The sequence below is a fragment of the Coloeus monedula genome (genome assembly GCF_965178545.1).
Source record: "Coloeus monedula genome assembly, chromosome: Z".
In the NCBI taxonomy this organism is placed as follows: Eukaryota; Metazoa; Chordata; class Aves; order Passeriformes; family Corvidae; genus Coloeus; species Coloeus monedula.
Genome location: NC_138822.1, coordinates 10,330,454 through 10,474,632, shown reverse-complemented (window position 1 = coordinate 10,474,632; position 144,179 = coordinate 10,330,454). Strand labels below are relative to the sequence as shown.

Here is a 144,179-nt window from a genome sequence, read left to right as displayed (position 1 = left end):
AACCTATTTTCTATTAAGATCTCTCACATTGTTTTGTAGACTCATGAGATCTGAACATTTAATTGTTTTACCTGACTTTTGCATTTTCCCTTTCATAGATCCCTAAGATGCAGCTGCTTCTTTTAACTAGAAGATTCTACCAAAAGCAGGTAAGTGTGCCCTACTGGATAATTAGAAAAGTCAAAATGAATGCTACAATGCCAGTAAATGAAGAGATGTTAAAAAAAAAAAACAACAACCAAAAACAAAACAACAAAACAGCAGACAAGGAACAGAACAGCCAAAATAACAATAATAAAGATTTTCCAGCTTGGGACTTTTTTCAAACTAAAAGCACCTATGTACATTTTAAAGACCCCTCATCTGAAAAAGAAACCACGAATCAGTCAGATGTAATAGTCAGTGAGTGTCAAAAGGACAAATAGATTTGTTGGACTACACAGTGAAGCATTAGAAAGCTGAATGTAATGTTACAGGTTAAAAAATTCGTTCTTAAGAATAAGGAGTTTGAATTTGTGTGGGCTTAGTAATGGGCAATTCTTTCAAAGTTTAGTTATTGCATATTTACTTATTGCATATTTTCTGTTACTCTTTAGTATGCAAAGTATTTTGGAAGTTGTGGAATTACTTTTTTTCTCAGTCCTTTATCTACTTAAGAATATCAATTCATACTAATAACCATTAAATCTTGCTCTTTTCCCTCTGTTGCCTTCAGGAGCAGCTCAGCAGGAACATGCATTTTTATGAATGTTCTTCTGTCTTTCACTTCTAGAAAAGAAAAGGGGAAATAAAGAAACTGCAATTACTTTGTACCAACTGTAGCAATGCCAAAAATCTTTGTAATCTAAATTACTTTCTTCTGTGTGTGAAAACAGTTAATAGCGACTCCCTGTAGCTAACAGCAGTATAAGCGCTGGAGCAGAATATTAAACAGTCATATCTCTTTGTGGAATACAAAGAGTTTTTTAGTCCACAAAGCTAGCAGTACTGTACCTGTGACCCTGTGTCTCCCACGCACATGTCTGAAACTGTTGCCATATGCAGAGATGTCAAAATGGTGCCCTTTGGCTTTGCTTCATGCATGAGTCTGATTAATAAACTTACAAGTCTAACTAAAAAAGGCTTATTGCTTTGAGAGCTGAGCTATAGGGTATCAGAACATCACCTACTTTTATCAGAACAGAAGAATTTATTATTGATAGTTTCCTTACTGTGAACTCAGCAAGAAAATGAAGGTTAATATAAAAAACTACAGTGTATAATTTTCTGGTTAACAGAAACAAACATGCTGTATAACCTGGTAAAACAGAGGACAAAGTCAGTAAATAATTTCATGGTTGTTACTGCATTTAGAGGTGGAGTTAATTGCTTTGCTAACAAAGTAAACAGAATCATAACCAGCAATGTATTCATCTAATTGCATCTCATGTGTTACTCATGACATACTTGGAAGGAGATCCTGAACCTTAATGATGCAATTTTGTCTAAATAACTGACATGATAGATTTAACAAAACTTCTTATCCTGTAATATAGTATGAGCACCCAGAATCCTCTGCATTTTGTTACACTACAGAGTGTGACTTCATTAAGATGTTGAAAATTCTTGAACAATTTGGAATATCTTTATTTCTTTTCCCTTGGAGAATTTTTTAACCATTTTTTAAAATGTTATTTGGTTGCCCCCTTCCGCATTGCAGTAGAGATGAGTTTTTCCCAGACAAAGGAATCTGAATATTGGAAAGGCACTTAGGAAGTGAGAAAAATTTTTCTTTTACCTTTATAATAAATTATCATAGGTGAATAAGTGGTTTTGTCATTTGGAGTCTGAAGATTATCAGTAGGGACAAATAGGCTTCTAGGTTATCAGTAGGAACAGCTATGTCAACTGAAAAATATCAGAAGAGAATGCATAAACACCACTAATGAAGAAGTCCAAGCAATCTGTTGCAACAATGCTGCTGTCATTATCCACAAAATTTCATTGTTAATTGACCCCCTGGCTCTGTTTTGAACCACTAAAATGGCTTCCGTCACAGATAATCTCTTCCACGGGTGGCAAGCGCTAAAACAGCATCAACACTGGCTTTAGCACCACTTGACACTTGGCTTCAGCACCACTGAGCAGTGCTGGTCCCTCTTTCATCTAGTGTTGTAGACATAACAAGAGACTTAGAGCTGCCCAAAGGTAAGCAGCCAGTGTCTTGATTTTCACCTAACCTCGGTGTTGGCCTCAAGCTTGTCCGAGCTTGCTCCTGCATCTTGTTCACAACACTTCAAGATGTACAGGTGAGAAGTGCTGTTCGAGTGCTAAATGTTGACTAATTACTATTACTACAAACATTGCAAGGCTTGCTTGGTGGGGGTGTTCAGTGTAAGGGCCCTAATCACAGATGATGAGAGATGAGTGGGAAATGACATGGATTCCTGTGGAGTGGTGTATTGCAGTACAGAAAATGCTTTATTTTTTACCTCCTAAAAACCTAATTGGTCTGTGTTATCGTTTATCAACCTGTAATTGCAAGTATTTTCAAAGGAAAATAGTTGTTCTTTTTGGATTGGCGTGAAAGTGCGCGATTAGAAAGGACCGAATGTGAAATTGTGATAACAGAGGAAAGTAGAAGGAAACCTGTTGGGGTTCCTCCCCCCTGGCGTAGGGTCTGGGGGGAGGGGACCCTGGAGTAGAGGCACAGTCTGCAGGGTTTCCCTACTCCCTGGTCAATCCTGTTCCCCATTGGTTGTTTCGTGTTCCCCAGCCCAGGAAGGACCCTGGTGGTCCCGTGATTAAGGGTTCTTCGGCTGGACCCCAGCCATGTGGCTAGAGAACAGAGGTCTCTAAAACATCTACCAAGAATTGGTCCCTATTTCTCTTCTACAGGCCTTGCTGTCTATACATGTTGCAGAAATCCCCGCTGCAACAGAAACCCAAGAGTGACATACTCCCTTCTTAGAGAGCCTGAGCTTCCTATATGAAAATCAACATAACTAACCTTAACATGAGCTATACATACACTGTGCAGATGCTAGCATCCCAACTACAGAATGCTACTATGCAAACACAATTAATGACCATGCAATGTGCCTCCATATTGAATTGGGACTGAATTCCAGATGGAAAACAGAAAGAAAGTTTTAAATATGTCTTTGTATTTAACAAAGCTGCAGTTCTGGGATTGTCTGGAAAAAACAACAAAAAAGAGAGAGAGGCTTATAATGGAAGTACTTATATGTACATAGAAATAGTTTGCTCCAGAATCTAATGAAATGGAGAATTGTGCTAAATGTGTTTATGTTACTCTTCTCTCCACTTTCTCTCTGGTTGGTTTTGTATACATCAGTCTGTTGAGGAGCTGGTTTTCTTCACATAATGTCTTAACAGTGACTTAATGAGCAACAATGGAAGGTGAGACACTGCAGAATTTAGGATAATTAGTGCTGCTGCTCCATGTCAGCATATCCTAAAACATGATAATCTGTTTATGTGAAGGTCTTAGAACAAAATATTTTTTAAGAATATGAACACCTACAGAAGAAAAGTATATTATAAAAGGCCCATTTTGAGTTCAAAAAGGCTAAGTGAAGAAATAAAGATATGTAAGTTCTCAAAAGTACTACCAAGAAAAGTCAGAAGGCTGATTACATATGCCAAAAATACAACCAAATAAAATAGAAGAGCGCATGCTGATGTTAAGGAAATAAATGTTTCCTTAGGGCAATGTACGTAGAGATTCTTTAGTGCCAAATGGAAAAAAAAATCTCTACTTCTTTTGTTACTTTGTTCACTTCCCTGTAATTTTACATATTGAATTTAATGTTGTTAGACCTTGTGCTCTTGCCATAAGAGGTCTAATTGTGAATTAAAGGGCATGCCTGTAAGCATTTTGCAGAGGAGTATGCATTGAAATTCACAAACATGCATTCTCATTACTTTCAGTGTTGTACACTTATAGGAAACTGGGTCTTACACCCCCACCAAAACCAACCTGTATATTCTAATATTCTATTCCATATTCAATAGCGCTTAAGAGTGACACCAGAGAAGAACAAGTTCTCAAAAGCTGTAAAGGCAATATTTCTGTCTTTAGAAGCTGATGTTAGTAAAACTGGGAACTTTTGCATGTAGAGAAAGTCTGTAGAGCCAGAACAACAATTTTTCCTTCTGACAGCTGCTGTCAATTCATGAGATGCGCAGTGTGCCTACAGCAGTCATGGAAAGCAGTGATGTCAGCAGGACCAAGCCAGCTCCCTCCTGGCCTTGTCACACCGGCAGTCTATCACTTTCGGCAGTGGAGCAGAGAATCTGCTTGAAATTCCAAGCAGAAGGGAAATACCAGCCCAAAACATTCTCATTTTTGTAATATTTTTTTTCTTCCTTGAAAGACAATTTATGGATAGGAGATGAGCACAGGCTATACCACAGATAAAGCTTTTACCTCACTTTTCCCAGATATTAGTATTCCTGGTGTATCCTGAAAGGGAACTCAGAAGTTTTTGACTGTTTCATCTGAGGCACCTCATAAACAAATTTAACAGTCCTTGCTGTGTAAGTAGGCAAATTGAAATGCTTGTCAATGTTTTTTAATAGATTTGTTTCAGTAGAAGAAAATGAACCTGAAAATCATCCATCAGTCCTTTTGATTTTCAGTCCTTTTGATTTCAGTCCTTGAATTCACTATGAATGAAAAGTGACAGGAGCTGCCACTCTAGGGACGCATTCCAGATACTTCATTCTTAATTTTCCTCCCTTTACTGTGTTTTCTCTTGTTTAAAATTTGGTGGGAGGCTGAAGAGAGAAGAGGGGTGATTGGCTAAGGCAACAAGGATAAACCACATCTTAGGTCAGTACAAATCTTTACTAAAGGAAATTGTAACATAGTTGCTCTAAGTGGGGATGTCATTCCAGCCATATGGACTAACTTTCTGTGCTATTCCATCTGTTTCTGCCCTTCAAATTGTATTCTTTCTTCCAAGATTCATACACATCTTTACATTTCCATACTAGAATTAATATGTTTCATTTCAGCTCTTTTTTTTTCCCCTTAGAAATTTTTTTTTTCACAAATGTGATGTCCAGTTTTCATTTGAAATATGTTGCTCTTTCCCCTAGAATTTTTGGTTTTTTGGTCATCAAACAATTTTTACTGTATTGTGCTGCCACTTTCAGTCTTCCTTACATCACGGTTTATTCTTCTTAAACATGGTCCACAGAGTTGTGGCTGGGTTTTCTGGCTGGGTTTTTGTCATCAGTTTATCGTCACTACAGGCTGCTAAGAGCTTGTTCTTTGATTACAGAACTGCTTGCTCTTTGCCATGTGACTTCTCTAAGCATGGTTTCTTGACATAATTTTACTTCAGAAATACATATTCACTTGTTGTGCACCCCATTCTCCTATTAAAAGAAGACTTTTTGTACAACAGATGCTTTGCTAAGTTCTTCACTGTGCCTTTTCTCTTGCATTTTCATAGAATTTTCTGTTACAGATAATTGATGAGCTGAAACATACTTTATACTTTTATCTGAGGTGTCTAAGACTTGGCATGAGGAACAAAATGATTAATATTTATGGTACTAAAAAACCAATTCTAAGCAGTGCATTCAGAAATTTAGTTTGGCCCAGTACATTTACTAGGGAATGGTCTGGGTCTAAAGAATTATGATGTGAAAATTTAATTTTGAGACCTTGATAAGGGTATGTTTCATCTCTGTCTAACTGCAAAGTTTTCTCACATAAAAATTGTTTTGATTTTATTAGGCAGATTATGACAGCTGCTGAGGTCAGCAGTGGTAGCAACTGAGTGTCTACAGCCAGAGAGTGTGATTGAATTCCTTCCCCAAGGAGCAGTGGAAATACAGTCTGCGGCCAATCATCTTGATAGGTGCAGGCATTCTTCCAAGCACAAGAGAAATTTTGAAATACTAGGGGCTAGAGGCAAAGTAGGGAGATGATTAGAAGATAAATAGCGTTTAGATGAGATCAGGCAATTTTTTTTGGTATTGCTCTTGAAATCAACTGTTCCTCTGGACATATAAAATTAATTTCATCCTGAAATAGCACTGAACCCAGGTAAGTAGCTGAAATGTGTCATGCAAACGCTTGTACTTTGGTCCTATTCTCCCTCTTTTTAAAGATACTTTATCTACAGATGAAATAGCATAACATAGATTCAATAGGCTGTCTAAGTGTAGAGTCCTCTGCCTTATGTATAGGAGTGGCTTAAGGCAAAAAAATCTGGCCATGGCTCAAACCCACGCTAACTGCTTTTATTAGAAGGCAGGTTTACCAAAATTGTAGGGCTACTCAAAGCAAATCCCTACAGAGCTGTATGAGAGGTGCACAGAAGCACTTATCCTGGCAGTATCAGAGTTTATCAGAGCTGGCCCTGGAAGAAAGGCAGAAGAGCCACGCATGGGCATGTGTGCGAGAATATTTTAACTGCTGCCATTCCTGTGCCAGATGGGTGTGCCCAGCCCTCTCTGGAAACTGGGTAGCTCATCTGGCTTTCTGAGGGAGAGAGTGCTTGTCACGGTTACAGTGTTATCAGCATATATTCGGTCACTGGTGTAGCTACACAGCCTCTGCACAAGGGCTGGCTTCAACCTGAGTACAGGTGGAACAGAAGGTTCTCTTGACTACTGGGGGACCTATTCCTAAAACACCTACATATAACAAGTGGAAGAAAAAGAAGTCTGAAATGAGTGAAGTAATGGGAATAACAGTAAATATAAGTAGCTTGTAAAACAGGAGAAGTAACCATAGCTTTCCAGTTATTTCATTTCCATTTTCTTCTCCTAGACATAACTTTTAATGTTTTTCTAAAGCAATTTGCACACAAACTCTAAATAGATGGGCTGTTACTGTATGGTGGCTTCCATGAGACGAAAGGCTTGGTTCTTTTTGAAGATACCTGGTGAAAGAGCTTTTTCTTGGAAATTAATGATCACCTATCAGGACCCAGAAACAACTTTGAGAAGAGAAATTTTCTTGAGTTTTGGAGGTTTGTGTGGTCCCCAGACATGGTCTAGGCCACCACTCACAGTGCTACCAGACTCAGACTTGGTATTACTGGTAAAAAGAAGTTTTGTACAATAATATTTGTACTGTCACAACGTAGTTGAAAAGAAATCAGGCTTGATCACTGATAATTTTGTAAAAGCTGTGTATTCATTCACTTCTTTCCCACTTCCTCTCTGTAGCTAAATATTTTGACATAGAGATACCATATCTCTACCATTTTACTATGTCACTTTTTAGTCTTAGACTTGATTTCCATATGTCACAGAACAATCCAGCAATTACTCATTGTTATTTATATGTTAAGGTGTTGCATTACTCGCTACCACTCACATATTGGAAATAGAAACACCTCTGAGTACAGTTTAGTCTATGTTGTTAAGAGCAACCCACATTTTCATTTTGGACTTTAAGAATCTGGGGATTTCAGAAGTAATTTTCTTGATTGCCTGGGTTCTTTATAACAGTACTTTTCTCATACACAGATTTACACCTCTGTCATGATGGCTTTTTCTCTGAAGAAATTCAAAATTATACAGTTGTAGAGAGACCATTAAAGTAGACCTCCTCTTAAAGCTAAGTGGATATCTTTCTAAGTGGTTTGATTTTTCTACCATATACACCATGGTAGATATTTTACCAATGTGAGTTGACTTTATCAGCAGTAGCAGCTTGTAGTAGGTAGTACTCTCTGCTTCCAGTGGAATAGTGAGAGTACGAAAACTCAGAAAATCAGCAGATTCTTTCTCACTTTTTGCTCCTTTGGTGTCATCTGTTCCTTCTCTCTAGCTTTTAGCTAGCAGACAGGAAATCCTTGCATAGTGAGCGGAAGCACTTCCTGAATTTTTTTCCTCCTTCCTTTGTCCTCAGCTGAGAGGAAGTGCTGCTTTCAGATAGATTCTCTACTCACCAGCTACTCTGGAACGGGAAATAACCTTACAGACATTTGTTTGATAGGCACATGAAACAGCAGGGAAAATTTATGAAACAGTAGATTAGCATATGAGTACCAAGAAAGGATATTATTTTGTTTTGCAAGTAATGTTCTTCTTACTGCTTCTGCCTCATTTTCGTCTTGAGGTAGTTTATTTAAAAATCCAGGAAAAAAAGTGTTTCAGATTCTGAGGCTACACATAATAAAACTGTGACTTGATAGCCATCATTGCTATCAGTTACCTGCTGGCCATCACACAATGTTAAACATGTGACAGACCAATGGAATGCTGAATTCTTGCTGTACAGTGTATTGACATGGAAGACTGTGACTTTCTTAAGAAGACTTTTTTGCTGTGTTGAGATTGTTAGATTCAAAGTAATGCTGATTCAGAACAATTGTCTTAGCTTCCTGGGCTCATTAAATCTCTTTAGGGCTGGTATTGAAGAGAAGGCTGTTTTGACAGTGCTTTTTGACAAGTTGTCCCTCTTTATTTTGAGGCACATTCCTCAGTTTTAGACCTCTGCTTCCTATTTTACATTTTTAACTCGTTAAAAGGGTTGTGGCTGCCCAGGAAGTGGTATTTAAAAGACCTGTGCTTAGGGACATTGACACTGATCATGCTGTAATTATGCCTCTCTTGATGGGAGAGATCTTTTAAAGTCCTTGCCAGGAGTTCGAGAGACAAACGGGACTCTCAGCCTTCACTGCTTCTTGATAGTTGTTTATTAAGTGTTGTCAGAGTCACTAGCGTGATCCAGATATAGCACAAAGCAGAGAATACAGGAGAAAGCCAAATTATCAAGATTACATGGCCTTTTTAAAGGTAAATTAACCAATGGTTACTAAAAACGTACATTATTTTTACTTTTCTGCCAATTATTTAGTAACACCGCCAGGAACTGCGGAATTCTTTGCCCAGTCATCCCAAACTACTTTTACTGCAGAATATGGAGTAGTAGAAGAAGAAGGTTTGGAGAACAACAATAATCCTCCATTTTGATGTTTTTTGCTTTTGTCTATTTACTACATTAACAAACCCAAAACCTCTAAATTTTTCACCCTGTGACACCAGTGACCCTGAGTACCTCACACCTTACATAGTAGTCTGTCACCTAATTTACACTAATGTAGTTTCTAGTTCTTCTCTAAGAGTAGGCAGTTTTTTTCCAAGGACAGAGGTCAAAACCAGTGTTGTTCAAGAGGGTAAAATGCTTCAAAACAGGCAGAGAAATATTCTCTGCACTCTGGGTTCCCACAGGACATGATTTAGTGGTAGACTTGGCATTGTTAGGTGTATGGTTGCACTCAGTGATATTGTGTCCTTTCCAACATAAAGGATTCTGCAATTTTGTGATGCTAGGTTTTCATTTGTCTACCTCAATTTTCTTTGTAAATTGTTCAGGCTTCATAACTAAGGTTAATCTGAAAAACTGAATATGTATGTCTTCCTCTCCTTATAATCAATTACTAAGCTGAGTTTCCTGTCATCTGAATGAACAGTCAAGTGTTATACTGAGTTGCCTAGGCATTAATTGCAAGCACTAACAGTCCCATGGTATTCTGTTTTTTAACTATTAAGAAAAGCCATGTCACTGGCAACTGAAACTTCCATCGTTTTTGAATTCAACCATGCAATTCGGTTTTGTTGAATTTTCTTTTAAAACTGCTGGTCTGTGCAATCTACTAAAAAGCAATGAGGAAACTGCTTCAACATGGGACTTGAACGTCTGCCTGAGAGTAAGCATTCAGTAATTCCACTGATTACAATTAAAGGGTTCACATGTTTAAACACATTTTAAGTGCTCTTTTGAGGGGTACACATGTTTTAAACAGATATAACTCAACTACCAGGTATATAACAATAGGTCTAGAGATCCTTATAATTAGACTTATTAAAACAAATTAATTAAGTCTATTTTTGCCTAGGTGATGTAATTTCCCAGACTGTGTTTCTAGTCTTTTTCCCTTCAGTACAATAAAATCAGCATTGGATTTCCCCAGATTTCTCATGACAGCCTTATAGGGGTTTTGCTTTGTTAAATCCACTTTCTGACTTTACAGTGTTCAGGTGCTGCCTAGTTGCCTTTCTACAAAAAGCCACAAGGAATTTAATTAACTTATTTAAATGTGCTTGTTATCTAGACTCAGAAAGGCCTCCTACTTGTTGCCAAAACCAGGTAATCATTTAGGATTTACCCTCCAAGTTGTCATGCAGGGCAGCCTACAACTGCAGAAACAAGCAGGGATTTCACTTAGAATGATTCATGTATGCCATATGCTACCTTTACTTGGAACTGCAATTTTTGGCATGGGGTGCTCTGTTTTTGTTCTTTAATGTCAGCTTCCCCATCTGCACACACCCCAAAATCCCAGGACATCTGAAGGCATTCCTACCTGTGTGATATTTTAAGAGGAAAATATGGAAGAAATAGGACATACGTCCGATTCATGGAAAATTTTAAAAGTGTATATACTTATTCCATCTGTACTTCTTGAGCTGAATACAATTTTCAGCTGAATACAATTCTCAGTCTTTCATATTTTTAAATTTAGGATGCTACTCAAACTATAACAATCAATGTCTGCAGAAATGTTACTTATAAATGTCTATTATTTTTTAGTACCTAAACAATTTTCTAGTTTCAGACCATTGTTTATTACTATTTTAATTTGCATTCAGTGATCATAGAATAACCTCACAGAAGTCTATATCTAGTTAGAAAAATGTGCTACCCTTCTCAGCTACCTGCATAATTCATTTGCTGCCATTTGCTTCCTCTGGAGTGTGTTGGGCATGGCTGGAAACTGCAGAGATGGGCTCTAGAAACATCCGTTTATTTTCACTGTCTCCATTTACATAAAATGGGTTGATGTTTCCTCTCATAAAACCCTGCTTTCTGGAGGCCTCTGCAGTTGTGAAATGTGCTCAAGTGGAGAGGCCAGGCTGAGATTCCCCAGCCCATGAGAGTCACTTCAACAAATTGTCTCCTGGGTGTTGTCTTCTGCTTGGGAGGCTGCAAATGCTACAAACTTGATGGGTGGTCTGATGAAATTTGATGACTACTTCTCAGTAAATGAGATCAGGTATCGATCTTGATCATTGAATGTGATTATTGGTGTCAGGTTCATACAGTTTCAAAGTACCTTCACCATATAAACCTGAAATTTTGCTAAGTTTTTTATTAAACCTGCCTCACTGAAAACGGAATCAGAGGGTAAATCACCTAGAGAGGGAAAAAAAAATTGTTTTTTTCTTACTTCAAATAAAACAAAAAAGGTTACAATTACATGCAATTATGAAAATTAAGCTGTACATAGCATGTGTGAAAGTGATTAATTAAAGGTCTGTAAGTTGCTGTACCAAGAAAAGCCCACACAAATAATTAGATATCAAGCTGCCTTTCCACAAAGAATGCGTGATACACAATCTCCTATTTTCCTCTTTGCTTCCACATCACCTTGGCTTAAGGTGTATTTTTTGAGGAAAGCATGAACAGAGCGGACAATTTCGGTTTTCATTGAATGATGACTTTCAGGTAATTTGCACACTGTAGTTTTGATTAATATATTTAGCAAAAAACACCAACCAAAGAAGTTTACAATGAAACAGTGATAGAAACTGTTTGGAAATTGAGAAAGTGGCTCCATCAGGAAATTAGTCAGAGTCAGAGTCTGGAAGGAAAAAAATTAAACATCAAAAAGGTTTTAAAATTCAGGTGCTTTTGGTGTAACTTAAAACCCTCCTACAAACTCACAGCAAGGCAAGTATCATAATGCAAGTAATTCATTTGGTTGGAAATAAAGCTGCTATTGAATTATTTTAAATCACCTGAAAAAAATCAGTCTTGAAATAATCTGAAAGTCACTGGAAAACTCTTCTGGCCTCTCCAAACTCACCTGAGTCTGATATGTAGAAGATGCAAGTATTAAACTCTTCAGGCTTAGAAGAAAGGTTTCTTTACAGAGTGAACACAGCCAGTAATAATTTGTGCAGTTGGATTCAAATTACAGCAGTTTTCACAGTTCAGTTGATTCTATACAAAGCCAAGGAGCTTGATCAAAATGGAATTTATTTCCTGTCTTCACTAGGCAACGGCTTGACATTTGCTCCTTGCTTGCTTTTTTCTCACTGTTTTACACTGTCTTCTGCAGTTACATCTTTTGACTTCTTCTTGCTATGTTTGTCTTCCCTATGTTTGTCTTCTGAGTGCATTTCATTTCTGGGTTTCTCTTTAATTTTAAAATCCTTTTAATTTTTTTTTTTTTTTAAAGATGGGCTTCCTGGGGACATATATTCCCCTGGACTGCTTCAACTTTGAAGGACTTTCAGTTTCTTCATCAAAACTGCCCTTTTGAAATGCAGCATAACCTTCCATTCTTTTTTCTTTCTTAAATCTCATGCTCCTTTTTGTCATCAGATACTATATCTGGAGGCTCACACAAGCTGTCATGAGGTGGTGAAAGCTCAGTGGTGCTGTTCAATCCAGGGAATATTGTAGGACTGATTCCTTCGGAGCTGGGAGCACGAGCAATGCTCCCATTGTTCTGACAGCGTTCACTAGGGCTGCTAGTGAGAAGCAGGAAGCACTAGGCCATTCTGGTTCCCTGATATAAAAGTGAAATCTTCTGCCACCTGTAAGTGACACTGCTGGAGTCCTGCTCTCGGTGGCGCAGTATCTCCCCTTCGGCCTGACACGTGGGGCATTGCCTAACACCCCTTTCCACCTCCACTGCCTGGCTATGAGGATGGTGAAGGGCCTTGAGGGGAAGCCATGTGAGGAGTGGCTGAGGGCACCTGGTCTGTTCAGCCTGGAGGAGACTGAGGGGACACCTCACTCTTTGCGAGGGGAAGAGGTGGGGCAGGCACTGCTCTGTTCTCTGTGGTGAGCAGTGATAGGACCCGATGGAATGGCCGGAGGATGAATCAGGGGAGGTTTGGGTTGAATATCAGGAAAAAGTTCTTCACCCAGAGGGTGGTTGGGCACTGGAACAGACTCCCCAGGGAAGCGGTCACAACACCAAGCCTGACAGAGTTCAAGAGGCATTTGGACAATGCTGTTGGGCACATGGTATGACTCTTGGGGATGGTCCTGTGCAGGGCCAGCAGTGGGGCTTGATGATCCTTGTGGGTCTCTTCTAATGCAGCTTATTCTGAGTAATTCTGAGATAATTTCTGCCAATCTCACCTCTTTATTTTTTCCTTGCTTGCTAGACACCTATTCATACTGTGTGTAATAACCCCACTGAATGCGTGGATCATACTTTCTAAATGTTTTGTAATAGCTTGAAGCCACCATCAGCTGAAGGGCAATTTACAGTAATTAGGTGTAGCAGTAGGGAGGAAATCTTCTTTGTGTGCAATCCACAGAGACAGGTTCTCAACAGGTCTAACTTCTTTCATTTGAAGCAGAATACATCCTGCAGTGAAAATTCTGAACATGTTAATAATTTCTTCTGACAATTTTTTTTCACCTACATTAAACACTAGAAATTAGCATTTTCCCATCAGCCTTCTAAAGTCACTGTTTTTTTACAAGGAACAGATCATGGTTTTATAAAATCATCCATAAAACCAAAATTCTGTTTGCACAGATTTTTTGGTTGAGTTGGACACTCAGTACTCTGAATTCTCAAAAAAGATGCAGGTTCACTTCTCATACACAGCCCTCATTGCCCTCGCATTGAAATATGGGTAGGCTTCTGCACAAAATAATCACTGACTTTTTACATTCTGAAAACAGTTGTCTCCTCTTTTTTCCTCTTTTCCCCTAAACAGTTATTATTTTGCAGGGTTGGGTAATAAGCTAAACAATAGTTTTGAATCTTTGCATTAACCAGCTTTTAGGGGAATATAATCATGAATGAAAAGTACGCAAGACCTATTTTACTTTGAAAAAAACCCTATAAATGTTCATTTATATTTTAAACTTCAAAATAAAGGTAAATAAAGATTGATTTCTAGGGAAAAGAAATAGAAAAAAATTGTAGAAAGTGGCAAAAATTTTCTACGTACCTATAAGAATTTAAAACATAAGGTAGACTAAGATTTTATCTCACAATTTCTGTCTAAAACACAAAGAAAATTGTATTCTGAGACACTTCATATGCCTTTTGGAGAACAGAAGATACATGTGGTGAGGTGAAATCCTTTTCTCTTGAAAATTTCCTTGAAAAATTGTGTACTTCCCGTATTTCCTAACTCATTTTATATTGATCATGAACGTTCCTGCATACCTGGGAAATAAGACACACATTTTTCATTTTAATCTGTGAATGAATTCTATTCTATTTGAGGAAAGCCAGTAAAGGACAATTACCTCATTACCATTACAAAGAACACTCTCTTTATTCTTCAGCAGTCTGACTCTGAACCTAAATCTTCTCTATACAAAGGAGCTTTGAAGAAATAGGTGGACATTTGGTTTTAGTTATACAACTATTTCAATAGCAGTAGAAAATGACTGGAATTTACTGAGCCAAAGAGAAGATACGATTTCTGAGGTAGACTTTAAAAAAGACTCAACAGGAGTTATACCATAGTCACATATGTTAGTAGTAAATATTTAATTAAGGAAAAATATTCTGTTCTCTGCCTTGTATTAAATTACCTTGCTCTAACAAGCATACCAAACTGAGTCTGAATAAATACTCCTAGAGAAAACTTCTAAAGAATTAAGGAAATTATCCGTAGATTGATACAACTTTTTTCACTTATATAGTCCTGCCCTAACTTTGTAAAAGCAGCAGGCTAGATGGCCAGGCTGTGGTAATATGACTGTGCCCAGAGACTGAAATTTTTCTCCTGAAAACCTCAAAATGTTATGTAGGCCTGGGGCATCCCCAGAAAACACCCTCACTGATAAAAAACTCAGCTAGAAGTCAAATATTATATTATCTAGTATATCTACCTTTGATATTTTCTTGAGAATTCAATAAAACATGTAGAAATAATTTAAATCTATGGTTGTATTGGAGTGCTCCAGAAATATGAGATCTGGAACAAAAATTTCACTGGGGGCTATGGGCATAAGCTGCTACCAGGTTATTTCACCAGTTTGAAGCCTTAGGAGAACAGTTCCAAATTTTGTGGAGGCTGAAAAGTAACAACAAATATGTCACAACACAGACATGACCTTTCTAGTAGGACACGACCTCAATGACATTCACAAGAATAGTTCTAGACTGAACTACAGTTTAAACATTACTGTCCTTATTTCTCCCTGTTTTTCAGGTCATCTCCACAGTGTAAAACACGGTTAATTCTTTGAATCAAAAAATACAACAAAGTCTTGATAAAACAACCCCTTATAAAATAAGTGAAACCAAAGTCTGCCAATTAGACATTACTAATATTTAGGTTGTTTAATGCCAGATTTTTCATTTCAAGCTCATTTCTATTTTTAATGCAATCTAATGACTACATGCTCACTGTTGCTCCTGTCTTGTATAAGTATTACATCTGCTAATGCTAATAAATATTGCATTCACTTACAACAATAAATGTGTCTTAGTGGACTAATTTACTCTCTGTTGGGGTATTTCCAAATTGATGATTTTTGCTAACATTAATGAAATTGCTACATCCAGTGTTGGGGGAGGCCTTGACAAAATTGACAGCCTGAAGTAGTGTACCTTTTCATCATGTAAATTTAAAATGTAAATTTAAGAATACAGCTCAAAGAGCTAACTAAATTAACCTTGGCATCTGCAAAATTCAAAAGTTGTATGAACTTCTTGACTTCTCTGCTACAGTCACCACGTAAAACTCAGCCTTGCTGGTTTTCTTAGTTCCTCATGCTTTCGCATAACAAATTGTGCGAAATTAATCTACCTCTAGTTGCTAAAGACAAATTTTATCAATTCTGAAATGAACAGAATAGTCATCTGTACGGAAACAACATATAACAAGTATATATGTAGGCATTAAGGCATGAGGTTTCTCAGAGAATTACATTTAAGTTAGCAATAGCATATTTTGCTGTACCTCATTGAGTTTTTTTAGGTTGTTTGGTTTTTTTAAAGTTCGCAGCCTTCTGTCATCCAAATATGGTACATAAACTCCATAAATGTCACCAAAGAACCGCACTCAGGCAGGAACTGTGGTCCATGCAAGGTAGGTGTTCTGTGGGTCACTTCCTTTAATAATGCTTTGCTTCTTTATCTCCACCTGCAATTTACAGAAGTCCTAACTCTACACATACAAGTCTGGGAATAGCAGTCCCTTGCTGTTACTGAATTTCTGGGTGTCTTCAGTTGCTAAAAAAGACGGATTTATAAAGGTGTTTCTATCTATTGTATGAAATGCCGATGGAAATACCTTTAAGAGTCATGACAAAGACAATATATATAATACTAATGAGTTAATAGTCATATTGATTTTTTTTTCAAAAATAAACATGGACAGTCTTTAATTTCTAAATAACTTTCATAACTCAACAGAAAGGTTTTGACTGAGAATCCTTGTTCTCTTTATACTTCTGTGAAAAATATTATCTGACAGATTCAAGAAACAATAATGCCCTGACATTTGAATAGAGTCTCTGATCTTCAAGCTATACCTCTGAAATCCTTAGTTTTCTTTAACCAGTATATCATCTCTATGACTTATCACTATACACAATTTAGACCTGGTACATATATTTCTATATGTATATTATTGTACAATTGTAGAGTGTATAAGCATTTATGGTTTTCCTACAATATTGACATCTTTCTTTTGGAAAGAGATCATGGAAGTTTCACAATCTTTTTGTGTGTAAAAGTAGGGCTTTGAATTTACTGGCTCATGTGCACTGTCTATTTTTGCTGATGAATAGCAATGTATTACCATAAATAAAATTAGAAAAATCAAGACTCCAGAGATGAAAACTACCTACCAAATCAAAGAATACCTTTTTGCATCTGTACCTGGCTCTGCACAATTTGTTATCCAGTATTCTAGGATTTTTTTGATTTTGAAGGTCTACCATTTTTCTTGGGACCACCTTCCTCATGCCAGGTGATGAATTGTCAAGAGCTATCCCTTGTATGTCTCACACCCTTATACCCTTGTTATTTGAGCTAATATTTTGGAATTATATTTCTCTATACCATTCTAATTTCATGTCCATTTTTTCAAGCTGAAAAATTCTCAGATAAGCAGATAGAGGAAGAAGGGCAACTTTGCCCATGAGAATTGTGAAAAACCCCTTATCTTTAAAATTCCTTGGGGCACAGATTCTTTTTGAATCTATGGTTATCAGTGGTAAGGGTCGTGGGATCTAATCCACAACTGAGTTCCTATGTAATATTTCAGAACAAATTAAAAATTACCTAATAAAAGTAGCAGTGTGTAAGAACAACTTTCAAAGTGGAGAGGTGTGTTACATAAGGTAGGAATTTTCCACTAAAATGATTTTTACATTTCAGTTTGACATTAGTGAGCGGTGCTCAACCTACAGTATGCATAGCAGATCTATAGCAGAGGCTGTGTATATCTTGGTGTTATTATCCTGACTGTTCAGCTGCAGTGCACAGAAACCTACTCAGTGAGGTTTTACTGGTGAAGAAAAAGTGGGCATGGAGAATTATCAAAGTTCTAAATTCTAAATCACAAAACTGTAAGAATTTTATTTTAAAGCAAATCTTTTGCCCAGTTCCTTGGTAATGCCTATAATTTGCTACTAAATATAAATTCACTATTTTCATGTGTTGTCTTTTGTAAAACCTTGATAGCTATGATTCGTAAGTGGTTGTCCTATATATAACTTACTTGAATTCCTGTATTTTTAGAGTTAACAGTTATACTTTGACTCAGCAGTGATTCAGCTGAATGATTCCTTTGGAATAACAATGATCATATATATTAAGCATATTTAATGTGATATTTTTTATTATACACTTATATTAAAAAAACATGAACCATGACTATATGCTGGGGATAAATGTGTTGCACTTTAGAATTTCTGGATAAAATTAAATATTATTACTATTTGATCTCTGAGAAAAATTGTAGACAATTTTTCTTTTGTAATTCTTTTCACTAGTCACATCCAGAAAAGTATGTAATTATGTAGGGGCATCTAACTATTCATATTACAATGCCACATTTACTGCAGAATTTCTCCAGTAGTTACAGTGTAAACATGGATGTGATGGCTTTTCCTGGTCCTAAAATCATGAGCCAGACACAGTTAGGAAAGTTAGGTGATAAAATGTGGTTATCTTTATAAAGGATCCTTTATGGTGCACAACACACGGAAATACACGCCGAAAATGCGTCGAAGATGCACACTGTAACATAAAGCAGCCACAACTTTATATGTTCAGCAAATTAGCATAACTGACAAGAATCCCCAATTAGAGACACATTTGATGAAGTAATTCCCCTTTGGTTCGGCTCTCCTCTGAAACTGCCCCTTTAGATATTAACTGAACTTTGTTTATGAAAATGTTCCTTGAGAAGCTGTTTTAACCTTGGTTCCCAGAGGAAGCAAGATTAGTGTTGGAGCCTTTAGGAATGTGTTTTGCCTTTCTGTCTAACAGAGTAGGTGAAATGCTAGCTACAAATCCATTGTATTATACAATAATCAGCTACAGAGCTACAAATACATATAAAGAATATACAAAAGCAAAAAGGCAAAAATCAGTTTGACCAGTTGTACAGAATCAAATGGTGACTTATGAGATAAAACACATGGATAATCTGCTCCTCCACATATCCTCTTAGGAGGTTATAGAGTAAAAATTAAAATAATACCTGAGCTCTTACAAAAAACTATGAAACACAAATTGAAATGCACCAGAGGCATCCAGGAGCAGGAGGACACAGAGTGAGTTCAAGAATGATTTCCTAGTCATATAAAGAAGTTCCATTCCCTGTCAAATCTGTCCTTTCCATTTGTGTGCTTGAGACCAAAATGAATAAGGAACCAGATGTCCCTTCCAAAATACATGGCTAAGAAAAAGGCTAACTGGTGAAAGAATCAGATTCTAAGCTCCTGTTAGACCAAAAACATTGTTCTACTGTACACATGTCTAATGTTCACTTGTGCCATCTGACAACCCTGCCTATTATACATATTACTTGGTTTGCTGTGTTTTCAGCAGCTAAAGCGATCTCCTTTCTTTTAAGAGAAGTGAAGTAACATGTATCTTTGTCAAATTTGGCACTTTGTTTAGTGTGGTTTTGGCACCCTGCTCAACACAAAGCACAGATGTGACATCTCCTTTTCGGCTCAGGTCTGGCTTGCTGCAACTACTGCTGTTCTTCCCTGTCCTGGAAGCACAGCCTCCATCAGTAGGCTGGGAATCCCACTGATGCCAGCAGTGGGTTTTAGTATCCCCTACAAAGGAAGGCTTAGCTGAAGCACCTGAGGAGAGAAACATGGATTTGTTTTGTAACAGAAAGGATGTATTAGGGTCCCTCAGGTGAGAAAGAGAGAAAGAAATGGAATGTCTTATAGTTACTACAGGCAGAATAATTCACTGTCCTTGAGGTGAAAACTAGTGATGTGAGACTCAGAGTATCCAAAATCCAAGTGAAACATCAGTGAACAAGTGAAACCCTGTGAACCTTATCTCCCTCAAAGAAACTGTCCCCATATGAAAGCTCTGTCTTTTTAACTTCCTTCAACTGAATTTTTTATAGCAAAATAGCAGTGGTTCTATGAAGTACAGTAGGGTATGTCCCCATGACACAAGTATAACCTTTTGAGTAGGATTTATTCACATAATACCTTGAAGCCTTTCTCATTTGGGAACAATTAGAGGAAAATCAGTGCAAAATGTCCAGCAGGCAATGGCTGTCTAATAGAAACCATTCAGTAACACCACCAAGGATGGTGTAGCACAGACTGCAGGCTCTTTCTCACTTCTCATTCAGACAAGGAGCTACCTGCTCACGCTGCAGCATTTCACTGGCACGGCAGAGCGGAGCACCGTGCCTCTCTGCTACAAGCTATGACCTGATGGGATACAGACATACATTAAAGCACTTCCCCTCATCAAGTGCATAGCTAAGTTGAAATAGCAGTTTTTAATAGTATGAGAAAAATCTTTGAAAAGAAAGAGTTTGTCAATATCTGGCTCATCCTTTATTTCTTCTCCCCTCTAATGACAAATGAAGGACAGCAGGGCTTTTTCTGCACTAAATATATTTAATCTCCAGGTGATTTTTAAAGAAAGTTATATTACGAAGATAGCATTTTTAGGCAAAAATATTCTTTCTTTAAAAATGAATTTGTTATCGTCCACAATATTGCTTTTTAAATTTCCTGAGTGTACAGTAATAGTATTAATCTCAAGACCTCCTTTTTTATTACAGTAGTTAAAATGTTCTAAAAATTTGCTTAAAAATTAATTCTGACTACAAAATGTGAAATTTATTTCAGTTTCTGCTTATACAATACAGTCTTGGAATTCATTTGCAGTATCTGGCCACCGGTTGTTTTTCAGTTAATTCATATCCGTTCTCATCTGCTTCTACATGAACACTTATACACTTAAAATACCTATAATATCACCAGAAATGTATCATCTGCTGTACTCTACTCTGATAAATATGGTGCCAAGAAGTCATGCCAAGTTATCTTATTTTACCTTACCTTATCTGTTTATTTACCTATCCCTATACATATCTATGTATCTATCTCACTGCTGGCTTAATGGCAAGTATATTTCTCCGTAGAAGGGATGACAGTTAAGCACCTGTGTATTCAAGTAATTGCTTGCAACCAGAAGAGGCAGAAAGGGCCAGGATACAGCTGCTCATGAGTGAAAACAATGCTGAGTAAGCTCTAACTAATCACAGAGACTAGACTTCACTTTGTTCCTTATCCCACATCTATGAGGAAAAATCAGGGGCAAATGCCAGGATTCGTTTCTGACAGCAATTTTCGGTAATGCATGAATATCTGGAGTCCTATCAAAGTACAAAAACACTTCTGAGTGAATGGCTAAAAATTATAATTAATGTGCTTTATTTTACCACTGTAAGTATAAAGCATATTTTTACATCTAGAGATATAGAATTGTTCAGTACAGCTGTATCACACTAAAGTCTTCTTTATGATGAGGAAATGACTTCTTACACTTCTGTTATGTTATTTTTAGGTCTCTATTACGATACAGTGAAGAAAAAAAAAAAGACATATTTTTTCTTTCTTATGGAATGATGCAAATTTGAGAGACAGAAGTCTACCTGGCTTATGTCTATTTAAAATAATTCTTCTAGTAGTTGTGGTTAATGGATCTACTCAATTCTGGAAGCATGTGGTTAAATATGATTAACCTCCACAGCTCTCAGGTTTTCAGTGTCTGAGAGAGATAATTCTCAAACATTCAGGAAATTTTTGTTCCTTTTTCTCAGGTGGGTAAAAGAATTTTATTCTGAGTCTGCAATATCTTTATAAAACTGCTTTCTTGATATCTTGAATTATCGTTTGCATCCTAAGCAGCAAAATTCTGACAGATGGAGACTTAACTTATAGTCATAACTTCTGAAAACAAAGTAGTTAAGAAAAAGATGCCTCTTATTCCCCCATAATTTAAGATCTAAAATAACAAAAATACCTAATTTATTAATCTGCTGTCTGACTAGGATATTATGGTTTGCTTCATAAATGTACGAATGAAGATTTTTGAAAAATATATTCCTTTGACCTAGCAGAGAAAAAAACAAAGACTTTTTGCTCTTTCCTAGCTATTTACACTACAGGGGTAGATAGGATAATCAAAATATTATGTGCTGTAAGGATAGGAGAGGCTAGTGCACAAAAAATTCTTTAAAGAGGATGTTTGATAATTGAGGCTTTTCAAGACTCCTATGCTTGTCCTTGAACCTGCTATAAGAAGACAATTTTCCTATGTAATCTATATACTAGCTGGAGGTTTGCAGGTTTCTCATTTGACTGCTGACAACACTGGATCAGGAGTAACAGTCTCCATAGAAAGTCATCTGAATATCTTTAGGGATTGTGATTGCAGGCGTGGAGCCTGTGGTCCATGTGCCATGCATTGCTGTGTAGTGCCAGCCTGTGCCCCTCAGTCTGATGAGATAAACCTCTGTAGGAGACAGAGCTCAGCCGGCAGGCAGTGGAGCTCACACTTGCCTTCAAGTAACAAGTAGCTGTGGCTGTGTACTAGGAATTGTCCTTAAATGCAGTGAACACAAGATTTTGGGGTCTTTACAAAAATAGTTGTAGATGTGACACAGTCTTGAAGAGGAAATGAAGAAACTATGCTGTGGACTTCTCTTAAGTACAAAGCTAAGCTTTAATGGCAGATTGCTAAAACACTCCCATCACAGAGGTTTTCAGCATGAAAGTGGCATAGTTATTTTCCCAGTAGAAATGACCTCAGAAACAAAATGCTGAAAGATTCCTAATGGCAGTTAGTCTGCCGTGGAAAATGTATGTGGAATATATGTTTTACTGCCAGCCTTGCAAGACAAGTCTTGTTGGGTATCCAGGAGGGTCTTTCTGAGTCTGGTGCAAGCTCACACATTGACTCCTAGCATAACAATCTCTCTCTCAGTCTTTTCTTTAAAAATGTTGAGGGCATTACTCTCAGCTTTAACTAGGGCTTAATTGATCAAACATTATTCTCTTTCCAGCATACAAAGCTAAAGCTTCAAATTTACTTATTTCCTTCAGGATATTACATTAAAAATTTTTTTGTCATGTAACTTAGAAGCAAAATATAATGACTGTTGCCTTTTTCTCTGATGACTTCCTCCTGTACTGAGGATTTCTTTGAATTCCCTGGTGACATGAAACCAGCAACAGGACACTGGTTATGTAGCAATAGGCATCCTAAGCCTATTCCATTTTTTTCCAGTTTGTTGCATAGCCTGTTGAGCACACTAAGGACTAGGTCCTTGAAAAACAGATCAAAAGATAATAGCAACTTCAGGAGAAAGATTTTAGAAGTCATTTAGTTTATTACTCTGGTAGTACAAATTTTTTTCTCGAAGTTTTTTAGCAGTGCTGTGTGCAACCTAATTTTAAATCCTAACCACAGAATAACACATTCCTCTTTTATTGCTGTATGACTTGGGATATGGACACCATCAGTTGTCACTTCTATGGTCCAATGTTTCATTATATAAAGAAAAATAATAAATAAGGAAAACCCTCCTTATTTGAACGGAAACTTCTACATATCAATGATACACAGAAACATGTTTTTACGTGGATCCCCTTATGCTAGAAGTCAGCTATAGTCTTCTCAGTCTCTCAAAATTACTAATAGTAGTATGGTATGTCCTCAGGAAGAGGCACAATACTGAATGATGTGGACTGTGGTTTGGGCAATCCTTTCAGAGATGCTGGAGCCTTGGAGCAGGACAGGACCCTTCTCGATCCTGAATCTTGAAATCTCTGCAGCTGTCAGACCTTCCTTGAGTTTTCTGTATGTGCTTTTCCACATATTCCCTACTCCAAGCAGCTGGATGCTTTTCTTGTTCCTCACCCCAGACCTGAGCTCTGCCTGGCTGCGCCACTGGAGGGGCCCAGGTTGGTGGCTGTGCTCACATTGCCCACAACTGGCATGAAGGTACAGAGAGAAGCAAACTATTCTGTGGACAGCTTGAGCATTTCTAGAAAACAAGGGGGCAAAAGAAGGAGGTGTAAGGTGTTAGCCATGTATGAGTGTTTCATACACAGGACTGCCTGCAACATGAGAAGTAGGATGAAAACTGATATGCTGAAGAAGATGCTAACAGTAGCTAAATTTATGAGAAGAAGGAGTCTGCACGAATGAGAGAGAATATGGGGGAGGAGAGAGCAGCCAAATAGGTCACTCAGGCCTGAGCATGTGATGTAACCTGTGGGACAAGATAGCCAAGAATTGTGTGTTTGCTCCATCCTGCCTCCCTGTCTGAGCACCGAGTCCTGAGCTCTTTGCTGTAGCAGCTGCCAAGGAAATGACAATGCAGAACAGAAACCTGGGTGCTTCTCAGTTTTGTTACAATAGTACTCTTTAAAAAAGGGTGGAAGGAAAGTGGTAGAGAAATGTGCTTTTTTATAGCAGTGTGACTGATTCTGAAGCCTGCACCCTGTATCAATATCTGTATTATCAGACATAAATATTTCTGGATCCGCAGCTCTTTCTCATTTTGCTGTTATATCAACTTTGTCCAAATTTTTGTTAAAGCTGTGCTTTTATTTTTCTTTCTTATTTGCTCCAGATTGTCTCTATTTCCCTATAAGGCAATATCCATCAATGTATATTGCCCATAAAGCAATATCAAATAAATGCTCTATTTTGCATACATCCAAGGTAAATCTGCTTAGGCAGAATTTGTGATTTCTTTTTCCTCTGTATAGAAATGCAAACTGTGCTGCTCCTGTTGTAATAACCCATGGCTTTGCATGTGCATGCATTTGCAATTTACCATTGCTGACACAATAAATCTTTTAGTTGCTTAACTGCTCAGGTTCTTCTGACTTTTCAACATCTTTTTCCTGTACCTTATCAATAAAATTGTTTTTATTATGAGTAGCAAGGAAAACAATTTTTTGCTTGTTCACTTTATAATTTATAGAGTGTTTTCTTCTTCTTCCATTATTTCTTAGGCTTCAGCCTGTTAAGTCTTCCAGAACCATCCACAGATAGCATCACTATTTTATAATTCATATTTTCTGCCTTCCCAGTTTTTACAGATATGTGACTTGACTAAATACATTAAAAAATTGAGACAAACTTCTGAACATTTTCTTCATGGATGTGTCTCTAGATTTTACAGTAATCTTTATATGTGAATGAATGCCCTATTGTTTTTAAAAAGTAAATAAAATACCTTTATGTCCCATCCTCCTTTGTACTCCTTGTTTCTATGTGGTGAAGACTTCTTAACTCAGTAATTCTGTGCATTTCCCTTTTTTAGTTGTTCATATGCTCTCAGAGTTTAATCTTCTTTTTATGCGGCCAAAGGTAAGTATCCTGAAGATCTTCATGGATATCCATGAGCATTTCCTATTGCTTATGGATTTAAGTAAAGTCTTAAAGGAATCATATTCTACAGTAATTCAAACAGTTTGAATTTTTTTGTTACATCAGGAATCTGTTTCTCTACAGTGTTGTCCTGTTAAGCATCGCTTAAGACATTGAGTCTTTATGGATCCAGAATCCAGAGTTCCAGGAACAAAACAACACAAGGTTTTTATAGCAAAGCTATGAGATATGATTACAAATAAGACCAGTATATGAGCTGCTGTCTTAGTAGATAAGGTAAGTGTTACACTTTTATAATAGGACCTTGTGATGGTTTGTGGGCTGGTGTCATAAGCAAAGGACATATTGGGTCACTAGGTCATCAAGGTGATGCCTCTAAGCATCTCACCAAGAAAGGGTTTAAGTCTTTACATATGAGAAAAAAGGGGCTGTAAGGGCTGTGGAAAAATCCTTCTAGATTCTATGTAAGCACTATAAATAGCAGGACAACTCCTTTCTGAGATTTGTGAAATTCATGACACAAAGTGGTGGCATAGAAAGAATCATATATGAATAAAAGTATGGCCTTAAAGTAGTCACTTAAACCAGATGATCCAGCAGGGCATATAAAAACATTTTTCCTCACATTTAAAGTGAAGTAAAAATTTAAGTTAGCCTGTTACTCAGCTAGACAGTGTCAGGGATAGGATGTTGTTGATGCATGGGGCAGAAGAGAAGCTGAGCAAAGAGGAAAGTGACTTGGAATTAAGTAGCTTGATTGTAGCTTGAGGAACTGTCACCTCCAGCTGGCTGCAGCTAATGGCCAATACAAGTCCTCTCAGGCAAGTGTTCAATGCAAATGGATGGCCAAAGCCCTTCAGGAACACACAGGAAAAGTTTTCAAGACCTTAACTCATGGATGCAGAGCCAGCTTGCATAAGTGAAGATCTGAATGAGCTGAAGAGCCAGAAGGTCACAACCGTAGGTGTTGAGAAGGCCTCAGTATACCTTTTAAATAAGCAGCATGGTCTGTGGGACCATCTATCTCCTTCTGTACCTCCCTTGCATCTTGAAGATGTGAATGGAAAAAAGAATATCTTCTCATGTTGGGTGCTGGTGTATTTCTGACATGTTCATTTTATTGTCATGCACAAATGTCAAGAAGACATTTCTCAGATCTTCCTACAATCCCTGTATGACAGTTGAGCCGTGAGGATGAATCCTACAATTTCAGCTCTTAAGTGCTGGGTCCTAAATTTCAGTGCTGTTGTTTCCTAACCTGTACCTTATGGTGAGCTTTAAAGGAAATTCAACTCTTATGTGGATAAAAATAATACCGTGGTACAAGATAGAAGAAAAAGAAAAAGGAAGGATGTCTTTTGGTCTGGGGAGTTCTGAATCACCCACCTAGCCTCTTGCCTTCCTGAAGGGAGAGATAGGAAAGGTAATTCTCTTAATTTCATGTTCATTGAAGTATCAAAATGCAACTTTATCACAGCCATTTCTCCAAAATAATGCACAATTGTTTTAATAACTTACCGAATAAACAAAAATAAAAATTTGCTCACAGAACTATTGCATAATTGAGTTGTTTACTGTGATAAAAAACAGGATAGAAGTCATAGAGGTGTAATCAATTCTGTACTGAATGCTTTGGAAAAGCTGGTTAGTATCACTTTCTGCAGCCCCAGCTTGCTTTTCAAGCACTGACTAGTCTTGAGACTACTGGGTATTCTATGAGACAAGATCAGCGGTACTGGTGACTTGGTCACCACGGAAAGAAGAGTAGCCCCCCCAAGAGATAATAATGAAACATTGAAAAACAGCAAAAATTGTTTAAGCATTGTGAGAAAATTTCTAGAAGCACTAAATGAACACTTACAATTGAAGAGACTTACTTAAATATGAATTTGCTGTCGTATTTGAATGGTGCTCATTGTCAGGCTACGGCACTTGAAAAATCAGAGACATTCAAGATACCTGAATTAGTATTTGCCTTCGTGGTACCTGAATTTACAGTATGCTGAGTGTCATAACATCCAATAGCAAATTGTTGTCAGAGAGGTTGAAAACTGTCATCACCATTCAGTATGCTGTAGGAAAAATCCAGAGATTTGGTGCTAACTATGAAAAAAGTTAACTGGGAACCATGTAATTATTCTTGTCTCTAGGTGACTGTCAGTTTCCAATTAGAGAGCAAAAAGATTTCACATAAAAATATTTTGTTATCTCTCTAACTAGAAAAAATTAACTTTACATAGTCTACTACTACTGTTATAAGTAGTGTGAAATGCTAATTTACTGAGAATTTCTAATAAAAAGAGATAATCTCCCCTGAGACTCCTGGAACATAGATTAAAAAGGCACCCGAAGGACACAATCTAAAAGCTAAAAATAGATGAAATAAAACAAGAACCACTGCTTAACTCCGGGGTAGAAGAGGAGATTGAGAAGTCTAGGATATCATCAGGGAGCTAACACTCTTTTAAGAGCCAGGACCAAGAGCTGAGGATGTTGAGAATGTTGGCAGGACTATGCCTGCATTAGCCCTCGTACAGACTCAATACATCCCAATGAACAGAATGGCATAGGGCTGGGAAGAGGGATCAGCGGTGGCCAAGGAATATGTGGCCACAACAGCAGCACCACTGAGGAGGAAGGTCCAGGCACAGCCAGGAAGCCAAGTCAGCAGGTCAGAGATGGCCAGGGGCTGCCTGAGCTGTCATGCAGTTCCCAAGCCAGGGAGGGAGAGGTGGTCAGCAAGTCATTGCCCAGCTCACTCTTATTTCTTTCTGGGAAAACACAGTGTTTTCCCAGAAGCTCCATTCAAGATTGCACCACGGCAGAGATGACCTTGAACACAGGCACTTGAGAGATATTTAATGATGATGGTAGAGTTGTTTATGTCCCAATAACTTTGCATGTGCTGCACACGGAGCAGAATTTACTCAGAAGTGTAAGGCTGATGGTCTTATAAACTTCCCTTCCATTTTCGACTGCTGCTTCCACAATCATAAAACAGAAGGGACAGAGTACTAACTCAAGTCACTCATGGATGAAAATCTGAATTGTGCATGGCATAGGACCAGAATTCTGTAGAACTTGTCAAATGATGTGGTAAAGAAAATAGAACAGGCAAAATAATTTCATTTATTAGATAGGATAAAACTAGTCCAAAGCCTGTTTATGCAAAACTTTTTGTGAGAAAGTGATCTACCCAAAATGGTTTATACCGTGGCAGGCTGCGCACTTCATGGCTGCAACTTCTTCTGGTCCAGCACTGGGAGTTCAAGAGACAAAGGCACTGTGTTCCTAGCATTGTGGTGTAAAGGCCTTTGTTATCCATGGCTTCAATGCCACCAGAATCTCATCTAGATCATCTCTCTCAAACCTAACGTTTACACATGAATTTTATCCCACCTTGAAAGAGAAGATGTATTGTCTCTTGTGTGTGCAAATGGGAAGTGTATTTAGAAAAGAGGTGGAATTTTGGTTTCACGGAGTTATAAATTTAACTGTATCTTATTCACTAGTGTGAATTTGTTTTTAAAGAATGCATTTCTTTAATTCTTTAATTTTATTTTAAAATGTTCTCTGAATTGTATAAGATTGCAAAACTCTTTGAAACTCTTAATCTAAAAAAATGATGCAGGATGATTTCCTGATGTGATCCATGAACCTAATGTAACACGTTTGGTCTTTACAATGATGACTTAATCTCAGTGTGAAACATACCTTGTATTTGAGCTATTCTTACACATTTTATGTAGGCTGCAAGCAATGTAGCATGCAGTAATAAAGACACCTTTCAGAGTGGAGTTGAAAACTGTGCTCATAATCTAAGTAGCCTTCAAGCACAGCAGAAGCCCAGGCCCAGAAAAGACCTGTTGATTTTCATACTCCTGAAGGTAGTGAGCAGGAAATATCCTGCAGTGCTGGGTTCTTCTACGCTGGCATTTATACCTCTGTAGCGGTGCATTCCCCCTCCTCCCCGCCTCCCCTCTGCTTTCCAGGCTGCAGTGTGATCTGAGAAATGCTTGTTAGGCCTTGGCCTTGAAACAGCACCTGGGCTCGGCTCTTTCTGAGCTTATCAGAAACACTGTCTGTTTCCGGGAATTGCTGAGAAGCTTCTGTTTTCCTTATGACCAGCCTTGGAAAATATTACTCTGGCCTGAATGGCATAACGTTCTCACCCTTTCAAAGAAAGTGCCGACCCAAACTGTAGCCAGGATGAAATATTGTTGTGACTGAAGCCCACTCTCTTTCGGGCCTATAAACAGTGGTCCAAAATGGGGCACTTTGAGCTCTCCTGGACCACAGCAAGCCTGCAACCAGCATCTCCCTCTGAGTGGGACGCCTCTCAGAGCCAGCAGACCCTGAGGTTTGCTATACCTGGAGGATCGCTGAATCACGACGTGTCCTGGGGCGATACCTTCTCTCTTCGAGGCCTGATCCTTCACCCGTCGGGAGATACAAAAGCATCCAAAGTGAGTATTTTCACTGACCTCTGAGGGGAATTTTTCCCAGGCACCTTGCTTGCACAGCCTGTTTCTGTCTGTGCATTCTCCAGTGCGCATGCTATAGCAAATCTGAGAGAAATGATGCTTTCTTAGATGCTTAAGAACCTTGGGATATCAAAGTAAGTTCGGCCTGTAAGTAAGGTTAAGTTATAATCTTAAATGCTGCTAACCGTTCTTTTGCTAAATTGTTAAACATAAGTTATAAGCTAAACTAAGTGTTGCTGAGTGTTGTTAAGTGCCCTTATGTTAAGTTCGACATTGAAGTTATAACAGGTTAAATGATGTTAGCTGTTACTCCTCTGTTAGATTGTTAAGGTTAAGCTACAAATTAAGTTTAAGTTATATGGTAAGTTGGGTATAAGTTAAGTGGTTTTCCTACGTTAAATTGCTAGGCTCAGGGTGTAAGTTAAACTAAAGTACTGTTAAGTTTGAGTGTTGTTAAGCTTTTAGGCCGTGTTCCTTTTTATCCTTGCCTGCACTGTCTTTTGACACACACACCCCCACACACCCACACCCCCTCCCTCTCCCCAAACAAACATACGCTACCCCTAGATAGTTATCAGTTCATTCCTTTTTTGATTGCCTGGATATTGTTTAGTTTTGCTGTTGCTTGCTTTCCCTTGCTGTGTCTTAGCTGTCCTCTAAGTAGTAGAGTGAATCTTGCCAGCGAACTTGTCATGCTTTGTAACTTAATATTAAATCTGACTTTTGCTCATACTCTTGCCGATGATTTTTTAAGTGATCTCAAACACTATAATTTGTAACAATTTCTAAGCCTAACTCTGGATGTATTCAGTCTAGTATGGGAAAAGACAAATGTTTGAATATCAAGTCACATCAGTTTTAACATCTTAACATCTGGGAGGTCTATAAGCAATTCTGAACAATTTTTCAGCACAGACTAGAAACTGAACTGGGAAAAGATCTAATCTCTGGCAAGGGTGAATCTGTACCAGACTGTGAAGATGAGCAGCTGGAAGCTGTTTGTATACAGATATATGATAAGGACCCAGGACTCAGGCTTGTTTCCTGTTAAATTGTTGAAACTCGGCATGGGGATTGCTTTTACCTAGCATTAAGTACGAATAGCCTCCTTGGGGCATAAGCCTGAGCATCTCTGCAGAAAGTAGGAAACCGAAAGGAACTCCATGTGCATGCACAGACTTAGGTCTTTGTGTTCCTCCACTGCTTTCTACCACTGGTTTGCTATTGTTTAACATTCAGTGTCCATATGCTATTTCTACCCTTTACTGGTGTCAGGTGTTGAACTCCAGAGGCACATTTGCTGTTGCACAACCAGGTAATTGGAGGTAAATACAAATAGAAATTAGCCCATCCTTATGTGCTACTGAATAGGAACAAAATGAGAAGGCCCTTGTTATGAAAATTATGAAGGAAATTGCCTTGGCTAAAATATCTCTTAGGCAAAGTAAGTTCCTCAAACAATATCAGAATTTTGCATGCTTCCATGTACCTTCGCACTCAGCTGTATACCTTGCTTGTAACTTTGGTGGAGGACTGCAGACATATAAATAAAAATGTCAAGAGAAAATTATCAGCTAACCATTATTTTGCTTCCCTTTTTGACTAGTCGTTCCCAGTCCACCTTTTGGCAAGTGTCTCTTATCATTTACATAATGCTGGCAGGAGATGAAACACCCTAGTAGCATAACTAGATGAGAAAATTAATGTGGAATCATAATGATGCACCTCAGACTTTTGGCATCTTTATAAATTTCACCCAACAACTTTGATAATTAAATGGTCAGTTTTCCAAAATTAAATGCTAAGGACAGGAAAAAACTTATTTGGTAACTTTTTGAATTAGGTAAGTGGAGATAAATTGTGCCTAATTAACTTGCTGTTGCAGGTTTTTTCATCTGAAAAACAAAAGCAGCCTTCTGTTCTTAGTAGTAAAATTTACCACTATATCATATAATTACTCTTCCCATTTTCTCATTCCCTGTCTCCTAGAGAATTTTGTTTTTAAAAGGCAGTAGTAGCTTCTGAGAGAAATCACAATAGTGCATTATAATTACAAAGGAGAAGAGTAGTGGATATGCCAAAAAACAAGCAGTAACTACATATACAGGTGTGGAAAAAGTGTGTCTGAATTGTTTCTTCTTTTTCTTTTTTTTTTTTTCCTTTGGGTTTTTTTTTCTTGTTTGTTTCTGGGCTTTTTTTAAAAATTTTTTTCTGCTGGGGAAGAGGATTGATTGTGGCAGATTTCAAAGTTAAAGGGTATATCTTCAAGGAAAAATATATATGTCTGTCTTATTTGCATGTAGAAATCCTTTTCCTACAAGCTTACAAGTGCCTGAATCCTTTCAGCATATATTTCCACATGTATTCCATGTCTGACCAGAAAAGTAGACTCTCAGTCGTTCTGAGGCTCTGCATAATCCAGGAAATCTGTAGAAAGTTCTGGAAAAATGCCCCACTGTTGCCCCAGTAGTTTGCTCTCTGCAATCACACTCTACATGCAGCTCTTGAAGAAAAAACCAAAACTGAAATGAAAAAAAAATACACAAACAACAACAGCATCAAAACAACAATATAAAAATCCCTGCCTCTTATTTGTCTCCTTTGTTTTTTAACGCATAGGTTGAGGGAGGGAAGAGAAAAATCTTTCTTAAATGCTTGTTTCCTTCAGACTTTTTCATGCTATATTCAAATTTGCTTTATTTGCATGTTGAATAAACTTTATCAGTAGTTTTAATTCTAGATGTTATTTATCTTGCCTTACTATGAAAGTTTTGGGCTAATTAAAGTGAGGAAAGGCAATGCTTTAAAGTAATAGAGGGATAATATTTGATTTAGTTCACCAGCCATTCAACTAACCTTAGATTGCAACAAAAATTTTCAGAATGAGTTTGAGAAGAATATGTAACAAATATGCTCATCAATATTAAAAACATGAGAATTTTCTGGTTGCTGTCTTGGCCTTTTGGGGGATTTATTTAACGGATCTGATCTCATGTTTCTGAGTTTCTATGAGGCTGAAATATGCAGCCTTGCAAAATCCTCATGACAACTTGGAAACACATCCAAGAAGATAATTTTTTAGCTACAAAGGTTTGGACCAGGAGCAATGCCAAAGTTGCTTGCTCTGTAATCACTGTGATGATTTAAAAACATCTGCAGAGTAACTCTTGCTTATCAAAGAAAAATTAATAACTAGTAGCCAGTCATGTTCAATACAGCATGTGGAAGAGTTTATTCCAGTGGCAGTGGTGAGGAAAGGCAGTTTTGGTTAATTTTTGCAGAAGTGTAGTGGGTGTTTTCTAGAGCAATTTGTTGAGAATGCAGGTCAGTTGGGGCAGAGTATGGTATGAGAGTAGATGAGATGGCTTTGTTAAAGGAAAATGGATATGACAGTGTGGGAAAGAACACAGAAACTGTCAAACTAAGGACTGTCTTTAGTAACACTGAGTGACTTCTGGATAAGGTACAGTAGTGCCAGGCCTGAGGCTCTAGTGCTGCTGCCAGCTGGATTCCTGTCTATATACATCAGATTTTGAAAACAGAATCTTGCCCAAAGCATGTGAAAAATTTGATATATATGACAGAACAGGACTGTAACATGTGTACTATTAAACTAGTATAACTCTACCAACTGTTTTCTCCTGGAATGCAAGTGGGAGTGGTGTGCGGACAACTCACTGTTTATACACAAAGGGCTGCATTGCTTGAAAGTTTAGTGTTGCATGGCAAAAGATTATATTCCAGAAGGAAATTAGAGTAAAATAGAAGGTTTAATTTGAAAGATGAGATAGGTCAGAGTAGCTGCATTTATATGCCAGCAACTTGCAGAAATTTGTGTATTATAAAATACAGTGCCACATTTTTCATAAGAAAAAACTAAATGCTTGCTATGGAAAGCTTTTTGTTCCATAGTTCACATGTTAAAATGACACATGGCAACTTGCTGAAGAAAATCTCACCAACTGGAGATGTGATATTATATATTTGTAAAGATTTTGTGGAGATTTTTTAAAGAAGTAATTCCCAGTATCTAAATACAGCTGTTGGATGAAAGAAGAGGAATGAGGGTTTTCTATTCCTCCTATTCAGCAAAAAATTATTTCTTCGTATCACAACAAAAGGGCAAAGAACCTGTGTCCCAAGTAGCATTTGACTTTTCTCTTGTGCTTTATGAAAGTGAACAGCGAAGCAGCAAGTGCCTGATCCAAATCAACAGCACTTGGAAAGTGCTCCAGATTAGCCTAATCCTCCTGACCAGACAAACCTCAGAAAGAGGTTTGAAGAAATGAAAGTCTCCAAATGGGCACTTAATTCACTGGAATAATTGTAAGCTTTTCTCAGTGAGTGTGTTCAGAGAGCTCTGACAAGTTCTGAAACCAGAACTGAAATTACAATAATTTGATGCCTAGGGGCTGCAGTGCAGCAGAGCTGAATAAATATGTGAGAAGGAGTACCCCTTCCCTGGAGCAGATATAATTTGTGAATTATACATCCTCCAATATGTCCCAGTTTCTGATTTTGAGTACCCCTGAGATCCCATGCACAGGATGATTGGCATGCAGTTTTACAGGGTGAGTGAGAAATATATGCTCTTCATGGATTTCTCCACCTGCCACCCCCACTTAAACATGAACGAATTCTGAAGGAATCCACCACACTTTCTTGCTTCCTGCCCCTGGCACACTGGCTTAGTCTTGTGAAAGAAAATAGGCAGGGAGGGCAGGAGAGCAGCTGCTCAGGGTGTTCTGGGGTGGGCATCCCTGAAAGGAAGCAGAAAATCAACTGCAGAAGTGGTAGCTTAGTACATCCTCCAGATTGTGATGCTAGTACTTGATACATCTCTGGTTCAAAAGTTGTTTTGTTTTTAAAACAGTCTTTGTCAGGGACAAGCTGCTCCCTGCTGACAAGTGCAGGGGCCAAGGATGAGAGGCAGGCAGAGGGAAGTGTGTATTTGCACGAAGGCTCAAGCAGCGACCAAGGAGCTTTAATGATCCCGAGCTTTAATGTATCTCCTGAGCCAAGGGGTAAGGGGTGCTACAAGAATCACCACACAGCTCTTTCTCACAACAAAGTTGTTAATTCAGGAGTCTCACCCCAGGCTGCATGGCTGCACTGTGGCAGAGCCAACCATGAACACAGGCAGCTAAATCCTGAGAAGCAGCATGGAAGTGTCCCCTCCTTACAGGGCCCTGACATCCTACAGCATTTAAAAAAACCTTTGTGTCATTTAATTTTCAAATTTAAATAGCTCCAAGCTCTTGGAAATCATAATAAGATATTTCATGCGTTGTCTTTTATAATCATCTTTCCACCAATTGGACTTTAGGTTATGGAAGAGGAAAACATACTGCACATAGCAGTGTATCAGGCAGGCTATTAAAGTTTATGTCTTCCAAATGCTCAGTTAGAAGTAAGCAGAATAAACACATGTTATGAAACTACATTCTCAACAGAACATTACAACTGCAGAAAGTATCAGAAATTGAAAACTCTTAACCTTGTCTTGGCTGACTGCCTTGATCCCAGTATAACATGCCACCAGTGAAGATCTGTGATTCCCTGTCCCCATTCCTGTTGAGTCTGTTCTCCAGTTCCAAAAATGAATGTGGCAGCCACACAGTCTTCCTCTGAAACCTTCCCTTTCAGACCTCCTTCTAGCAGTACTTCTGGCAAACCAAACAACAGAAAGGGATGGAACAGAGCAGCTGCAGTAATGGGGGTGGAGGTTTTATGTGGGTATGTGAAAGAGGCAATGCTTTCCCTTGGCCCTAAAGCTGTGCTATCATATTAATTCAGTTTGGTACCGTGTGAGTTTGAGATGCCTGCATTGGCAGAAAAGTGCAATATTGTGAGAACTGAGTGTGAAGTGCTGTGAACTGTTCAGATGAGACATCTTGTAAATGGAGAAAACACCTCTCAAGTTATACTCAAATGATCTTGACAGTTTCCAAGGGTTAACTCCCAACTTTCAGTTTCCTCTCTCCTTCTCTCCCTTTTTGACCTCCAAAATGACCAAGAAAGTAGAAAAGTCGGTGTTTAGAAGCATACTACACTGGCTGCTCTGGGTTTGTAGGGATGAACTCAGATTTGGCTTGAACAGTCAAGAAAAAATATCCCTCTTTTCCTTTGCAAATGTGAACCTATTATTATTTGATTGTTATTTTTTTAGCTTTGGGTTCTGTGGTGAAACAAATCTGGGTTCTGACAGACCTGTCTAAGTGACATCTTCCCATAAATCCACCCAGGAGCAGATGCAGCTCTCATGTTGGTGAGCCAGCCCTTGTCCTGTTGTGTCTTGTGACAAATGACAGGTCTGAGACTGCCAGTACGGCTGCAGACAGCAGGCCAGCCTCTTCTCAGAGGAGTGCCACAGGTCCAATTGGGTACCCTCCTTCTGACTGGAGGGACAAAAAGGCTGGGGAGTTTATATGAGATGCAGGGAGAGAGCTAAGCATCCTCACAGTGTTTCTGTGCTCCCCATTCCAATTGTGAGCTGCAGTTTTAAGTTACAAGCTGGAAAAGAGTAGAGGAAGGATTAATACTAGAGTCATGGCAGCTGGGCAGACCTACAGCAGTTCATATTCCTTTTAAGTGCTATCGTCTTGTACATACCGAACTGGGGTTGGGCCCAAAACTGCCAATTTGCTGTACCCAAACACAGCTAAACCCACTTTTACAAATATTGCAAAATTTGTGCAGTCCTTTTATGCTCACATGACATTTTTTTTGCTGCACAAAAATTTGTTGCTTGGGCCCTAGATGGCTTTTTATTCTCTGGGTATTTTTTTAAAATAGGTTATGCGTCTTGACTTGCTCTATATGTGCCAGTAGTTACAGAAGAGAGAAGCTGTGTCAGATGAGCTAGCTGCTGTTCAGAGTGCAACAGCTGCTCTTGGGTGGTTCTTCCTGAGATCTGGGTGCATTGCGTCTCTGCAGATGTCTTATTAAGAGTTCTGACCTCCTTTCCTCCTTCCTCCAGTTTAGATTTTGAACACTTCTTTATAAAAGCGAATTTCTCGCCAGTACTACAAAGCCAGTATTATGGTCTATGAGTAAAAAAATTCCCTACTTGTATTAATCACACATCTGAAAACTTCTGAAAAGTAACGTGTCCTGTGATTCTCTGTGAATCTTTTGTGGCAGCAACCAATAAAAAAATGCCAGGAATTTGGCAATCTTTTTGCAATGTTTATAGTTGCCTGTTTTCCACTTATTGGGGAAAAGCAACGCTTAGGGAACTTCTTGACTCTGTCCTCTGTAGCAGAGGGAATGGAATACAAGGTGGTTAAACTTGCATTGTAAGCAATCCTAGATTTTTAAAAATAGATCAAGTGTTGTCTCCCTGATAGTTACTGAATTGGCTGCTTCAGTCACCAGTGAGAGGTAGGCTATCAGTGCTTGAAAGTCTGGTGGGTTAGCAAGAAATCAAGAGACAAATGAGCTCTCTGACCCAGAAAGTTTTAAAAATTCCCCTGACCCTTATATCAAGAGAATTCATTCTTGAGCCTGGAAAAAGCTCTCTACAAGGAGCTGGCAGTTTAACAACACTGAAGCTGAGCTCCTCAGACACAGCTGCTCATTACAGGCTATTTTGTTTCACAGTCTTCCCTCCAATACAGTTCAAGTTTCATGATGGTTTCAACAAGCCCTTGGAAACAGCTGCTGCATTTTAACAGAAGACTCCTGCTTTCTTATGCTGCTGAGCTTTCCCTTAGAGCAATTGACAGAATGGCTAATTTAAAAAAAAAAACCAAACAACATGGTGTTTCATCATTTCATTTTCAGAATATGATTTTGGGACCAGTCTAAGCTAATTGAACTTCCTCTTATGACACTGGGATTGACAGTATTTATATATATATATATATAGCAACCTAATTTAAGTTTTCCCTCCCCCAAATGGATATGCTGTTAGTACTAGAGTTTAAAGAAGTACTTGGATCTCCCACCAGGCTGTTATCTGGTCTAGAAGTGGTTTTCAGGCACCTGCTGGAAGACAACCTTGTGCTCTCAATAATAAGTTTGCTCATCTTCAACTGCTCTGGAATTTCAGTCTATTGGTAGAAGTTAATGTGTGCTGCAGGACTATGGATTTGTGAAGTTAAGAGTTGTTTTTAGGTGCTTCTCGTGGCTGTGCTGTGAGTAGCAGGGAAAGTTTTTGCACCTTATTATTAACATCCCTCCACTACTCATATTCACCTGCCGCTCCCCAAACTTCATTAAAAATGAGTTAGGCTTCCTTGGTGTAGGTGTTTTCAGACTCCATGTTTGTATTCTCAAGTCTTTCGTGGTACCCAACACAAAACTTGCTTGTAGGTAAAAATAAAAAGATAAAACAATACTTGGTCAACAGGATTTCCTGTCATAGATTGAAACAGTTCAGAAGATGGTCACAGTATCATCATCTGCATTTTGTTAATGAGCCTCTTCATCTCCCTCATCTTTTCAACAATGTTTTACCATCCACCTGTGACTATAGTTTCAGAAAAATAAGTCCTGCTGACATTTTATGACCTTAATCATAAAACAGGAGATTTTCATGGACTCTTCACAAACCTATAGAAGAACTTCTAGATGGTAAAACAAAATAATTCCAAATTGTTCAGTATTTTGTGTACAAAACCACAGAATTTTATTTAAAAAAAGTCTTTATAACTCCTCAGTTTTCTGACTGAAAGCAGCAGTCATGCTGTTTTATTCACTTTTCTTGAATGCTTCCACATTCACAAAGGAGAGTGAAATGGCTGCTATCAATGGTGTAATGGTAGCCAGAAAAATCTTTATACTCTAGAAAATTTCCACTAACTGTCCGGCCAAATAGTCCTTAATTCTACTTCTGTGGCTTTTGAGGAAAATGATGCTGAGAGCTGTAGCCACAACAAAACTTACATGTCTTGTCTAAACTTCATGACATGGCCAGAGGTAAAGGATCAATTTTTATTACTCACTCCTGAGGTCTGCTATTCAGTTGGTTTCCTTGTTTTTGTACAGCTTACATCAGTACAAGGCAGTTCACCCATATGGAAGCCATGTTTTAGCCATCACCCATTAGGTAATCCCAGCACCAGAATCTGTATTGCTCAACAGGGGTATCCACTGAAATCCCACATCTGTGGAGAACTGCTGAGTCTTCCTGTGAAGATGCAGATCATGCCAGAAACACTGCTATTGTCCAAGACAACAAAATCCAGTTACATACTTCATTAGTCCCTCCCACACACCCAGTTGTTATTGGGCACATGTTTGTAAGTGGCAGACAGTATTCCTGCAGCCTGCTGAACATTTTCTTTATGACAGCAGTAAGTCTAAACCAAAGCCCTTAGCTGCATCAGGCTCTGATCAGGACTGTAAAGCAGCAAGATAGAATTGCATAGGGCTGAGACTGTTTCTGCTTTGTGCTAAGAAAGAGCAGACCCAGAGTGTGTTTCTTACTCTAGCTGCCTGTCGTGAAGCTATGGAAGGCTTAATTCTTCTCAAGGATCTCTCCACTATTTAGTGGTACTGGGAAAAAAAAAAAAAGTCTAGTTTATGCCAGAAGATAGTTCCCAAAGGAACTCACTGCCAGTGTAGCCAGAAATGAATTTTATTCCAGTGTAATCATAGTCAGAATTATCACTGCTTGAACAAGTTTAGACTAAGGCAGTTATTTGCTTAGGAAGATAGAATAGCATTCAGTAATAAGTATATCTTTTAAAATATGTGATTTTTGCACCTACCTAAGAAATACACTATTTCTGACCTACACTTTTTGAGGTGCAATTTTGGAATTGTAGTGTCAAGATGAACCCCCTTTGGTTTTGCTCTCCGCCTTCTCCCTGCCTCCTCCTTCACCAAGGTCTCATGTCTGAAAGCACTCCGTTACCTTTTTCTTCCTTATCTCATACAGGAAGCACAGAGAAAAAGGAAGACATCTTTAAAGATTTTGATCCATATCTCATCTGAAGCAAAAGGTTTAGGAGCTAAAAATGCACTGCTTTCGATTCTAAATGGGATTCCATTAAATTTAAAAGAAGTTTTTTGTTGAATTCACACAATTTTGAAAGAAATATGTCTGGAATGTTGTATACTACACTGGTGTCAGACGCTAAAGAGCACAAGCTGAGTGTCTTTAGATATGTGTGATACTGGCTGAGGCTGCCTGTGACACCGATGTACCAGGGAATAGGAGGCCACAAGAGAAACAAGCACAGTTGTTCCATGTTTTGTTTGCCATCCCTGGATCTTCACATTAATTCTTGGTTGTAGTCAGACTTGCATCTTGCTCTACAGCTGCCAAAGTAATGCTTCATATGAGAAGTAGAAGACTGCTCTCTACAAGGAAGACTGCAGCTAATATTTATTTGGCAGTATGATACTTGAATTTGCTTTGCAACAGGATACTTAACATTCTTACTGAGTATGTACTTAATATGAACTACATATTTTCCTTTCAGCATTAACTTATTTCAAAAAAACCCAATTCTGCAACACAAGTGGATTTGATTATACCATCTTGGCTTTCAATCACATTTGAGAGGAACGCCATTTCACTGTCAGAGAATACAGTTATTAAGGCATAACTATTTATTTTCATGTCTAATTTCACCTTATCACTAAGGGCTGATTTTTTCCTTTTGTTCTCTGTTACTGTTCACCTAGGTGTTTACCTCCAAGATTTATTCAAGTGACTGGAAGGACAGATGATCTTTCCTCTTTCTGCATGTTATTTTGATAGCAGACAAAAGAAGGCTCCCATTTCAAGACGTCATGCAAGAGGATGTCTGTCTTCTTTATGAGTTGTACTACTAAGCAACTCTGCCTCTTGCAGTGCTGGATGTCTTGGATTTGTTTTGGAGAAAAAAATAACAACAAACCACCATCCACCCTATCTCTTCCTATTTTCTTCACTAAATCTCTGTGAAATGAGATGCTTACAGTGCCTCAAGTAAAATGTGACATATTTAAGAGAATGGGGAATCAGTATCTGCAAAAAGAGTAGCAGATGATTCAAATACAGTTCAATTTTAGTTATTTGTGGGGTGTCAATTGTGTTGAAGTTGAAGCTGATCAAATTAGACAATAGTATTTTTGCCTACACCACAGGCAGCAGTTTCACTTGTTCACAGACTACATATAATAATTAAACAGACAGTATGTTCAGAATTCAGGGGGGTGTGCTGTTACTTAGGGAAGCAAAGTACTTAACAAATATTACAATATGTGAACTATCAGGAAATTTGATAGAAGCTAATGCATTCTCCAAGCTCTAAAATTAAGCTGCCTATTTACGTACTGGCATATGGATTTAGGAGCTATATCTGGAGTCTTTTAAGGCCAACATAAAGAAGTCAAGATTTATCCACAAACTTACACACAGAAATGTGCGACCACCTAACTGTGTACGAAGACTAATACTAACTCCTGCTAACAGCATTGAAACTTTGAAGTTTATTTACTGTGTTTAGGAAAATCAGGGTGTACTTTATATTCACCAAGAATTTGGTTTATTTATTGGCATCCATTTTCTCTACAATTATTTTTCACACAGCATCATCCAGTCAATTTTTTTTTTCAATCCATGGCAAATAAAGACTAGACAGGTGTTCAGATTTAATGAACTGGTGTCTTAAATAAAAGCTGTTGTGGAAAGAAAGTCGTAAAGAGGAAATTTTATAACTGATGTGCCAAAGTAATATTTACAAGATTTTTATTTCCAGTGAAGAACTAATGCTAACTGTTTTTTGGGAGAAGAATTTTGGTCAGTTTTAGTTCCTGCATCTATGAATGTAATGTACATCCTATGGATTGGAGTAACACATGATTAGTGACTACAGAACTGTGGAGTTATGCTGCAAAATAGTAAGTCACAGACCTGACTGCCAAGATGTGCACAAAAGGTTGAGAATTAGTAGTAATACCTGTACATTTTTTTTTCTTCAGTTATGTGTGTGCAGTAAAATATCTGACAACATAGTTATTGAAGATGTGTTTATTGAATATAAGTGTCTGGGAGGGCACTACTATGGTGTGGGTTTTCTTCTACTATGAAACCACAAATTTGGGGTATCTGGTAGAGTGGAGACAAGGGAGGAAGAAATGAAAATCTTTGACTTTCTTGTTGTCAGGCTAGAGACAGCTGCACAGTTTATATCCCTTTCATTACCTAACCTTCAAATCTTCTGTGGTTCTGTGATCTCTAGACAGGATAGGTTGAGGTGTCCTACCATTACAGTGAACATACATATACTGAAAAACAGAATGGATAGCTAATATCGTATTATGTGGAGAAGAAATCAAAGCATCAGTGATACAAGTGGGCTGAGAGCAGAAAGTAGGCTTCTTTATGTGTACATGAGCAAATGTTGTTTTGCTTTAGTGTTTATGTGGATAGGTAACTGGCCTGAAAAGCTGTGTTATAAGGTAGTCAGGGTCTGGTTATTCCTTGCAAGAGCTGGATCCTCAGGCATTTTCTGTTGGGCAACCAATTTTGTGGTTCCTCCACTCAAGGAAATGCTAATCTGTCAGTCCTTGTGAATTATGTGGAAGGTGTTGAGTGATGTGCTTGGAGAAATGTGGAGGGGTTTGAGTTTGGGGTTTTGTTGATAATTTTTTAATTGGCTTGGTAGAGAGTTTGGGATTTGTTTGTTTGTTTGTTTGTTTGTTTCACTTTATCATCCTGACTGTTTTGGAATATTACACCAACTTTCTTGCAACAGAAGACACATTTTAGTCTTTTAGACCAGTTTGTAACAACCAAGCTAAAACCAACTCTCTGAAGCTTGGTAAAGTTACCAGCTGTGCAGATCCAGCTACACATGAGCCGAAAGGGTGCTGAGGTTTAGAAGCATCCATGAGAGCTCCCATTTGATTAAGCTGACATTCAGCACCTATTCATCTTCAAGACTGACCTATGGCCAGAAACCCCCCCTCTTTTTTCTCTCACATCTATACTAAAACTTGCAAGTACTTGTAAAGGAAGTCCAGATATGACAAAAGGATTTCCCAATATTATTCTCGTCTTACTGGCAACGTACTTTTAATCAACATAGCCTCCTCTTTTTCCTTTTCCAGCTTCATCTGTTGCTACAAGCATTTTTGTATTGGGCTCTGTGGAACTCTCCAGGGAAGTTTGCCACTTGTTTGGTCTCTGGCTGCCTTCTCTCAGGGGGAAATAACTGTGCAGGGCTGTAAGAACTGGAGCTCTTGGGTGAGAGTTCCAAAGCAAATAGAGAAATTGCAGAAACTCTCAGGAATTTAAGAACAGAAGAAAAATAGCAAAGGTTAACTAGTCAGGTAAATTCATTTTAGAAATACATTTTTTTCATCTTAAATCTTGCAGACAAGTTGTCTACCATCTTAGCTTTTTATTTATCTTTCTTGATGCTAGATAAAGAATGGTCTTCAAATTCTTATGGTATTTGGCACCCATCCAGGTCAGTTGCTGTGGCCAAGGAAGTTACAGCGGATGTACATAGAGACCTCAAACCTTGAAACCTACATAATATGGAAAGTGAAAGGAAAACTGCAGGGCACAGAAGAGCACAGAAATCCAAAGCCTTAATAAAGGTTTTCAGATTTTTTGCACTATAACTTGATGGAGTCAAAGAGGTTACTTTGGACAAAAGATAGCTTGGGCCAAAGGCACTATCTCAGTATAGTGTAAAAATTGTACTAATAAAATTAATACACTGACATATCAGCCTTTTTAATAAAAAAAACCCAACCCAACCCCCCCTCCCCAGAAAAACCTCCAAAACCCAAACAAGAAAGAAAGGCAGGAACTGTCATGACAAAAGCTTTGGCTATGTGAGAGTTGTGCACTTCCTTGTTTATCCTGTGTGACCCTGACTGCCAAGGTTAGGTGTCAAGGATTTGCAGGCAATGTATCTGAAAGGTTGTCTTTTTGATATGCAGATTCCATGCGCTTAGCAGAGAGCTGCCAAGAGATTGCTGGTAGAAATACTGGTAGAGCAGCAGATGGCCTATGAGCTTAGGGGTCCAGTCTAGATTGAAACCTTGAAATTCCATGATAGTTTCACAGGGCAAACTTTGTGGATGAGTTTCCCCCATGCTTTTAAAGTTCTATAGACTGAAATGCATTTGAGAGAGAGTAGGAATTGTCTAACCAGAGTAAACTTACTTTGCCTTATTGTCATTACAGATCATCCACAATACTAGTAATAAAGAAAACAGAGAAGAGTGTACTGCATCTGATGTTCACATCTATTGATTTCAAGAGCCTGTTGCTTTATTATGCTGCTTTCTGTTTAGTTCTCTGGCAGATGTCACATAGTTTGAAGCAGAGTGAGCAAGGTAACTGCAAAGATGAATAGATTTGTGTAAATAAATGTGATTTTGTATACCTCAAACAAAATCCAGAGAAGTAGTCTTCTGTTACTGAAGGAAAAGAACTAATAAAATAATAAATACCTTACATTAAGTTAAAAAAAAACCTTAAGGGAAAAAAAGAAGTTGTACATAACTATCAGAAAGCAAAAGTGCAGAACCTGAAAGGGCAGCTGGTGAAACTGCCTATCTTCAATGCTGGCTCCTCATGGGACTAGTCTTGAAAGTGCAGAATCATTCTACTATTTCTGGAAAAAAAAATTTTGTGTTCATTCCTTCTGCTATAGAAGAACTTTTAAAGTAATTATCCTTTTGCTTCTTCTTTTAAAAATGCTATAGGCTTTTTTTTTAACATCTCTTTCTTTCCCACAAAACCAGACTGGGGACAGGAAGAGCTCAGGACTAACTTCAAACGAGGTATTTAACAATGGCATTAGTTCTCAAACTGTTTCTGGCACTTGCATCATTGACCTGCTCTCTGTCTGGTTTGCTTTCAAATCTCACCAGAAACGGCTTTGTATTTTTTTTGTAATGTTACACTTGCACAATGTTGCCTGATTGCAGAAGTTCAGACTGTCTCTGACTCACAGAGGAAGGAGCTTAGCACCACGCCGCCCAGGGCTCTTCCCAGAAAATAAGGCAAGAAAGAGGGCGTAGGAAAATATGTACTTGCTACTTTCTACAGGGACCTGAGCCCAGTTTTCCTGTTTTCTGAGAGAGAGCATCCTGCTACTGAAAAAATGAAGTTGATGAATGGGTAGCTATTATAGCATGTACTCAGAAAGGAGCAAGAGAAGAAATCTGTTTGCTGGGGCTTGCTCTAAGTATCTTTATATTTCAATCCTCTGAGGGCACAGAGAAAATTAGGCAGCTAAACATTTCAGAAATGAAAAATATTTTTTTCCTACAAATGTCATTGCTACCCTGCTTTGGGGTTAATTCAAATGTTCCTCCCCCCATCACCTACCTGAAAAAACAAAAGGACACGTCTGTTTACAGGTGTGGGTGATGTTCATCCATACCTGATAGGGTAGAAATCAAACCTCAGTGAAAAAGAGTGGTATTCCCTATAAATTAATTTGGATAAATACTTCATTTTTCTCAGAAACTTCCCTTCCATATGAGAGTTACCTAGCAGAAATTCCAGGGCTTACAACATAAAAAATATATCAAGTTTTTCTGACAGTCATCTTGGAAGTTATTTGGAACAATAATACACATGGAGCTTCAGGGAAGCTTCTGGCTCTGTTTAAGTGAATTAAACAGAGTAGGGGGAAAATGTTTCTTCATTCACAAAATCAAATCACCACATTCTTTGCTGGGCTCCTTTGTGCAGCTGCTTTGTACCTAGCCTTGTTGCTCAGCCTTCTGCACTTGTCCGGCACTCAGCTGAACTGAGCCAGAACTGTTCAAATAACTGTGGAACATGAGAAATGAGAGGTGTGCTACTCTGTAGCTCCTTGCAGGGCAAATAGCATGAGTCACAGGAGGTAGAACTTCCTATCAAGAATCATGCATCCAAATGCCACCAGTGAGTATCTGGCTGTTTCATACATGTGTAAGAAATATTTTCTCCACCAATGATTTTTTTTTTTTTTGTCTAGTCCTTTTTGAATACCATATACTACAGCTGCAGATCCTTGAGCAGAAAGCTGATGGGGAAGTAGAGGTTCGCATGAGTGAAAAGTGGGCAACAAAGAGATGCCCTCATGCTGCTACCAGACACCAGACTTTGTTGCACTGTCTGCAGATATGGCCTATATTCCTCTCCATGGCAGATGTGAACGTAGCCTGCAAGGAAAAACTCAGATGTATCCACAGTCCACTAATAGAGAGGCTGAGGATCAAACCCTCTCTGTCCTATTTTTACCTCTCTGAAATTAATTGCAAAAATTATTTGAAAAGCCTACCTGCTTTTTGCCCATCTCTCTTCTGTTTCCCTTCAACTGAAAAAAGTATCTGCAATTCTGGAAATGCACATAGTCATGCTGCTGTATCACAGTAATTGCTTCGAATTGAAAATAAATATAGCTGAATTTCTAAATGCATTTTATAGGCAGAAGAAAACAGGGTAAAAAGGTAGGAAATATAATCCTAAATATATAAGATCTGGAAAAGCAATCTATTTCTTATGTTCAATTTTTGTGTTCATTTTTATGCACCTGATAACTGAAAAAAACATGACCTAAATTCCTGCCACTGCTCTTTCGATAACTGAACAGCCTCCACTGCATATAGATTGCAACTAAAAAGTCTGAAAGGACAGAAGCTCTTCCACATGTTCTTCCACTATTTTCCAAAGTATCTTGGGAAATCATGGGAAAGCCTCTTCTCTCTGGACCTGACTGGGGATGATGTCCTGAGCTCAGTGGAAGCTGTTATAGTATGGCTGACCAGGTGAATTCAATGGGCATAGATATTTTCTGTCATGTCTGTGGAACTGGCTGGGGAGCAGTGCCAACTGAGCAGCCTCAAATCAGTGCAAGGGTACTGAATCTTGTAGCAAGAAGTGCTTTCAAACATGTTGAAAACACCAGAATTGTGATGTGTTTGATCCACCATTACTAGCCATACTGACTGAAAGCTCTGTTTCAAAGAAATCCAGTGAAACAAGGCGGTTTGCAAGCACATTTCAACCTGGGGACTGTTTTCTGAACTTGTGTGGTTAGGAGTCAATCTACAAGTCTTTTGTCTAATCATCATGCAGTACAAGTGAGACTCTGAACTCCAGCCAACACAGACTGGGCTATTTGACAGCTCGTCTTCTGCCATTTATTTATTTATTTATTTATTAAAGTAGATGTAATGTTTAACCACCTAGAAGCCAAGTTCCTAAATCTCATTGCCAAGCCAGAACACTTTCCTAAGGTTTATCCCCCTTGAATCCTGGCAATTGGTGCTGGTGGAGTGTTGCTGGTTTCTATCTTGAAAGCAAGTTGTTCTCTCAAAGAGTCCTACTGAGTGGTACAGCACTGTCCTTGCCCCCAGTGGAGAAGCAGACCCCGTGCTTTCTTCACAGCAGTAGCACAGGCTGTCATAATGGGTGACATCACATTTCACATGTGATAAGAAAAGCATATTTCAGTCTATAACACCATTTAAGAAACAGAAGAATGTAGCGATACAGTGGCGTGGGAGGAAGAACAGAGGTTATATGCTGCTGCCCCATTGAGGGGCCTTGGCCACCTTCACGTTGGGTCTTGCTCTCTCCAGTAACAGGCACTGGGCCAGTGGCCTCTCAGTGGCCCCAGGGTCACCTCCTACCAGATCAGTCCCAGCAGCTGCATACCAGAGATGCTGACAGAGGCAACCACAGTTCCCAGTGCTCAGCAGCTGCTGGAGGAAAATGCATAGAGCAAAGGGTTGAGGGTGGGTTGGCACAACAGAGGGAGTGGCATGCACCCATGCCTCTTATCCTACATGCACTCATTTGTGCTAAGTGGTGTTTGCAAAAAAAAAAAAAAAAAAAAAAGAGCTCTGATTGTTACTATTTTATTACCTAGGGTGCCATATTATTTGAAACTGCAGGTTAAGTTAAAGGGTGGCCCCAAGATAGATTTCTTTTTCTCCTACATGCATGTCAAGTTCATGCGCTTATCACTTGACAGTTCTTCCTCCATCAGGAAAACTGATCTGCCGCACCTCATTTTGTGCAGATTTGTGGTACTGAGCACACAGTGATGTTTTTTAAGTTCCAAACTGCTCCTGAGATATATTTTTGATTTTTGCGTGAGACCACTTGAAACCTCATCTCCTGCAATTTATATTAGCCTGTGGAGGCTAAGGACCTGTCTTTTGAGAGAATAATCTAGCATAATCTCTTCCAGGCCTTCTCCACATTTCTATTAGAGTTTGGAGTCCTTTGTTAAAAAAAACTTGCTTTATTTCTGTGTGATGATCAGCCTTCACATTACTCTCACATTTTGAGAACTTTTCATATAAGGTGGTAAGCTAGTATTAAACACATACAGTTTGACCCTATAATTCATTGTCAGAAAGTGTAATTGCACAGCCTCTTACACTTCATTGCTCCCCATGAATTTTACATCTGGAGCGAGGCTTCACTTAAACCTTTTCTAAGCTCTGAAGCCTCTGGCTTGTCAATTTGTCTACTCGAACATTTTAACTCCATTATTATTCCTAGTGCTATATGATGTTTGGTCATTTATCTGGACTGGAGCTGCTTTTTTGTTAAGAGACCTGCTTTGCTGTAATCCACATAGGAGAATATGCATCTCCTCTTTAGACTCAAGGTATTTTGAAATTCAGGTTAGAAAGGGAACAGTAGGTCAGAATAGGCATACTCTTAAAGTAGAACCTCTTAATCTAACTAAAAGCTTGTAGCTCGCTTCATGTATAATTGAAAACAGTATAGATTCTCCTAAATACTTGAAGATACTAATGGGCTTAAGCGAATCTGACTGAAAGGGAAGTCAGCATAAAGCTTCAGTTCTCCATCTGATTTTGTTACTTGCCATGCTAGTTTGCAACAGGTTCAAGATCTTGGCTTATGTTTTTTCTTTCACTGACACCACGTTGCATATCCTTCAATGTGCAGAAAAGCTTTGAAGTCCTCTGCAAGAGAATCTTCTTCATATAAAGGCCTGAAAATTATTGATCTAATAAAGCTTCAGCTATATCACTGTAACAAAGTCTAATATATGGCAGTATGTTGATGCTAATTCTGGTAACTGCCTCCATTTCAGCATGTCAACATACCCTTGTCCAGACCACTCTGCACCTGCTCCATCCATGTGCTGTACTGTCCAGCTGTAAGCAATTCTTGGCAGGGAATCAAGTGTCTGCACTGGGCTTGATGCTGTGCTAAGCCGTAAGTCTTGAGCAGAGTTGGATAAATTAACACAATCTTCCTCTCCTATTCATTATTATGAATAGGAGATCATCTTGCACACCAGGCTGCTCTTGAGAGATGGGACTTTTTGCTCAGTGCTGTCCTAAGTCCCTCTATAGTGAGACAAACCTGTTCTTTCTGGAGTGAATAAAACCCCGTGATTTCTGGACCAAAGCTGATGTGCAGTGAGGCACTCAGGCAAGTCAGAGCCAAACCTATGCACACCTGACAGGAAAGAATCTTTTAAGTGTCTCTTTTTCTTTATTCTCTCAGACAGGGAGAGAGTCGAGATCTTAAGGATACCCCTTAAAAGGTTTATAATAAAAAGGCTAACATACATTATAGCTTAGTTTTCTTTGAATTTGTACTAACAGATATAGGACCACATTCATGAGCCCTAATCGACAGATGTTGGTTAATTTTATTATGCACAATATAAAGTTCTGTGTACATAAATTTCCACACACATAAATGTTGGCTTTGAGTGTGTGTCAGCTCCACCTCAGGACTGTTCAGACATGGCAGTGCTCTTCCCAGGCTAGGGCTGACTCATACCTGGGTAGCCAGGAGTGCTGGTTAAAATTCGTGTCCGTTTCTACCTGAGCATTTAGATATGCTGATGCAGAGGTGGAATTCTGAAAGTAACACACATGAGTGTTAGCTCCTTCCTACTTTCCCCTCTATTTTGTTGCTTGTCACCCCTTAATAATTACTTTGAGTGTGGACTAAAAGGGCAAAAAGACTTCAAGGACTTTGATTTAAAAAAGAATGGATATGACCAAAAAGCATGGCAGATGGAGAGCACACACTTACTAACCAGAAAACCTCCCATGGATAAAACTTACAAAGAATTTTCCATAACTTTTAGCTAGGGGAAAAGAGTTTTCAAACAATTTTAATTTTTAGTACTGATAAGGGTTACAGATTTTATTCTGAACTTTAGACACATTGAACACCTTTTATTCTTTTATGCTTAGATATGCTTTTAGTGTGCGGCATATCAATTTGAATGTTTACATATGATCTGACATGGAAAGAGTCTTACAATTTGTAAAACAGTATGCTTAGCACTTATCTTTGCTCTAATGATGACAGTGATTCCAACCCAGTCTGGGGAGCCAGAGTTTTGAAATAGCTCATAAGGTATGGACCTCCAGAAGGCTTTTAGAGCTCCTAAGATGGATGCCAAACTTTTAGATAGTAAATCTCTTTCCATATTAGATAGATCCTTATGGAGCAGCAGGAGGTAAAGAAAAGCTGAGTTGCACAAGTCCATCTGGAAAGATATGCAGGCTTAAAATACATAATGATTTACAGAATCAAGAATTGCAGAGCATTTGCAAGCATAAATCATATGAATGTATTATTCTGATTCTGCAAAAATCCTAAATGTAAGTAAAAAGTACTATTTAAATCAATGCATTTAATCTTAAGCGTCGTGAACAGGTCTGTTTGTGATGTTAATTTCAGTCCTTCTGAGCAAGATATCTCTGCTCAGTGTCTTTAAAAAAGCAGACTAGCAACAAGACTCCCAAGAAACTGACAAATGGAATCAGTGTCTGGAATGTTGTGAAAAGGAGGAGTTTAATAGCAACTGAAAGCAGAATTTTCCTACTGGTGAAACTAAGGCAAGAGGTGCATGAAGCTTTACAGTTGTAACATGGTAAATATGCCATACGCTTTGAGAAAGACTCTTTGTAAACAATCTTTCAAAGAAAAGTCTACATTTAAACATACAGTTTCCAAGATATCATAATGATATGTTTTCCTTTTGATGATCATATCTGTTGACAATGACAGAGCTAAAATCTTGGAAATAAAAAGTCAGTAAGGTTGTGGTACTACAAAAGTCAGACGAGGGAAGACTAAAAGGAGTTTAGTGTCAGGAGTAAGAAAATCAAACCAAGAGTGCTTTGTGCTCTCCTGAATAGAAGTTTATATCTGTCCTTTCATATAGTGTATCCCCATGCAGCACCTTAGTGCTGAAATCAGGTATTACGAGAAAAAAATCATTTGTGCTGAAAATGCAGATAAAATATCTGTAGTGAGCTTGAAGGTAAATTAAGATGTAGAACTGGAGTATTACATGGTGACATCATTTGTTTTTTGCTTTAAAAAGAAAGAAAGGAATCCAAAATAATTTGGCAGGTTGTTACAGAATGCTACTGATGGAAATAATCCTGATGCATCTCACCATTGCAAAAAGCTGTGGCAATAATATTAAGTTTAGGCTCCTGAGTCCTAGTGAGTAAAAGAATTGGAGAGGTCAAAGATGACAGCTGCTCTTTCACAACAGAAATAGCTAGCTCAATACTTACAGCTAGATCTTAATTCAAATTGACAGATTGACAAGAATTTTCAAAGTGTAGCTACAGTTCTTAAAAAACCCAGTTGTGCAAAAAATGGGTGTTATACATATGTTAAAAAGATGTAAACAATGAAAGAGCTAGTTCAAGCTGACAGGAGAAAAAGGAATGTATTCAAGCTACAGAAAGTGTATTTCACATTCAATGTCAAGAAAAGTATTCTAAACTAAATGCAAAAGAGGAGAAAAAAAGAATTCTAAAACTTGACTATTAAATTCCAATATTATTAATCACTACTGGCCTTATGACCACTCACAATCTCATGTAGTTAAGGACTGCACTAGAAAAGTATTAGCACTATATAATATCCCCCTTTTCCTTTGGAAATGAACTCCATAAAAACAAAAGCAGAACTGCAAATACTATGCATACTGCTTGTTATTTCCAGTCACAAAATACCAGTCTGCAAATAAGGCACGCCAAAGGCATGCAACTGTCCTGCTCTAGGGGGAAAAATATGCAAAGTCATCATTTTTCTCAAGGACATAAAAAGTTGGAGAAATTCTTGACCTTTTAATAAGCATGCAATACCTCTGGATGTCACTTATACATTCATCATTTATACATTCGTAACACCAGAAAAGAAGATCCTTTAATTTAAATAGGCCTAAAGTGTCTGCTGTTTTTCAGATTATGTATTTGGTTTGGGGAATTCTGGTTACTGGAAAGAACAGCTTTTCTGTCTTGCCCAGCAGGGCTCTGCCCTGACTTCTTGCATTACTCTTTCCTGCCTGTCCTTGTTGACCAGAAGTCACAGTGTTTCATGGAGCAATGTGCATTTCCTTCAACGTGCAAGTTGGTTACTTCTAGGCAGACATAATATTACTTAGAAACAGTCAGCCATGTCTACTTTTTTAGCTACAGATGTCACCCTTGTCTGTAAACTGGGGGAGAGGCAGACTGGACTGGCATATTTCGTAAATAGCAAGTACTAAAAAATACCTCATAAAGTCAAATAATTTCCTGTTTATAACTAGGAATTGTGAATGTAAGTTGCATCTTCTGAGCATTTAAACTTACCTAGTTTTGCTACTCTGGAGCATAAACCAGGAGAAATGTCAGTCAAATCCTTTTCACCAGTGCCTACTGGTGACTATGCTTTCTGATTTGTTTTCAGGTTTTTTTTACTTCTTTTTTTGTTTGTGGTTTTTTTTTGTTGTTTTTGTTTTTTTGTTTTTTGTTTTTTTTTTTTTTTTGTTTGTTTTTTTTTAATAAAGTAGGAGACCTTATTTTTATGCACGAAAATAAAGTACTATAGATACCCTACTGTTGTAACTCCAGTCTACAGCTGGCTTTTTACAGATTTTGGAAATATTGCTAGAAGTGTTTTGCTAAGCTTGACTGCATAGCAGGAAACATGGGGATTACCCAAACATAATGTATACAGAACACTGTGCTGCCATCACACAACCGTGTATACTATGTGTGTCAGTCATTCACTCCAGAAACACAACGAAAGGAGTGGAGAAAGTAGCAACCTAACACTTTCAAAACCCAAATAGCATTATTAGGAGACTTCTGGCTGAAAGTGATGCTTTCAATCTGGACAAACTTACCTGGCATAGTTATGAGACTCCGAATAAGTAAACAGGACTTTGCCTGTAGTTTTTGAATGCCAGTAGCTTTACAAATAGTCAGTTTAAAAGATCATTGCCATGGGCATTGCATAAATAATTTTATATACATAAATACATATGTATATAGATATTATCTATGTGCATGTCTGTACCAATGCATGTTAAATAAAAGCCCTAAGAATATTTTAAAAACCCATAGCTTACTCCAAGACTTATATTCTAGGATAAACTATATTTTTAATTAATCACTTCAAAAATTGAAGCTGTCAGTGACCTTTTAAAATGACTATACATATACAGCACACTGTTAGATTAATATCAATTTTTTTTCCCCCTCCACTGCAAGCAAAGTTTAGACAGTTAGCTTTCATACTGAGAAATTATTATTAAGCTTCAATTTAGCTTCTTAAAAGTTCATAATTAGGTCTTTCGATTGTGATTTTTTTTTGGTCATTAGGTCCAAGTAATCAAGTAACTATGTGCAGAAATTAACCTTTTTATTATACTAGATTATGTATTGTAGTAGTAAAGCTTGTTTGAAGTGCATGAATAAAAAGTGAAATTACAGGAAGAACATTCTAATATAGCAATAATAGGTGCATTCACTGTGCATCTGAGAGGAGGAGGGGGGAAAAAAAGAAGAGTTTTCACTCATTTTGGCCTAAAATCTGTTCAGGTTTCCAGGATTCTGACATCAGAACCCAGATAACACTGGCTAGAACCATAGGGCTTTACAATAAAAGCTAAAATATTGACCATATGATGGCAAAAAGTCTTTATTTTGCGGTTAACTTATTCTCTTCTAGCTACTCTCTGATGAAGTTGGTGGTGCTGTGGAGGATGATCTCCTTCTTCTTGACAAAGATCTTGACCGTTCAGCACTGTAGGCAACATGCTTATCGTAATTTTGTATCTGAGCCTCGAGGAATTCCCTCTGTTGCTGGCTGATTGTCTGGCTAATCAGTCCAGGAAGAGCTTGAATGCTACCAATTAAAGTTTCCAGTTTAGTTTCCAGAGTAACAATTCTCTTCTCAAAATCTTCACTTCTTTCATTTAAGTCAGAAATCATGTCATACATGATGTTTTGAGTCTGAAAGCAGAAGGATGTAAGTAGAGGTTTAGAGAGACCTTACAAGTATTGTAACAAGTAGCACAACTCTATAAGGGTTTGTAAAAGAGGATATGAGTATTATTACAGTAGATAGTCTTGTGAAATAATTTTCCCTGTAGATTAAATTACAGTAGACTAAGCTTTCTACTAGATTTCTTGAGCAGAAATGTAATGCCTTTTAGTAGCACTTCAGATGTCAAAGTTGAAATCAATTAAAAACCAGACCTTTTGTGGAAATTCAGGTGCTTGGGAGTGCACCAGGTGAAGCTTTTTGAACAGTCAGTGGAAGCCACCAGGGGACTGAAGGCTCCAGTGATGTGCTCCATCCTTAACTGTTCTTGATTCTTAAACACCTTCGTTCTTGAAAGCAGAGCACAAATGTTGTTCATGGGCTTTCTCCCTAAACTGAGCAGGTTTTCTTGGATTGGCAGTAAGAGGAATCCAGTGCATTGTTTTTGAAAAGTAGTGCAAGGAGTAAAACTCAATTGTATGATTTTCTACTTCTGCATTTCCAATCTATCTGGCCTCTACAAAACACTGTTTGGATACAGGAAATATATACAGTGTACTTTAAAATGACACAATGGTCAGTAAAAATGTAATCTGAAATGTGTTACTTCATAGGGACTTGGAACTGGTTAAAAAAATGGCTAAATGTCTGCCTCCTACAGACTGAGACTTCAGATTATTTAAACTAGAGTAAAAACTGGATGTAATTCAGTAGAAAAAATGGTTGAAATTTATGAACCATCCAAAGGAAAGGAAAATTAATTGAATGACTACCTGAAGTGTAAACCACTTCAGTATCAGGTGAGTGTTATAACCCATTTCTCTGCCTCCTGTTTCAGGATGCTAGCATCATCCTTGAATAGTCTTGTATCCTACACAAAATAGTATCTTAAAAGTCCTTATTAGTTGCCAGACGCATTAGACTGAACTGTATTTTCACCTGAAGTTGTCAGGTGGTTCTGTAAAGCAAGAGGGGAATGAACACTGAAGAGTTTAATCATTGCTTTGATGCACTTGAAATCGAGGAGGATTTTGAGGTAAATGAAGAGGTGTACAAGAAACCCTTAGGAAGAGCCCATTAATGCTTCTAACGTTGCCTCAAACTAAGCTCACAGTAACTCTTAAATATTAAGATCTAATGAGAAATCCAAAATGCTATCAGCTCAGACCTCTAGCTTCCTAGTTATTATATATTTATGAAAAATTCTAACAACAATAAACACGCAGTTTGCAACTGAATAGCCTCTTTTACCTCAACTCAAATAGTTTAAAAAAGATTTTAAAAGCCTTATGATATACTGGCAAAGTAGGCAGCTATTATTCATTATAAAAACTTAAATAAATACAGATCTAAATTTACTTATCTAAAGTTACTGCTGCATAAGACAACAGGAACAGAAAACCAGAACCTCTAATTCCAGTCAAGAGGCTATGTACTATGGTCTGTGATGGCACAGTCACTATCACCACATGGCGTATCTCCTTACTACACAGCACTACACCACTATGGCCCACTCACAGTTCAGCATTTACCATGACCACTGCAGTCACTTCAGGAGCTCTCAGGATCAGCCTCTCGATTGTGAAGTCTTTTTCAAATGTACAAAAAAATAAATAAATATGGCACATTCAAACTTTCGTCAGGATGTTTCTTTCAGTAGGTACTACCACAAAACACACACATATTTTCACTTGCTACAAATAACAACCTTGTTAACAAGATTTGCACATATAATGCACACCATTTTCACTTAAAAGCGCTTCATTTTGAAAGAATGAATGTTGAAACAACAGTAACTGCCTACTAACCTTTGCCAGGTCCACCAAAGTGTTGGCTTGGTCATTCAGTTTCCTTTGTTCCATTTTTACACTTCTTAATCTAAAAAGTGGAATTTTAAGTCAGATTTTTTTTTGTATGAGGTCATACTAGGATTTCTAAAGAGCATGCACAAAACTTACAAGAGCAAATAACTGCATGGACAATGCCTTGACTACTTTGTGTAGAGTCATAATCGGTCATGTGCCTGCTACAATGAGAAGCATGCTTCTTCAACACCGCAAAAAAGGAAAGAGCAAGGAAATGTGATGTCCTCAAGAATACCATTTGCCATGGTCAAAGTTGAATTCAAAAAGGAAGATAACAATTTATCCAGACTACATGAAAGAAAGCCAAAACATTCCTCAAAGCCTCAGTATCGTGACAAGTAGATATAGGAAGAAACATAAACCAGAAGTTTTTTGTCATTATTATTGTAGTAATCAAGAATCTTCCCATGCCTACATGACTAGATACAGGTATTAGCCCTGTTCTGTCGGAAATGGATTGGGTTAGCAGTGTTGGAACCTGATGAACATACAGTGATAAGTGAGTTTCTCCTTACTTTAAACAGAACTTCCATCTGAGCAGCAGCTAAATGACCAACATGCTTGCCAATACATTTGGTTTTCTTAGATAACTTGTGAATCTTAATATGATTACATTTTAAATTTACATCAGACATTCTTTTTCAAAGCACTATTTAAACTACAGCATTGAAAAACTATGAAAGAAGCAGCAAGGGTATATTTTTTTTCTTTGATGCATACCTATCTACATTATTATTAGTTATGCACATTCCTTACAAGATATAAACATGACCTTTCTTATATATTCCCTGATACAAAGCCCACGTTTTCCAGATTAACTGCTAGAGGAGTGGTTTGTAAATCTGATTTTCACAAACAGGCAACTTCTACCATGAATAATTTTTTCAACATCTCAGAGTAGACCCATACTCGAACTTTCAATGACTTTTCTGGCTGTTCTAGAGCAGGAAATAGGGTTTTACAAAACCAAGGTATCAATTTATAAACAATGTGTGACAAGATACCACTTCAGTCTATCAGTATGTCACGGGCCAACCAAAATAACAATTTGGTTAGCTGTTAAATGGAACTAAGTTCGGCAGCATTTTGTGGAAGGTGGCTTGCTAATGCATTCTCTGCCCATTTCTCAGTGATGGTATTACTTAGAAAGTTAGTTTAAAGAAAGCCTTCCAGAAGGTATTTCAAAATCAGAAAGTTTCTTTCATATCTTTAGTTTACAAGCATTTCCTTTCAAATCTAGGCTAACTGCCATGAGGAAGTAAGTTGTGGAGAGTGAAATATCATTTAAAAATATCTTTAAAATATAAATGGCAATAACTCTGTTAAGGTAGAAATTAATTGACCACATAAAACTGGCATTCCAGCAGCTTGTTACTGGAATGTCAGGTGCTCTTCTTCCACTGCAAGCTTCTTTCAGAGCATGACACAAATGCAGACTTTTGGAATGGTGTTTCCAGAGGCTGTGAGCTGGAGTTTTTCTAAAGCGAAAAATATGAAGGAGTCTCCAAGGTAGAGAATTATATAATTACAGTCTCAGAACAGAATAATTATTCAAAAGTAATGATTTCACTGGAGAAGGACAACCCCAGTGTTTTGGTGACCATCCTCTCAAATAATCTGCAGAATATGTGCTTTCTGCTTTTCTTAAGATTCAATGACTCATCTGTTTGAACGTCAGTATTTTAATTTTAAAATTCCAGGAAGTCCATTGTTATTGTAGTAGTACCAGTACCAGTTGACACCAACACAATAATTCTTCATGATAACCAACCCAACACCTACCACAGGCTGTAAGAATGTATAGGTATGGCAAGTCTTTAGCTGCAGCAGCCGGATTTAAAGTAAACCAAAAGACTTTAATTGTTTAATTCATTAAGATAAAATTTTGATTTTATGAACTTCACTTATCACAGAAAAAGATCATGATTCTGGATCACGTTTCCATGGCAGCAATCAGACCACTGAAGTTCACAAATAAAAACTCTGGTTTTTTGCATGCAGACAGTGGTAAATTCTTCAAGTTTAGAAAGGAACAGCTTGTACAACTTACTTCCGAGCTCTATTTTCATTTTGTTGAAAAAAAGACAAAACAAAAGAAAACAAAATGTAAAATATACTAAAACAACCAAATGAGCACAGTGGGCTTGATTCAGCAGGTGGAAAGTCCTAGGGAGTTGCTACTTCTTTCAATTAGTAGCTGCCTGAGGAGGACTCTAACTCACTTGCATTCATGATGATGGAATCTGCAATATCTTCAAGCCTTCTATTAACTATCATCTGTAGATTTTCTTATTCATACAATACATAACATGCCTTTTAATGATTTCGCCTTCATCTTACGTATCATCTGCATGAGCAGCAGAACACACACAGATCAGGTGAAGGCATTTTAGAGACGTGACCATGACTGTTATCATGATCTAGTCTGGTTTCTTTTATGAAATTGGCCCTGAAATGCCACTCCTTTTATTTTTGTCTCCTGTGAAATGGTTGGAAGGTGAAGGAGGGGTACCAAACAAAATTTAAGAATCCAGAATGATGGAAAACTCTAAGTCACTTGAGAAAAGCTCAAAGATGCAAAAGGATGAAAAATTAATTTGCATCCATCTACCCAGCTACAGGAAGAAAGCAAACTGCTAGTGCAATGTTTTCATCTATGGCACATTCTTCAGCATATTGAAAAAATTATCTTTTGTCTGTTTCTTAAATACAAAAGTTCTGGGGCGGTAGTGCAAAGTGGTAAAGGATAGAGAGAAATGACTAACACAGCTGTGCAGTGTAGCTGCCACAGCTAGGAAAAAATTACTGCTGCCACCTTCTTCACCCCACCCAATTAATTCATTTTTAAGGGAGGTGCAGAACACACTTTATATCCTGTAAAGGTCTTCTGAGCTTGAGTGATATATAAAGCTGGAGATCGAGCCTGCTGTGCTTTTTAGATTATTTTCTGAACATATGTGCTCATACATACACAGACACACACACACATACACACAAAATAAATAGCAAAGTTAAAATGTTAAGGAACAACCTTTGCAATCAAGGATTCAAGTCCAGCAAGGATGCATATGACATGCCATCCTCTCCCCAGAACCCCTGCCACTCCCCTCCACCTCCCAATCCTTTAAGCTAAGACAGATGACCAAACTGGTATATAAAAATATACTTTTTATATTCACATAAAAATGCCACAACTTCTGTTGTCTTTTTATTCCTCAAAGTATTTCCACAATGACACAGTAACATTTAATCCTGCAAATTTGCTAAATATAATACAGTAATCAAGGTTTACAGAATACTTCGTATCTTAAGCTTAGCTACCTACTGCTTTAAAACACTGCTACGAAAGAGAGAAAGAATGATTGTCAGTCTAAATTTACTAATAGGAAATGAATTAACCTGGCCTTTCCTTCCTGTCTTTCCTGCAAGATGCTACATAGATGTTCTTTTCGTCATGGACGCTTCCTTCACATCTCTTCACTGCTTGGCTCAGACACAGACCTACACTCAAACCATCAGTTTGAAACTAAACTTATCTATTTACCTTTTCCCTGTAACTAATGGGAACTATTTTCATAGGCTGTACAAATGGCTGCCTCAGGCTGGATGGGGATAACAAACAGAACAGACAAACAGGTCCTGACCATTCCTCAAAAGAATTCTGGTTCCCGAGGACAAAACTCTGGGGTTTTTTCCTCCCATTTAGTTCAAGAAATAGCAACCATTGTGCAATTCTGCTTGTTTTGATGTGCTTTATGATAAACACATACTGCAAATTTAAAAAAAATACTTATAGCGTGGCAATACCATGGTACAGCTTAATCCTACTACTGGTTTTAAGTCACAGGCTTGTTTTCAGACCCTCAAGTTAGAGGGGAAGAATTCATTTGAATAATTCCAGAGGTGCTCAAAGGTCTCAACTATTGGCATACACTCCAATTTTCTAGAAGAGATGTCAGGGGTCATAGCTGACATACCAACATTTGATATTATGCACTGAGAATATACAGTGGAAAGAGGCAACTAAATCCTGGTAGACCATGCCATGATACTTAATGAATATTCTTTTCATTAACTACTACATACATACTCTCTTTTATCACATCATTCTGATTTTAAAGTATTAAAACATCTACTACAAAGCAAAATTTTTTGAAAAAATTTTCTTCTGTCTATTGTACTTTGTATCTTACTGCTTGGAAGCAAATGCATAAAAACAAAGGATAGTCTCAGTGGCAAAGAACAAAAAAGTCTTAGATAATTCAAGAAGCACTGGAAACTTCTAAAAAACATTAACGAGTTTATATGGACATAAACTGCCTGCATACCTTTTTATTTTATTGTAAACAAATAATACAGTAAAACCTTATATTTACCTTACTCTGAAAGAAAATAAACCTCAAGAACAATCTTCTATGAAGGGAAGGGAACGGTGGACGAAGAGAAGGGAGGGGACAGGATGGGACTAAGAGTGACTGAGGGAAAAGGAAACTCATAGAGAGAACACCTTGAGAGGAAAAACAAAGCAAAATAGTACTTACTGATGAATAGCTTGCAAGAATTTGCGTTGATGTTTCCTTACTTTTGCATGGTCTATTTTTTTAACCAGCTTTGTGTTTTTATAAATTAACCATGTTTCCCTGAGTACATTGGCCGCTGCATTTTTCACCTGTTTAATAAAAGAAAAACACCAGGCTGACAAAAGTAGTATTATGTTATGTTTTCACTTTTCTGGTCCTAACTCTTCCTAAAGCTTTTAAAATGCTGTCTTAACTATGGGAAGTGGGTACCTCAAGAAACTGCAGCACTGAGGGGAGAAAGCAACAACTGGACTAAGGGGACTGCTGAGCAATTTCCTTTTTATATAGATGTGAAATTGGGATCAAATATTTTTGCATCCAGGAATAATTTTCCCTCTTCAAAGAGTTGGAACTGTTTGTTGTTTATGGCAATACAAATTACAGCGAGGAAATACTCATGCATTATCTGTACGTTAATTAAGTGTATTTAATAGTACGATGACATTTCTCGCTTCTTCTATGGTTAGAACCTCTTAATTCTCTTAGCAATTTAACAGTCTTTTAAGCTTCCAGAGCCATTTGAACACTTTTTCCCTTTCCTTTTTTTTTGGGGGGTGGTTAGTTTTTATATTTGTTTCTTTTTTAACATTGTCCAAGAAGATGAAAAAATATGTTGTCAATTAACATGGGCAGAGATCTATTTAAAAAGTGCTTTGCCTTTTTTTTCAATGAGGCTTTCCATAAAATATTGAAGGTAAGAGTACCTAGAGTTCTCTTTTTAGGTCATACAGAAGTTTCAAGAGTGCTTAAAAACATACAAATAATTTGAATGCAATGTTGATTAATGATGGAATGACTAGGTTACTTACAAATAAGAACTGGCCTAACTATTCACCTTTATTTTCCGTCCCTCCAGCTTTATGTCATGCCAGTAACTGCAGCGTTAGAGCTAAGTCAAGGGCTAAGACATTGCAGGAATGTCATGCAATAGCTCTGCCCAACAACAGGTCACCCCCAACCTGGCACCTGTAAGTGTTGGAGAACCTTGTCCTGTCTTCAGTGAAAGCACAACCACATAGTGAGGAGGTTTAGAGACCTCCTCACAATCCCTAAGCAGCCCTTGCACTTCCACAAGGTATCGCTGTCTCCAGGCTGTGAGGAAAGCTCCCCATCACCTGCATGATTTGTGACCTGCTGTGCATCTTGGATTTCTTTGCTTGGTTTGCTTTTCATGTGCTGTGAGTTTCATGAGCTTGAAGGTATGAAAGTACCACTTGGATAAAGTATTAGACTAACACTGAGATTTATATGAAGGTGAACAAAATAAACTTCAGAAGGCATAAATAAATAAAAACCAGACTCAAAATCCGGCCAATCTCTGCAAGACATTTTGGGCTCAGCTCTCAGATAACCCTAGAAAAGTAACTGTTAGGAAGGGACAAATTGTTTTCTGTGGTCTAGTATCAACAAGACCGTAACTGACTGCAATAGGAGTGTTAACCAACAAGCTCAGAAAGCCACTTTGTGTCAGAGACCCTTTATACCTATATAAGACCTGTCTTCCCACACATCCTTAGTCTTTCCCCACTGTGACTGCTTAGAGGAGATACAGGCTGTTAGTGGTGAGCAGCACAGAAATGACAGAGCCAGCACAGACAGAGCAGTGTTTTGAGAAACACAGCATCTAGGGATAGGACAGGGCTCTCTGCTGCAGAGCTCTCTGGCAGTGCAGCACTGAAACACTGCATGGAGCTGTACCAGGGCAGTCACCCTCCTCCTTGCCGAGAGCAGAACTACTGTCTCCATCTTAGGCACTGACATCCCTCTGAACACATTGGTAAGGAGAAACTCTGCTGAACTCCTGTTGTGATTAAAAGGACCTTTGTCCCCACATTGGCTCTTCTCAATAATGAAGACTAAACAAGTTGAGTGGACTGTACAGCTACTACTCACTTGTTCCCTCAACACTGACCTGCTTCATTTCAGCATTCATTTCTACTTCTTTGTTTGCTGCATTTTCTTTCATTTAAAATATTTCTTTGAATACCAATGATTTCTATTTTTTCAATAACAATCTCTTCTAAAAATAATATAAACAAACATCTTTCAGAACCCTTCAGCACTGTGTGCTACTAAATAAACCATGCGTTGTCTACAAAAAGCAATTGGAAAGACTGCCTCACTCACAAACCCTGAAACATTGTTTTCTTAAGGACATCTCTCATAGCTTGAAATTCTTGTTTTTAACTGTTATTTCACCTATTTTAGCTAAAAAAATTGTATTTTCATATGCCACATAGCTTTTGGTTTAATACAGTAGTCTAGTTTCACAGCACTTACCTGCTGTGAAACTAGACTATTAACTAATTAACACCAACTACCTTCCAGTTACAAGAACCCTCTACACAATATAGAAATCCTCAAAATTTTTTGACACCTTGCAGTTGCCCTCAATTTAGAGATAAACTTAAGGCATTCAATCTCTAATCTTTCAAAATCACACCCATGATAATGTTCAGCAGGGGTACCGAGCAGGACACTACTTAAAAAGAAATGCAGAAATAAATACACAGTATTCCTTTTCAGTTGTGAATATAAAGTGTGACTTACTCTTTTAGTTAGCTGGGTGTCCATCATGAAATTATGCACATGTTTTTCAGCTTTGGTAAGTTCTAACTTCCTTGCCACCACAGCTACCACCAGTGCAGTGCACCCAGCACCCTGAAAACAATAAAACAAACCCCCAAGATGTTACTACTGCATTTTGCAGAGTTTTTAAGAGGAAGTTTCTCCTTTCCTGTAGAAGTATGGCAGGCATCAGGTGATTCATCTCAGGTAAATACAGTCAACATGCTACAGCTATTTAATTTCAGAGTAATATGAAAAGTCAATATTTACAGGTTGGTAAACTGTCAAGGCACCAAAATAATTAGTGAGCAGCATTATTTCAAAGTTCTGCTTTTCCTTTTCTTTCCTGCAGGGGTTAAAAATTTGAACATATCCCATTTCTAATGCATAAATAAAGGGGGTGATAAAAATAACTTTTTAAACCCAGAATGTTAGTAACAGAGCACCCTGTTCTTAAAAATTTTCTCAAGGTTATAGCAACTGCTAAAGAGAAAATAAGATTAGATTAGTATTTGGCAACACACACACACAAAAGAAAAGTTTCTTAGGATTTTCTGTAGGGCCTAAAAATAATAGCAAAATTAGTATTTACTCACTTTAGTATATTTTCCTGTTGTTTTGAGTCCTTCAGTGATGTTTTCCTATATTATTTCTGCTTATCTTATTACCATATAAAATAGAACACACACACAGGACCATGTCTTCAAACCTTGGAGAAAATACCGATTTTCTAATTTGTGCTGTGTATATGTCTGCACATGCATGTATATACATGGACACACATGTCCACAACAGGCTAATGCCAGAAGGTTCCTGTCTCTTTGAAATGACAGTGCCTTTATCAGCATCACAAATTTAAACACTATTGTATGGGCCGGGTGAAACGGAAAGGAGGCTAAAATGAGCCATGTAATAAGAAGCACTGTCAATTATACACATCTAGAGGTATCATTTACTTTACATTATTTATAAATTCTGCTGCCTTAGTATTTTGTTTTTATAAACAAATTTTTAAAGGTTCTTTTTAAAAAAAGTATAGCTATCTCATTAAATATATGAGGGTGTGTTTAACTTGCAATTCCAATCTAATTCTAATCTGTTTAATATCATTTCAATCTAGTTCTTATTGCACTTGTGTCAGTTACTCTCCAATATAAAGCAATCTCTCATTGTCCATTGAAGCTTAACACATTTTCATTCACAGAGCTTTCTCTTACTCATTCTGTATTTCTCTCATAAATTTATTCTCTCTCTATCCCCCACACCTATAACTGCCTTACCAACTCCAGAAAATCCAGAAGAAATCTCAGAATTTAGCTTTCGAAATACAAAATCCATTAACAAACACATAGAGACTGCAAAATAAATTAACTCATTGGAAACCCCTTTTCACACAATGTCCTTAAAAACCTGAATTTTTTCTCTGTGTACTTACTGAGGCACACAATGAATTTTGTGAAAGCCTTTGTTTCTTCATTTCCCTGGTAGATTGTTCCAAGAAATCCATCCAATTCCTTTCAAGCACCTAATTTTCTACAATTAGTTCTCATCTTCCATCCTCAACAGCTCTCAGAATTCCTTCAAATGAGTTGCTCATAACTTTGCTGCATTTCCTGCTTCTCTCCTGTCCTCAATACTAAGCTTTTGCTCTTCTCTATCTCTCTTTTCTCCAGTCCTGTGATGATGGAAGTTCATGGGAAATTACTTGAAGTTTTGCTCTCACCATGAGTCAAAATGGTGCTAAAAATTCCCTTGCTTCTCCAGACCCCATTAACAGTTAAAAAGGAAGAAGACAGGCCATACTGTCTTAAGCCATGCAGCTTAAGACTAAATACTCCAGGAGTCCACTGAGCTTTCTGAGAAGAGGACTAGACAGGAGACGCTCTAACATGTCCTACCTCCCCAGAAAACAGACAGCACTCTTTAATAAAGTCTTTTTCCTGTCAAGGGAGATGCTAATATGCAGAAGACTTCTCTGTAGGCAAATAAATTAATAAATTACCCCATATAATACCAAGGAAATGAAGATAAAAGCAGACATCTTTTGGTTCAGTATGTCAGGAAAACCAGGGGCCAGATCTTGATATAATGACATAATTGGAGTTCTGCTTGCTCACAGCAAGAAAGCTAAAATGAAAATGAGCTTTTTAATACAGACCCCACTTGCACAAAACACCTGTTTAAGCCAATTTACTGGGGGAGAGAAATACTAGACCATTCTTTCCCAGTTCCCCTCAAAAATACTAGAGGAATGGTGGCAGGCAAAAGAGTTTGGTTTGAGGCGAAATCATTCCAGCCTTTGTGATTAAGTCTCATGCTTTTTCAAAGTGGCACAGCAGCTGTAAGGGCCAAGTGCTGTTAAAACCAGCAGTTTTAAGTCTCACATAAAATACACTGCCTGCAGCATCACAATGCTGTCACTGGCAAGCTATGACAACCACCTCTATGATGAACATAGGCTCTTTTAGTATTTCTCCAGAAGTAGGAAGTATTATACTACCTGCCTGTTTACACTTCACAGTACTTTGAAGAAAAAAAATCACTCATAACAGCTTACAACAATGACTAAAATGCCACTTAAACTACATGATGCTAATTAATACTTTATGTTACGGTGATCTGCAGTATTACATGGCTCCCCTAAAAAGCTCAACATCCTTAAAAATACTAATAAAGTGAGAATGACTCAAAATTGTAGAAATTAAATAGAGGCAATACAGTTACTTTAAAAAATGGTAGCATTGTATGTATGATACTTGCCACAGTTTCTGAATATGCTGATTGATAGGAAAATCAGTAGGACAGCTTATATGCTGTTTATTTGTTATATCAATACTATGCAATGCAGCAGCTATTTATATATTAAAATTACTCAATCTAAGTAAAAGCACTAATAATTATTTCAACTGCAGGAGGGGTTTTCTAGAGAATAAAATTCTACAATGTCTTATATTTGATTACTGCATTTTATAACTTTCAACATCATTGTTTTTATCCTGTTTTAAAGTAAATAATTAAGTAAATCATTGCTTCAAGCTCTTGTTCAGGAGAATTATATATAAGATGAAGAAAATGAAAAAGGCAGGAATGTATATATTTTCAAGTATCAAAGCACTAATCAATTCTATTTGGAATTCACACTCCTTAATCAGCTGCCTGACCATCTCCTGCATTACAGAGTTATTGCAGTGTATTTTGGCTTGATAAGCAGCCTGACTTTAAGGGCACTTAGGACAGAAATTATTACAACACATGCAGTCAGTGTAAGCAAATTGATCAAGCCAAAGTTAAGGTTTGACTACATCATTCATTTGCTCCACTTAATGGAAACAGGCAATAACAGAATTAACCATCCATTAATTTGATGGTGTTCAAGTATTCTATGATCAAGCATTTGCCAGCAACCACCAGTTTTAAAAGCTGATGTACCTGAATGTTTCTATTTTTCAGAGAGCATGTACTAGCTGAATGAAATTATCTACTAAAGCATGAGAAGATTTAAGAACTGTGATCTAAAACAACAAGATCAGGACTCTGCTGATGAGCCGAGCAATACCTATTTCCTGTTTGAAAGGATTGGAAGTTGAAGCACATGAATTTCATCCTGAATGCACAGTATTTCTTGCTTGATATGAAGTGTAGCATATTAGCCTACAGTAAAAGCAAGAAGTCTGGAAATAAACATATCCTCAGTCTTCAACTGAGCAAATCAACAAACTCTGGCCTCCACAGTGGCATGAGATCTCTGACGGTGATGTAGAATTTGCATTTGTGAGCAGTACAACCTTTAGCATAAGGTTCACAACCCTTTACACTGGATAGAACTCGTCTTGATTGTCAATCTGTCTAGCTGTTGTCCCTTATGAAAACACCTTGATTTGACTGCAAACAATTTGACGACATTCTTTGTATCTTTAATTCTAAATGTGGTGTTCCTGTTAAGGACAAAGAATGATGCCTAAAGTTCAAATGCTCATGCAGGCAAGCAACAGTCTCTGAAAGCCATTCTCCAGTACCTTCTTTGATGCCTAGAATCCAAAATGAGTTTCCCTGATAGAAATGTAAGTAGAAGTCTATATTGGCATTTTACTCATATATACTTAGGCACTTGTTAAACACTAGTAGGATAATAATTTTCTCAGTTACATAAGCCTAAATGATGACTGATACTCCTTAAAAAAAATGAATGGAAGGATGGACTAAATTGAGGGGGGAAAAAATAATGTCATCAGGCACTGATGTCAAGCCCATGCTATTTGAAAAGGGAAAGAGAAGAAAGGTGAAATTAATTGTATTTTAAGTTATACTTTAAGCTTAGCAACTGAACAAAACACTTAAACATGACTTTCAGAAAAAAGCATGATTATTACTTGGTGTTATCTTTCACTTTACCCTCAGGCATCATAAATTGTAACTTTTCCTATCTTCTGCACAGTGTCTCCTCTTGGCACTTAGTCCTGAATTATTGCAAGCCTCCTTTCAACTGGTTCAACAAAGCCAACTATGTCTTAGACACATCAGAGATTGCTGCAATAGTTATTTTCTTTGCCTGTCATTCTTATGATGTTATTTTGCTCTGTGTTGATGTAGTCCCTTCTCCATGGCATCGTATACAGAACATTTGCCCTCAGTTGCAATATTTTATGACTCCTCACGGATTTTAGCTCTAATAAGCTCTTTCAGACAAGATTCTTTGCATCACCTATTTACTTAGTAAAAGCTCTCTAGAAACACATATAAATCTAAAATACAGTCTAAAATACAGTTTTCTTTTAAAATCTTCTCCTTTTTTGTTTAGGATTTTACTTACTACAAAGCCTAGCAAAACTAGTGAAGGTATGTCAGATTCTGGTACGCCAAGACCATTTGTTCTGATCCTACATAATTCTTCCATTCTGTTTGCTCTACGGGAATGGTAAACTGTTCAGTAATTTGGACTATTTATTTCTATTCTCTTTATACAGTACTGGTATCAACAGGATCAGGTGTTAAGAGTCCTGAAGTGCTACAGGAATACAAATAAGAATAAAGGTTGTAGGTCTGTATTATCCAGCTACAGTGTGCACATCATACTAGACCTGACTTTTCCTTTTCCTCCTTGTCAAAGTTATTCATCAATATACTTACTACATACCAGCTGAGATGCCTTTTGCAGTCCAATCACAGTCCTCTGTCCTCCTCACTCATGCAACCCACCCTGAGCTTTCTGCTGATGTCAGCACAACCACCATATCAAAGCTGACTAACTGAAAGTTACTACAGAGAATTTCACATTATGGTAAACCACAGCTGACACAGCCATGGCAGCTGGAGTGAAAAAGCTGGCATATCCCAAAGCACAGAATGAAAATGTGCTTATGGAATCCAGATCAAGACCATGCCTTTACTACCACTCACAAGTGCTGAGACTGAGGGTTCACACTGCTGCAATAGAGTGATTGCAAAACTGCAGGGTTCAGACTTCAAGTAACGTCTAGCAGGTACTCGCATCTAACATTCTCATCAAGGTTCAGTTTTACTGATAGCCAGAGAGGTGTATTCAATTCTTCAATCAGAGTTTATCTAAGGCAAATAAAGCCTTAGCAATGGCTGCATTTTCAGTTAGCATTGAAAGCAGCATTTAGTCAGTAGAGAAACCCTGCAGTCTTCTAAAAACATGCCTCTGGCATTGTCACTTGGTTCTTTTTTTGGTAAGGTTTCAAAACACCTTTACAAGACAACCGTGAATAGAGTCACTCCTGCAACCACCTGGAGGTTATATACATGCCTGGACAGTGCTATCAGTGAGAAGGGAAGCAACACTGCATCAATGCCTCAGCTGAAAGTCTCCTGGCATCTTTGTTTTACTGGACTGGAAGTGAAGTGCAATCTTTAGTGGTGTAGGTGTCACAAAAATGTCCTGCTATACTTGCCTGTAGCTGAAAGAAGGAAGTTGCCACATTTCTTGCTCACTTCCCTTGGGATCCACTGAGGGAGAGAGAAGGTGCGCTTTGCAGACATATGGTTCTGGTGGGAAATTTAGCTCTGCACCAGAAAAGGCACAATATTCCTCCTGCTGCTCTGCGTAAAATGAAAATCCTGTAAGAATTTAAACAGGTATTTTGTTCATTTGGCTCTCTCATAGGTGGACATACCAGGACCACCAGGGAACGGAAAAAAAATTTAAAAAAAAAATGTTGCTTGAAGTAAAAAAAAACCAAAACACCTCTCCAAAACAAGACAGACAGAGGCTAGGGAAATGGTGCTGTATAAATGTGAGTTTGCATTTGTCACTGTTTACTGGGAGAGATGTGTAACCTTGCAAGACTGAAACAAAATAAGATGAGTAATAGGACAACAACTATGCCATCTCAGCCAAAAGGGTGATCCAAAATATCTTTGCATTATTTATACTTTCATGTATTCAGTATTTGCCTGGCTACTACTGTCTTCATTGGAGTTTGTCTGCACCACATCTAGAACTTTAGTGCAACATTTAAACTTCTGATCCATACAAGAGTAGACAAGCAGATTTGTTTAATTCTAATTAGTCCATAAGGTTTTTAGCAATTTTGCAAAAATAAAAATTATGAAGATCATTAAATGTTATGTATAAATGTGAAAGTGATTAAATACTGCCACATATAATAATGGGTAGTCATAGGTGAGGGTGAAGTAAACTTTTTGAGTAATGAAAGCTGGGTACTAGGAGAGACATCTGGGACAGCACGGGACATAATGATTTACACCATGAAGACAATATCTCTTCTACAGGGGAATGTATAAATGATTGTAATGTTAACTCAGAGAAGCCCAACAATTGAACATGCCCTGGTGACTGGGGCTCTGGTAAACCTTCAGTGGTCATAACAGCTAAAACACCCCTGGACTGTTTATCCCAATAAGCATAAAAAGCTTTATGCGGACCAAGGGTTGAAGTCCAATTTCATTACATGAGCAGGCTTAACAGGCTATAAGACTGATGGGAAATATCACTTTAATAATTCAGGGTGAAAGCTACCAGTGTTGCTCTTGTTCATCACCTGTGTTGTAAATACAAAAGTTTCATGACAATATGTGTAAAAGTATACGAAAACTGCTGCACTGAATTTGAAGTTATTGCAGATGAAATTACATTTTCTCAGAACAAAGAAATTTTGTTGCAACAGTCATCATCTCCAGTCATATCTACATAAACAAAGACAGCATGAGACAACTGCTGCTCATTCCAGCCAGGAACTAACTGCCTTTGAATTTGCTGAAAGGCATCCATAACTAGATCTAAGTGAGAAACAGTTCCTGTGCCCTCTGAAACTTCAAGAACTTCCCTGGTCTACTGGTACAAACTAAAGACCTTCTGCAGAATCTTTTTTTCCCTTAATTTTCCTAATTTTGAAAGACGGTGAAACTCTTCAAGAGATGTTGTTTACTCAAATGGAGTAGAGCCTCTGCCATTCTCTCACTTTTCAGATTACTGCCCTCTCAACCACTACTTCAGGGATCATGTTTTGAAGCTTCTCAACTTGATTTTGATAATTTATGTTTCTTTGCTTCAGTTAAAAGTTTCCAACAAGCCATAGTCATAAAATAATCCCAAACTATGTTTTTTTCCTACAAAAGTTTCTATTTTTGCAATTTTTTGTGCTGGAACAACAATAGAGGAGATGACAAGTTTCTCAGCAGCCCAACTTTTAATAGCTTTATCCCTAAGAATTCAAGCATCATTAACTGTCTTCTCCATATAAAATTTCTGCTCAATACATTGTCTGCTTAGGTTGTACTATGCTAGAAGGAACAAACGATCTCTTCTAAATCCTGATGTCACTTGTATTAATTACTGAATTATAAGAACCAACTGAATTAAACTCTAGCATATATCTGAGACATGGACCCAAGATGCTATCAATTCATATGAAAAGCTTTTCATATTTTCTGCACTCAAAGAAGTAAAAACTGAGCAGTGTTCTAGATTTTTGAAATATCCTCTTATCCACAGATAGCACAGCAGTCAGTGCTCTAACTAGAACTGGTCATACCTTTTCAGCTTTTAGAGTGTAATTCAAAATACACTTCTGTGTTTCATAAACCATTATGTTTCTCCAACACACTACACAATTAAACAATGTGAACGAAAGTTTTCAGAAAATCACACAATGTTTTAGATATTATTCTGCACAATAATTTACAACCTTTTTTGTACATTATCCATAAAGTTATATAAAATAATTTTCATATTTGATTGCTTGAATCTGATGTTTATGTTATTTTTCTCTTTTTCAGGACTCATCCCAGAAGACATGCAGACAATGTTAACTCCGCAGTTAGGATCTATTTGTTTTCCCCCTCTTTTTCTTACGGTCTAGCAACAATTAAATTTCAAAGATAATACAGTTCAGATTTTGCTACCAAGAAAAAATAAGACAGTTATAAGACAGTAGCAGTATAAATTGCTACTCCAAGTGCCATGTTCCTCTTTTAGATAGTTTTCTGTATTTATTGGTAAGACCCGGCTGTCTATAATTACCATTTGCACAAACATCAAAATTTAGCCTTAGATGAAGAGTCCTCTATTCTCACAGCAGAAACACCTCATCCTCATCACTTTTTTAATGATTCATAGGGAAGAAACTGTGATTGTTTAGAACTAAATGCAGACTTTCAAAGGACATTAAAACCTTCAGCATGAGAAGATTTAAAATGAGATCTTATTAATTTTTGATTCACAATTTGGAACTAATAAAAACTATCGTCCCTAAAGCCAGATTGTAAGCAATGACTGCATTGTAACTACTCTAATAACAATTCATCTACATTGAGTGGTCTTCAAATACTGTAGCTAAAAGATGCCACTTAAAATTTTTGCAAGAAAAAATGCTAATCTTTCCCACATCTATTGTACAAATTTAAGAAACTTATTTTTTTCTTTCATAGGCCTAACAATCTCTTTGAAGTTCATTTCAACAACAGAAGCAACTAAACTGTAATTTCCACATTAACAAATACTTTGAAATAACATATATTTCATTTAAAGCAAACTTCATCAAGCTATACCCAACCAACTGCATCCTGTGACAGGACAATTGCATTTCATCTATTCCTCTCTATCCTGTTCTGAGAACAGTGACACCAGCCGTATTTTTATGCATCCATCACACTCTTGTAGACCTGCCTAATGTATACAGAGGGCAGAGGATACATTTGCCATCAATTTATAGTCTACCTTGCCCACAGTCTACTACTGCTGCCAAATGAAGTCTCATTGAAGAACACTGGTAATTGAGTTGAGGCATCCAGTTCAGTTTCACTTGCTTGTCTCTAAAACATCTCTGCATTGACCCATCTTTGTATCACTCTGTGTCAGTATTTTCAGAAAAGTTTCATATATTTAAGTGCTTTGCGAGATCAAACTGTAAATTGTTCATATTTTTTCACTGCTTGCCTTCTTTGTTCACAGGGTTTTTTGAGGGGTTTTTCCCCCAATTTCTCTAATACATTAAAGAGACTTCTTTGCTATCTTACTCTCAAGAATTCTCAAGGCATTTTAATTTTTGGTATAATTTGAATATGTGTAAATATTTTCCTATTTTCCAGCAGTGTGCATTTGTAGAATTTAAAAGATGTCACTTGATACCAGTGACTCCAGACAGCAGTAGTTACAACTTCAATAGCCAACACATCTTGGTGCCACCAGCACACTGCACAAAGTCCACTTCCCAGGCTGGACTACAAGGCAGAGTTCAGCCTGAGCACTCCCATTTCCATTGCACAGAAAGCAATTCCTAAGGCAGAAGTGGGAGGACAGACAGGGCACCCGGGCCCTTCCTTCACAGGGATCAAGACACCAAAGGAGGCTTCCATGGGCACCAGTTCCACAAAGCCAATCTTAACTCTTCAGTGGTCTGTATAACCACTCTGGTATTCACAAGTACTTCTATTTATTCCCCCTTCCATCCTGAGCAAATACTCAGTGGTATTTGGTATTGATCACACAATCCAGCAACGTATTTGCTGCTTCAGATGCTAGGGAATTACACTTCACCTCTCAAAATCAAATATACACTTTTATTTTACTACATCCATTCAACAATTACCCTTGTGTATCTTTCAATTAGACCAGCAATTGGTCCTACTGAAATAAAAATCACTTGGTCTGCTCTTTTAGGATCTATAATTTCCACAACGAACATTAATTAGTTACTGTACAAGTTTCAGAAGAGTAATTGGTTCTAAAGAATGATATTCAAGACCTGTAAGTTTTTTGGTATTGCAGGTTAGGCTGGAAGAGAGTTCGTTATTATATTCACTGTGTCATATTTCATATTGTGCAGATCCTTTACAAAAACAAAACAAAACAAAACAAAAAGCAAACCCCCCAAAACCCAGAGTAATTTCAGCATCTGACTTTTCCCCATTGCTCCATTTTCCTTCTCAAAGATGACATAAATGTGAGTAGTGGTGAGGCTTTCACTATTGTTTTATCTATCGTAACACAGCAGCTAACTGGCTCATTTTTTTGTTAAAAATGCTTTCTGTCTCTGGAGATGTTTATCCCAAATTCATTACCACGACATCCTGACTGGAGCCTTTGTTCTTCCAAAGCAGCTGCAGAATTTATAATCACTAAAAAAACCCAATTAGAGACATGAAGGTATCATCCACACATTTTACAAGTCTACCAGTTGTGAAAAAGAGATGCCAATGTGTGAAAATGGTGTGTATAAATCCACACTTGAGTTTTTCAAGGAAGCAATGGAAGCGACTCTGTATCAGGATTCTGTCCTCATTCTACAATCCCTGCACTGCAAGGTGACAATAAACACAGATCTCCATCTCTTTCCCTAGTGAATTTATGACCACATTTCATTCTCTCTGGCATCAATATCCAACACAAGAAGAGGAGCAAAACCAAATACCCCAGAAGACGGCAGATTTGCGCTCACCCAACAGCTTTTAAAAAAGCCTTCTGAGCCATTCCTCTGCTTTTAGCCTGTACCTTCCAACTCCACTCCAAACTCTGTATTTAAGGAGATATGCATTTGCCACCTTTTGCAAAATTTATTGGAAGTCTTTATCAATAAAGGTCAAAGACCTGAAATCTATCAGGTGTTTTTAATTTTTTTTTTTAAGCATTTGTAAAAAAATCCTTAAACATTACAAAAAAAAGTCCATTTTACTCTCTGGACATAAAAGATACACTGATTATAAATTAAGATTCTACCAACATATCTACTCAAAAAGGACAATGATTTGATAGCATTTGCTTTCAGCCATTAATCCCAATATAGCTGTTTTAACACAGGTACATATTGGAACTGCATTACTTATAATCAATGGCAAAAATTCAGAAGCAAGTATGTATCTTGTTGTTACATACAGTACATATATGACAATCATTCAGCCTTTCTCATTCAAAGGGGCATTTACACAGAAGTTGATAGAAATAAGAGTGTCAGAATTCAGAACTTGTCTACATCTAATTTGCTGTAGATCTGTGTAAATTTCCCCAGCATTACAATTCATTGCCTTACTCCCTACCCAACTTTGACCAAATGCTGTAGTACAAAAAAATTAAAACCAGACATGAAATACACTTAATAAATATATACTGAGTATGCATGACCTAACAATTACTGCATTGTATCAATGGTAGCAAAAGCTCTTACTGCGCAAATTGCACAACATAACTCTAATTAAAGTAATGGAATGCTATAAATAATAGGTTATTAGACTTGTAAGAAATAGAGTAGAAAACTATGCTCAAACAAAATACTTTCAAGAGTTTAGCCACCATCACGTCTCTTTGTGAATAACTTAATTTTAAGAAACAAAAGTAAGAACTGAAGATCCATTATTAGCACTGGTCCAATTACACATGCTCAAAGATGATTAAGATGGTATGATACCTTAACATTTAATGAAAGACTTTACTGAGATTTCTGAAGCTATGAATTATGTCGGGGTGGAATTTGTTTCTCTGTATTTGCTTACACTGCTACTAAATTTTTGCCTAAAAAACCCAAAAACTCCATTTCATTACCATGAGTGAAGGACTATGGGGATGGTCTGATTAAGCATACACTCTGCAAGCCAGCAGATAAATATTTCTTTATGACTACCAAAAGTTTTGAGATTAATTGCAAACGAATAACAGCAAACGTAATCTCATATCCAATTAATAAATTCACTCACCATGATTCCAGTAAGTAAACAGACTCCTTTTCCACAGTATGTATTTGGTACCATATCCCCATATCCAATGGATAGAAAAGTTATTGAAATCAACCACATTGCTCCAAGGAAGTTGCTAGTAACATCCTGTTGGTCATGGTATCTGAAAATAGGAAGAAAACAATTTCTTTATCATGAAAACATTTGTTAAACTATTGTGCTCTCAGAAAAAAATTGCATTAACTGGTCATACAACCATTTTTGCATACAATCTCATTTTAAAAGCAGCTGTAAGGAATTAAACATAACTCAAATACAATTACATCAGCAGTAAAGAATCAGTAGGTATAAAAATAGCCCCAGCAGTAGAGATACTTGTGATGGTTTATAATTCAGTATTTTGTTATTATCAGTAAAATAGCAGAAATCTCTTTGTTTTTAGTAGAATCTCTTCACCGGGGCTACAGATCCTGGTAATACTCTGCAGTAGCATACAACACCAGTCTACTGGTGTCTGCTGCGGTCTGAGGCAAATATGAGAGTCAGAAAAGGTCGTGTGCAGAACCAGACAGCAGAGTACATCTTTATCGCCTTGTCCTAAACACAAATCTATGACCAGAAATCCAGTCCTGAGCTAACATGTAAATGCTGACTTAGACAACCTATGGTCTTCCCTCTCCTTCTTCAAGTTCAAGGTGAATAAAAAAGAATGCCATTGTATTTCTCACCATCAAAAGATATTTACCGTAAATCTAGCAAAAACTCCCTTTAGTGTTAAGTCAGCTATTATGTGAAACTTCATGATGTGCCATTTGTTGACTTAGTTTCAGTATTTTAGAGGACTATGTTCATTTTTTCCCTTCAAAAACCCCCCAAGTTCAGATTAATAATATTGTCCTCACATGACATATATACCTAATAGAATGTGAAGATATATTTTAGGTCTAGAAACCTGTTGTCACTATTTCCTCTGTGATGGGAAAAGAAATGCCTAATAGCCTAAAGTAGGTGGAATTTTGCTCCCTGGACAGAGCAGCTCTGCCACAGAGACTAATTGCAGCAGCCACTGCAGACTCAAGGTTGCAATCACCCCTGCAGCTTCTGTGAAGCCTCAAGCTAACTATATGCTGTAAGATTACCCAAGGGTATTATTTTAGCCAGTCCTTAAATCCGTTTCTCACAGGGGGTCACAGAGGGCCATATATGAATTTGTTCACAAATCCGTAAACAACCGGCTTCCCACAACTGGAATAACTGCTTCTGTTTCCTTCCTTTCCAGACCTCAGTCTCCGTGACGGAGCAAGAATGCAGAGCAAGCACGCAGGCACTCTCAGGAAATTCCCTATTCTCTCACTTGTAAGATATTCACTATAAATGTCTGTAAAATGCTATCTTCAAAGTCCCACCTATGCTCCGATGATTACAACAACATAAAAGCTCTTTGACTGCCAGAAACTACAGCAATCACTCTAATCAAGTCTGTTCCACACTTCACCTGTATTTTCCTCTCTCCTGGTGTCAGTGTTGTCTCTCACATACTTTATGTACGCCTTTGAAGTTTTTTTGTTCTGCCTAGAACAAAGCCTGGAACAATTTAGTAAAAGCCCATATTTGGAGGTCCTAAGGGCACAAAAAATGATAACCACAATAGCAAAAAGAGTAAAAAAAACCAAACAGCAGACTTGATTTAACTCATGACCACAGAGCTTTGCATAGCAAAACACAGTCTGACATTGTTTTTTTTCTAGACTGCACTATGTATTATGGATTTTAGTCTCCACTTAACAAACGTAGCAAGTAACAGCTGTGAAATATACGGACACAGAGAGACAAACACAGTCATCCCATCCAGGAAGCAAGAAGAAAGCCTGCGTACCTATCATGCTAACCCCTACAGAGTATCAAGTAAGAGATATGATCCATAGGGTCTGGATGAGCTTCACAGAGGGGCACTAAGCCACAATATATTCTAAGGTTAGCAACTCAGCTAAATACTAATAAATGCTCACATAAATATTTATAACACATTCTTTAATGCCTCTCTTTGGATTTTGAACCTGGCCATTTCCATGCTTCATACAAATCATTAAGTTGCAGAAATAACTAACCCATCGGGAATGCCAAAACTTCTTTCTTAAGCGTTGAACAATGTGGGGAAGAGATAATGGGAGTCTTTATCCACTTATCCTCCTTCACCTATGTCAGAAAACATACAAGCCAACCTACAAAAGGATTCTTTAAAGAAGGTGACATAAAGTTAAATTTTAAAAAGCTCATCAGAAGTTTTTCAAGCTTCATTGGAGACATGGAGACAATTAAGGTTCCTTAGATGAACTTTTCATTAAAGCCATCTGCATCAATACGTGTCAGCACAAATCAAGGACCTGTTTAAATGTTTCCATCTTGTTAGCTCAGGCCTGCTGGATTTCCTACTCTGAATATTTCACCCAGTTATGATTTTAAGATTATAGTTCAGCAATCAAATGTTGCATGCTTAATTTAAAAATCATCACCAGTACTTATGAATGAATTTACCGTGGCTAAAAAACAAAGGCTATTTCATGTCCTCCCTATTGCTGCAACTGCTCAAGCACAGTAAAGCATGCTTAATTTGCCTAATTTAATCTTTCAAAAAACCTAAAAACTTTTTCTCTTGCAACTGTACATGGAAAGTTGAAGGGCTGACTTCTCAAGTTAAAAATCTGTAAGTAAAATTGAGACAATATAAAAGGGTATCACGCTCATGACGATCCTATCATTTCTTTGCCAGATTTTTAGGAAGGTGGTTTAATCTTGTCTCATATTTTTGCAACCTCACTTAAGATTTTTGAATCTCTGTGGTTAGCAGTTTTAGTACATGTTTATACTCTGTGGATTTTCATAAGATTATAGTTGTGTCAGCATAGATTTCCAAGTACTATACTAAGTCACTAGGCACCACTATCAACTGGGATTCAAGCCTGAGCCAGCAAAGCCAGGGGAGTCTTCTGCTACCCTGTGTTCACAATCAGGTAGAAGATTATTACATCTGCATCAAAGGAGGAAAAGCAGTATCTTAAGAGAGTAATATTGCAGCATCTTATTTATACAGTCATGTTAATGGCTTAAAATTAACACTAGAGGCACTTAAATTGCTTTGGGGTTTTTTTTTTTTGGGGGGGGGGGGGGTGGAAGGAATCAATTTACTGCCTTTTGGCCTGCATTCAGAGTTATCCCAGCATTAAAGACTGAACTTTCCATTTATGTGGGGAATAGCAAAATGGACACAGCAGAAGTTAAACTTTCCCATGTTTTCCTGTAAGTGCAGCTCTAATGTGTGGCACCAGAAGTCCTGATAAAAGCCATTCCTACCACTGTATCTTTCACTTCACAATTGGGATTATCCCCAGTAGAGCCAATTGCAATGGACATTATAAGGAGGAGAAAAGCCAACCACACCAGCACTGGAGCAGAGCTGTCTCACTCCCTGTCAGTCATCATAAGCCACTGCAAACATCTCATCCCACCTGGACTGTGAAAGACAGCTCAGATGTAACACATTCCAATATTAAACTGTAGTTTTCCTAAACTATCCATTCACTCTATAGCTGAGACTTCTGAAATCTGACAGGAAAACACTTTACCATGAACCACTAGGAAACCTGAACGCTCAGAAAACAAAGAAAAGGAAACAAAGACTTCCTTTCAGTGACAAGTTTCACACAAAACAGAATTTTGTCATTACCAACCAAATTCCAAAACAGAAGATTTATCGCCATTAATTTTTATTTTGATAAAGGTTTTTATTTTTATAAATATTTTTATTTTTAAAATTAGAGTCACTAAAAATACAGTCACGTAAATATTTAAAGCCCACTATTCTTAGTCAGTAAAAACTTGCACTAGAAAGATAATGAGTCATTTGAAGATAAGAACTAGTATTTAACTGTATTAAAACTGCATCTGTATACAGTTTGACTTTCTTAATTACTCCCAGCCTCACAAGGCAGCAGGATAAAGGGTCATTTAGAAAAGCTATGTATTCCTGCAGTGTATAAAAATCACTGGCTTAAGTCACACAGGCGTAAGAATTATTTATCACACTCCTTTTCTAATAAGGAGTATGTCAGCAGGCAGGCAGCTGGAACACACTATTCACCAGGCAATCATCATCCTGTGAAACACCACCATCCAGTTCTCACCATTCAGCATATATAATTCTTGAAACCACTCTAATTTAAACCAAAAACAGCTGAATGTTATATTTGTGAAAAAATAGCATGGCTCAATTCCTTCTCAAGCTAAACTGAGTGGGAGTTTTACAACTCATCTCAGAAAAATATAAATATATTCCTCAGGCGACAATACTTCAGTGGCTTTGTTTGTCAAAGAAATATTTCAGATTCTTTATCAAACAGCAGTCCCTTTCTTCTGCTTTCACTATTGGTATGAAGATTTTCAGTACTGCTTCCCTTTCCTGTTTGTATGTGATGAAGTTTCATGTCATTGGTAGAACATCTGCTTTTTAGCTGCACATAATTATCACACATTCACATCTGGACATCTAAGACATTCATCTTATAAAGAGATTAATAAGAAGTAATCAAGTATAACATTAAGCTTGACCACTGGTGCATTAATTCACAGTTAGCAGCTTCAATTCAGTTTCTCTTGCCTCCATGAACAGCCTCTGATAACTTTGCTATCTTTGGTTTTGCCTTCTTGAACAAGTCAAGGAAAGAACTAAAAATGATTGAAAAGATGACCTGTTCTGTAGGGAAGAAAATGGCCTGCTTTTACCATAATCATGAAGAAACTCCTGGCAATGGCAATTCAGGCTGAGTTTTTTCCTGTCAAACCTTAAAATCTTTTAGACTATTAACAGCTGGAAAGAGGCTCATCCTATTAAATCAGAAACTTGTCAAGACTGTTGAGACTCTGATTGATCTAATCAGCTACTAGAGCTCCCCCACAGTATCAGACCATTCTGTTTCTAAACGCCATTTTAGTCTTAGTTAGATGGTTAGTACTGCCAGCTTTTTATCTCTGATGATAACAGACATGTCTTTGTATTCCTTCTCCCTTCCTCCTGTTTAAAAGAAATGAAAAAAGAAATCCATAATGGCACATGGAACAGTGGAGCTGACTCCAAATATAATGAAGTCAATGGAAGAAATTTTGCCTGCCTTAATGGGCTTAGGATCAGAAAGGCAGCTTGGAAAAATGTATGCCAATCCTTATCTTTTTTCTAACACATCTGTTGATGTCCCCCAAATATTTATGAAGAGCAGCAAAAATGTTCTTGTCACAATAACTGCTTAATGAAAGTACAAATACCACACCAAATGCCTGAATTTCAAACAGACTGCCTCACAACAGTAGCAGTTGTGAACCCTATCAAAAATAATGGGTTAGAGTCAGCTGACTGGATTGCTTCTACCATGGCCAAAAATGTTAATGATTTTTCTGCTAAGTGCATTTTCAGGCTATTTACAGAAAGCTAATAAAACCAAGAAAAGTGAAGTATTCTATGTAATTAGCCTAAGTTATTACGTTAGCTAAAATGGATGCAAAATATAAACTAAAAGAAAACAACAGGACAGAGGAGAGAGAAATCAACACAAAATGAGAAGGGTGAGATAGTATGTTTTAAGAAATTTTATCACTATTTTTGAATACAAATTACAGTTTAAGAGTAAGAGTGAAGACAGAAAATTACTAAAACCCCTAGCTGCTATCATATACCCACCCATCAGTGCTTGAGCAACAGATACCCTACCAGTACAGAAATAAGGACTAGTTGTCATTTATAATAAGGGTGTCAAGCTTTTATTTGTCCCTCACTGATGGAGGCCTGGTGCTGTAGAGGATTGATGCTGTGCTAAATCAGTATACTTCTCTGCAGCTGGAGTAGATGGGAAGATTTTCCATCTTTCCAAGAAGCCATTGACCTACAAGCAAAAAAGTTGCTAAAGCTTCTTAAAAGTACCTGACTTTTTTATTTTTTAAATGTGCTTTCAATAATAGTATAAGAGTGTTAAGGAGAATCTGTTGAATAAATTCTGTAAGCATTGGGAAATTGGGAAAGCTTTAAATCTGTGACAGACAGCAATCCACTAAAAAGATCAGAAGTAAAGACAGGAGAGTTCAGTATCAACGTATCAAAAAGTAATCCTGAGAATAAAGTGGTAGCTACTACTTCAGAAGATCTTAGACTACATGAAAACAATAATGTGTCTTATCGAAGTTTTCAGAGAGTTTAAGGAGAAATTTTTCTCGCCTCAATTAAGAAACACACCCACCTCTCTTCAAGCCCCAGTTTTGCTACTTATCCCACAGTACAGTAAGTATTCTTACTCCCACTGTGTTCTTTTCAGCACTTTCAAGCTATTTTGTTCCTGCAGAGGCATAACTGAAGTTGTGACTTGTTGTGACTCAGCAGAATAATGAATATTCCTGAAGCTCTTGGAAGGCTGTACAAAAAGTCCTAAACAAACCCTTAACTCCTAGAGACCTGAATGAGCTTTGCCTACAGACATGTTTTTTAAACATATAATCTGACAGTTTTGAAAAACAATCAGGTTCACCATGCCTAAACATGGCTCATTTTAAGAAAATGTACCCAACAGAACAGAAAGTATGGCAAGTAGAAGCACCTTTGTGTCTCTCAGAGGTGAAAGCTGGGACTAAACAGTAGCAGCTGTTACAAAGGTTCCATGACTGATTCTTCTAATTTAAAAAAACTTACATTAATTATTCTTTGTGCAAAATTTTGCCTTATCTTAAGTATTTGGACAAACACATTTTATTGTGTTCAGACCATCTTTTTCAGAAAGATCTATCTTCGTCACATTTTAGAGCATGCTCAGGAATTCAGCTTTTCTCAGCTCTGTTTCTTTACATTTGATAATCTTCTGTCACCAATAAAAAAAGTTTGCACATTTCAAAGGAATGCCTTTATATTTTAAAACTCAACTCCCTAGCCTTTCCCAGTTCCTATACACACACACCCAGACTCTGCAGAAAAACTAAGCACGCTTCACATAGCTCAAGCGCTAAGAGGCAAAATCAGGCTCTAATGGTTGGTATTAGTTGTTGGATCAGGAGCAGCAATCAGCACCAAAACAGTATGTTACGAGTAAGGATGCTTATTCACAGACTTTGGCACGTGCATTACAATGTGCTCCACAATTCCATGATCATATGTCGCATTTTGTCTTCACAAAAAACATACTAGTACCTTTTCCAATGCAAACCACAACTGCTCACAGCATAAAACACCTTACTGGCATACCATTTTTAGCCTCATGTTTTTGGAAATGAAATATCATGTTTTAATTTTTCACAGCTCTCTGACAGACTCTTTCAATGAAGTTAAGTTTTCTGATACAGCTGATGATTATTTTGGTGGTCTTCACCTTCTGAGCTCTCAGCTCCCAACTTCAGTTTGATTAGCCTGTATGCCCAAAGCTCTGGCTAAAACCCAATGAACTCAAACTCCTCTATAATGACTCACGTTTAAAAATAATTCTCTTAAATTAGACATCCAAAAATTGCATAGTACCAAAATTTTTCATTTTACCAGAAGAGGCATGTCCCGAAGAAGCAAAACAGCCTCTTAAACGCATCAGTATCCATACAATGAAGCAACACAGAAAAAATTCTTCGTGGACAAGCAATACATCAGGCTTTCCAAAAAGCACAGGACAAATGAGCAGTTGATACTCCTTTGTTAGTTTAGCAGCTTAGTGAGGAGAGCACTGACCATGGGGAGTGAACTTGTTGTCAGGCTCTTCTCAAGCACAAAGCTGATTCACACCAGCATCTTCATGTCCCTGTTCTACCTGTTAGGATACAGGCTGTCAAAGTACCTCAGAATATGTTTTTGAAGCTACTTGAATTAAAAATTAAATTAAAAATGACTCTTTAATCCAGTGGAGAGACATGTTGTCTGAAAGGCATAGGACAGGAGCTGAAAAAAGGAGTATGTCTGTTAAAATCCTTTACAAACCACACTTTGAACAAACATTAACTCTGCTTTGAAAGCAAAATTCAACTAGTAATCCAGAAAGGACAGTGATTGCAAACACACTGACTATTAGAAATAAAATATGAAATATCCAAGAGCTGCTCCTTCTGTAGTTCTGTATATTATCTTTATCAGAAATTGTTCTGTAAAAGAAGCTACTATAAATAAGCTGTTATTGTGATATTAAATATATGAAAACAAAAGAAGGAAACTGAAGTGACATCAGTAAGCTTGAAGGAAAACTCCTGTTTCTCTGTAGTTTTTTATCTTTTAAAATAAGAAATGCATGCATATTTCCTTTCTGCAGCCATTATTTTTTACACAGTCTAATTTTTATAATTTGTCAATAGAATAAGAAGGAATTTTATTTTTAAAATTTGCTTTAAGTTTTTGAGGTCTGCAACAGCACTGGCTAAAGCTGTGTTATGATAGAAACACGAATCATTCAAATTCAAAGAGTTTCTTAATGAGCCCTACTGTGAATCATTCATTATATTCACTGGCAACTAACTCAAACCCTTCTAAAATTTTCCCTTATCTTGCACTTTGAATTTCCTCTGGAGATATCCCGTTACTATTTTATACCTAAGCCCCTCTCAGAAGGAGGAAATATTTTTGAGATTATTTGAATCAACTGATATCTAAAGATTCAGAAGCAGTTTTCTGAAGAAAAACTTTAGAAATAGAAGTTTTAGAAAGTAGAAATAGAATTTATCATGATAGACTTTAAATGAAACCTACCTTTATTTTTCTGATATAAAACGGCAGAACTAGGTAAAAGTTAGCCTTTTATGCAGGGAGAAGACAGGAGGAGGTGAAATTATAGAGCAAAGATTATGCTGAATTCTTCAAGAACACTTTCTGACAAACGGAGCACTCTGCAGGTATTTTCCTCTTACGGAACTAATTTCATTTATCATCACAAAACTCACTAGTTCTGTAGCTGATGTATTGCCTTCTATAAAAAGGAATGAAGTACATGCTCATGGTCATAAAGCCTGCTGGTTTGGCATTTTTTGTCCAAATTTCATTAGGATACCAGCAATTCTACCAACATATGCAAGTTCTCTAATGTAATGGACATTGGGAACAGATGACTAAAATAAAATAAAATAAAATAAAATAAAATAAAACAAAACAAAATAAAATAAAAGTAAAATGCCTATGACAATTCTCTTTCCTTTAGAACTGAAAAACAAAATATCGGATTCATCAAAATGTATGTCCTGGATAAATTGGAGAATAAAACTGGTTTAGATAGGACAGCACCTTACAAGTAAACATTTTTTTAAAATCTAGACAGAATTTACTAAGTTTGGATCAGAGCAGAAAGCTGCGGTCAGTGCAAGTTTTATTGAGTTCCTCAGAATTGGGGACCAGTTTAACATTCTGTATTGGGAACACTGCTGGAGCTATATGCTTAACTTAAATCAGACAAATTGAACTTATTGTTGATTATATTTTCATTTCTTCTATAAAAAGGAAAGACTGTATTTACAGTTTAGCTTCTGTAAGTTACACTGCTTGAAAGGAAACAGATTTTACTGAGTATTTCTAAAGCCGATTCCAAACCCAAAGTCTGTGTACTTTTGAGAGTCAGCTGAAAGTTGTACCAGATCCCACTAACAGTTACTTAAAGCTGGGGGACTGGGGACTACATTTAATGTTATGAAACATGAAGTCTAAAAATGTAACTATATATTGCTATACAGGAAATGAAACAAAGAAAGAACTTGTAACATAAATATTTTCCACTTACTTTTTACGTATGAAACTTCAGCATGAGACTGTCAATATTTAAGAAAAAACCCCAGGGTTATCCCTTTTTAATTATTGTTCTCTTCATCAAACCAAACAGAAGGCTAGAAGAATACTTTGGAGTAAATTTTTGTGATTGATGTAGAGATGTTAATTTACAGGGATTGAGAAAGGTTATCTACACAGAAGACATTCTTGTGACTCTGTTACCGTATGTCTTACAGAGGAGTGAGTTTACATGGACCAGCTACAGGATGGACTTCTGCCACAAGGTTCTCAAGGCAAATCCAAAACCATAAATTCATACAGGCTAGAAAAAATGTAATAGAGCTACATGTAGTACTTTACTCTGGCGATGGGAATAAAGGAACATCATCCTCATTTGCTTATACAGACCTCTGCAGTGTCACATTTGAAGACAGATGTGTTGCCCACCTAAATGTAACCAAAAAGAAAAGGCTTAGGAGACCTTCACCAAAATATATTAAATATGCTAGATGCAATTATGGTTTTCTTTGCTCTATTTTAGACATTGTCAAAATGACATTGTCCGAAATGCCTTGATATATTGTCACGAAATTCTGTAATACTGTGAATGTGAGATTATATGAAGTCTGAACCTTGTACTTTTCTCCCCCCTTTTCTCATTAAAAAGAGTAAAACCAGTTTTTCGCTTGTGATAATTTGGCGTTTTCAGTTTGTTTGCCATTTGCTTTCAGGACAGCTAACTTTTGTAGGGATCATCTCATATTAATGACAAACATTTACCAAAAACAAAGGATCTTGTACTATTTTCTCTAAAGACCATGAACATGACAGAATCCTTTCTACTGATAATTTTTTTTTTTACCACAACCATTTTGTTGCCTGATATGTTGGCCCTCATTCAAGATTTTCTGACTGCATTTTGACTGATTTCAATGAAACACTGAAGAAATAATGAAATTCTGTGCTCTGAAGGAACTTGAGCAGACGACATTTTCAGAAAAAAAACCCGTGTTACATATTTGCACTCTGTTTTTAATGGAGGGGAGTACTCTGGACGGTGTGGCAACAGAACTTACCTTTTGCACTATCTACAGTTGAAGCATGTGTCTTACAGTCTATATGTAGAACAAGCTGGAAAAGTCCTTTAATAAACCTGAAGTTATCTAATGCCTATTGTTTAGACTACTGGCAAATTCTACGTGAATCATAGATCAGATATGTGAGTTATCTATGTGACTTTCATGCTTCAACTCAGTTCTTTGGTCGAGATTTAGACAGGCAAGCACATAATCAGGGGTCATGCTTAACTAAGGATGTACACAATGGGAACAACAGCTTGGTTTCAGCATGTTTGGTTTCAAAAAGAAAGACTAAAACTAGACACTGAACTGTAAATGTTTGTCTCATTTACGTAGAGTATGGGCCCTTTATACCTAAGCATTATCTCTGAGCTACAAAACTTTAATTATAAAAATTTATAAACAAGCAAATGTTGTAGATAGATAGATGATAGATAGATAAGATAGATAGATAGATAGACAGATAGATAGACAGACAGACAGATAGATGTATACACAGAAAAAAAATTCTTTAAGAGTTCAACTACATTTGAGTGTAACCTTTTGGAGAACTCAGAAAATGATGTGACTAAAGGAAAAACAATCTTTCATATTTAAAAGAAAAACCCCTTGATTTTCTCTAGACTGCATCCTCTGAGTTCCAGAAAGTCAGTCATGCCTCCCCTACAGGGGTAGAGGAGAAAGAATTCCAACTATATGGATTAAAGATCCTTGGAAAATGCAAGAGATCTATAGTCTTTCTTTTCCAGAATGTACAGCTTCAATTTGTCCTCCAGATTCTTTAGTCCTGACTGGAGACTTATGTTTGGAGCTGTGGTACAGCCACAAAGACTTCAGCAGGCTTATGTATTCTGAATACCTTTCCCAAACAAATGAGAAAGAAAAATGCAAGCATGCAGAATTAACAACATTTCCTCTATTTTCATATCTCTCACCTCATTTCTCAGAATGAGTATTTCTAGATTGCATCTCTACCTGTGCAATAATTTGAAACAATATAAAACATCATTACTGCCATCACACTATAGTAGAATCCTTTGCACATTAAGTTCAAATAAATTTTGTTATTCAGAATAAGGACATCACACCAAACAATAGCAGTAAACATAATTCTCTGCATGACATAGACACAAATAGCTTAAATGACTTTGGTCAAGGTCACAACAGAATTGCAAGTTGGATTCTGTAGCTCATGCTATTTTCAACACGCAGAATACTTCTATGTAATTAAATAATGCAATCTGCCTCTAAAACAAAATTGCACTGTTTATTGCTTTCGTGACTTCACAAATTGTTTGTATATATTTAGCATACTTTTGTTGGTATAATAAAACCTTCACTCCAGTGTTCTGTACTATTAAAAATGCTGCTGCCACTACCTCAATAACAGAAGAGTGCTAGGGTTGATCCTACTAAAACCATGCTAACATTATTCTAGTCTAAATTTTAAATTTCCTTTGAAAAGAAGTGAAAATAAACTGATAGAATGTGTAGCTCCTGGTACAGATTGTTGTGTCTCCTGCAGACACCAGATCACAGGACACGGCATCTGCTTCTTGGTCTATTATCTGTGCTAGATCTCATTTTCTAAAAATCAAGAGAAATCATACTCCACAACATCAGAAATACAATCACTGAAGGACACTAGTGTCCTGCTGAGGCACACGGACTGCGTCAGCAGGTCTTCTGCCTCCCAGCACACAAGGAACGAGCAAGGCAACTGATGTGATCTGCTTGCAAGGAACAAATACCACTCTAAAAGCAGTATTACCAAGAATTACCATGCACATTTTTTGTTAAATCCTTGTAGGCTTGGGAAAGGAAGAAATTTGAATTTGATGCAGAAGGTATTACTGAGAGCTGACAAGCATCTTTGGTGTTCAATTAACTAAATGTAACATATAATTTGCCTTTGAACACCTTGGAAAGAATCTACTGCAAAAGACTGCAATTTAACATCAAAGTTTTAACAGTCAGGGTTACAATTTTAGAAGCTCATTAGTCTGAAGGTGTATCATGATTTTCTGAAACGATGAATGATTAAAAACAGAGTTAAAAAGAAAAGACATTTGGGCATGAACACTTGATCTGAAATCTCTGTTCAGTTTCAGGGAATGTTGTATCTCTGATTTCAGATTGTGAGCAGCTTTGCCAATTACATCTACCGCATTCTTTTTAGTATAAAATAATAAGAGGTCACCTTTAACTCAAAGAATTAGAACACCAAGTCTCTTCTTTCTCAAATTCAGTGAAGAGACACTGTTTTTATTAGAAGGCTATTACTTAATGTGAATACTTTCCAGAGTTGTTTTCCACATGTACTACTCCTGCCCAAAAATGTGTAGTCCAGCTCCTGAACTGACACTAAGGTCATATATATATCTTCCGGACAATTCTCAGGTCAAGCCAATTAAACTAGAGTGTCTACAAACTGGTAAATTCAGGTTATTCAATAACAACAGAGAATGCAGTGACTGAAAGACATGGAATATAGATTAATGTCATCCTGAAATTAGCTACTGAAAGCAAGCCTGAAGCTTGATGGTTGCACTTCAAACAGCACCTGCACCGAAGTAAACTCCACATTCTCCCACCCCACTTCACGCCCAGCAGTTGGTGTGCCATGTGCTACAAACCCACAGCCAATTTCTCCCTCAGGTGTACTACAGACAACTACTGAATTGAAAACAAAGCAACTGACCCTGCTGACACAACCAATTATAGCCAAAATACTTTCCAAGCTTGGCCGTACTTTTTGCCAGAGCTGACCAAGGGAGCAGCTTCTCCCTTTTAGAACCCATGTCTTACATCCACCCTACATGTACTAGAGAGGTGACAGCCAAAAAAGGAAAACATGCTCAGCCAAAATCCTCTTCTCCCCTCAATCAGCATTAAGTTGCAATGGGACTAAAATATGGTTTCTTCTTTGTACATAAAATTCTTCTTTTTAACTTTTTTACAGCAGCCAAGGAAACAATGTATTTTGACTCTTTGATGCTTTGTTCCATTAAAAAAATATCCAGACCATATGGGACAGCTGAGACACAGACTGGCTCATGGTTCTTTCTGTAAACTAAGACAAAGTACTCCTGCTAAGTGTCTCCTGTGTTTATTAAAAAGATAATAGATTTTACAGATAATAATTAGGCACTGGTTAAAGTCTTATAAAAAAAAGACACTTTCATATCACAGAACTGTTAACTCCTAAATAATTTAGTAAGAGTTATTCAACCAGCACCCGTTCCTGAACTTAGATTTTCATGGCAGAAGCTAACAACTTATGAGATCAGCAGGTTACAGGTTGAACCATTTAGCTTTTGATAGCTGAGTCCCAAACTGTTAAAGACTTTTAGTCACATTTGTGTTTAACTGTTTGCTCTACTGTGCAATGATCAGAAGCTCATTACTTTGAAACTGTGCCCTGTATATCTTTCCTAGTCTGCTGTTGGGTGTTTCCTATAAAAGATACACACCAACCAAAGACAGAAGGATGAAACAAAATCGAAGTTCAGCTACTGTGCTCAAGCAGCAAGATGCAAGTGTTTCATCATATTCCAAAATGGATATGCATGAGTTAGCAATGCCTTGGGTAATAATCAATAATTTTTGCTTTAAATAAAAGGAACTATATCCCCTCTTCTTGAGAGGTATGGTCCATAGCTCAAGGATTTGAGGTCATTCCCAGTGTGGAAAGCTAAAGTCCTAAAGGAAAAAAAACCAAAAAAACGGAGGGCCAGTCAAGCTGGTTGTTCTCACTGCAGGCTGGGAGGATCATCCATCCGTATCTGGAGAAAACATATCCAGAGAAAATACCAGAGAAGCATGGCAAGAGGTGGGAATGCAGCAGCACATACGGAGCTGTGGAGACCAGACCTTCACTGCCTAGCTCACTCTTGCATGGCCAGCGAAGTCTCTTTTGGTGTCTTACTGGGCTGGTGTCCGAATCTTTAGTCTAGTAGTCCACTAAATTCCAGCTTAGCTTTTGGGTGTATTACCTACTAGTAAGTAAAAATTGCTTTGCACTCTCGAGCTGCGTATACCTTGCTTGTAGAGTGTCTTTGCCCCTGCTGAAGATGCATGAATAACCTGCTGTGAGGGATCACAGCACTACATGCAAGGAAATTGAAGCACAGGTGTAATAAGTGAAAGCCCTTGGATTGCAGAGCTGCTTGTGGAAAAGCCAGGCTTTAGTATTCCAGCCTTATAGAACATCCTGATCTTTGAAAAAAAAAAAGTTCATTTATTCAGTCTTACACACAACTTTCAAATCCCAGGTTTTTAAAATCTTTCTGCCTCATACTCCAAAGCTGCCTACAGCTCAAGATATTTTTAATGCAGCCAGTCAAAGCAGGCAAAACAAATGCTATGAAACTACATTTGTATCTGCTCAAGTTTGTAAGTATTAAGATATTTTTAACATGATCAATGGCCTACTTTATAATGTCATCAAACAAAATAAGCACCAGTGAACAATGTATCATTGCACTCCTATGCCTGGAACACACAATCTTGAAGTCTGTCATACCCACAATATAAATCCCATTCGCTTTAGATTAACTGAATACTTTGTTTACACATCCAGCTGATCATGTTTGTTATAGAAGAATACATTAACATTAATATTTATAAAAATCTTCTGTTCAGCAGTTACAGATTTGAAAATTCTTGTTTACGTATTACAATGTTTTTATTGTTTTAAAGACAGCATACACTGTTTTTTACTGCTATTTTCACCTGTTCAGTAGTTATTAGTAAATGTTTAGTTAATTCATAGAATAAATAAAACTTTTAAAAGCACCCCCCTCACCCCTCCCCCCCCCCCCCAAAAAAAAAAAAGCATTGCAAAACCTATTTTTAGGCCTGTATACAATTCCTGATACTGAAACTTCAGTTCATACCCAAGGCTCATTTTAAGCTAATGCAAGCCCACTGGCTCCCACAGATTCTGCACCAGGTTTCAAACCAGGTTGTAGCCCCATGGCACTGACATCCTCTGTTTCTGTGTGTTCTTATCCTATTCAGGTACCTGCTACTCTGCAACATTTGGAGTACTTTTTACCTTCATTGCACCTTACCAGTAATTAGGGACTGGTCTCTTTTGCTGTCAAGCTTGGCAACAGAAGATACACTTAAGCCCTGTGTCACAAGCACCATACACAAAGTACAGTACAAAGACTCAATGTTCAGTGCCAGGCTGTTCCAACCCAGCCTGAGGTGAGACTGCAGCACAGTGCTGAGCACGGTGCCTGCACACACCCGGCAGGAGCACAACTTTACTGACCCTACCAGATAGGGGACTTGGAGGTCCCACCACCAAACTGATACGAACATATATATTACCCTTTGCAAGTGAGACCACAGAGACTCTTGCCTCAGGCTTCTCCACTTGAGGCAGAGAGTACACAGGGAAAACAAGTCAGCTAGCAGAGTGTAATTCCTGCCTGGGCAGTGTTCTCAGCACAAGCTGTCAGCACAGCCAGCATCCATCAAAACTGAACAGGCTTAAACTGCTGTATCAACACATGAAGGCATCACCTTCATCTGAACACCACTAGCCTTCAGAACTGTTTAGCTCCCTTTTCTCCTCACTAGAAGTTACTACATTTATTAGTACTGCAGTATCACATATGTAAGTGTTATTCTTGGACAGCACTGTGCTAAGCAGTGTGCAAACACAGTTCAAAGACAACCCCTGACCCAGAAGCTTGCAAACCGAAATAATCCAAGATACTTGTCCAATTCACATTGCACTGATGCCTTCAATTCTCAATTAATATACTTCAATTCAGTGAACCACTCTTGTGGAAAGCCACAGGAATTTTGCCAGTGGATTTCATTTATCAAAGAAGAAGGCTCAAAAAGAAATATTAGATATCAATCTGGTTTAGAGAAAAAACAACTGCAAGTAGACTCACGTTCTATTTTCTCAATCAGAAATGTTCTAGACTGATCAGCTTAAACTCTGAACTAGTACAGAATCACTGTTTTGGGGAACACAAGTGTAAATGATGACACACACCAACATTTACTACTTCTAAGAGATGTTGCAAATCACTTACTATCTCAAGAACAGCTGTACTAAAAACTATAGCTGATTTTCAACTTTTCAAGAAAAAACCTACCCCAGCAAGAAAAGTCTTTTTATGGAGACAACAAATTAAAAGGGGGAAAACACAGAAAAGGAAAATAAAGAACACATAAAATATTGAAAAGAACCTTCTCATGTTTCCCTCCATAAAACCACTAATTCCCTTAACTGTGCAATTTCACAACACTATCTATATCCTCTTACTGACCTTATAAATCTGAATTTTTAGGACTGAATTGTAAATTCCTAATAGAAGCCATTCTTCAATATCTAAGGTTAGAGTTCAGTCAGCATACTGGCTGTTTATTAGCAATGAAGTAACAGCCATGGTCTATACTCCTCACTTTGCCCAAGAAGCAAAAGAAAACCAGCAGAAAAGCTTAAATTCACACTTCAGAGTGCATTTTTCAAAGACATTAAACTACTGGAGCAACAAATTCTATTTTGAAGTGAGAAGACATTGATTTTTGCTTCAGTATGACCCTATTTTATAGGGATTGCTTTTGGTGTACTGTGGCAAATAGTTTTTACTCATTTTGAAGCAAAATATTCTGAGTAGTTCAAAATGTTGGTCAAAATGGGGAGGAAAAAAAAATTATCACATTTAAAAATACGAGGACCAGATGACGTAACTTTCGATCCAGTAATGAAATAATGATAAAAAAAATTCCATAAATTGCTTTCTTATCTGAAAGAATTTGGAGTACGTACAACCATTCTTACTGACCAGAACAAAGACTGTTCTCTTAATTATGTTTTATAGATTCAAGATTAATGAAAAAGAAAAATCTTTTTGTCCTTGAAAGCAGGTAAGTACTCATCTGTAAGTATGTTAATTCTCTTTAGACCTTTCTGTTTAGAAAAATAGTTTTCACTTTGCTCACCATTCTTGAACTATACATGAACTTTTCCACTTCATTCTCTTCTACAACTGTTATAAATATAAGTCCTTTGTAAATAAAAGGGAATTTAACCTAAAAACAAGTTTTCTTCCTCTAGTTAGATTAATCTGAAAGACAATTTTTTTTTTCTCTTCCATTAAGCAAGTAGATTTTTTTTTGCTTGTTTTTAAAATTTTTGTCTTTTGCACTCCCTTTCTCAAAGATGGGTCTGCTATTTTTGGACTAGAGAAATCCTGATCTACTTTGGTTTAATATATTTTTGTGAAGGAATGACTATATCCACTGACACTTCACCAGTTATTGCTACTTTCCATATTTATAAGGATAATTCTAATAACCTAAACAAACTGAAGAGTATATTGTTACTTATATTCTCAAAGTTCTTGTGCTGAGCATACACAAACAGCACTTTCAAAGGGAAGGAAGATATGAATTTAAAAGAACAGCAAACTCTACATGCATTAGAATAGGTGCATCTGCTTCCTCCCTTAAATGTACGTAACTGTTTTGTTTTCAAGCAGCAAAAGAACATATGATTTAGCTATTAATCCTTCTGGATACACCTAGAAAATGAGTATTTTATTTAGATCAATTGCTCTTTTTTGGATCTGGGTTATGCATATAAGACACTCCCCAATGTACTTCTGTGAATAAACTCCCTTGTTGCCTTCAGTGTATGATAAAATAATGGATGTGATGGTCTATTTGTAACTTTTTCAACAAAAATGGAAGCAGTTACATGTAGTTTTAGTTATGAATTGCTTTGAGATGTAAGTATTATAAAACAGCAACCCATCATTTACAGTTAATCTACACTCAGTGTGCAAAACCAGGAATTAAGACTGGTAGGCAGAGAACCATTCATTCACAGCACAGGTGCAAGTCAGGATGATGACAGGTCATCATTGCTTATTGTTGTTTTGAATATTTAACTTTTAACATTTGCCACCACTGGAGAAACCTGACTGCCAGTAGCACATTCTACTTTCAGTGAGCCGTGAGCCAAGGGAAGGTAAAGAACCACGATAAACAGCCAGCACTGCCCATACACAAACACTATTTGATCAGTTGACAGTCACGAGACTGAAAAAAATAAAAATGATATGTCATTGCTTCTGACCTTCTGAGCCTAAAAATAGCCTTAAATTTAAATATCCAGGCATGGTTTGTTGTTGTTGGTTTTTGTTTGCTTGTTTGTTGGGGTTTATGTGGGGTTTTCTGGTTGCTTTTTTTTAAACTAGGAACAAGAATCTTCCCACTGGCACTGCAGAGAATGCTAAAAGCAATTTCCAATGGAAGGTGGCCTTGTGAATATGCATGCAACGTGTATCAGATAAGGTCCTCAAGACAAGCAAGAACTGGAATACATACCGAGAGGAAATTAGATAGCTAAGAAACATTTTTTCCTTCATGAATGACAACTGAAAGTGTCAGTGTATCCACTTGCTCGTATCAAATGAATCCTTAACATTTGCCTCCCAGTTGGCATGTGTGAGCTGCTTACTGGAAACTTTGTAATGGTATCACACTTCCAAGAAATAAGACAGATATTTATTTGTAGAAAACGAAAATGAGCAGAAAGCAGAAAAGGATTTCACCATCACACACAGATGGGATTTTGTGTGTGTGTGTGTGCTTTTTGTTTGAGTTTGTTTTTGTTAAAACAAGGAGAGAATACAAAGTAGAAACTGACAAGAGGAAGAAATGCTTACTAAAACAAACTGCGCAAACAGAACTTACTTCATTGCCAGAAGTTAAAAAGAGGAACAAATAGAACCAGAAATTGTGCCAAAAATGTGCTCTCTGCAGAAGAAGAAAATTCAGTTCTGTCCTCAGTTCTCCTCTGCAAGAAATCCCAGGCACGTGATACGATCCGTTCTGGACATACAACAGTGCAATGTGGGCATTTGTGGTTCATATTGCTTGGTACATGGGCACTTTATACCCATGTTTGTATTCAGAAGAAAATATTATTTCTCCCTTTGTATAAAAAAAAACAAACAAACAAACAAACAGATAATAACAGTGGCTACCTTCCACACAACCTAGAAAAGCAGCCCACTTCTCACAGAAGAGACATTCATTCTACAGAAGAGTGAAGAAAACTTGTCAGATTCTTCAATGACTTAATGCTAAACATACTAACTTCCTTTTTTGTGAGAAGCCAAACTTTTTTTATTTTAACTGATATAAACAACTGACAACCATGCACAAATCTATTTTCAGTAACAATATATGAATGGGAAACTGCAAAAATTAATCTGCTTGTAGGGCTCATAATTCAAATATGAAAGTAACATATTCATAAGTGTTCTAGATCATGTGCCTCAGAGTTATAAACACAAACATCTTTTGAGTTAGACCCAATAAAAAATTTAGATTTTCATTATGAAGCCTACATATGACAAACTGCAATATACTGCCACTGGCAATGAGAAGGCAGATGTTGAAAACTACGCAATGCAATCTTCCCCTCAAAACAGCCATTATGCACACAGCAACACTTCATGCTTTCCCCACCTTTACCTTCCAAATTCCCTCCTCTAGATTACTCTGCAGCCCTAGCTACCCATTTATACCCAGCTGGCTGTCCACCACCATTATCTGTACCACGTTCTGCCCTCATACATGACCTTAAACTGCAATCCTGGAAAATACCTTGCTCACCAACCCAAAGTGTCACTTGCTATAATTAGCATTCTGGGAGCTAACTGTACAGCCATTAAGGCACTGAGAAAGACATGTCCTGTCTTAGTTCAGTGTATATCAAGCGATCAGTCAGATGACCATTAAAGCGGTGAAGTCTTTATTCAGACAGTCACCTTGGCTGGCTCAACCTATGACCTGTCTCCACAGGTTATCTTTAGGGAAATGGATAATAAGGCTTTTTCATGTAACCTTCCTCACTATGAAATGTGGGGCTTCCAAATATCCCTTCCTATTCCCAGGACTGCCTGCAATAGTAAAAACCTAACTTTGAATAGAAGAACAATCTGAGTATCAGGCTGTCATTCAGCAGCAACAGCTTTTGCTGAGCACACACAACTCCACAATGAAGGACACTGCCTACTGTCACTTCCCTCTTCACTGAGAACATAGAACAGAATGAGAATCTTTCCCCCAGTTTAAAAATCTCAGTATTTTAATCTACTATATCTTATCACCATCATCTTGTTCCAATTTGGATGATCAGTTAAATGATATAATACACCAAAGAAATTCTGCTAATGCAAACCCTTATGTAGTGCTACTATGTAACAGAAATTAGAGCACGGTGCCAGAGTGATGCAAAGAAATAATTAACACCATTAAATTTTACTAATATAAATCATCCCTTATCAAAAAAAAGCTACCAGGCTGCTGCCTAATTCCCAATTTCTGTCCAATGTATCAACATTCATTATGTTTTCATATATAGTGCCAAGTGGGATAGCAAGAACTCCTAACTATAGGATTTATTTTCAGGATCATTTTGTGTACATATAACAGTCTACTTAAAAAAAAAAAGATTTCCTTGAGTTAAAACTAATAAAAAAATCAAGAGTAGTTGGGAAAAAATGTATTTTATTTGTGTAAACTAAACTTTTAACTACTAAGCAATGCAAAGCCGTAAAGACCTTGGGAGACATCTTCTGAGGACTATGACTTCTACACAGAACAGAAATGATTCAGTGGCCATATTTGTCCTTTCTCATGATAAATGGCTATTGTATCTGTATGCAGCTATGCAAAAAAGGGGATGTTTAACTTCAGATGGCAGAATGTTGAGAGCATTCCTGTGTGGGGGGTTTTGAGGTTTTCTTCTGAGAACTCTTCCTTACCATGTACTTCTATACAGGCTACGGATGTAAATAGTTTTGATGGGCTAGCTAGTAACCGGAATCCAGAGTCAGTATAATTTGTTTGGTAAAACACTTACACATTCCCTCAAGGGAAAACTGGAGGTAAAACACATAAAAACCCAAAATATATCCCTTTTAGTGTTTCTGATCCATAAAACTTACTTTTTTTTTTTAATATGAATCTTGGACTGGGCTCTAGTGACAGAAGGTTATTATGCTGGAGATATATTAACCTAGTACTCACTTCTATATTTAACTTGCTTTTAGTTGTGTTGTGGTTTGTTTCAGTTTTACAAGTCTGTGGCTGTACAGCCTACTGTCCAAACTATTACTGTCAATTCAAGAACAGCAACTTTAATTCAAGGACAGCAATTAAAACATGGGAAATCCATTTCTAATTTAAGAGACAGTTGAAGAAAATTCAGTTTTTTCCAACCCTGATTTCAGTGTTCCTGACTGAAAAAAAAAATTTTCTTTGCAGGATAACAGTGATGGAGAAATGCGTCACTTTTTAAATATAAATAACCAAACTCAGAAAATCAAAACTTTATGAGAGTGTTGTCTTCACTCTCCCTGACTGGCAAATGGGTGAGGTGGTCTTTGTTTCTTTTATGTTACTATACATTTTTGTCCTGCAATCTTTTTACTAACAAATAAATATGTTTTACAAACATGTGTATCAGACAGTAGCAAGTATTTTTCACTAATTTTCACTGAGTTGTATAAGATTATTTTAAATGCATTTGTATAAAAAAGTTAAAACCAAAATTATTATTTCATCATTATCATAATCAACCAGTTATATGTAGTTACATGATAGCAATGGATGCTGAAGTTATTCACAAGTGACAGTTTGGGAAATGCCTGAGTCGACACTCAAAATTCCTGAACGGCAATTCTACTGAAAGAAAACCGGTGGGAACAGAAGTGAAGAATATGAGATAAAGAGGAGAGACTTTGCAGAAATCAGTTACATCTGAAATAAGAACATGCTTATGAAAATACAGCTACTACAGACTGAGTCAAAATCTAGGGTACTCCTCCGCTGACACTATGGGGAATACTCTGAAAATGTAATACGTCATTCTTAACATGGCATTTTCAGAATATTCTTAAACTATTGGTCTACCTGCAATATGAGGAAACAATATTGATACAGAGCAATTTTAACAATAAAACTACAAGAACATGATTTCTACAGTCATTTTATAAGATCAGATATTTTTCCTTGTAACAAGTTGAAAAGTAATGCAAGGAGTAACTTAAAAAAAGTGTAACAGTGTTTGATTTAACTGCTGACTTGAATCATCTATCTGTCACAAGTAACTCCCCTAAACTGATTCTAAAATGGATGGACATGGAAAGGAATAGGAAAAACAAAATGGTCAACACAGAAATGCCTTAAATATGTTGATAATTTTCCAGCTTAAGAAAGTAGGAATAAATTCCAGGATTTAAGAGCTGTCCAAGGCATTAAATCTTTTCTAGTGAATCATTCTGTCTTCTTAGAGTTAATCTATCTCATATTCCTAAGCAATCCTATCCAATCAGAAGCTCATTTCTTTTTTTGTTAAAGCTACGTTTGAGAAATTCAGTTTCAAGGTGTCAGAGCTGATAGCCATTTATTGTGCACCTACACTGAAGTGTGTGGTAAAGGGAGGCTGGAAAACTAGCTGACATTGAAAGTCGTACTCTCAAATGCCCTTCTGCTTTTCAGGGAAGGACGGAAGGATGGAAAGACGGAAGGAAGGAAGGAAGGAATTCGGAAGGAATTCGGAAGGAAGGAATTCGGAAGGAATTCGGAAGGAATTCGGAAGGAATTCGGAAGGAAGGAATTCAGAAGGAAGGAATTCAGAAGGAAGGAAGGAAGGAAGGAAGGAAGGAAGGAAGGAAGGAAGGAAGGAAGGAAGGAATTCAGAAGGAAGGAAGGAAGGAATTCGGAAGGAAGGAATTCGGAAGGAAGGAATTCGGAAGGAAGGAAGGAAGGAATTCGGAAGGAATTCGGAAGGAAGGAAGGAATTCGGAAGGAAGGAAGGAAGGAAGGAAGGAAGGAAGGAAGGAAGGAAGGAAGGAAGGAAGGAAGGAAGGAAGGAAGGAAGGAAGGAAGGAAGGAAGGAAGGAAGGAATTCGGAAGGAAGGAAGGAAGGAAGGAAGGAAGGAAGGAAGGAAGGAAGGAAGGAAGGAAGGAAGGAAGGAATTCGGAAGGAAGGAATTCGGAAGGAATTCGGAAGGAATTCGGAAGGAAGGAAGGAAGGAAGGAAGGAAGGAAGGAAGGAAGGAAGGAAGGAAGGAATTCGGAAGGAAGGAAGGAATTCGGAAGGAAGGAATTCGGAAGGAATTCGGAAGGAAGGAAGGAAGGAAGGAAGGAAGGAAGGAAGGAAGGAAGGAAGGAAGGAAGGAAGGAAGGAAGGAAGGAAGGAAGGAAGGAAGGAAGGAAGGAAGGAAGGAAGGAATTCGGAAGGAAGGAATTCGGAAGGAATTCGGAAGGAATTCGGAAGGAAGGAAGGAAGGAAGGAAGGAAGGAAGGAATTCGGAAGGAAGGAAGGAATTCGGAATTCGGAATTCGGAAGGAAGGAAGGAAGGAAGGAAGGAATTCGGAAGGAAGGAAGGAAGGAATTCGGAAGGAAGGAAGGAAGGAAGGAAGGAAGGAAGGAAGGAAGGAAGGAAGGAAGGAAGGAAGGAAGGAAGGAAGGAAGGAATTCGGAAGGAAGGAAGGAAGGAAGGAAGGAAGGAAGGAAGGAAGGAAGGAAGGAAGGAAGGAAGGAATTCGGAAGGAAGGAAGGAAGGAATTCGGAAGGAAGGAATTCGGAAGGAAGGAAGGAAGGAAGGAAGGAAGGAAGGAAGGAAGGAAGGAAGGAAGGAAGGAATTCGGAAGGAAGGAAGGAAGGAAGGGTTGGTTATATTACTTTAAGTGTTCTGTCTGTTCCCCTTCACTGATCTTACCAACTCTTCAACAGCATTTTGCACTCTATTTTTTTCCAGCACAATAAAACTCAATTTACACATCCCCCCCAAACATTATCATTGGCTCTTTTTTCTACCTTATCCTCACTCCATTTGTATGACAAAGAAAACAAATGAAAAATGGTATCAATGCAGAATATTAACTACTATTCTTAAAGGCATTTTGTGGTATCTGTCCACTGTGTTAATTATATCAACACACTGAAATCAAATTGTAGTGCTACAGTAAACAGTGGGGCACAGATCTCTTCACAGAAGTCCTTCATATTTAAAGGAAAATCATTCCGACAATGTCTGTCACAGAATACGACCCAACCAACACTCAAATTATCAAGGACGAGGGACTCCATTCTAATAAATTTTTGAATCCCCTGAACTCAAAATTTAAGAGACAAAGCAGGAGTGAAAAATAGAAAGACAAAAAGAAAGAACTGAACAAAAAAACCAACCTTACCTTTCACAAGCTCGGACAGTCCATGCAGCAATTATCCATAATGAGATACTAAAAACCAACAGTACAGTTCCTGGACATATTGTCATTAGAGTCTTCATAACAAAACGGGTATTGAAGTTTATCTTATTTAATGCTCCAATGCTTCTAGATGAGGCATCAGTGAAAAGTTTGCTATGCAAAAGCATAACTCTGGCAATAAGATATAGTCTTAAGAACATTGGTATAGATAAAATAATATCCACATCAGCTGTTGTTGTGGATGGAGCGTAAGAAAAGGCGAGCCGGGCTGTCCATGTGAATGTGTAATTCCCAGGTATGGGATGTATAGCACACACCAGTATTTCCAAGCAGATAAAGAAAATACGCTCATAAGTCATGGCTATTCTCCAGTCATCTGCTCCATTGTCCACCATGAACAACTGAAATAATAAAATATAAGGTTAACTTTAGTACATCATTAACAAAATTGTTATAATTCCATTTCAAATTACCATAGTTTTCTATGCTGCCAAAGACCACTAAAAAAAGAAAAAATATGCCATGAAAATGACCTTACATCACTATGAAAGGAAACATAACTCGTTAAGACAAAAAGGATTTTTTAATACAGTATTTTTAAAACTGCACATGAAACAGAATTTTCATCCATTATTTACCAAGAATGCCTCTCATTTTTTTTTTTTTTAATTGTAATCTTTGATTAAAAAAAATTCTGGACCCATTAAGTCTTGTCTGTTCAAAATCAATTGTTTACCCTAAGTTCATAAACCTGAGAAGTATTTAAGTGTTTTCGGAATAGATACCTAAATTACAAATTAAAAATATTTCCTAAGATTCCTGTTAAGCTTCAGCCAAGGTGATATTCTGTAGAACTATCAAGCTTTCTTCAAGGCACCAACACCAATCAATGTAAGATGCAAAAGTACAGGAGAAACTGCACAAAGACTCAAGAAGATATCTCATGGTAAAAACATAGAAGTGATAGCCAGCAAATATCAGAAGAGTCCAGGCAGCCAGGTGATCTCCACTAGTAGTTGAAAATTAAATGCAGATGTTGGCTGCTGCACAATCAAGGCCTTCAACTTGCCACCCAGGAGGAAAGGTACTGAAACATTTCACACTGTTTAGCAAATTATGTGCCTGATGATTTAGTAAATAAATAGCTAATCAAGCAGTACTTGTCAGTAGTTGAGAGTGGAGATACACAAGACCTTGCAAATAGACTTTTTTTAGAGAGGAACATAATCCATATGAACACAGAAGATACAATTTCAGTGACAGAAGGCCTTCCCATCACTTCAACTACAGTTTGAATCTAAAAAAGGCTGTTCAGTAAACAGATAAGAGTAAAAAAAATACTTTTGCAAGATTTTTAAAATTAGATTATTCAAAAATAATGGGTGAGAAGGCAAAGTACACAATGTGTTCCTTAATGTAAGAAAGGTATTTTCAGCATACTAAACACTCTATACACACCAAAAACCCACTCATCCGCACTGCTTTTCTCCCCCTTCCTTCTTTCAAGAGTTTAAATATACAAGCTTGATTTCCCTGTACGTGTTTTTTAATGAGCAAAAAACCACTCTACATCCTCCTCAAAACACCTTCAGTTTGTCTTTCAGAAAATGGCCCTATCAAATTAGAAAAGTGATAACCTCAAATTAACTTCATTGTAGTTGAACTGATACTAAAAGAAATAAAGAAGTTAACCATAGTAAGGAGCACAACAAACCAAAATAAATTTCTGTCTTTGCGGATCTGATTTTTATCCCTTTTGTTCCTTCTCTCCATCTTATTACACTGGGTGTAGGGGACAAGGTTTTGGCTCTGGGAGTGGCTGCAGGGATGGTGTCAGCAAGAAGCAGTCAGGGCTGCCCTGCAAAGCACCCACTGCAGGACACAGCTGAGTGCACCAGTGAAGCAGGTGGTGCTTCTGTGAAAGCATAGTTAAGAAAGGGCAAAGCATGGCCCAGGCCCAGGCAGTGAGGAGTGGAAGAAAAAAATGTGAGAAATAACAATGGAAATTCTAAGGTCAGAGAAGAGGAAGAGGAAGGAGGTGCTCCAGCCACTGGAACAAAGACAAACTCATGGAGAGGATGGACTATGATAAAGGAGGCAATTCCCTGAAGCCTGGGAGGCGACCACTCCAGAGCAAGCTGGATATTTCCTAAAAAAACTCTCAGCTGCAGAAAGCTCACACCACAGCAGATTCTCAGAATAGCTAATGCCCATGGAAGTTCCATGCTGGAGCAGATTTCTCCTGAAGGGCTGCAGACCACGGAGAGGACCCACACAGCAGCACAGAAACAGTGTGAGGAGAAAGGAGTGGCAGGGCGGAACTGTTGTGGACAGACTGCCATTCCCATGCTCCCTGCACAGAGAGGAGAAGATAGAGGAATGAAGTTAGGGGAATGAAGTTGTTGATCCTCAGGACAGGGGGATGGGGCAGAATATTTCTTGCCATCCTATTCTACTTTTAAATGTCAATAAATTAATTTTCCCCAAATTGTGCCTGTTTTCCCAGTAACTGGTAAGAGATCTCCCCATCTTTATTTCAACTCACAAGCCTTTTCATGTTATTTTCTCTCCTGCTGCCGAAGAGGGAGAGCAAAAGCATGGCTGGGTGGGGGTCTGAGAGCTGGCCAAGGTCAAACCACCACATTTACACAGTTCTTATCTCCACTGCAATATTATTGAAGACAAAGTCATACACTGTTGAATTAATCTAATGAAACACTCAGTGATTCAATGTATGCACCATGAGCACATACAGTTTCTTTTACCTGTGGTCAATCTGCAAACTACAGATACTAGATATGTGAATCGATACGAGAAGGCCAATTTATGTCTGTCTGTCTGTCTTACCAAAACAGTGCAAGTTTGCACTTAGCAAATGCACTATTTGGTTTGAAGGGCCAAACTTTTAAAGTACTGGAAAGCTCTGATGCATTTGATTCTTGTGATTAGCCTGCAAATGCTGTCAGTCAGACCACAGAAGTGTTACATCAGTTATTAAGAAATCCAGGTATACAGAACACCCAGAATGCAGATTAATAGTAACCAGAATGACTGAAAAAAATACAGATAATATCAGATCTCTCAAATGCTGTGTGGGTTTACAAAGAAATGAACTAAATTTACAACAGATTTAAATACTTCAATTTTAAGATACATATCAAATACGTGTCAAAGTGGCAGTACTACAAAGTTTCAAAATCGGCTGAAAAAAGCAAAGGTCTTTTCTCCTCCCTTTTTACATAGACTCTTCATAGATTTCAAAAAGAATTCTATATGCAGAAAGGAAATTCAAGAAAAATTATACCTTCAGAACTGATTAAATTTAAAAGATGAGAATATAAGAATGTTGAGTTAAATACAGGCACTAAAATTTGATCTTACCATTTTCATAGTAGATAATGTTATTTTATGACTGACTTTTTTAAAAACATTGAGACGTCATTACGGAACACATACTTGATAACACAGTCACCTGTCAGCTGAAGAAATCCTAAAATGCTGCATAGAGAGAAGTTTCTCTCAGTGGAATGGGTTATGCTTACAGACACAGACGATCCTTATCAACCTCCCCTGACCTCAACTGTGACAATTTCTTCTAAGAAAACTAGTATTTTAAAGTGATAGTATCTTAAGCTGTCATATAATGAGATTTAGGAGGTAAAAACATGAAAGGCAGAAAACATCAGAAGTCACAAAGGACCACAGATCCAGTACAAACATTTCTATTTCATAACAATATTAACATTTCAAAATCACATTTATGAGGATGACTTCATTACAATTCTTCATCTACGTTCAAACCATGATGGACATCAAACACTCCAGAACATGAACAGGCCTCAACCACACGCTGTGAATAACAATTAAGTTCGGACATAAAAAATGACACAGAAATTAGTACAGGATTTCACATACGTTTTGTATACTTACAACTATGCAATCTACTGAATGCAAGCTTCATTTCTAATTTGGAAGATACAGAGGTATTTGTGCATGCCTGTGTGCTTGGCTATGTACATTTCCACTTCAGCAAGTGAGAAACACGAATGCAGAAGAGAAAGGACGACTGAACAGCACAATTCAAAGGGCACGTATGCACACTCTTAGCTGATTTCAGTCAATCTGGCTACAATAAGCATGCATTAATTTCAAGATACTACTCCTCAACTGAATGGGAATGATGCTAGCAATAAAAGAGAATGTAATAAGAGAGTGATCGAACCTTCCTGTAGATTTGAGTCCTGCACTTCATAGAGAAGGACAAACTTCAGTCAAGGTCACAGATGTTATGCCTATTCATCGGCTTTTTGTAATTTTTTGTAATTATTCCATGTTAGAATCTAATGCAAGTACTTCATCAGTGTACTGCAAGGTTCTTCAAATAGAGAACTCTCATATAACTTCACTACATCTCCACTTTGTGTGAAGTTATTTTCACCTGGAATTATGTAATATACTTCTAGCATGTTGTGTGTGAATGTAAGACACAGAATCAATCTTCAACTTCAAATAAACTTGATATTTGTAATGCCAAACATTAAAAACGTAAAAATAAATATGACAGATATTTATATAGATAGGTATGTGTACGCCTACATAACACTTATGTGTTACACAGTGTTACATTCATGTAACACCAGAGGAAAAAACAGAAAGGCATTCTAAATAGATTGCAGCAACAAATTGCATCAGAGACTCCCTGAAGGAGAGAAACAAAAGGAGAGAAGTTAATTTGCTAAATGTTGGTGAGTGCAAAGAACAAGGAAATTAGTCATGTTTAAAAAAGGCCTTTACAGGCAAAAGAACAAATCTGTGAACTGTATCACTACCCTGATGTAACACTGTGGGGATACATTAATACAGGAGTAAAAATGAAGCAATAAACAGTGATAAAGTGGCATCAGCTGTAATGCTAGAAGCATTCCTTGGAGAAAATAAATCAACTTTACTTACAAGCAAATTGTTGCAATTGTTTAATTTAAGAATCCAAATTAAAAATGGTTGAATACTGGAGTCACTTAAATCTTATAAAAGAACTGATAGGACTATGATTTAAAGTAGCAAAATATAGCCTCTGGGATTGATGACTTACCAGAATGTTTGACCTTATGTTTTTCTATGGTGTGTAGTACGCAAAATATCAATTACACAACCAAAAAAAAGAAAAACATTATGGTAAATGAAGAAGATACTGGTTTTGCCTCACTACTCCAAAAAGCCAAGTTACTGCCCCACAGCACCTCATTAAGTAAAAATGATTTAAAACCATTTTCAAGTCACGATGGGAGATTGCTATCTTAAGCCTTTAGCACAGGTGCCTCTAACTAGGAGATGGTAATTACTTTCTTACATCATTGGAAGGCATGTAATCAAATAGTCTGTAAGTTACCCAAAGGCATGTTGACCTTGGAGAGCCTACAGGAGTTCCTGGAAGCTTCTGTACTCCTCACCCTACGCACAATGCCCCAGATCAGAGACGTTAGTGGGTTTAATACACATGAAGGCATGAGGCATCAAACTCCTTCTGCACATACGAAGCACAGAAGGTAAAGATTATGGTTTTTTCACAAAATGACATGAGGGATTGGCTATCCTGTCTTTGCCAGAATGTTTCCCACATCCAGAATTAAAAGCAAACTTTCTAGTAGATCACTAGAAACTGATCCACAAGGTCTTGCGGGCATAGCTATCTACCAAATGAGACATGCTTAGTTCATTCAAATGAGGAAGCCAGACTGCTCTATTACTTACACATGTACACATGCATACATATTCCCCTCCCAGCTATAAACATCCCAATTTAAACAGAAGATTTTAAAAGTCTGGTACTTAGTTTCAGCATAAAAATTATTACTTGCATAGTACATTTAAATTTGACATCTCTGTGCAAAATTAGTTTTTTATAATGATTAATATTTTGCTATAAATAAATCATGTATGTAAAGCAAACTTCATGTTAATGTGTCCTGGTAGCTAAACAGGCCCAAAATACTTCTCTCAAATACTGCATTTAAACGTTACCATCTTAGGAAGGGATGCATAAAAGAGGCTCAGAGCATTTATAGTCTTTGTGAACTATATCTTCAGAAGTGCAGTACCAAAACCTTCACATTAAAATAATCTGAACAGTACATCTTGGTTACTCTGACAGGTCACATGTAACCACATCCATTTCAAAATACAGATGTGTGTTAAACAATGTTCTTGCCAGGTTCGTCTGTGTCTTTTTTTAGTACCTATCCCTCAGATCACTATAAAAAATACAGAGATTTTTTAGAAAGAAAGGAATTTAAAATCAAATTAATAACATAGGGTTAAATCCTGCATGAGCCCACAAAGTTAAATTCCACCTACCCATATTTCCCTTCTGGTTTAATCCACAAGCTGACACTATTCTTTTTAGCTTTCTCTCTCTAAAGATATTCAGAAACATTCCTCAATATTCTTAAATGGTACTGGACAGATTTTCAGCTGTACTCTTCATCCCAAACTATGAAACAGCTTAACACCCCCTCCTTCCCCCCCAACAACCTACAATGCCAAAAGATCATTATAGCACTAGCAATTGCTGGGATGTACATAATTTCTTTTCATATAGGTCTCTCCATATCCATGTATGAGTTCCAGGCACCCAAAGAAGGTGAGGCACTCCTGAATTTCTGTGCAGGTAATAGTATTAAGAATCAAAATCCAAGCACTACGAAGAAAAAAAAAATAGAAAAGACATTCCAAGATATCAGGATTTCTTTTCCCAGAGAAGAAGAACCCCCTGAGAAAAGCACAATTATGGATTGAACTAAGAAGTCATCAAAAGCTCATAAATATATAAAAAAAATGAAGTAATTAGATAATAAGCTTGCTATTACTAATAGATTGTAAGCAAAATTAATATAAAGCCAATTTTTTTTTCACTTTTATTATTAAAAAAAATATTTCACAAGAAAACTTCCTAGTATAATTGAATTTGGAGTCTTGCTTGAAAAATCACAGCTGAGCTTCCTCAGATCTGTAATCAACAGAGAGATATGGAGTTACACAAATTTTTACGAACCTTTGAACGAATCAGAGCTCCATAAATAAAAGTCCACCACTCAGGGTGACTATATTGAGATATTCAGCAGAATAACTACTATGTGACTCAACTGAATTGACCAAAACAGGAATTTCTACTAGTTAATGTCTATGAAGGGTATTTCTTCATTTTAACAATATTCTTAATTTAACAGCTATTTCACTATAACAAAGCTTCAGATCCTACCCCCTTGGCTGCTTAAAGCAGTAAGAAAAAGCTTGTTAAGCTCATGTAGAAGGCTTCCACCCAGCATCAGAAGTTTCCAAAAGCTCTTGTGCCTGGCTTTGAGAATCAATAATGTCCTCCAGGCAGATACAGAAGCAGCATGATTTAACAAAGCTCTGAACATCACTCAAGTGCAAGAAAAATAACCCCAAGTACCAGCACAGGTTGGGGGATGACCTACTGGGGAGCAGCTGTGTGGAGGTGCGCCTGGGAGTCTTGCTGGATGACAAGTGGACCGTGAGCTGGCAGTGCCCTTGTGGCCAAGAGGGCCAGTGGGATCCTGGGCTGCATTGGGAAGAGTGTGGCCAGCAGGTCATCTGGGATGTGATCCTGCCCCTCTACTCGGCCCTAGGGAGGCCACATCTGGAGTGCTCTGTTCAGTTCAGTTCCTCAGTACAAGAGAGACAAGCAGCTACTGGAGAAGGTCCAGAGGAGGCCACAAAATGATAAGGAGTCAGGAGCATCTCTAAGGACTGAGGAAGGTTATTTGGATGTAGCCAGCCCTTAAGAAACCTACCAGCACGTAACCTAGCCACAACACATCTTGTTCTCAGTTCAGCTTCCACCAGCTGCCAACTTGCATGCCCTGTGCTTTAGCTGGCCTGCCCTGGCGCACTCTCCCTGCTAAAAGAGCGCACCAGAACATCAACTGTGCCAGCTTTATTACATCCAAAAGGGAAGGTTGCAAAGTAAATGGATTGCTTAGGTCTACTTTCACAAATATAAAAAAAAGACCACACTGAACAAACAACCATGCTAATAAAACAATCTCTAGCAACAACAACAAAAAAATCTCTTCAAACATTTCTTCTAGTCTTTTAGGTCTGCTTCAACTACTACACTGAACTTGGTAGTACAAGGATTGAAACATTGGTATCAAAACAAGGGATGATTTTAGCTTTGCACTGGAGCAGCAGTTGCAAAACTTCATATATGAAGAACACAGCACATCTTCCTACAAAATAACTGTGCTATATTGCAGAACTAACTTTTATAATGTATTTATCAAGAAGCATAGCAGTCTGTGCTATGTTTTTCTCATTTCAAGTACCTCAGAAATAAAGTAATTCTAATTCTACATTCTTCCTGCAGATGCAAAAGTCGCTGGGAAGAAATCTACATTTCAATATATTTATGTTATTAATTTTAAATAATTATTTTACAATTATTAATTTAGGTATTGTTTTTATTCATTCAGTACTAAAAATAATTTGCTCTATGGATCACTGCATGAAGAAAACACCATCTCCCAAAACGACTGCCATCTGCCACTGTGAGAGAAGCCTCACTCTCTTCAGGGATGATCAGCTTCATTACTACTAGGAAAACTGGAACCAATTAAAAAAAAGGATATATTTTCTGAAGAAATTGGCAATATATTTTCAGTGGAGACAGAAGTTAAAGGAAGAAACACTGAATCTGAGGCTAAATAAGACGAGCTATCTTATTCATTCTGCCAAAGGAGTACAACAGTGACTCTAAACTTAGGAACTTGTTTTTAGGAAATGATGGGTACCAACACGTCATATACACAAGAATCTGTCTTCTCAGTTCCTCCTCTAGCATTTACTTACTACATAAATACTTCAAGTATGTGAGAAAGTTTGAATGTTTGTGTTTTTTTTAAATGGATTAAATTTTTATTTAAATGAAAATGAATGAGTACACATCAGCACTAAAGGAATCATGAAGTCCCTGTAAGTTTTTTTACTGTCTTAACCCAGAATTTCTGTTTAACCCAGAATTTCATTCAAGTGTATGTCCAAATCAACTCCAAAAATAGAAATAAAAAATCCAAGTATTGTCCTAAAGCATGACTACTAAAATAAGTGGAAGTATATTGTGCAGAAGGAAAAGCAGAATGGAGTTAGAAGTACTTGTATATTTAAAAATCCTAATAAACATAGTCATGCACTAATTCCAAGTGTTTAGAGGCATTTGGTTCTATTCAAATGTCTCTGTAACTCATCCTGGCAAGTAAAATTTTGAGGGGGCACCAATAAAGAAGGTATGTCCTTAGTACCTTTTACTCAAGAAGGTCTAAAGTGGGCTTCTGGCTAAACCATATAGCTGATAAAGTCTTCAAACTGCTTCAAAGATCAACTTAAAATATCTTTAAGTAGCGCAGTTATTAACATCAGGTTAAATAAACATAGGCATGAGTTTTTTTACAGGTACCTGTATTTCTTAATAGGTAAAATACCGTTTTACTTGATCAATACTAATCATGAGTGCACATGCTTCCTCAGGAAAAAAAAATCATCTCAGCATATGTCTTAGTACATGAAGTTCTTTTTGCTGCCCAATAATTTTTTGAATGTTACAGCTTCATCAAATCTGTCTGCTCTACAGCAGATCTCAGGTAGAAGATGCTCTGTCCTCAAAGCAACTGGTGTTTTTTTAACATCTCTGGAAACCAAATACATGAAACATGTTTGCATTGACTGCAGTCAACCCCCTTATTGTCCACAATTTAAACATAAAATTGCCATTAGAAGTGTTTCAGAAAGCTTTCTTTTCACAACCATTATGCTCAATGGGACATACCACAGCAGCAAAAATTCTGATGTCCAGCAGTTAATATAGGATGTTATCAGCCACAACATACATACTAAAGGGACAGGTGAAATGCAAGAATTCATAATTTTGGATGAGCTGACGTCTCTGATTGCAGGCTGCATATAAAAAAACCCCCTGTCCCCTCTTTTCCTTCCAAGTGCCAAATGGTGGGAGAGAAGAATGGCCTGTCCGCTGACAGCCACACTGTTAAGTTTCTCATCTGACTCCACTGCATCCCATTCTGTTGCTGTTCATATACAGCTGCACATAAAGAGGACCAAACACCTTCCTATCTGACAACCAAATCTGAAAATCAGACTGGCCATGGGTAGTCTTATCTCAATACCTACTTTAAACATTGTGCTATTAAACTGTCTTAAAACTATACTGAAACTGAACTGGCAATACATCAGGTCTAGCACTTGTCTATCTTAACACATTGAGTTTTAATTATTCTAAACTATCATACTGCAAAAATTGCAACAGAATGCAAATTATTCGCTTTTACCATGAAGTCTAATCCTGAATAAGGGCAAAAGAATGACGTGGTCTTAGTGTGAAGCCACTTTACCCATGACACAATTCAGATAAGGATCATGTTCTGTAGCAGCTGCCATAGGGTACCTTTTCAGTTATACTTGAATTTGGATGGATGAGGATTTCTGCTATACCAGCCAACTCCTTATGTAGAGCCCAAGAAAAACTCATGGGCAGTATACTACAGAGGAATTTACAAAAAAGGAACCTGCTATAATCTGGCTATAGTTGCTGCATGGTCAAAACTGAATTTTATTGCTACTGCAGAGAAATAGCCAAGGGGAAGTGGGTTAAGAGAACCTTAGCTTATTCATAAATCAGTTTCTGTTCAAGAGCTTTCAAGTCTTCCTGAGAAAATATTTTAATGATAACAAAGGTGTTGAGGATCAAATCGTTAACACATAATAAGGATGGTCTAAACTGAATTGCTCTAAAGATCCCACTAATTTAGATATTCACAAATACAGACCCTCTTCTGAAGTCAAAACACTGCTCAATTGCACATGACTGGTGTAAAAATGCTAACTAATACTGTATGTAAAAATGCTAACTAATAACTAATGCAGTGAGAAAAATTTTGATGAAAACATCTTTAAACTTAAATGTTATCAGTGAATGCTCAGGATCATTATTTCTAGTAATTTTTGCTATTTGTTTAGGTAGGAGGTAATTTATTTTGTATGTCAAGCCACACCTGGACATTCAGCCTTCCTGCAGGTACCAGAAGGAATTCAGATTTCTTATGTATGTGGATGTTATGGATGCTATGGTGCATACTGAATCAAAGTTACTGTGCCATTTTTATTTTTAATTAAAGACATGCCTTGTTCTCTGGCTGCAACAGATCATATTCTTAGAAGTGTAACAAACCGTCACAAAACAAGAAATACTGATCACCGACTAGAATGAATCTTTATTTTGTTAAGTGACTGAAGACAAAGCATTGCTTCCTAATGGATTACTCTAGAGAAAGACACTACCATAAGAGGTCAGTTATAGGGCAGGTGTGAATGACTGGGTATACCTGTAGTAATGCTACAGAACTTGCAGAGCTACGAAAGATGGAATAAACTATTTTAATAGCAATAAAATGCTTCATAAAGAATAGTATCTCATTAGAACATACTGTGGACCACTGCATTCATTTTACATTGCAGTTTTTGGGACACCTGCTAAAGTAGGCATATAATTCTTGAAAATTATAGGCATAGATGGATGGCAATTACAGTGTCTTATTTACATAACAAATGACTGATCTAAGCATAAGACCACAAGATAGGCAAGCCTGAGCTTCACATCTTGCTAGGAAGCCATCCCCAGATTACGTCCACAGCACTTGAACTCTTAGTCTCAATGTTTCCTTTTGTAAAAACATCCTTTAAGTGACAGAAAATATGTGAGGACTTGTCCAGGTAATTGCCTTTTCTAATACAATACTTTTATACAATACAAATACTTGTTATAAAAGCTTTTCCTTCTTTTCAGGCTATCTTACACCTACTCATTGAACCACAGAACTGATGCATAACTGTTTATGGAAGACACACAGTTACACTCTGAAATACTACAAGGAACATTATTTTTTGCAGAATACAGATAAGAAAGCTCAGGAAGCTCTTTATCCACAGGTGAAAATAAAATCTGTGGATATCAGCCCACATATATTTACTTCTCAATTATTTTTAATTTCAAATATACTCTTTTACAAACAGGGATTTTGCAAGATGAATTACATTTAAGAGCTACACCTATACAGCCTCTTAACTCTCTATTTTTTGACCCTTATGGCTCCTGCAGCTTTCAGTAACTTTGTGATTGTATTCAATTAGAATTCCATAAACAGTTCTGTTGGTCAGTCAAGTAACACAGAATCAGCTCTCCCCTATACATCAAGATAACTGTATAGTATTAGTATGCATGGAAGTTTAGAAGCTGCTACTTCATCACAAGATTTTGTTTTAATTTGTTTCTGTAGAGGAAAAAAAAACAAACCCAGAGCACATTACCCTTGAAAAGACTAAGAGCAGGACTTTAAAATATAAAGTTATTTGAGGCTTACCCTTTTGCTTTACTTTATATGGAACACACAGGAGCATTTCCATCTGTCACAAAAAGGTTTAGAATTTCCTTAAAAGGAATTTAATTACAAAAGATCGGTCTGTCTCCAACAAAATGAAAGAGATAAGGAATCACCTTAGAAGATGCAAACATTGCTTGTCAGAACTCATTCCTCTCACTCCTTCATGAAATATATAATATTCACACCCATTTAAAAAATGTCAGTAAAACCTATGCTTATTAAGGACGGTTTTCACACAGATGAAGGGAACAATTGCAGGGACTGTTCAAGAAGGAAGAAGTAAATGAATCAGTAACTAACAAATGTGTGATACTCTGCAATTATGAAAATATTTATGCACGATATTAACTGAACACTTTTGTTTGCAAAACCTTGGGTTCAGACACACCAGCTTAAAGTATAAAATGTTCATGTTTGACTGCTGCCTTTACAAAAGAATTATTTCTTGGCTGTAAAGCATGTTCTCATGATAGTCTCTTCTGATCTTTTGATAGACACATGAAGAAATTTCTTAATGTGTCTTTCATTAAAGTAATGGTACAAGGTCAATTTACACAACTGAATCTAGAATACATCATGATATTTCTCTACGAAGAATAATCACACTAAAGGATCTATATTTGTGAGTACCTAAAGTAATTGAATCTTTAGAGCACTTCAATTTAGAGCACTCATTATGTGTTAAGAATCTGATCCTCAAATATTTCACTGTGTATTTCTCATATCACATTTATTGAACAGAAGTTTTTCCATTCACGTTTTTCAATGTAATGTATTTTATATTATTAAATTTAAAAAAGCATGAAAAAAAAAATTCTATTTGTGTTTGTGTGTCATCATGATATGCAACTTTTCTCATTTCAGTAGAACACAGCTGTGAAAACTTCCTCACAAAATTCCTGAATACTTTATAGTTTATTCTCAGCTCATAAACGAAATCTTTTACAGTGACCAATATTCCCAGCTTACCTGAAGGCTAATTACAAGACCAATTACAGCCTCTTCTCTTAGTGGTAATCTTAAAAGGAGCTTCACAGGCTCAAAGCAGTACTTTATCCTTCAGTACGGCAAGGTGACAACTTTCATCATCAAGGGTGAAAACAGCTGATTGAAAGGGAACATTTTAATTCTCCAAAGTCCTAAACAGCAGCCATTCTTGTTCTGATCTTCTCTCAAAACAGATGTCCAATACATTCAAATCAAACTCAAAGCCCAAGATACTACATTTAGTAGATCACATACAAACTAGAACCAAAACCAAAAAAGCACTAATGTACACTTGTCAGTGTCGGCACACTTTCACTTAGTCAGGCAAAAAAGAGCTACAGTCAAGTACCTGATAGAATTTCCTAACCTGAAGGTCCCACAGCTGAATGATCTCACATGTCCAATAGTTTCACATTAGGATGGGCATGCAGAATGCCTCTAATACTGCAGACAACAATATCTGTTCATTTCAGCTAAGATACACAATTTATACAAATCCAGAATCTGATCTCTGGTTACAAATGTTCTCTATGCTCTCTCTCCTCCAACAGGGGCAATGACGTACCTTCTCACACCTCATAATGCACTGCTGTATTTTGATAAACTTCTAACAGCCTCATTAAAAAACGCTCAGAACAACGCCAGATATAAATAGATAATCCTAGCTATGGCCGGACCAATCACTCACTGTACTGACCACCAGGTACCACCTCCTCCTAGGATCTAATGAAGCCTGTTGGAAATACAGGCATAATGTATGATTAACTTTATTGCCCCTTCCAAGGCTGACCACCATTAAAGGATTTTCGAGCCTGCCTTCCATGCCATATGCATTGCAGTGCTGCATTTCAGAGACAGTGGGCACCCACAGTGTTTCCTACATCAACAGGATCTGTACATGTAAACTACCAAAAATGTACTGAACAGAACTGAAACCAAGTATTTTCATGAAAATACTCTAAAGTGTTAACTTGACAGATATGGTGTTAATTTGTCAAATACAGTGTCCTTGGATTCCTATGTGATTTTCTGCTGCTCATTACAGATGTGAAATGTGTATTGAACTTAATTGGTAGAGGGGAATTTTTGAATCTGCACATGAAATTACTGTATCTTTGGTCAACTGCCACACAATGATTTTTTTTTGTTGCCTGACTCAAAATCTATTAGAATAAGTAGAAAAAAAAGACTGGTTCTCAAGAGACTTCAGATCAGGCTAAGTAACACTCTAAGTCTACTTCTTGATTTGCACCAGTTTTTCATCAGACTTGCTCTCTGTGCTCTTAGTCTAACTCATTCATTTCTTCAGCAGAAGATTTACAGGCTGTGTGAGCAATCCCTGATGCATCAATACACCTAAGCAAAGACAAGCCAGACACCACACAAAGTCAAAAGGTTGCCAGCAAGACAAGGGAAGGCACATGTACCACTCCAGTAAAGGCAAAATGATAACATGGACAGAAACAAATAAATAACAAATAAAAAATAAGTAAGTTAGACTGTAGAATAAGCATTACTTCTTATGACAAGAAACCGTAAGGGGGCTTAACTGTTCACAAGCACAAATTTTTTACCACAAAAGTTTCCACTGATGCTAGTAAGATAATGAAACTCCCATAAACTGTGTTTATTACCATCATGCATTATGGGATGTATTTGCACAATAAACAGGTATTACGTATTTACTACCATTTATTTCTGTTACCTGATACTGCTTGTTCCATTTTTTCAAGCTTTCAGGCACAGGGAAAAGAAGATTCTTGATTCTTCAGCAAGACATTCGGGCTCTCAGCTGTGGTAACTTCATAGAAAGCTAATGAAGACTGAAAATATTTCACTCTAAATCTATCAGTAGCATGTTATTTTCCCATCACTTCAGAACCATCTAGGGACTGACAGTGGATTTTCCCTGTAGCCCTGGGAGGCTCTGCTGTGAAAGCAATGGCTTAACCTTAACCTCGGAGTTTGCAAGCCTTTCCATGGGTGTTCTATCAAAGTATGACCTAGCAATACATTTTAAACGTGGTTAGAAACCTCAGCTGATGCACACACATATACACACGAAAGATTTCTATTTGCTTTAACAAATACCAATACCTTTCATGTTTCTGCATGAGTGACAGCATCTGTCTCAGGGAGGCTCAGATGCTGTCCGGGACAGCACAGGTTAGCAATACTCAGGTTACTATTATTCAGGACAGGCAGTATGTTTATTTACAGAAGGGATACACTAAGCAGTCCAGCATTAAAGAAGTGTTCCAGTGGATATATTCTTCCACTGACCACCATCTCTCTGGAAATACTGGGCTATAGCTATTAAAGATCTCCGACTGGTAGTCTCACACAATTTTGATTTCAAACCTTTTGCTCTTAGTAATACAAGCAAGTGCTAGTAGAAGTTCAGGTGTGCATAGTTAGAAAGCATTTCTATCTCCAACAGTACTAGAGATAGGCAGAGAGCTCAATTTTTAAATAGAAGTAGAAAAACTGCGGGTTTGCAATATAAATTGCCACCCTAAACTTTCTTAAATTCTGTTTTATTTATGGATCAAATTCCACTAGAGAAATGTGGAATGGAACAGTAAGTTCTAAGGAATACAATTTTAATTATGTCACACGCTGCCTCTGCTTTAATTATGTAAAATAGTATTAAGTAACAAACTGTTTATGCATGAAGTGGATAATTAATATATCAAAAAATATTATGGTAATTGGATAATGTTGTCTTTTTAGCTCTTCCCTCCTTCACCTCTTCAAACTCTCAACTGGAGTAACAGTCAGAGAAAATACCTGTTCTAGTCCAGGATAATGATGAATTACATTTTTCCCATTGATCTTTCAAACACAAAGCACTTGTTCCGAAGAACTGAATCAAGAAAAACACAGGCCTGGAGAGAGAGCGATGCATATTTCATTATCTCCCAAGCGTAATGTTTTTAAGAGAATTATAGGCATGACAAAAGTGGAACAAAAAGTGAACACACATTTTGGGTTTATCACTATTCTCAACTCCAACTCTGTTACTGTTGTCCAGCAGGATTTTTTTTTCTAGAAAGGGGAAGGATGTGAAGCAAACTTGCTCACAATTCTTATCCTCTTTTCTAGAAATGATAATGTAATCTATGAATTAACATTTGAACCCAACTGTTTTCAACTGACTTTCAATGTATTCTTAACACTAACTCACATTTATTAAAATTCATAACAGCTCACATTTTCATTCCTAGAGTTATACAGAATAACACAGTGCCATCACTGAAAACTTATTTGTTGAAAATATTTAAACATTTCCAGTACCTCACAAGACTACTCAGCATCCCTAGAGTTAGCCTTGTCTAGTTACCGCAGTTACCACCCGTCTGGAGACTTTGGTCTGCCAGATGCAGAGCTCTGTGCAAGCTCCTGGGAAGCCCCAGACAAAGCCGTGCAGGCAGCAGGTTTCCACGGCGAGGCTGACACCGCGCCCGGCAGGATGCGCCCGGCGGGATGGGCCCGGCGGGATGTGCCCGGCGGGATGCGCCTGGTGGGATGTGCCCGGCGGGATGAGCCTGGCGGGATGCGCCCGGCGGGATGAGCCTGGCGGGATGCGCCCGGCGGGATGAGCCTGGCGGGATGTGCCCGGTGGGATGTGCCCGGTGGGATGCGCCCGGCGGGATGAGCCTGGCGGGATGTGCCCGGTGGGATGTGCCCGGTGGGATGTGCCCGGCGGGATGCGCCCGGCGGGATGTGCCCGGTGGGATGAGCCTGGTGGGATGTGCCCGGCGGGATGTGCCCGGTGGGATGTGCCCGGCGGGATGTGCCCGGCGGGATGTGCCCGGTGGGATGTGCCCGGCGGGATGCGCCCGGCGGGATGCGCCGCCCGGACCAGGCGCTCCGCGCGGAGCTGTCTGCGGTGCTGAACAGGCGGCCGCTACACCGCCCCAGCCGCACCCGAGGTGCTCCAGCTCCCCCACCGCACATCCACCACGGTCAGACCCCGGGGAAAGACGAAAAGAGAACTCAGTCGCCTTACGTTGCTTCTTACGTATCACTTCTCGGCTTGGGAAGAATCTTGGCAAACCTTTATAAACTTCCCTTCCAACTGCCTTAAAAAAAGCAGCAAGTCTGGGGCAGGCAAACTCTAGAGACTGGTTTAACTGACTGTTTTCAAAACAAAACATACAAGCAATGTCATTTCAATAGGAAGACTAAAGCCACCTGCTATGCTGCTAGGCACTGACCCATGGACATCCTTGCAGCATGGTTGTTTGATCTTCCTACCAATAAATCAAGGTCAAAGACTAATGAAAAGAACAAAAAAGCTAACTGCCACTTGCCAGCATTTTAGGTCACCGCGAGTTTCTCCATATTCATCCTACAATCAGTAATAATTACTAGACTGTCAGTTCCTTATTTCCCAGCATTTTTTTGCCTCATGCTTTGTAGAAAAATCTACCTATGCTTTGGCTGGTTTTCTCCCACCAGACTATGAAAGACACCACAGCCACAAGCTGAATACAGCCACCTTCTTCTGCTCTATGGAACAAATTCCCCTCTCTCAGTGACTTCCTGCTTATTTGCACTATAACAAATATTTAAGTATGTTTCAGATAATAATCAGAAAGGAATGTTCCAATGGGATCAGGAGGACTGACATACAGCTGGTGCAAAAAGTCTTCCAGGAAACAACCAAGCATCTGTGGCCTCTGTTCTACAGACCTTATTCAGTCTCCTGCACAGAGCAGAACATTTGCTTGAATTAAAGACATGTCTACCTTCAGAAAGCAGGCAGCTTTAAAGGTTATTTAAAAAACATTACATTATTATTTTCCTTTGCCTGGAGAACACTATGTACACCACTAAGCCAAAGGATTTTAAAGGTACTTTTTTTTTTTCAGGTGTCTAGTGCAACATAAATTTTATGATTGTAGAATTGACATAGCCTTTGCCCTGCATTGTCATCATCCTAGTTTTTAAAAGTCAAGTGTGTGGAGAAAAACATACTATGCTTAAATTCAAAAGTAAGCTGATATCTAATAGCTACGGAGGGTACTTCGCCCTTCTAACAAACTCCTTGAAATGGAGAACTTTTCATTTTTGATGTGAATGACAGAACCCCTTGAAGCTGCATCTCCTCCAGGCACTGTCATGACTACTGCAGTTTCTAGTGTCTCTCATTCTAAAACATGGGGTACTGCTGTTTTACAGGCAGGTATACTTGTGTTCTGCACTGTAAGGCAGCACTGAAAACTACATTAACCGTGACTAAGTCATATGATTGCATAACTCCTTAAAAGTAGTTGCAAATATGAGGACGTTCTTTAAAACAACCAAAATGGAATGACAATTTCTTAATTTTTTTTTTTTCCTCATCCATCTGATTCCCAGGAAAATGAAAATTTCTAACTCTTTACCTGAAAAAACCCAACAAACAATCGAATCTTGGAGTAACTATTTAGTATAAGCTGGGGACCTGCACAGACCTACAGTTATTTAACTTTCATAAAACTTTCCATTTAAAGTTTCTGGAAAATGCATAGAGTATTTTAAACATTTAGAGAGGGCTTGTTTTCAGCTTTGCTTTTCATGCCTGAAAAAAACATTTGTGGGAAGATACACCAGAGAAGTCTCCCACGCTGCAGGAGTGCTACTTATTTATTTTTATACTGATAAAGAAACCTGTTCATCAGTACTCCCATAGCTTATAAATTTGCTCTCTCTCCAGAGCACTTGTTTACTCAATACAATACCATTAAACGGCTTTCAATATCCTTGACATTCAAGCAGAGAAACCGGGTTCTGAGCCAGGAAAAGAAGTTTTGCATGTGCAAAGACTGTACAACAGGATTCAATTTGCCATAAAGTCTTCAGCAACACAGTACTTCTCTAACACTACCCTAAGTAGGAGACTATGTACCATTTCATGTTGAAACTACAGCTTTCATTTGCACAGAAGCAATATACTATACAATTCTTCATTTTTTAAAAATTATTTATTTAACTGACTGGTACCAGTGGAAAAGTCTTCATTGCACTTGAAATCTGACATTTCAGTCTTCAGCTCAAGCAGTCTCTAATCTGAAAAAGCAAAAGCACTATATCTATGAGTAAGGTATTTTTCCCTTCAAAACTTCAGCTGAGCTGAAATGCTACATTTTAATTTCTTATTCAAAAAAATTACAACTGAAATTAGGACCTAAGTCACTTGGACAGAACCTGTGACAGTATCTGTGAGATTTATTCTATAGTTTTGACCATTATGTTCCTCGTACCTTTAGCCCTATCCTTCCTGACACTTTTCTCGGGTCACATTCCTAGATGCTGTGCAGCATTAAATAAAAAAGTCAAGCACGAATCTTCCCCCTCCTCCTAAGCACTCTCCTAGAGTATACTCCTATCTGAGACAGCACGGTGAAGATTACATACCTTGCACAGTGAAGACCATTAACCTTGCCGTCAAGAGAAAACGCATAGCATGAAATTTAGTCATTGGGAAATAAAAGACTATTGCTGTACAGCTGCTACAGGAGATGACAGGCACATCACCTAGAAAGCATGTTATAACCTCGGGGCTAAGCAATCCTATAGCATAACTGCAGGCGACAGTCCCTAGCAGGCAGAATTCCCCAGCAGGCAGAGGTTCCTGGCTCCTCTCTGCCCGTTTTATGGTGCCCGTCTCCAGGGCTGCGGTCCATTCACCAACTTCGGCAGGCTTGCAGAGACCACGTCTGCTTTCTGAAGCAGCAGGACGTGCCCAGTACTTACCACCACTGCTCCCCCGGACAAACCGCCTCGCACCCCTACCCAAGCCAGCAATTCTCCCTGACCCACTGAAGGAAACGTTACCTGGATTTCTCTTGCATGGTACACGATGATGAGCCCGAGCAGGATAATCGTGGAGAGGCTAATAAGGCATTTCAGAGCGAGGGAATACAGAGACTCCTGCAAGAAAAAGACAGCACCGTTCCTCAGAGACCCATGCGGGGGGCTGCTCCTCCCCACCACCACCCCGGCCCGAGCAGGCGGCCGGCGGCACCGCGCCACCGGACAGTGGGGACACCGCGGGACGGGGACGGGGCGGGGGGCCGCGGGCGGCGGGACCGGCTGCCGCCCGAGCTGGTACCTTGGTGTAGGCGCCCCAGGAGAGTTCCGTCTCGATGACCATGACGACGATGCCGAACATGCCGAAGATGAGCGCGTAGTCGCTGAGGCGCTTGCGCTTCTCGAAGAGAGCCCGGCGGTGTCCCAACTTGTAGCCGATGTTCTGGTTCTTCTTCTTGCTGGACTTGCCCCCGCCGTTGTTGCTGCTGCCCGTGGCGGGGCCGGGTCCGGAGGAGCTGTAGAGCGCCAGGTTGTTGGAGTTGTTGTGTTCGGGCTTGGAGACCACGATCTCCGGGGCGGTGGGGCTGCCGGCGGCGGGGGCAGAGCCGGCAGCGGCGGCGGGGCTGGCGAGCGGCGCCTGGAGCGGCTGCGACTCGGAGTCTAGGTCGTGCAGGTTCCTGCGGGACGAGCTCAGGTTGCTGAGCGGCCGCATGACGCCGCCGTTGTACCTGCAGCTGCTCATGGCTATTTCGGTGAAGGGGTTGCTCTCCCGGCGCTGCTGCTGCTGGTGATGGTGGTGGTGATGATGATGGTGATGATGATGGTGAGTGCTGCTGCTGCTGACACTGCTGCTGGGGCTGGCTGCCTGCTGCTGCTGCAGGCTATGGCACTGGTGGTACTGGGAATATTGGTGAGGCTGCCTGGACGCGCCAGCATGGCTGGACGGGGTGAACTCGCTGACGTTCAGCTGGCTGCCGTGCCGGGAGGAGGCGGCGGAAGACAGCGGCGAGGAGTGCGTCCGAAAGGCGCCCGAAAGCGGCGAGGAGGCGCGGAGCAGCAGGGGCAGGTTATCCCCCGCGGCTGCCGCAGCAGCCCCGTAGTAGGCGCAGTTGTTGCACTGAAGGCACGGGCTCTGCTGCTGCTGCTGCTGGAGGAGGCTCTGCTTGTCCTGGCCGTGCTGCTGGCAGTGCGGCGGCGCCGGCGGGCGCTGCTGCTGCTGCTGCTGCTGCTGTTGTTGTTGCTGCTGCTGCTGCTGCTGCTGCTGCTGCTGCTCGGGGCCGAAGCCCGCCGGGAAGTGGCGCGGCGGGTCCATGCCGGGGCCGTTAAAGCCGCAGGAGGACCGGGCGGTGGTGCACCCTGCGCAATGCGTGACGGTCGGCAGGGGAGCGTCCTGCTGCCGCCACGACGGGCCCATCCCGGCTCCCGTAGAATCCAGCCGCCGCGTGCGATTGGTCGGGCGCACCAAAACAACGGGCATCACGTCACCTGCCGGGGCGGACCGGCCGCGCCGTCAGCGGGGGGGGCGCGGGGCCGCCGCCCGCGGGGATCCCGCCCCCCGCCCCCCGCAGGTGAGGGCTGCCCTCGCCCCCCGCCCGCCCCGCCCGCGCCGCGGAAACCCGGGGCTTCCCGGGGGCGGGGAGCGCGCTCGCTCCCGGGATCGCCCCCGCCTGTCGGCGAAGGGGCTCCGCCGCGGCTCTCCCCGGCGGCTCTCCCCGGCTCCCCACTCACATCTGCGCCGTCTCCGGAACATGGGCGCCGCTCCGGAGCTGTCCAGCAGCGCCGCCGCCTCCGCCCTGCAAAACACAGCGTCGGGCTCGCTCCCGTCCCGCCGCCCCGGGCCGCAGGGAGCTGGAAGGGGCCGCGGCGGCGGCGGGGAGCGGGGAGCCCTCCCCGGCACATGCCGGGCCTGTCACGGAGGACGGGTGGGGGCACGCACGGCTTCTGCCGGCTGCTCCTTCTTCCCTCAGACGGAGGACGGAGAGGCGCAGCCGGGGTGTGAGGCCGGCGGCAGCCGGGGGTGGCTCGGGGCTGGAGAGCCGCTCCGCCGGCTCGGCAGGAGCTGTGCCGTGAAACGGGACCGGTGTCAATGAGTAGTTCCACTCCGGCTCCGGTTCCCTGTCATGCACTGCCGGCACAGTCCTGAAGCCGGTTGTCTGCTACCATTTTGCCTTTTCCCTTTTCTTTGCCTCCCAAGCCCCCACTGAGTAATCAACTCTGGCAGCTCCATTAGGCAGAGCAATGTCTGCACCAGGTAAATTCTCCTTTCTGCATTTATTTAAAGGAAGATTCCTTAAGGAAAGAATGATGAAAATGAAAAGTGATTTACCTTGTTACAGCTATGTCATTCCTGTCAACTAGGCAAGACTATAAGAGGGGTGTTCCTTCCTTTATTATTTTTTTTCCCCCAGTCAATATTTGATAGCCTGGAAGATTTCCTTACATCTTTAATGTCTCAGCAATGTTAAGGACAAAATCCACCAAGCCTTTCTAAGATAAAAGCCTGCGTTCTTGTAATTTCTGTGTCTCCCGTGACATTCAATTTCCTTTGAAACCCTTAGATGAGTTGTAGTTTAGAAAGATGAGTGAGGCACTGTCATTAAAAAAATTTTAAAATATGCTCTGTTATAAAATTTAAAATAGTTAACTCCCATTCAAGATGTACCTTTTAAAGCAAGCACACATGTCACCCACACAATGAAACAACCCTCACTAATGTAGTAAATATCCTGGTTTGCAACTTAGATAAATTATTTAGAGACAGACTAAAATTTGAGTATGTTTACATAGCATGTTATTTTGTAAATGCACTCATAAGTAGGCATATATATGATACACAGCATCATAATCCTTTGTGATAAATAAAAATTCATCTTACACCAAGTTTTGAATAAAAATACACGCTTCATTGCATGATGAATGATAAAATACTTCAGTTTTTAAGTTACACTAAAGTGTATCTGGATGCTCAATATCACACTAGTTTCCCTGAACACCAATGATCAAGAGAGAAGGTGCTTTTATTTTTAAAAACAAGCAGGCTGTTTAACACAGCTTCAGATATTCCATTTTCTTTGAAAAAACATGGTGCTGTAATTCTGTCTCACTGGTCCCATCTCGCCTGTGTTTTGAAACACACATGAATCTCGGGAATCTTTGAAAATTAAAATCCCTGGGGACCTGGGCTTCTACTGTTCTGTAAATAAAAGTCATGCTGAAGCATGCTTTCAAAATACATGTTTTGTGAACTATAAAGATTAGATATGTGAGGTTTCATCATTCTTTTTCTATTCATGCTGTGTCCTTAATTTTGCTTAAAGGTACTTCCTCCTAAGCTTTCATTTTAAAGAAGAGAAATTCCTCATGACCTAGTTTACCTTGAAAAGCCTTTTAAGAAATTCGTAAATCTCCATGTTTTATTTAGAAGTCACCAAGACTCTGTCCTGTAATTTCATCTGCTTTCATCATGGAAGCTTATATTAGAATTGTGAAGAAGAAAAAAATATTTTTAAAGTCTTGTTACACCAAAATATTTGGTATCTTTTTTCTCTGTGGGGGAATCATTGCATTTATTTTTCTAATTAATGTATAGAAGTCACAAGTCCCAAATTTTATACCTCTACTCCTGCTAACTTGTTTATTTGTTGAAATGCAAGGACAGTGCTGTTACTAGCTTTTAGATATTGTCTAGTTGCTTGGTTGTTTCATTGTGTGAATAAAAAAATGAATATTCCCATGTCTAACACAAGAGGTCATACTCATCACACAGCTTGTTAGAAAACTGGTCAGCTAGGGTTTCACTTTAGTTTCATTGTGCAGTCTGGGATATCTCATTTTCAGAGCTAAATAGGTAAACCTTCTCTGTGGCATGATTAATGAGAAAGAACAGAAAGATGCTATTTATTCTGTCTTCCATTCCTAAATAATTTTGAAGTTCATTTTCAAAAATGAGTGTATTTGTTTTCAGAAATAAAATCTATTCTTTATGCGAACTGAATTGTTACATTCTTTTGTACCACACATTAATTAGTGTGGCAGCTCAGAACTGCTAAATCGTGCTAACATGGTAATAGTGAACCCCTATGAAAGAAACATTATCTGTTTGGGATAAAGCTTTGGTTTTTTTCCTACCTTTTCATTTTTTACTGGACAGAACTGCTCTTACTGATTGTCACAGGTCCTGTTTCTGCTGTGCCAAAAAGGTTGATTTTACACGAGTGTGTCTACACACATGTGCTTGCACACTTTAATATAAAGTAAGAGAGAAACAGTTACTGAGTTACTGCAGATCTCACTTGATAATTATGATTAATGAAGATATTTGAAAAACGGGGTTTTTTCTAACCTCTCTAATTGCAAGAACAAGATAAATACTGCTGAGCAGTATTGAGCAAAACTGTATTAACATCAGGACAGGAAACACAACAGACACAAGAAAAATTAGATTTTTGAGAGGAGAAAAACCATGATGAAATATTTGAAGTGACATGTATTGGCTGGTCATTTGAAAAGCTCACATAGCAACATGCAACAGAGATACTACACTTACAGACTACAATAAAAGATATTAGAAAGCTACTTTGGCTGTTACCCTATTGCCCCTGCTAATGCCAAACTCGTGTTAAAATAACTGAGAATTCTGTGCTCATGAAAAGGTCAAAAATATAGAAAGACAGTAATAAAAAGGAAACTAAATACAGAAAAAAAAAAAAGCCTTGGAAGTTCCATTCTCAAAGCATATTCTGCCCAACACCTAGGGTTTTTTACAAAGCAGTAAAGGAAAAAGCCTTGTCCAATTTGTAAAAAAAAGCAAGTGTTGCAGAGCTCAGTATTACACTGAAAGATGGCATTCAATGAAAGCAGAGCCACATTAATAAAAACAGAGGTGACACCAGCAGCAATAGGATAATGTAAGATCATGTAAGGGTATCTATACAGTTATAAAAATGCTTTGTGAGACCGCACCAAATGACTGCAGTATAGCTGCTGAGATGATGGGCGTGGAAACTAACCATATGAACCACGTGTGTAAATTGCCTTTTCCATACCATCTGTCAGGGCTTTTACCCACCAGACTCTTCGAATATTCACCCCAGCAGCTTCTGGTGTCATGTAATTATATCCTCTAACTGGAATCCCACCTCTGCTGGACCTGTGCTTATTTCAAAGACCTTTTGATAATGTTCCACAGTAATTGGGCAAGGAAAATACTGTGACTCCATACAGATAATGCAATTATGTATTAGGAGGATGCATGCTTTGCTTCTTCTACTTTTGATTTTATACAATTTTACTAATCTGCACTTTCTTCGGCTTCTCCAGCAACATCACCAATGAAAATGCACGTTCATTTGTAATCTGGAATATGTAGGATGTGACGCATAAGGACACTGGATTGACAACAGCTCTAAAATAGTAATGAAAGTTTTCAAAACTGGGGATGTCTTCATTCATAGGGATGTAGCTTAAGAAATATCTAGAGTTGCTGCATGCCCTTTGTCCAGTCAAGGGGTATTAAGGGATGGGGGTTTATTTATTTTTTTTTAATAAAAACATTTTTTCTTTTTATTATACATAGTGGAAATATTGAATGTGGCCCAAAAAATACCTGGTGAAGTATTTCTTTACTTAATTAACTTTCCTATCTTGGCTGGATATTTTTATGGTACTTGAAGGTCACATAAATCTAATGACTTCCTTTCTTGCCTCTACTTTTTTGTCATTGTCAAGGGATATTGCCACCTTCAAGAATTTCTTAGCTAGCTAATTACATCAACATTAATACTGTTTCAGCCAGCTGATATAGGTGCTCAGCAGGTGACTGTTACAGTATGTTTAATCAGACTGCCTTTTATTATTCTCACAAATTGGTGCAGTTTTGTAACAGAACTCAGATAACTCAGTGCAATTACTGAAATGATAACTTCATGCAGTTTTTTTCTATTTCAGCCTATGCAAGAGCACGGAGTGACTTTTAGTGTGTATGGGATTATCAAGTGTGAGAATTTATTTTTAACTGTGCAGAATGTAGTTTTTGAAGCATTTTGACCAGTCAAATGCAGTGAGACAGCACTTAATCTAAGATTATACCTTGCAAAGGTGGATGCTAGCAGTGCTTTTTCTCTCAATAAAATGTGTCATTTGTGATTCATGTAGCAATTGATTCTAAATAATTAAGTTTGCCCATGTTTTGAAAATAAGGGTTTGTTCTTCATAGGTACTTTATCATCAGTGCTTCCATTTTACTGTGAGAACAGAGTTGCTATAGATTTGCACTGTCTTTGTTGTATTTGGAAAATTCCTTCAAGGTTACTTAATAACAGGTTCCCTTATTAGGCTGTCACATGTGAAAAATGCTTTTATCAGGTGTGTGAGAGTGCTTTCAAATCTCTAACGGTAGGTTCTTCGAGTCGGTAACCCTCCCAATTCAAAACACATATAAAATGTAAGGTTGCTTCTTTGGTTGTGTTTACTGGGAGATTTTTTATTTATTTCTGCAGTCATGATACCCCGAAGGAGTGCAAATTCCACAGCACATTCAGATCTCTTGTCACAGAAGTTTGTTCATTTACTGCTGTCATCATCACACCTAAAGTTTTTTGGATGAGCTCATATTAAACACAAAGGTCAATGAATGTTGGGGTCCTGCTCACAGAAATCATCTCTTTAACAAGTCTGGAAAGTTTACGCACTAGCAGAACAAATGGAAGCAGGGAAAAGATGAAAGTAAACGTTCCATTTTATGTTGCACTTCCTACTCAATATACACTTAATTGTGTTTGTGTACTTATGCTCCTAATTTATGGGATGAGTGGTTTGAGAAATGAGTTTGGGAAGAGGAGCAGGGCAGTTGCTGAGAGAAGAGCATCTCCTTCCTTCCTAGCTAGCTGTGTCTGCAGCACCTTCTTTTCTCCCCTCCTCTACCTTTCACATTACCCCTCCTTCTCACCCTTCCCTGCTGCACAGGAAACAGGACACTTAGGTTACTTGAGATCATCTCTGGGTCAGGTGTAGAAGACAGGGAAGCATTTATGAAAGTAGGGAGTTACTCAACTCTCAGTAAGCAGTTACCTCTGCTTCAAGCTGACTCTAGCCGGATAAGCTGTACAACTAAACAAATATTTGAAATTGTATTTCAGAACTTGATGGGAAGTTTTATAAGATTTTCATTCCCTGAAGTATAATTCTTCTCACTTCTCTACACCTTATTTCCTCAACCAAAACTTTGCTGTGTTCTTGAGGAAAAGGCTAGACAGTTTTAATTACCAAACTAATTTTAGAGTGAAAGGGCTTAAGACTTTTGTGCTGGTTTCAACTGGGATGGAGTTAATATTCTTCACAGCAGCTGTATTTTGGACCTGTGCTGGATACAGGGTTGATAACACAGAGTTGTATTTGTTATTGCTGAGCAGGGCTCACACAGAGCCAAGGCCTTTTCTGCTGTTTGTACTTCCACACTGGTGAGGAAGTTGGGAGTGCATGGGAGGCTGGGAGGAGACACAGCTGGGACAGGTGACCCCAACTGACCAAAGGGACATTACAGACCATGTGACATAAAGCTGTGGGGAAGAAAGAGAAAGGAGGGAACATTTGGAGTGATGGCGTTTGTCTTCCCAAGCAAGCGTTACGCATGATGGGGCCCTGCTCTCCTGGAGATGGCTGAACACCTGCCTGCCATGGCAAGCAGTGAAATAATTCCTTGTTTTGCTTTGCTTGAGTGCACTGCTTTTGTTTTCCCTATTAAACTGTCTATATCTCAACCCATTCGTTTTCTGGCATTTACCCTTCCCATTCTTTCCCCGATCTCTCTGCTGGGGGAATGAGTGAGCAGCTGCCTGGGGCTTGTTGGCTGGCTCAGGTTAAACCACGACAATGTTTCACATGAAACCCTACCCTATTCAGAAGACCTTTCTATAGAATTAAACTTAATTTTTTCCAGAGAGGTAAAAGATATTTCTGCAGCCCAATATATGAGATTAGTATCTCTTGTATTATCAAAGTGACATTTAAAAATATGTATAACACTGTAGACTGCTTTAAAAAGTTTGGATAACCAGACCATTTCTCAACAGAAAAACTACTTTTTAGAAACTATTATTCTATACATCTTCACACATTCAGAATATATTCTACATTAGACTAGTCTGATGATGCAAACATGCAAAGTATATTGACAGTGTAGTTTCTTCACCCTGACCAGTATTTTAGATTCTTTATCTTTTCAGAAGATCAAAACAAAGTTAAAAATGGAAAAGATCTTCTTGTTTTAGTTATAAAATCTCTGCTGTTACTGTTACAAAGTATGACCTGAAAGTTCTTTCTCAGAAAATTTTACTAATATTAAAAATTTAACAGTGTTCAAGCTGGTCTGAATAAAACTAGTTTTTTCTGTCTCACAGAAGCCTATCCTCTGGAGAGGAAAGCCCCTCATAGTAGGAATCTATTTTCCCCTTTGTGATCGTTGCTGCAGAATGATCAAGGCACATAGATAAGAGATCTTCCTGTACCATCTCAGGAAATAGCAGTGCAAGTGACAGTGTTGAGAGCAACAAGTTATCAAAGTGTTACTCACTTCTTGGCAATGAAAATTCTTTTCAAGGAGGGAATTCCAGTATTCAGTATTCAGCAAGCCATGTTCTCTGAAGGGTGAAGAGGCAACATCTACCTGCACCTCCATGTACCTTGTTCCTAGGCACTTGATCTCTGCTTGTTAGGGGATGTGGATTACGGGGTTTAGAGACTCAGTGTGCAGAGCTTTGGCTATGAGCAGAGGACAGAGACACGATCACAAACCCAATGGTTCTCTATTCATAACTCTCTCCAGATGGGGTAGGTGCCATTGTGTTCACCTCTTAAATGTAAGCTGTATGTATCTGCGTGTTCTTTGCTTAAACTCAGTAGGGAAGAAAAAGTGATTTTATTTTCTGCCAGGCTGGATGAACTCCATCTCAGAGAGCAGGTGCTAAAAATCAAGCTGTATTGTAGCTCAGGGAAGAAACAACAAATCTCCTCCCCTTACAATTGTCTACTCATGAAATTTGAGATGATTCATTGGGTCACTCAGCAGGAAAGTACACAAGACACATGCATCTAGAAAAAAATCAATCACTCTCATCAGAATAGGAACAGGAATACCTCCCCTTGGAGGTGCACATAGGCCCTTTAATAGGCACCTATCCAAGAGCAGTGTGCATATACTCACCAAACCCCAGCAACTTCTACTGCTGTCCCCTTTGGAGGAGCCACAGGAGCCAGTTGGCCATTTTCAGACTTTCTCATGATCAGGCTTCTATGTCTGCTTCAGTGCAGTAACAGCGTGTGAATACCCAGGGAAGCACACAACACTTTCAACCCCGGATCCTAAAGTTACTTTCAGAATTGCCTGAAATTTTGAGGCTTGTATAGTATTTGCTAGAAATTTCTGACAATCTCTGAGAGTTTTATCTGGGATTCAAGGATTGCTTGTACTTTAAAACATGCCAACCTGTAGTCATGGTTAGACTTGCATGTTAAATTCAGCATTTCATCTCTCCTGTTAGGTATGTAGGAAAAGGAGGATTTCACTACAAGCTAATGCCACCATATTCATTTGCCATTCAGCTAATACGCATATGTCAGTTTGGATGAGTTTTTGCCCTGCTACCCTTCCCATGCACATGCTACATAACTGACAAGACAGTCATTCCAAGACTGTGAAGCTGCTATATGACTGGTAGTTTAAAATTATTTTAATCTCTGTATGCAATCTTTACTTAGTCTGAAGAGCCAGTTCAGCTTTGGCAATTTCTCGTTCAACTTCACCGGGAGTTTTATGAATTGTGCTTTATGAACATGTTTGGCATAACAGAAAAAGGAAAAAATACTTTATATTTGACTCAAATATCCACTATTTTATTTACAATGTGAAATGTGGCATTAATGAAAAAAAACGCCACATTATAAAAAGTTTGGCTATGTTTATTCACAAATATCAATAAACCCCATCTCTGCTTTCTCAAACGATCAGCTCTTAATCAGTGCTTCCATTTCATGCCCTTTTCATGTTCCCTCCTGTGCATGAGGGGATTAGAACAGAAGCTTTTGCATATCTCCTTATGGGGCTGTTAAATTTAAACAAGAAAAAACAGAGAAAGCATTCATTAGTCTGGCAGCTAAGATCTGCAGGTGAACACTGTCCTTTCTGCTTCTGCACTGATGAATACCTAGCTATGCAATGCAGAAAAATACCAAAAGGGTGGCACAAGAATGTCTCTGCCCAAACCACTTTGTGCTATCCTGTTGGGCTGGATGTCCCAAACAAATGGAGAAGAAGATTGAAAATTGGCAAGGTACTGGGTGGCTTAGTCTAGCAGGATTACTGAATAAGGAAGAAAATAATGACACCTACTATGAATTTATGCGTTTATCTATTTTCCTTTTGTTTGCTGCCACAAAACCTCTTTCACTTTCTGGTTTCATCAGGGATAAAAAAGAATTCCTAAACCTATTTTGATGTGAACCTAAATTACCTAATTACTCTGTGGAAAATCAGCTATTCAGTTTTACTCCTTCTAGTCTTGTTCAACTGTTTTGAGTGTAATGCTTTCATTTCTACAAGCAAGTATTTGCACAGATCAAATGTATATGCCAGCTAATGTTTGCTCATGTCTTTCTACAAAAGCATCTCTTTGCACATGTAAACATGTATTTTCTAGACATAGTCCAAAGGCTTACTTTTGAAAACTGTCCTAGAAGACAGTGGCAGAAGTATTTGCAGATTCTAAGTGAGGATGATGAATCTACAGCAAGTGAAATACAGGAGACATTAATAAAAAGGCATACAATTATAGGTGTCATTTTCTAATGAAATGTAGTGATTTACATTTGCAGAAGGGTGGCTGCTTTATGGTAGGCACAAACTCTCCCAATATGTTTGTATCTACATGTGCACTTATGTAATAACAGGACTGCAAGCAGGCTGGGAAGTTGGGTGCTGCAGCACTGGAAGTTATTGCACAGTCCCACACCTGGAGGGAAGAGTGTAATTTCTGTTTATTATGATGCAAAGTGTGAATTTGCATGAGAATGTATGCTAATATGCTCATAAACAATTTCTTTGTAAGCAGGTAAAAGCCATTCCAGTGGATCAGTATTGCTTAGTGGTCTCTGATCTGTAGTATGAAAGTGACTCATGGCAGCAGAGCTAGAAATGAAAACAAGACAGCAGTCACTGTGAAGGAATACTGGAACTACAGAGATGAACTATGTGAGGTGGAAAGAATGGTAATGAGGGATAAAAAAATCTGCTCTTCCAAAATAGATGTGACAGAAGATGTTAAAAAAAAATATCTGAGGCAGAGGGATTGAAAAATGTAGTTAAAAGAAGGAGAGGTGATGTTTTGGCCAGAAATACAGTACATAGACAAAGAAAATTTTCTCGATATGAGTGTCACCATCACTGAATTTGTTAAAACACAAGAATGTCAGTAACTAAATGTCAGTGATAAATTCTGGAAAAGGATTTTATCTGTGTAGAACACAAATACCATTTTAGCCTACTCCTGAGCAGTGAAAACTGGCTTGCTGGTGTAAAGTATTTGCTCTTTTAAGAATAGTCTTACTAGTGAAAAGATCTTGTCATTTTTGCAAGCTTGACCTAGGCCCTCGGCAGATGCTGGAGATGGCTGACATGTCCTTCCTCTCAGCTACAGAAAGCAGATAAGGTGTGTGAGCACCAGAACTGCCCCTCTTTGTAATTCATGAGGAGAAGGCAGTGCCCAGACCCCAAGTTTAGGAGAGTATCCTATCCCTGATGGGAACTTATCAAAGATTTGGTATACTGATAGTGCGCAGGACTTGGTAGTAGCTAAGGGGACAATCCATTCCCCTTGCTAAGGCATGTGTTTACCCTGACTTTAAATGCTGTGGGTGACAGAAGCCTGGTGACTGGTGTGGCTGGATCAGTCCATGTGGAGCAAGGAGGCAGCTCTGCTGCTGGTAGGAGCCCCTTTCTGTGCATCTCCAGTATGCAGCAGGCTGACCGGGCACAGGCACAGACCTGTCTCGTCTCAGCTGTGCCCTGTAGTAGTTTTGGCAGTGATTGCTATGAGATAATAGGTTGGATCCCTCTTCCTAGGTCTCTTTTTTGAAGCACTAGTTATAAATCTAAATCGATACCTCATCTACCTTCTAACCTCCCTGAGTTTAGAGATCAGACTTACCAAGATAGTAAAGGTTCACGTTTTTTTTTTTTTTAAAAAAGAACCCCATTATAAATTTTGGATAATCCTCTAATATTTCATTTACTTGCTGCTAACTTTTCTGGTAAGAGAAAGAAGACACAGGTCTTATTCCTTTTGCTCCTATTATGTTTTATTTTTAGGCCCTTTTATTTTAGAAAACCTATTTTTATGGCATTGTGTTTTACAAGAGAAGGCCTCTCAAAAAAGTTAAGTGAGAAGCCCATGTAGTTTTTTCTTTCACAAGTGTTTTCTATGCCTGGCCAATGGAAATTATCTATTTCATAGCCACCTTTAGAACTGAAACACCCTTCTTGAAAAGGAATGTCCAGTACAGCATTTCAGAGCAGAAGACTACTGCAGTGTCTTCAAAGGTATTAAGCTATTCTTGTTATTCTTCATCCTATTACTTTTATATGCATCTTTATCTGTGACAGCATACTGAAGCTGTTCACTGAGTTACCCACAGTGATGTATAATATTCCTACCTAAGACTTTGTAAAAGAACATTGAAAATTCTTCATTTATTGCTACATTAAAGCAATAGTTTCCCAAGGTTCCTTGTTTTATGTAATTTAATGAAACCAAGCTTATCTCCAAAGTCCAAGCAAAGAACACAGAATTAGTAATGATGAGCACACTCTTAACATCCTATATCCTGTTAAGGCATGAGCGAAGATTAACCCAGTTTACTTTTCAGGAGGCTTATGAATGTTCAAGTTTTTCTAAAAGAACTTGTCACAGACCACTGCATTCAAGGAGAGAGATTTGATTCTCTTATACCTGTGAAGAATATGACTCAGGTACTCTGCAAGTTATGTCAAACTCTTGGAGGTGGTGTGACAGATCTTTTGGAACTTCTTGACTGATATATTTTGCCAAACTGACAATTACATCAGGTGCTTAGAAATTCTGAAAACGAAGCCAATTACTATTGTGCTAACAGATTTGGTACTCTTTCTTACTGATAGTAAAAGACTTTTCAATACAAGGCAGAAGAGAAGTATTCCAGGCCTAAAGAAAATAGTGTCACAGTGCCAATGCAAGTTCACGTGGTTCCCCTGGGTTTAAAGACTTTTTCTAAAATAATATCAATAACTTACATTAAAAGTAGATTACTGGAATTACGCTAATTTGGGAAGAGAAAATATATGAAAACAAGCATTAATAAATAATGAAATCAGATGCCCTAGAAAACTGGAGAGTAACAATATTACAGTGGACACAAATAAGACATGCTTGATGAGAAGAACTTTGAAGGAGAAATTTGGAGAACTGTGCACAAAATTACTGAGTTTATCCAGCTGCTATACTACTGTTTTATTTCTCTGTGAAGAGATTGCATAAACATATTTATTGTGTGAACATGTTCATGAATGAAACAGACAAGGAGATTCAAAGCATAAGACTATGTCTAATTCTTACAGAAAGAAAATCCTTAGTTTAGGTTTGTATAGTTGCCTGACACAATATAGCTTTCTAGGAATCTCCAGGATTAGAATTACCTGATAACAATTTTGTGTCATTCTACAAATTTCTTATGCTAAAGTCATCCCGTTGAATCTATTTCACTAAAGAGAATCCTGCTCATTTTGACTAACTGAAAGAATATGAAGGAATGAGATCACTGATGAATTTTAAGATTAAAAACAACAATAGCCATTTAACTCTAAATAAGCAGTTACTAATAATGCATAAACATGAATTAACTGCTTGCATTTTTTTCCCCACAACTCCTGCACGTAGGAATAATATTTATTGCAATACCATTTCCAGTCAATCATGGATGTAAAGATCCACATTTTACAATAATATAAGTAAAATTATTCTTGTTTGGCAAGGAGAATATCAGCAATTTTTTAACTTGGTAAAAAATCCTCTTTCTCTGACTTAATTTTCTCTGAATCCCTTCATACTTGGAATGTCTCAAGAGTGAAGTTTTTAAGGGGTGATTTTTGGCCACTAAATTGCCCATCTCCAGTTAGTTTTTTCCAATGAGCCAATGAAGCACTAATGTATGACCAAACTGGGATTAAGATATAATAATAATCTACATACTTGAGAAATAATGAAGGATCAGTGAAGCACACATAACCACTGGCAAAAGAAGAGAATACAAATTAGGATTAGTTTGAAATCTTATCTTTGTGACTGTATTTAATTTGAAAAGGTGCTCACTTAAGGTAGGCAAGTATTATATATCCTAGAACACCTTTCTCATTTCAACCTTTGCCTCTTTTGAATAGCTGCTCAGTAGCTTGCACACTGTAAATTTCTGCTTCCAGAATATTTCCCAGTAGATGGATTTCTTAATCATGGTTTACATTGTCTCTCACCTGAGTATATCTTTACAATAATTTCATAAAATTATGAAGTCTATTATACTAGGACATAAATGGCATGTACTTAAAATTGTTAACCAGTGAAACTCTTCACTACTGAGTAACCACCTTCCTCCACAGAGGTCCACACTTGACCTCTGTGATCTGAATTAGAGGTTCAAAAGCTGTGCACCACGTCAGCAGTGGTTGTAAATGCAGTATTTCTCAGCACTGCAACTGTTCTTGGGTATCTAGCTAGTAATATAATAGAGACCCTTTACCAGCTGATTACAACTTGAAACTTTACCTAATATCCTGGAAGAGTTAATCTTCTAACTGTAAAATAGAGAAGCAACACCTGAACCTGATCTAGCAGCAGACAACAACCATGTGAGGGATGATGACACTTCAGGGAAGTAAGAAACTACCATACAGTGCCCAAGATAGATCCCACATTCAAACTGTTTCCTGGGGCACAGAATTCATCACTGCTCCCTGCAAAAACAGAGAGGAGATGAAAAAAGGACAAACAGGAGGCAGGAGTGCCTGTGCAATGTTTCACCTGCTCAGCACATGCCCAAGTTGCAGAACTAATAGGGTCAGTATCCTCTTCTGCTTGATGAATTTTAAAGTGCATCTCCTAGCTCTATGCTTTACCCACTAACCTAAAGGCTTTTCTGAAATAAAACTCTTAATAGAATGAACTTTAAACACTCATTAATACAGGGATTGGAATCCAGGTTTCCAAGTCCCAAATGACTTCCTCAGCCTTTAGTCTGAAGAGCTTTGCAGTGGCTATTTAATTATTCTTCTCAACAGTAGGAGTAATTGAAAAAACCTTACCCTATATTCTGGCAATTAGAGATCCTGCTCAGCGGGATTTAAAATTTTATCACACAGAAGAGATCTATAGCATGGTCTCTCACATGCTAGGGGACACTTAAAGCTCCAAAGATTATTAAATAAATGAATTTGTGGAAACAGGTAGCAACACCTCTGTTTTGTAAAGTGCAGTAAGGGAAGAGGAGAAATCATATAGCAAGTTGCAAACATGTCCAGTGGAGTGGGCCGTGACGGTGAGACAGAAGTAGAAAAAATCCTTCAGTTCTAGGCAGATACAGATATGTGCTGGGTGCTTAGCTGATCATTGCATGTAAGATTTAGTCCTGGGCATTCCCAAAGACAAATGACTTGAGAATTTGGCTCATAGAAGGAAAAGCATCTATGTAATCAAGTAGCAGATGTGATGAAGACTACAAAGCCTTGAGTCCTGATCTTACATCTTTCACCAAGTACCCATAAAGAAGGAATGGATGGACAGTTTGAATACCTATCCTATATTGTTTTTGCAGTAAAAGACAATATGGTAAAAACAAATAAAGGAGGAAATATCAGCCAGTATTTATAAATGCATTTCAAGATGAAGTAGCTGAATTGCTAACTACAGGATATATAACCTTTTGCTAAAGACTATGTCAGCACCAGACAGCTGGCAAATGGCTAATACAGTGTGAAGGTTCCTGGGACGGTAAGTGACACCACAGACCAGAAAACCTGATGTTAGGACTTCAAAAATGACTAAGAACTATGTTAAAAGATATTAGTAATACATACTTGGATTGATATGAGTTTGGGAAAGAATCAACACTTTTTTTCTTCCCCTTCACCAGATGTCCTATCTAAAAATTCAATGGATTTTCTTGATGAAGTCAACACAATGGTGTTAATAAAGGAGAACCATTTAATACACCTGGATTTTCAAAGTCTGTAGAAGACCCTGCAATAAAGTTTTCTTTTCAGTAAATAACCATTATCATTTTCCCCCAATCATAAAATTTTTCTTAAGTATTAAAATAGACTTTCATGTGGCAAGAGCACAACACTAAAATTTACTAAATCATTTAGTGAAGCAAAATAGCAAGTCATTTCATCAAAGCATTTCAAACCCATTTATTTCAACAGCTGGGTTTTTTTCTCTGTATATACACTTTCAGATTTTATCTGTAAGTACTAAGAGGATGCATAGCACCCCTGACAATCTTACTGCTGTTCCATCGAGGCCCTACTGTAAATAAAAAAAACAAAGGAAAATAGCAGCTGAATATGGAAAATATTTGCAGTAAATACAGTGTATTTTAATTTTGCCATTTTTGAGGGTGTGAGTCGTGTCAGGAATATCCCTTGTAAGGTGGCTAGTTCACTAGACAGTGGGCAAAGAGAGAGACTCCTCCAGCAAACCACCCAGGTAACTAAATACTGGATAATCTTTTTTCTTCTTGGATTTTAGAGGAAGATTTTTCACATGACTGAATTAGCTGGATAATGGAGGAATTCGATTTTAAAGTGAAACATATATGGCTTTTTCTCAAAAGTGATAGTTTCATGAAGGATGATACACATAAAGGTTTCTCCCTCTCTTTAGTACAGTGTATTTTTACTTCCTTTTCTTGCAATCTTGTGTGCCAATAATAGTAGCTTGAATTTTATACCTAACTATATGCAATTGCAGCCTGATACAATTTAGAAAAAAACAAGGTGATGGAGAATAGGAGGGAAGAGAGTCCTTGAATCACTTTTTAACTGACAGCTGGTCAATAATTTTCATGCGTAATTTTTCTTCACCTTTCCAAAAGGAATCTTATGCCTAACATTTGTTCATCATGGAGAGGAATAACATTTCAAATTTTAGGATTTAATTACTATTCCGTTGCACTCTATCATTCTTCTTCATTGAACTGAATTTAGGAAGCAGTTTTAGCTGACAATATTGATTTCAGTTATATGAAGGGGAAAGATATTAGAAGGATTATTAAAAAAGGAAGAGCAGTGTTGAGAAATGCTGAACATGCAAAAAGAGAAGCACCTCTGTAGAGAAGATATTCAGTTAATGAAAGAAGTCAAATCCTCTTTGTATATTAATTTCTCCTTTGAATTCTCTGTCTTTCGTTTAACAGGAGTAGCATTAACAATCTAAATAATAAAAATTGTACTTATCTCATAGCCTTAAAAATGTAAGAAAAGTAAAGGAGAACTGCAGAAACTGAACTTCAACATTTGCAGCTAGACTATATATAGCCAGTCTATAAATATATAGGACATTGTTTTGTACTCACTTTGTTTTATTGTACTTCCTCACATGGCTAAGCCAAAGAGAAAAAAAATCTATTTTAGATTTAGTTACAGATTTTGCAGCATGCAGTATTGTGAAAAAGGTGTCTTTCTACTTCAAAATTTCTTCCCACAATATTTGTACCTTGCAGGTAAGTTACAAAGAATTTGATTTTAACTTAGGGGAAAGTGGTTGAAAAATACTGAGGCACCAAAGAACTGAATAATTCTTCTAGCTGTCTTCTTCATAAATGAAATTGGGATCTGGATAACACAGTGTGGTGGGGGAGGGTTATCCCATCATATGTGTGTGCATACCTTATGTTCATTTGCTTAATTCATCAGCATGCTTTCTCATAAAAGCTTTGCTAAAGAACCTTATTTTTCTATATCTCCTGAAGGGATGAATCAATTTTTTTTTTTTCCAGAAATGAGTTTAAAAGTTGGCCCTATTAATTCTTGACAGATACACATGCCACTTTAAACAGAGTCTTGGTCTTTAGAAGTTGCTGAAAATCCAGTCTCAAGCATCACACCTTGAAAATACATGAAATCACCAAAACAGTGGTTCTAAAGTCATTGCAGGCCTTTGAAAGCCTTGGAATTTTACCTGTTCTATGTAACTGCTGCTGGTGCAAGGAGAAACACCAATCCCTGTATAAAATCCTTATGAGAATTGTGTTTGAGCCTACCTTTTAGTTCTCTGTTTTCTGAAGTATGTAAGATGAATTCCTCGCCTGAAAATCAAATATTCAGTAGGATCAAATTACTATAAGAGTGAGTAAAAGGATATTAATTTCAACAGATGCTGAATCAAACCTCTGTGTAGAGTGGTATCAGCTGCTCTACTCTCTGTGTCACATTTAGCATGCGACATCATGAAACCACTCTGGTGCCACAGTTCTGAGCATTGCAAAAGCATTGCTTCGAGGTAGGGGAATTAGCCTTAAGCACTTAGGCTTGCTGTGCAAATACTATTAGCAGAACCACTAGAGTTAGCTAATAGGTAAACACAAGTGTAAAAAATATACAATATATGTGTCCTGTTTCCCAGGTTACTAAGCAGAGGCAAACATCTCTCTCCAGTTCAGAACCTGAGACCTCTCCTGAACACATCAGTATAGAAGCCAGCCAGCAACAGAAACAGTGTCTTCCCTCCTGCATCATAGTCTTGGAAATTCGTCTCTTCTCTTTTGGAAACTGTCCCAGAATAATATTTTACTGTCTGTATCTCACTGAATGAAGTCTTTGAGAAAAAAAAAGGTAAGGAGCATGACATACAGCCTATCCAGTATTCAGTGGGACAGGAATTCCTGCTGGCCAAGACTGGTATTTGTCCTATAGCAGTCCAGAGCATCACTTCAGTTTCCTCTTCCAGCTGTGCTTGGAAGACAGCAGTGCCTGTGGGTATCACATTTCATGAAAACTGTGGTCCTCTAGATTTCGCACAATGTGTGCTGTAGGAAAGCTACCAGACCACTGCCTCAGAGGGGCTGATGTGGTAACATCTGGTTTCTGTGTCGAAGTGAGACTATGTGTTAACTGTACAGTGAAGATATGACAAGAAAGGTTTTCTGGTGCAGGAAACCTTTAGAGGAAGCTAAAATAATTGTGGATTAGGTCCTGTAGATTAGAATTGAACAGTCTCCAGAAGGCCTCCCAGGTGAAAGTGAATGTTTTGTGTGCCTGTGTATCCTGTATGTCAACACAGCAGCAGAGCACAGCTGCAATCTTGAGCTCTCTTGTGTTACCATCCTTTGGCGTGCCCACGTTGTTCTAGTGATTCAGAGTCTGCCTACATTTCCCTTGTGATTGGTCTCTAATAAGAAAGAAAATACAAAATATCCATGGTTCATTTGAGGTCTCTTATCTGGAATTCATTAACAAAAGCTTTATGGTTTTGTAAAATGTGTTTATTGGACTCAAAAAATGATTCTGTCTTTTTTCATGCAATATTTCCTGGGTGTGAATTTTAATTATTGATATGTATTTGACTATATTCAGCCTTTTTTTTTTTTTTTAATCACTAGGGTTGTGTATCTGTTAATATGATAGATACAAATTGAATTAGTGAAATTGTTGAGAGCACATTACTTTGACTTAGGAAGAACAATTTTTTGTCCAGTCAGTTTGGGGATGTCCCATAGTCTCGTTTCTTGTACTTATGGTCTCAAGATGAGTGGCAGAAAAAAACAAGCCCAAGGATGTCTGACCCCATTAGTGCTAAAATGCCCAGAGTCTCATTGCTCTCCAAGGCTTCTGTCTCAGTCAAGCATTGTCTTCCAGTCATGATAATTAGGCCACGATTTTTAAAGAAAACAAAATTCACTGGACTCACAATAAGTTGAGAATTTGTGGAGGGGAGGATTGGTATTGGTTTTTTTTTTTTTCTTTTAATAGACAATTTAAATAGACAAATGCATTTAAAAATTTCAGTAAATAAATAATGCCAGCTTGAATCATATATTAGCAATTACTGAAATTGACTACATATACACTATATTATCAGCTCCAGAAATTACTTTTTTCATTTCGGTAAAATAATTGAACCTTATTATCAACCCCAAATTGGTAAAGTATGTTTCCTGTTTTCTTTTCTGTAGAGGTTTGGTGTGTTCTGTTGTTTAGTCACAGGTGTGCCACAACTACAGGCAGATATGAATAACTATATGTGAAAGCCAAAGAAAAAGTTTGCTTAATGAAACTTTATGAACAGAGAGAAGTATGTAAAAAGTTGGAGCATCATCTGAATATTTTATTTGTGTGGTGCTTTGGAAGAAACGAGTTGCAGTACAGGTAATAGAGCTGCATAACAAAGGCTAGAAATGTATATACTTACAATGCATGGAAATGGTTGTTGCAGCAGAGACTTGCACATCATTGAAGTGATTCAGCTAGAGGAATTTGGTAGACTTAGGGACAGAAATGGATGAGGTGGAATTATGCTTCTTTATCCCGTGGTATCTCAGCACTCCTCTCTGTGAAAGTCTCTCAGAGAAACTCTTGCCCCAGCACACAGCCAGAACACAAGATGTGTGCTGGGTGTGCCTTGACCATGGACCCTCTCCAGGTATTTCACACAGAAGTACCACTTTCTTCTCAGCCGTGTTGCCTCTGCATTCACAAAAATGGAAGTGTTTTTACATCATCTGCAAGGATGTTGTAATTTCCATTTTTCCTTTAGCTGCATTAGAACAGCCAGACATTTTTCTGTCTGTGAGCCAGTCCTATCCTACCTTCCTGTAACATTGTTTACAGTCGGTGAGCTGCAAAAGCAGTGCAGTTACATTTTTCTTGTCTCAAGACCGGGGTGGCTTGTCCTTAGTGCAACATACAGCCTTCGCACAGGAGAAAGCAGACCAGTATGTGAACAGCCCACTCCCTCCTCTTCATCTAGTAAGATCACTAGAACAACAGACTTGTTGGAGGTCAGGAAGACTCTTTTCAAGCTGAAAAGATCCTGGTTTTTTTTTAAATCACCATTAGTGTGTATTTTTCTGTGTTAACATGGATGTTATGGTACAAATCCTGCCTGTCATGCCTATGTGATTAATCTCATTATGAGCTAAACCTTGACATGGGCTGAACACTTGAAAGTATGATTCATTACATCTTGTTAAAATCAGTGTTTGTATTATTCATTGATTTAAATGATAGAGTTCAGTACCTTTCATGAATAAAGCTGGATTTGACCCTAGATATTTGCTCCTAAAAATAAAATCAAATGTAAAGAGATTAAACTAAGTATCAGCCAAGCTGTAGAGCCCAAGATAGATAAATATTTAAAGGTGTGAATTGTAATTGTGTTCTACCATTCCCCTAAACCTTTGGGATGTGATAAAAATGAAACATTTTTGCCCCTCAATTAATTCTTCAGAAGTTAAAAGTAAACTAAAACAGTTTAAAATTTAATTTGATAACATAGTGAAAAGAATAAATATTTCTATAAACAGATAAACACAGGGCTTATTCCAACCACCTCCATTCCAATAAAATCAGACTGATTTCTGATCAGAAGCAAAAAGTCAGAACTTCCTTACATAGCAAGCTCCCTTCTGCAAGCAGATAAACTCAGCTTTCATAACATCCCTGAGTTGCTGGGTGCATTTTTTACAATTAAAGATTTAATATTTTTAGCCACAGCATTCTGTTTTCTCAGATATCTGTTGCTTCTGCATTTATATTATAGGGGTCTCAGATTTCATTATTTATTACAGTACAGTCATTAGCCTTCTATTCAGGCATATAAAACATTTCATGCAATTACACCTGAAGAAAGCTAAGAAAGTCTTCTTATTATCTGTGGATAAATAAAAGAGATAAGTATTTACTCTGGAATGGAACTATAAACATAACAGCCTTATAATCTGACTGCATGGTAGCCATTCTAGAAGGAGGATTCAAATCATTATACATGCACTGCCCTTTAATTATATTTTGACAAATTTTTCAAGTAGGTGCACTTTAAAAAGTGTAGTAGGTAATGCATCTGTTTCTTTTTCTTATCAAAAAGAAATAATAAAAACCCCAAAACCAAAGAAGGCCCCCAAAACACAGCTCTTATACATCAAAGTCAAGCTTGTTGTAGTGCACCATACTGGAAACCCTCATCCAGACAGGACAACCTACTACATGCTTGTCACGGTAAGATTCTGGAGGAATGGTCACATCTCCCACCATATGACTACAGAAGTGGATTGGAGTTTGCATTTAATATTGATCCAGACTGAATATTTATGTCTACAAACATACACCCACACCTACTCCCCCCCGCCTCTTACTCTCACACTCCTTTTTAACAAGATAATTCCAGTTAGCACTAGGCTTGAGAGGGATTAACACCTGAAGGTCTTTCTGATATCCTTAGACTTGCATTATTTTCTAGAATGGATCTGATGAAGTCCTGGATTGATTTTGAATTCACAAAACAGTAAGCTAAAGAGTCTCCTATGATGTATTTAGTCTCAAATATTTATGCATCTGCTATGAAGTTACCAAATTTAATACAAGTTAAATGACAGAAAGACGTTCTCATTTCACACAAGATTCCTGAAGATGGTTATTCAGTTTTAAGAATTTTGCAGTAGCTGACAAATATTTTAGAAACCAAGTGAAGCCCTGGAACATTTTGTCTATAATTACAGGTGTAGTTTTATGCAGATAGTACAGTCTTTCCAGAGGTGATAACTCACAGTGGATCCTGTGATAAATTCTTGCAGTCATTCTTGCACAATAACTTGTGCTCAATGAACAACAGGTGTGTGGCATTCTCTAACACCCTTCTTAAGGATGCAGTATATTAATTAAACTGAGCAAAAGTCTGGAAAAAAGTCTGTGTCTCTAGCTCAAGTCTGGAACACAGTGGAAATATTTCAGTGAACAAGAGTTTCAGTTGGCTGGATGTAAGCATTTCATATTATATTGTGATTTGATTAAGACCATATGTGGGAATAGATTCAGTCTTGGGTATAACCCTGAATATTTTTATTGGTACAAGGTGTTATGCTGCTCTTGCAAGTTATGTTCCTTGTGGTCACAGGTCAAACTAGAAGCATAGCAGCCTGTGTCTGCCAATAGTAGCAAGAAAGGCATCACTCACTTTTGGGGTAAATTGCCTTATATCTTCCCAGCAGTCAAACAAGCCTGTGTGGCTCCTGGGTAAGTTACTGTCTGCACATGAGTGGTGAAATGCCTAATACATTTATTGAAAAATGAATAATAAGATCATGTTATCCCTTACAATGTAAAAGAAATGTTTCCATTTAATTACAAAAAGAATTTAACACATTTCTATATTTGGGAAGAGTGAGCAAAAGAAGAAAAAAAAAGGAGAAAAGTGCAAACATTGCAACTTTTTATTAAAAATCAGTATAAGGTTATCCACAGTAAGTTCATTATTTGCCAGTACTTGTGTTGATAATCACAAGTATTCAAATGCTCACATCTGTAGCCCAAATATTTTCAGTACATGTGTTGGCATGTACGGAAGAAGGGATTAGAGCTTACAAATTGTTTTACAAATCAAATCTCCACCTATTTTAGTATTACAGAGAGCCTTTATCTTAAGACCAGTCATTGAGGTAGTTAGACAAACTTAAGAGACCATTTGGACAATAAAGAAATGTTGGAGGCAGCAGAAAAAACCCAGCTTCTTCAGATAGTGCCAGAATACCCACTAAGTCAAAACAAAATGGCTTACTACGTCATTTGTTAGTTACAGCAGGAAATAACATATTCTACAATTCACATTTACTAAAACATAAGAATTGGCATTTTGCCCCCATAAGAAAGAGACAAATTATGTTTCTTACCAAAGGAAGAAACCAGAATTGACAAGTACAAGGTTTAGAAGATACTCAGCTTTTGGAAGTGGCGTACTCTGAACTACAGTTTCTTCCTCTGCC

The 144,179-nt window shown here is 38.0% G+C and overlaps 1 protein-coding gene across 2 annotated transcripts; it reads right to left on the bottom strand.

Annotated features, from left to right (window-relative positions):
* Positions 1-52,383: 52,383 nt before the first annotated feature.
* KCNN2 (potassium calcium-activated channel subfamily N member 2) lies at positions 52,384-121,608 on the bottom strand (the record flags this gene model as incomplete). 2 transcript variants are annotated; one of them, XM_082300903.1, is made up of 8 exons in its annotated part: positions 52,384-53,578; positions 55,418-55,487; positions 60,016-60,143; positions 62,605-62,715; positions 74,791-74,932; positions 99,853-100,271; positions 120,156-120,251; positions 120,433-121,608. In XM_082300903.1, 8 exons carry the CDS (start codon positions 121,606-121,608, stop codon positions 53,291-53,293), a joined length of 2,430 nt encoding a protein of 809 aa, XP_082157029.1. In that variant the 3' UTR covers positions 52,384-53,290. The 2 variants fall into 2 exon arrangements, with proteins under 2 accessions (XP_082157029.1, XP_082157030.1); XM_082300904.1 differs by lacking the exon at positions 62,605-62,715.
* Positions 121,609-144,179: the final 22,571 nt, after the last annotated feature.